At 40.0% G+C, this 123518-nt stretch overlaps 4 protein-coding genes and 1 long non-coding RNA gene across 6 annotated transcripts; 4 read left to right on the forward strand and 1 right to left on the reverse strand.

Moving 5' to 3' along the window:
- The first annotated feature begins 14701 nt into the window (after positions 1 to 14701).
- LOC128152188 (cysteine-rich venom protein piscivorin-like) lies at positions 14702 to 25553 on the forward strand. 2 transcript variants are annotated; one of them, XM_052810276.1, is made up of 8 exons: positions 14702 to 14747; positions 18265 to 18326; positions 19623 to 19742; positions 20227 to 20314; positions 21408 to 21553; positions 22306 to 22400; positions 24015 to 24103; positions 25056 to 25553. In XM_052810276.1, the coding sequence occupies exons 2-8, from the start codon at positions 18267 to 18269 to the stop codon at positions 25067 to 25069; spliced, it is 612 nt and encodes a 203-aa protein (XP_052666236.1). In that variant the 5' UTR covers positions 14702 to 14747; positions 18265 to 18266; the 3' UTR covers positions 25070 to 25553. The 2 variants fall into 2 exon arrangements, with proteins under 2 accessions (XP_052666236.1, XP_052666237.1); XM_052810277.1 differs by having other exon boundaries at positions 25062 to 25552.
- A 13870-nt stretch (positions 25554 to 39423) lies between these two features.
- LOC128152191 (uncharacterized) lies at positions 39424 to 44815 on the reverse strand. The gene is made up of 3 exons (XR_008238554.1): positions 41138 to 44815; positions 40261 to 40381; positions 39424 to 40178 (listed from the first exon to the last, which is right to left on the reverse strand). It is a non-coding gene; the product is annotated as an uncharacterized LOC128152191 (long non-coding RNA).
- Positions 44816 to 65491: 20676 nt separating this feature from the next.
- LOC128152190 (cysteine-rich venom protein DIS2-like) lies at positions 65492 to 71690 on the forward strand. The gene is made up of 6 exons (XM_052810278.1): positions 65492 to 66940; positions 67906 to 67996; positions 68520 to 68665; positions 69236 to 69330; positions 70049 to 70137; positions 70804 to 71690. The coding sequence occupies exons 1-6, from the start codon at positions 66827 to 66829 to the stop codon at positions 70929 to 70931; spliced, it is 663 nt and encodes a 220-aa protein (XP_052666238.1). The 5' UTR covers positions 65492 to 66826; the 3' UTR covers positions 70932 to 71690.
- A 16299-nt stretch (positions 71691 to 87989) lies between these two features.
- RHAG (Rh associated glycoprotein) lies at positions 87990 to 104305 on the forward strand. The gene is made up of 10 exons (XM_052810275.1): positions 87990 to 88218; positions 94714 to 94897; positions 96166 to 96316; positions 96513 to 96660; positions 97419 to 97585; positions 98476 to 98613; positions 99416 to 99537; positions 100193 to 100278; positions 100908 to 100981; positions 102730 to 104305. The coding sequence occupies exons 1-10, from the start codon at positions 88107 to 88109 to the stop codon at positions 102805 to 102807; spliced, it is 1260 nt and encodes a 419-aa protein (XP_052666235.1). The 5' UTR covers positions 87990 to 88106; the 3' UTR covers positions 102808 to 104305.
- Positions 104306 to 106059: 1754 nt separating this feature from the next.
- On the forward strand, positions 106060 to 115895 carry LOC128152186 (cytochrome P450 2K6-like). The gene is made up of 9 exons (XM_052810273.1): positions 106060 to 106493; positions 108302 to 108464; positions 110180 to 110329; positions 110618 to 110778; positions 111649 to 111822; positions 112442 to 112583; positions 113291 to 113475; positions 113676 to 113817; positions 115573 to 115895. Exons 1-9 carry the CDS (start codon positions 106308 to 106310, stop codon positions 115758 to 115760), a joined length of 1491 nt encoding a protein of 496 aa, XP_052666233.1. The 5' UTR covers positions 106060 to 106307; the 3' UTR covers positions 115761 to 115895.
- Positions 115896 to 123518: the final 7623 nt, after the last annotated feature.

A 123518-nucleotide genomic window follows, 5' to 3' on the forward strand; every position in this document is an offset into this window, starting at 1 on the left:
TGATCTGACATATTACCGAACATTTCCCTTCTTATCAGCATGGGAAACTTCTGTCTTCCCCAATGTTAATGCTGATGAAGCTCTTATTTTCCTTTCCCATAAGCTGCTCACAATATAAGAACCATGAAATGGGACTTTGTCTTGGCCGCACCTCTTCATCCCACCTTGATTTACAACCCATACCCATTCCCTTGTGTATTTTTAATGTGCATCTTTGAGAAGAATCTATATCTGTCTTCTTTACAGTCCCTACTGAAATATAAATTAGATATTCCTTGCTGGCTGCCTCTCCTCCAAGCTGAACAAATGCAGCTCCTTCAGCATCTCCACTTATGTCATTAACTTCAACCCCCGGTCATCTTCATGGGCTTCTGCTGGACTTGCTGCAATTTGCAAATATCTTGCTTACAATGTGTGTACCAAGCCAACACCACCCATCTTGAGAAAATCCAATGGATAGACAGAAATTATTAAGTGGTCTAAATACTGTTTAGATTATAAACCATTAAGCTTACAGTGTCCGGGTTAGGTACCTGTAGTGTGCAGTCAACATATGGCCCCAAATTCATGCTATTTTATAGTATAGTAAGACATGGCTGTTATTCTGTGTGTACTAAAATGAACAGACTTAACTGGTGGAGAATGAGTACCAGTAGGAGTGAAAGAGCAGTGATTTTAGTTTGGGGATTTGGAAGGATCTGCTTCTTTTGTTTTGGGAGTTTCTCTATTGTCCTGTAATATTGTTCTATTGATAGAAAACATTCAAATGGTGCATTAAAGGTTCTATTTTTTAAAAATAAGGTATGCAAGGAAAAGAGTCATTTAGAAAACTCTTTACATGTCTCTCTGAGCAAAACAATTCAGCCGTGAGCTTTCACTTTCCAGGTTGCCTTGAGAGCACAAAGGTGGAATTCAGCTTACCTGCCCTTGAGCATGTATACAGAGGTATCTATGTTCAGGTACCTAGGCTCCCGCTACAGCCAGTGGAGATCGAGTCAACACAGCCACAATTAATAGCTCTGCAGACTCCATTGATTCACTCAGCGCTGTAACAGGTAGAAGAATACCTGTCTATCTAACTCTCCCAAATAACGTCCAAGCATGGTTCAAGAATCATCGTGGGTCAGAGACCATCCCCAAGAGGCAATTTTAATGCAGTCATCCAGTTTGGAGGCTGAGAGAGTAACTAACTTGTCTCAGAGCTAGAGAACAGTCCCTGGCATGGGTTTATTTGCTACACATATATGTATAAGTATGTGTATAGACATATGCATACTTCTGTATGTATGTACAGAAAGGGGGACAAGGATAGAGAGTCTATGTATGTGTATATTTGTAAATATATATGTAACTATATACACATACAATAGATAAAACCTCAGAGCATACAGAGATAAGGCCTTAACTCCAGTACCTTCATTTAGAAATTTCTGTTTACCTTGTCTTTCTTACAAACTAAACGTGTGACAGCATAATTTATTTGGCAGCTGTTAGGCTCATATTTGTGTTTACTGTTTTTATGTGCTATGCCTTTCTTCTGGGCTTACCGTGCGAATTCAAAATCTGAAAATTACTGTTCATTTTATACATTAGGAAAACTCTAGGCATCTAAACCCAAACTAGGTGTTTGAGAAGAGAAAAATACTGCAGATGGAACTAGCATATAGCTCACAAGCCTACCAAGTAAGTTATTGGTGCTTTCTCCAGACTCTCCTTTCCAGGCTCTGTTTGGCATGCCAACAGGTTCCTTTATGAAAAATCTGTATACCTGCAAGAATCCCAGGTGCTGTGGGAATCAGTACAGAATCAACGGCAGTTCCTGAGATTTAGCTGGATATTTAAGAAATTACTTATCTGGAAGAGATGCAAACACCACATGAGTTCCCCTTGACATAGCAAAGCTCATGGAGATTTATCTTACTGAAACAATAAACTATTTCTGAGCAGAGCCATTGCTTCCTAAGATAAGCCACTAACTATTATGTTGTAGCTGAATGACACAAGCATGTGCAACTACCAAAGCATAGAAGAAAGTGTCAAGAACCTCAGAAGAAAATAAGACATTTATCAGTCCTGGCAGTTCATGGAGATGGGTGAAAACAGTGATTAGCAAAATGGTGACAATGTAAAATGCCACCTGTAAATAACTACAAAAATAGTTGGTGTGAATATTTAATATGGGTTGGGGGGGGGGCAGATTTTTCTTTGTTTCTTTGTTTACAGATTCGTACATAACCTTGTTTAAAGTTTTATTTACTTATTCAGAATTTTTTTTTTTAAGTTAAATTACATCTGGCTTTACCAAAAAAAAAAAAAAAATCTAAGTAGAAAGAAAAATTAAGATCTTCATTAAAAACTCAAAATTTTTGAGTGTTCAGAAAAAATTAAGATCCTTTACTTTAGTGATCTCTAAGACATACAACTGTGTCAAAGATCTCTGTAATCAATGGAGCAGTGCAAGCATTTCCAGGATGCAATGTATCTTGTCTTTAGTTGTTCATGTGGGTTAAATTATGCTGCATTGGTGTCTTTTTCCATCGAATCACTACAGGACATTTATATGATTAGCTTAGACCAGACATCAGACTTTAACATATGAAAACTTTGTTAAAAAAAAAATCTCACCATTCATACCTAAATATGGTTATGTTATTCTCTGATAGAAAAAAGAAAAATACCATCTGTTTTGTATAACTCTGATCAATAATAAGTCCTTGTTCTTTTAGAAATGAAGTGAAAACTAATATGAAGAAACATTTGCAATGCAACTGTAACTTATTTCAAGTAAGGTAATTTTGGGCTTTGTGTGCTGATCTAGTGAATACAAAGAAGCTATTGAACGGTGAGACAATGGCAACTTCTTGAGATTACAAAAAAAAAAAAATAGAGACAGCGAGCCCACCTTTTTCTATAATTTAATTCCCAGATGTACTGTCATGTAGCAGCATTAAGGCATAATGAAGCTGCTCTGTTATTTGCTTCGCTGTGGGCTTTGAGCCAGGGAGTCATTCTGCCCGAGAGACAAAAGACACTCTGTCTGCGCAGAGATCCCTGCATCTTCCCAACATGTTTCCTCATACATTTTGTGAACTGTCTTTCCCCTCCCCTCTCCCTCTGTTATGTTAGCTGTGAACTACAGTGAAAATCTGTCTGTGACAGACACTTTCGGTACTTGGTCAGCTGTCAGACAAGCATGAGGTGAAAGACTTCAAATATGGCATTGGGCTCACAAACACGCATACATGCGCACACAGAGAGAGAAACAGCCATCACTGGATACTGCTCAGGTCCAAGCATGAAAACAAAAACAAAACACACATTAAAAAAAACAAGAAAGAAAGTGTTTCTCTATAAGTCTGAGATCTTGCAAACAAAGAAAGCATATTTAATGGTTTCGTTAAAATCCAACGTGTAAGATCTAAACTCTAACTGCAGGGTTAGTAACATCTTCATTCTATACCCAGAGCTCATCTGTGGCAATATTTACTGGAGGAGATCTCTGCTTTGAAAGTTATTTGCATTAATGCCAATGCCAAGACAAACATAAGGGAAAAAGACTTGATGAGAAACCTGTGAATGGATGAATGGCCCAGGCTGACTCACAGAGTATGAAATATAAATCACCCCATCACAATCCACCTTCATTTGGGTACTTCCATGACACCTGGCAATGCATTTTTGTAACTCTAGCATGGTTAGGGCCACGCTGCTAGGATGCTGTAACCTTACCACATTAGTCTATATTAGGTACATTGCAGTGAAGTCACAGCTTTTATCCAGCACGCTGGGGTTCCAGGTGAAATAACCTCTTTGGCTCATGTACCGTAACAAAAGGGTGTTGTCTTCTCCTACGGCACCAGCTGAATCCTGCCTGTAAACACAATGCAGTATTCAGGGAAATCAAAGGAAGCATCTCAGCTGGATCCAGTCTGAGGTGAGGTCATGAAAATCCTTGTTTGGTCAAAATCTGACCAAATAAAGCATCTGGGCTGGAGTACACAAATAACGCAAGAAACTCCTTGATTTTCTTGTGACTCTGAGAGACATATAGATCCAGTAGGTTGCACAACTCTCAGCGTAATCTATAAATCCAAACAAACATGGCCCACGTGAGTATCTCTAATATTCAAAGGTATTCCTAATGTCTCTGGGTGCCTGTAGACAACTGAATCTTACTGACAGTGATTACAACAAGAGCCAGAACATGCAGGACAAGTGTAGACACCTACAATTGGATGTGTGAAGTTGAATCCTGTCATAGGCTCATTTGTAGTCACTGGAGACATAGAGGCACCTGTAGATGGTGGTTCACCCTTTTATAAGATTGAGAAAAGACAGTAGCTAATGTTAAGGCAGAATATCTTATAACATCTCAAGACAGTGCCAGGCACTGAAGTGGAGGTAACTGAATTCAACATCTGAAGAAAAGTGACTGAATCAGACAGTGGGCTATATTCAGCTGCCCAAACTTCGGTATTTAGTGTCATTTTAGAAGCCATGCAGATACGACAGGCAACTTCTGGGAAATCCCCAGAGTTTTGAAGCATAGCTGAGGCCAGGCAAGATAACTCATGATGCCTGAAACAATAGGGATGTCATGCATTTGCCTACATATAGCCATTTAGGGTTATTTTAAGTACTGCAGGATGTTTTACCTAGCCTCCATCTGACAGTCCAGAAGGGTAATCTCCCAGAAGTGCTGTGTAATACCTGTCAGTACCATGCATATGTCTCAAATATGCTACAGCAAAATTGGCAATAGACATCCGTGCTTCAGCAACAAAATCCTCTCTTATATGTCTGCACTTCAAACTTCCCTGAGCATGTGGAGATGCGACCTTGCAAATTGTCACCCACGTAGCACAGGACTGCAAGTATCAGCCAGCTAAGGCACAGAGCAGTATAGTGCAGTATGGTGTGTAATCCAAGGCAGATAACCCTCTTCCCCAGGCAGTGCTCACGTCTCCGTGAATAGAGACATTTGTTCCTTCTTGCAAATAATCCACGCTTGCTCAGCTTTCTCTACCTTACTACGGAGGACATACCGAAAGAGAATGCTCAGATCCTTCTAGTGGATGTACAGCATATGAGTTAAGATCTGCATCATGCAGATCTCTCTTAATGACATTTTTTGTAAGAGAAGGAGAAAGGAAGGGCTGGCTTTCTGTACAGAAATTAAGTTCCCATTGCGACTGAACCACAAACTTTCTGCATTTGACAAGCAACTGTTTTCCTCTTGTTTCCTCCTATTGCATCCTGCAATTAGTATTGCTCCCCCTTTTCTGAGATAACTTGGGTGGACACATTCATTGATGCTTATCAAATATCTCCAGAAATATCTTTACCACTGAAATTTTTAGAATCCTCAGGGGTTCTTGCCGGAGAGATACAATCATGGTTACCTCCTGACAATACTGAACCTTCTCATTTCTCTTCCACCCCTCTGGTCTTTCTTTTTTTCTTTCTGATGAGCACCAAAAAGCCCCTTTTAACCTCCACAAATTCAGCCTTCATCTAACGACAAAGAGTTCACTTTCTCTTCCACACTTTAGCATTTGGCATTCTCTTCCCCTTGCCCTGACTCTGACTGGATTCTACCTTTTCTCAGTCTGTCTTCACAAGTCTGTCCTTCCCCAGCATGAGAAACCAGAGAAAATTGCACACGAATCAGAGAGAAGCTACAGAAATGCCCTGTGAAGAGAATAATAAAAAAGACTAAATCTCCAAGGGGGTGCATCAGCTTTGAATATGCTATTCCCTTCTTTCACCCATTTCCCTCAGTTTCTGCTACACTTGTTTTTCCTAACAAGGCTAACTTTTAGTATCTCTTTCATTAATTAGTTAAATGAAAATAATTAAAAGAAAAAGGAAAAAAAAATTTTAAAAAATGAAACTTTAATATGGCCATTCAATAATTGTAAGATAAACAGGTACTTCTAGGACACAGTATGATTTTGTTCAGATGTTAACATCAAGATGAAATGAAACATGTCCCAAAGATACCTGTTAATTTCCAAAGTCTATGAAAGGAGTCTTGCTCAAATGTAGATTCCTATGTTTAATTAAAGTAATTCCATTTCAGGTACCTAAATGACTTGGAGAATGTGGTCTTAATGGTCTTTGTAATCTTCTTTTCTTCAGAACTTTTCATCATCTTTCCTAGTAAACCTTGGTTTTAAGTTAATTCAAAGGGGATGTGACTATATAAGCCACTAATGCAGAAGACAGCCACAGCTATAACGTTGCGTAGACTGCAAATACTTCTTAAAAAGAAACAAAATGCACCATTCAGTAGCATTGTCTATATTTCTTTCTTATATTGTAATCACACGTGGCTTAGTTTTGGCACAGCAGTTCTTTAGATGCGTAGGTTGATAGATTAAGTTTCCTGTATTGCGTATGTCTATTAACATAGAATACCTGAAAAAAATGGTTCAGCTTTTATTACCTTTATATGCATAGGATTTAGTGTGATGATGGAGACAATATTACTTCAGAAGCCATTTGGAAGCATGTCCAGGCACTTGACAGCAGGATATGTTTTTAACCCATAGAAGGAAAAGAAACTACTCCCAAAGATTTGGGGGTTTCTCAATAAAACTGGAAGCACATTATTTATAGAAATAATTATTAAGGTCTCTGTCTGTGGTAAATTTGTGCCTGAACATTTCCTGTTCATGGTATTAAGACAAAACCTTTTTGTGGGATGCAGTTTAAAAAGATTCGGGGCTTTTCCCTTTCTGCAAAAGGCCACAAGGTGTAATTCTGCACTGCCATTAATGAGGGCCTACGTATATTCATAGGGATGTTGAAAAGGCACACAGAAGCTCTTTTGGCTCTTGGAGCCCTCTCTTTCTCCTACACATTGATGAAGGACATAATAAAGAGCAAATAAGATATTGGGATTCAGGTTTGAGTGGACACCCTGGCTTTGGCCATAAGAGGAGATGTGACACTTTAGTTCTCAGGTCCTTCCATGTGATAACATGTATAGCACCACAGGCAGTGAAACAATGATTGAATTTCCAACCAAGCTGTCTTGAGTCAGCCCAAAAGACCTGAAGATTCGTTCTGATATGCAATGCTTGCGGAACCACCGGTGCTGGAGCAAAATGCATTTGCACTGTGAACACAACTCTCCTTGCCCAGGGGATTTTCTTCTCTGAGTCATGGAGAGGTAAACAAACACATACAGGAATACAGAAAAAAACGGAAATAGTTTTGTAACAAAATTTGCTTCCACTAAGATTCCTTGACAGAAATAATTTTTAATTCCAAGTCTACTTTCTTAATAAAGTGCATTACTAGTCTTAAACACAAGACTCCTATTTCTGTAACAGACTATTGCTTTAGACCACCTCAGGGTTTGATTGGGCTAAAGGCTAGACAGTACCTAAAAAATCCCTTTGGGAAGAAGTGAAATGAGAGCTCCACTAGTCCAGAGCAGCATTCAGTGAAGATATTGAATTTTGGAACATACCCATGGACATAATCTTCCCTTAAATGGTCCATGTCCAACAAAGGGTAAGAAATATATACTGGACATTTATAAAAACCCACAGAATGCTCCTTTTCTGTCATCTTTTCCAGGCCGAAAATGGTTATCACAGATGTTCCCTTCCATGACATCTATCATGTTCTTCTTGACATCTTTAATCAGAATTGATAATAGCAGGTATGCTGGGAATTAACTGTACGAAAGATCTAAATGAGGCCTTATAGAAAAGCATGGTATGGTACAAGGATATTTTTATACCATCTTGCTACACTGCTAAAATAGTGGCAAGCAACATCTCACGCTAAACATGGAAACACTTCTTTCAGATAAACTATGGAAATTAATTTCATTTTTAGTTGCATTTTTGTGTGTGACTGCCCAACAGAGTAGATCCTTGAAACATAATCCTTCTAAATAAATACACTTGCTAAATGCGTTTGCTATGGCAGAAGTCTGAAGTGACTAAATAAAGGAGTTGTTTAAACTTCTTCTAAGTCACGCTTGCTTAGTTACTGTCTTTAGTACTCTGGGAAGAGCTACAGAAGAGCCTGGGTTTTGTGCTCTGTGTGCAGAAGTTAGGGATGATGGAGAGGGAAGAAAGAGCCATTGACTTTTCAAAGAACCAGTATTGTCTTTAGGATGGAAGCACTGTTGCTCAGTGATTGACTTTGCAACCAGTCTATTCCTAGACATACATAGTGGAACCTTCAGGCTGCTGTTTTCCAAAGGTTGTGCTTAATGGCACAATATTTCCCTCAGTTTACTGGTAAAACGAAGGCCTTGGGAAAAACAAAAGTGAGGTAGAAATAAAAGCTGAGGCATCAAGTTTCTTTCAGGATTATTAATATGGTTTGGTATCTCAATAATGGACTCAAAATATTTATCAAGCATGTGATCTGAGGTTACACTGTTCACGAAGGAATTACCTCCCCTAGATAAATGCAGATGACACATAGAAAAGAGCACACTTTTGTTCAGGGTAATAAAAAAATGATATGCTCGAATAATTGAGAATATTTTCATCATATGGAACATGAGAAAACAATATGTGGCTGATTATGTCTAAAACAGCAGTGGGGAAGCTGCCAGAAGGCCACTTTGGCCTTTAAGAGCAATGCATTTATTGTCTGTTCCATATGCGTAACAGGCATGAAACTCCAGATGAGCATTTGGGCTTTCAGTTTGTGGCGGGCAGAAAATGAGACAGCTCCATCCATTTATAATGCAGGACTGCTGAACAGAAATGATTGTATGGTTGGGAAGGTGAAATTTCTCTCTCAAATGTTTTAACATCTCTAATTCAGGTGTCTGTTTTAATCAGTGAACAGGGATGTCACCCAAAGTTGGTCCCTAAGTAGGATGAACCTGGAGGTTACCTGCCACTTTAAAGACTAAAAATGAATTTTTAGATTGATAAATTTAGCTGAGATTAATCCTAATCTATGATAACAGTTATTTTTTCCTCCACTGGAAAAAATCTATTTCTTTCTACATCTAATCCTCATCTAATTCTTTCTACAATCACAAAGTGGAACAAAACCAGGAACATCTAGATATTTGGAGACTGCACCCCCCATACAGGAATATTTTGGCAGAGTGGGGGTTTGGAGGCTTTTGTGGCATCTGACTAGGTCAGGCTCTCTTTGTAGCCAATAAGAACTGAACAATACATTCAGAAGCTAATTTACTTAAGATGGGTGTCTAAGATAGGAAAAGAGGAAGGTGTCTCTTACTCTCTGTTGACTATTGAGAGACTCTAGACACCTATTCTGTGCTAGGTATGCATCCTCTGGACATCTAAAGACAGGTGAGAGGAATCTGAAGTATGATTCTTTATATAGTTTATTAGTGCTTTTTGTTCTTACTGTGATAGGCCTCTGGGCCCTGTTCTGTGCTAAGAAACCATTTTAGAAGATGCTGTACAAATGAGAACAAATGGTTGCTTTACCTCCTAGAGGGTGTATAGCTAGCTACCAGAAAAGATAAAAGAGGGGTACAGATAAACAGGGATAATAAATGGAGATAATAAGGACAAAATAAAATGGATTTGACCTATTTGTAAGACAATATCCACAGACTAGTGCTAGCTTACTGCAGTGAAATATTTTGTAGGCATGAGAGCAAAGAAGATCCAGAGATAGCTCTGCAAATGTTTACTGACCACTTTCCCATAACAAAACTAAAGATGCTGAAAATTTACCAACTAAAAGGTGAAAGTCATCACCAGAGCCTGAAGAAGTCATGGTCAGAATCTGAAGAGTGGGTAAAAGACAAATGTTAGGAGACAGAGAGAGGCTCTACATATCTGAAAAATGGAAACAAGTAGTTTATAACTGATGCGATGGAGCTGGCATGAAAATTTTGAGAAAGGTAAGGAATTGTATTTATATTAGCAAAGCCAGGCATACAGACATATAAATGCCTGAGACTTAATGTGATTTACTAGAAAAGTGAGGTTTAGATAATCATGTTTTCTGCATGCGCGACCACTTTGCTTCCTCAGTGAATGTGATTTATTTCATCAACCTTTAGACATCTTCAGTATAGAAGTCTACAGCTGAGTTAGTTGCTCTAGGCTTTATTTAGAGAAAATGAAGTAAACCAGACATTTGTAGGCTTTTGTGGATATAATCTATTTTAGATAAGTAATACAGGATGAAATGATTCACATCCTGGAATTGTCCATTTTTCTCCATATGCTATCAAGAGACATGTGCCTGACTAACTTCAATGACATCAAAGAAGTTAATTTCCCAAATTTAATGACAATGACCAGCCAGAGCCAGGCGTAAAAAGAAGACATTTTTGGGGTGGGTGGCTGGGGGAAGTTAGTAGATCAACTTTTACTAAACATTCAAGAATTTACGTGTCTTTCTTAGATCTTATTTTAACAGTAAGCTTAATACTGAATTTTCTGATTAGGGATAACAAGGCATTGCAGTTCAGCGTAATACTAAAATGAATTCTGAGAACAAAACAGTACAGAGTAAACCGAGGAGAGCTCACCAAAAAAAGAGCTGTTTCCTCTCAAGGGTCAATACTGGGGCCAATGAGACATCTTCATTAATCACCTGGGTGATGGGACAGAGTACATCCTCAGCAGGTTTGTACATGGTACAAAACTGAGAGGATTGGCTCATACACCAGGTGGTTGTGCTGCCATTCAGAGGGACCTCAACAGGATGGAGAAATGGACCAGCAGGCACTTCATGAAGTTAAGCAAAGGGAAACACCAAGTTGTGCCCCTGAGGAAGAATAGCCCCATACATTAGTACATGCTGGGGACTGACTGGTTGGAAAGCAGCTTTGAAGAGAAAGACCTGGTGGTCCTGCTAGGCAACAAGTTGAATCCGAGCAGACAATGTATATTTGTGGCAAAGGTGGCCAACTGCATCCTGGGCTGCAGAAGACAGAGCGTTGCCAGCAGGTCAAGGGAGGTGATCCTTCCCCTCTACTCAGCACTAACTGGCGTGCTGTGTCCAGTTCTGGGGTCCCCAGTACAAGAGAGAAATGAACATACTAGAGCAAGTCCAGAGAGGAGCTACTAAGACGACTAAGGGATTGGAGCATCTCTCATATGAGGAAAGGCTGAGAGAGCTGGGTCTGTTCAGCCTGGAGAGGAGAAGGCTCAGGGCAGATCTTATCAGTATGTAAAAATATGTGATGGGACTGTGTAAAGACAATGGAACCAGACTCTTCTCAGTGGTATCCAGGGAAAAGATGAGAGGTAGTCAGCACAAACTGAAATACAGGAAATTCTATTTAAAATTGAGAAAAAACTTTTTTACAGTGAGGGTGATCAAACACTAGAACAGCTTATCCAGAGAGGTTGTGGAGTCTCCATCTTTGGAGACATTCAAAACCCAGCTGGACTCAGTCCTGAGCAGCCTGCTCTAAGTGACTCTGCTCTGAGCAGGAAGGTTGAAGTAGATGGTCTCCAGAGGTCCCATTCCAACCTCAACTATTCTGTGATCCTCAGATCAATGTAACTAAGGTTACCAGCAAGAAGAGACTTCTGAGAGAGCAAAAATTTTAACTGAAGATAAACGAGATCCAACATCTAGAAATGGAAGGCACGGAAATTCAAACTAGAAGTGCTTTATGAAAATAAATGTATAGTATCATTGACCTCTAATAGGAGCCTGAATTCTAGAGCCAGAGAGGCAATTTCTAAGTCTGTGCTTATGTAATGCATGTTTTTGACAGTCAAGCCACTTTTTATCATCCATGGCACACATTTTAGCAGTTAGTTTTGCTTCAGAATCTTGAGGGGGGGGGAAGGGGGTGTCAAGTGCCCTGTGCACAGGGAGGCAGTGGTCCTTCCACTAGAAAAGTTTTAGAAGTCCTTTATATACAAGTTAAAGCCAACAAACAAGAGGAACTGGAGCTCCATGCCCAGTCTGAGAGTTATGGTGTCATATCATAACCAAAGTGCCCAGTACAGGCTAGGATCTGTGTGGCTGGGGAGCAGCCTTGCTGCAAGGGACACAAGGGTCCTGGTGGACAACAAGACGAACATGAGTCAGCGGTGCGTCGCTGCAGCAACAAAGGCCAATTGGATCCTGCGCTGCATCCTCAGAAACTGGCAGAGATAAAGACGTCATCACCACGCTCTGTTCATTGCTTGTCTGGCCTCATCTGGAGTACGGTGTCCGCTTCTGGTACCCACAGCTCAAGAAAGACGTGGACAGACTGGAGAGGGTCCAAAGGAGGGCCACAAAGATGATCAATGGGCTGGAGAACCTGCCCTCTGAGGAAAGACTGAAGAAGTTCGGTCTTTTCTCCCTGGAGAAGAGAAAGCTCAGGAGGGATCTCATCACAGTATTCCAGTACTTAAAGGGCAGCTACAAAGAAGACAGAGGCTCTCTCTTCACAAGGAGCCACATAGAGAAGACAGGGGGCAACAGTTGCACTGGGAGAGGTTTCACCTCAACATAAGAAATAAATTTTTCACAGTGAGAACAATCATGCACTGGAACAACCTCCCCAGGGACATGGTAAAGTCCCCATCGCTGGGGGTTTTCATGATGTGATTGGACAGGATGCTAGATAGTCTTATCTAGGTTCCCCTTCCCATGGAAGGCTGGCCCAGATGATCTTTTGAGGTCCCTTTCAACCTGAGCTGTTCTATGATTCTATGATTCTATGATAATAAACAATAGGAACAATTTATAAAGTGTCATGACAGAATCTCTATTCACAGAAATGTTATTACAAGGTAGGATGTTCTGAATCATTCACTCATGTTTATAGACAACTCTTACACTGGAATGAGGAGTTGATTCAAGAGGTCTCAGTATATATTAAGCAGAGAGATGAATGACATGAGCATAATAGGGTATAGTCTTTACCTTAGGATCCATGGTTCACTGATCACCTGAATGCAACCTTTTACATCACTAATGGTTATAACAATTATACTAGTAACACTTGCTTTCTCCTATAACAGTCAGAGGTTCCCACCATAATTAATTAAACTGTCATATCTGTCAACAAGTGAAGTAAGACAAGTCTCATCTGGTGCCCTTCCAGTATCAACAATATAAAAATCACACAACTTTAGAACAGTTTTGGTTGTACAGGACCTCTGAAGCTCATCTGGTCTAACACCATGTTCAAATCATTGCCAACTTGAAAATTAGATTAAGACGCTCAGCACCTTGTCCAGTTTTGAATATCTCCAAGTATACAAAAACTACCATCTCACAAGCCAATCTGCTTCAGTGCTTAACAAGCCTCACTGTAAAAATTATTTTTCTTTATATCTAGTCAGGCTTGCAATCTGTGGCCCTTACTTCATGTCCCTGTTGTAAAAGAGTCCATCTCTGCCTTTCTCCTTTGCGACATAGTGGTCCTCTGCTAGGCTTACTCCAGTTTGTTAATGTCTTTCTTGTACTGGGGACTCAAAAACTGGACACAGTAGTCCAGACACAGTTTCAGAAGTTCTGAAAAAGTGGATATAATCACTATTCTCAGTACTTGCACTATGTAGTGGCTAATACAGTGCAGTACATGGTTAGCTCTCAGTGTTGCAAGGGAGTGCTGTTGACTGATATGCAACTTGTTGTCTACTCTTAAGTGTTTTTTTGTTAGAGATGCTCCCTAGACAATTGCTTTCTCCCAGATCTTTTCTGTCAAATCACTTCTTCAGCTTTTTGAAATTCATCTGAACGGCAGCCTTATTATCCAGCATATTGACTGCTCCCTGCAATTTGGTGTCAACCCCAAACTTGCTGACAGTGTGTTCCTTTCCATATAATTATAAACCAACAAATCGCACCAGTACTGTTTTGTCTGGTAGAGCCAATATACTAGTTTCCCAGGTCATGAAAATCAGAAGATTGTTCTGAAGGCATACTTCACAAGGGACTAGGGTAGGAGTTGAGTGACTATGAGGAAGGAAGACCTGAATTTAAATAGAAAAATAACAACATTTTATATAAAAGCAGACAATGACAGCTGCTCTGGTCAGCAATTACTTGACACTTAATGTGGACAGAAACAGTCAATGTGCACACAAATACCCTTCTGATCTGGCAGTATTTCCACCCATTCTCATCTTACCCTAGGTACCCAGAAATGCCGAAACAAATACATGCTTTAATGTTAGTGCACACAATAATCTTTTAATCTTTACCCAATACTGGGTAAAAGTATCAATTACAGAAGTATCCTTGTCTCCTTCTTAGACTTTTACACTATAGGATTGATATAAAGAAGCCATAGCATGAACAGGAACTTGGCCCAAGACTTTTTTTACCCCCCCAGAAAAATCAATAAGCAAGAATCCATCTTGGTTACAACAATGTCAATCTGGAGACACCTCAGTAGCCAGCTGAGTTTATTTGCGTTGCTGGAGATTAAGATCAAGTCTTACTACAACTGGATGCGTCAATCATTAGCAGAGAGCCTCTGTACCTGGTGTTCACATTGACTAAAGATTTCACATATAAGGAGCAATACATGCAAAACTCATTTCAGAGTACTTCATCTCTTCCAGTACAAGAAGTAAGAGGAAATAAAAATGGAACACAAGCAAACAACCTCCTCCTTGGAAGAATGTGCACTTGACAAGTGTGCTGTTTTATCTGGTCACTATTTGAATTTTATAATACCTGTGACGTTGAGTCACCTTGTCCTATCAGGAAATAGAAGAGCTATAAATCACCCTCCAGTGAAGAACCCCAGACACTTCCACAACCACCTGAAGAAGGACGGAAGAAACTTCTGATCTTTCTGGAAACAAAAGGTAGGATTTACACTGATTTGTTTGCTTAAAGTATTGCAACTTGTTTCATGTATTAAAATGCAACCTATTTTAGAAGACTTCTTGAACAATTTAGGACAGTCACAGAAAGAGGATTTTATTCAGTGAAAAATAAGGATTACATAGGCAACAGTGTAACACAAGCTGAAAAAAAGGGAGAGAAAATTGATGAACAATCAAAAACAGATGAAAAGCTGCCTGTATGCAAGAAAGCAGTACCTTGGCAGATTATACGTACATAGAGAAAGAGACAGAGACAGACCGAACATATTGAATTGGATATATATTCAGTTCAGTATATTCATTGCTATATGTAGCTATCACCACTTATCTTCAGAGTGGGGAAATTACCACCTTGTGCAACTTACCGCGCTTGTGCAAAGTGGCTTCTAAGTAGGACTTTGTGCAACAATGCTGTACAAGTGAAATGACAGCTTATATTATTGCATTTCAGGTCTTTTTCAAGGATAATAAAAAACAATGGGGATGTTCTTTTGTAATAGATATTCAATTGTATGAATAATTTAGGATACACCTTTTTTTTTTTTTTTAGGAGGAGAGATGGGAAAAACATATTCACACAAGTTTGCTAAACTCATACAAACTAGGGATGCTAAAGCACCATCTTTCAGTGGCAGATCCCTGTACACAGATGGAGTTGCAGGAAAGTCAGTAAGACTTGGCACATGTCCTGATTTATGCTTGATTGAGGGGGAACAGGGGAGGGGGACAGAGAGACTGATTTTAGGACCAGTGCCTAGAAATTAATGCAGAGCAATTAAATTTACATCTCATAAACCATAAGCATTTGGTTGAAATCAGTGGGATTGCCAAAAGTATGTTAATATCTTGGAGCAGGAAACCCACGGGGTCTTAAAAAGCATTCCAATGGCATTTTGAAACTTGTATCATGTATTAAATTACCAATTGCATTTAATTGTAAGTTAATTCATAGAAAATATTACAGTGAATGAATACTTTGCCCATGTCTTTAAGTTAGCTTCTGCAGTTTGGTTTGCAAAATAGAAAGTTTCACAATTTCAGTGAAGTGTTATTTTTCCTTTGAAACAGAGAATTTGTTTTTACATGTTTTAGGTGCAGAAAGGGTTGTTTTCTATTTGCATATCATCACATTTTGCACTCAAAAGACATATTTTTACTTGTAACTTGAGTACAGCTAAAAATAACCCCCACCTCTATTTATTTTCTAGTTAGAAATTAAGTGAAAAGAATAATTGTTCATGTTATTGGGAGTATAATCTTTTATTGCTAAACACCTAGGTCATATACACTGCAAAGTTTTGTAATGGCTCTGAGAAATAAGTGGTAGAAAAGTTAGTACGAAAAAACTTCTGTGATCCTAAAGCACTTCAAGCAGGCATAGGTGATGTCAAAATTAAACATAAATGACATATGGCAATAACAAGAACAGGAAATCAATGACTTCTACTGCTAATTACTGGTATGTTTTTCCCCCAGATCAACTAGGTCTTTCCTCAACTACAAGTTGAGGCTATTTTGAAGGCTGTGAGAGTTTAATTGTACAGATGTGGCCAGTCTGTTCAGTTTTTTGGCCTCTGAGCTACAGCTGCCCATAGTCACAGTCCACCTCAACAGGATTTGCTCTTTGGCAGAGCTGGAGAAGCATCCCTGCCTACAGGCTGGGGACTGTGGGTTGCCTCCAGTGCAATGTAAGCAAGCCAGCTGGTGAGGAAAATGGGCCTTGCTGTATCATTTGGAAAAGGGTAGTTTTTCTCACCCACATGTTCTCAACAAGCCACAGCACCTTGTTTTATATAAACTGGTTGCCTCGAGGTAAAGGAGCTTTGCTGAATATGAAAAGATCAGCAAACCCTATTGGCCTTTCCCCAAGAATAAATTAAAAGTAAAACCAGCAGCCCATCAAAACCAAATAAGAAGTTAAGCTAATAATATATCTCTGTGGTAACATGCCCATAAATTCCCTTGGAGTGGGAGGCTGGGAAAAACGCCAAAATAAGTAAATTCCATTCTAGTCACCTGCTTGCCTGCCCAAGGTAGCTAAGCAGAAACAAGGTGAATATAAGTCCTATGACTGATTGCAGTGAGAAACCTGAACTTTGAAGTGACCTACATTACCTCCCGGATCACTGTAGTGGGATGGTATGGTGCTTTGAGTCCCCTAAACGAGTAGAGTCTTGGAGTCCAGGGTTTGGTGGTTGCTTCTTCAGTTAGAGAAGGCTCTCCCTTCTGTTGCCATTCCACACTACCTGTAATATAATCAAGACTTGTCTTTAAAAAAACAAAAACAAAAAAGCTTTCTGAAAGAAGTCTTTCCCAGGAAGCCAGTGCTGGTCCATTTCTGGTCCAGCCAGTTCTGCCCCAGCTTGCATGCAAGGCTTCGCAGTGCTGGTCGCCCAGAAATAAGGGGTTTGAATCCTGACTCAGACACCTAAGTGTAGAGGTCTGCACTTGGGCTGAGTGTCTAATTCCCCTTTCAACCAATGCAGTCCAGACAAAGCAGGCAATGGGGAGTAGGGGAAGTTTCAGACTAACACAGACACAAAAACAAGCTAACAGCAGCATCCCACCCCAGCCGTTCCACACTGTGGCAAGGAGCAGAAGGCTTCCTACAGGAATGGAAGTACAAATGTCCTCCTGTACTGTTGTCCTGGTTTCAGCTGGGATAGAGTTAACTGTCTTCCTAGTAGCTGGTACAGTGCTATGTTTTGAGTTCAGAGCGAAGAATGTTGATAACACTGATGTTTTCAGTTGTTGCTCAGTAGTGTTTAGACTAATGTCAAGGATTTTTCAGCTTCTCATGCCCAGCCAGTGAGAAAGCTGGAGGGGCACAAGAAGTTGGCACAGGACACAGCCAGGGCACCTGACCCAAACCGGCCAACGGGGTATTCCATACCATGTGATGTCCCATCCAGTATAGGAACGGGGAAGTGGGGGCAGGGATTCGCCGCTCGGGGACTGGCGGGGTGTCGGTCGGCGGGTGGTGAGCAATTGCACTGCGCATCATTTGTACATTCCAATCCTTTCATTATTGCTGTTGTCATTTTATTAGTGTTATCATTATCATTATTAGTTTCTTCTTTTCTGTTCTATTAAACCGTTCTTATCTCAACCCACGGGTTTTGCTTCTTTTCCCGATTTTCTCCCCCATCCCACTGGGTGGGGGGGAGTGAGTGAGCGGCTGCGTGGTGTTTAGTTGCTGGCTGGGGTTAAACCACGACAACTGTGAATTCAGGTGAAGGTATTCAGCCAGGATTACAGCAGGAAGTATGAGATGTACAAAGCAGTTGATTCATAGAAATTTGGAAATGCAGAGGGGGAATGAATTTTATTTTTTTACTTCTAAATATGGGAGGAGGAGAGAAGGAGGAAAGAAAGCAAACATTACTTTGCTATTTGAGAAAAAGCCAGGAAATACACAGGCAACAGATGAATTAAGTATTCAGAGAAATGAAAGCTCTGTAAAAAATAAATTAAATCCTCATTCTCCCCTTTTCAGAGATGATTCTGCCAGTGGTGTTCCTGTGTCTCACAGCTGTGCTGCCTCCATCCACTGGAGAGGTAGGATCCACACTTTCTACTCAGAAAATCTAGATGGGACCCAAGGCACTCGTGGTCTGACTGAATATGGCTTTTCCTATGCTCACCGATCATGTGCAGAGTCTGATTAGATATTTAGGATCTGGAAAGCATTTATCCTTGAAGTCTGTTTAATTTCAAAGCAGTGGACTGGTTCCACACTTGCACACTAAGCCATCTATAGACTTAGTGTTACTTGTGATTTGGGTCAGAGAGAACTATATATTTCAGAAGCTCCCATACACAGGTCCAGTAATTTGGATCTCTCAAAGATCTCTTCCTCTTAATTCCTCAGGGTTTTACAGGCAGCAGTTACCTAACTCTCACCCTTTCTTGTCCTACAGGTCCTGAGCTATGTGTCTCTCCCTTTGCTCAGAGTCCCATCCTCTCAACATGTATCACTGATTTCCCTCAAACAGCTAAACGAACTAACATACTCAATGCACACTTAGAGTGGTTCCTCCCAAGCCATACTTAGTCTGAAGTTTGAGGTTTGCTACTTCTGCTTCAGAAACACTAATGTGACTGAAGGCTTGACTACATTTCCCCCTAATTCTTCATTTTCTGCTCTCCATGCTGCAGTCTAGAAGACTAGTGAGAATGGTTGTAAAGAGGGAACTGAGTTCTTCACATGGTTATATTTTAATTAGAAAACACAGGAAAAGTTTGAGAAATGCTATCAGTTATAGCAAGAGTGGAAGAAAATCTATGGCATGAAAAACAGAGGCACAATTTTTTGTTCGGTGGGATGTCCTGATGAAGTACCACAAGAGGACTGTGACGATCCTGTGATTAAACAGGTTCCTTCAATAAAAAAACATGGATAGGCATGTTTAAAACATTAGAGAAGGGGAACACATCATAAGCACATTCATGTCTTCCGCTGATTTTTAGATCCTGTTTCCTCAAAACCTCATGAAGGAAATTATAATAATAGTAAAATAAGTCTTATTCAGTTGCCTAAATTTAAGAGTCTAAAGACACACGAGGCATTCCAGGATATCTCAGCCATCCACAGAGGGCTGGCAGATATGACGCAGGAACCAGTGTAATTACTGCTAAGCCCTACACTGTGGAACCACTGAAAGTGTTACTCCACATCGAAGCACCCCTAGAGATACTTAGGAGACAAAGCGTATCACAGTACCTCCTCCATCACAAGGATCATCTTCTCCATGGCTGATATTAGTATTTTCATATTTTAATATTTCCTAGACAGGATACAGGATCTAGTTACATTCAAATGAAAAAGAAATATAACATGTTCTTTCAATTTAGGAACCTGAAGGTTTCGATGCTCTGTCAACTAGCAAAGCAAGTCAGCAAAAGCTGATTGTTGACAGACATAATACCCTCAGAAGAGGAGTGAAACCAACTGCCAGCAACATGTTGAAGATGGTAAGTTGTGTCATGTAAATCTATTTTTAATCAGTAATGGCCTCTATGAGAGATACAGAACTGTATGCAAAGTCACATTATTTTATTTACCCACAAATTCACTCTCCAGACCATTCCTAAGGATTGAGCATGGCCAACACCAAGAGAAACATAAAGCTGGGTGGGTGGAAAAAAAGTCTGGAAAATGTTGTGGTGTATGAACACTAATGTCTCTTTCTTTTGGAGGAAAAAAAAAAAAAGGAAAAGGAGGAGCCATGGCATTGTTCATTTCTTTCTGATGTATTCTTCATCAGTCTTCACAGTTTCTATTCTCCTGGGTGCATAGTAACTTTATTCCTACTCCCCTTACCCCTCCCAAAAGGGGAAGAAAAGGATTTTGTATATGATTTTCTGATTTGAAGTGTAATTTCCAAATGTTGTTCCTTCATAAGGGGTTATTAATTGGTACCTGTCTGAATGACTAATATCTTCTTCTTTCATTAAGGAATGGTGTCCTCCAGCTGCAAAGAATGCCCAAGAATGGGCCAGTCAGTGTACTTTGAGTCACAGTCCTGGTAACATGCGGAGAACCAGTAAGTGACGCATGAGTGCTAACTGAATAATGTCATACATGTTAACATGTTATTGATGTGAACAGTTTGGGGGTTTTTTGTTTGGTTGGTTTTTTAATGCCGTTCATATTCAATGTGATTTTGTTGGTGTATGGGACAAAGGCAAAATTCTAAACATAAATCTGTCCAGTAAGTGAGAAAAGTTCAATTCCATTCTCATCCCAATTGCATCAGTTTTACATCCTACTTTCTTCAGTCGGTGAAAAAAAATCATAGCGAGAAAGGATATTCTCCCAAAATACCCATCAGAAAGAAGAGAATCTAGACCCAGTTAACTGCAGAAATCAGCTTGCATGTGGTGGATGAAACTGGGAAGGAAGGGGCAAAGGGTGAAGGTCTAAAACTGGCTGGTGGTGCTAAGCATAATTTCCAAGACAAGACTCTGGCAACTTGCAACTTATAACTATTTTGGAGGCTCATATAAACACTTCAGTCATTGGATATTGAAGTTACAGCTATACTAGGTTTACAATAGCCATGATCAGTGCCCAGTGTGATGTTGACTGACTTCTGTCTATAATGTAAGTTGTGAACGATCCTTCAGTCCCCACACTTTTTGCCTAAAACCCAAATCCTCTGGTTCTTGCAAAGGTGAATCCCAGATGACAACTAATGTGTATGCAGTAGGGTTGGACCTGAATAAAAACAGTGGATGAAGACAGTGTAGACACCTTCTTGTGTACCAGAAGTAAGCTTTGAATTATCGGGATTTTCCCAAGATTACCGAGCTGTGACCTGAATAATGACTAGGTTGCTAACTTTCAAATAGCAAAATTACAGTCATGAATCTGTGGTGCAGATCTACACGTGTATCTACAGACATGCAGAAGGTCTGTCAACAGCCAAACTACCAGCCAAACAGGCTGGCCACGCTGCAAACTGGTCAAGTGACAACTTCAGTATTGACAAAGGGTGATGTCACTGAACTGGAAAAAAACCCAAGCCTGCTGTCCCATCTGGGATGAGAACTTCCATGGAAATCATACCACCTTTTTGCTGTGTTTTTCTCACACTTGTATCTTTTATGCATTTCTCAATACTTTTCTGTTTTCAGCTGTACAATGTGGTGAAAATCTCTTCATGTCATCCGCCCCTTTCCCATGGTCAGATGTTATTGAGGCCTGGTACAACGAGAAGAAAGATTTCAAATATGGAACTGGAGCAAAAACACAAGGTGCTGTGATTGGCCATTACACTCAGGTAGATGCAAATCTTTTATATTTTAGGCTGAATAAATAAATATCTGTATCTTAGCTAAGCAGCTTTTATCCTCTCATTATCTTTAAAGGGAGTAAGTACAATGGAGACATGAGAGTTATTCTGACAAAACAAGATGAAAACTTTCAAAGTAACAGAATTAAAATGAAAATAATAGGCTAAGTGTCTTTATGGAGTAAAGATACTGGTATTTCAAAACTTCAGGAAGAAGCAAAGGGAAGAAACTCATTTGTTTGTTTAACATCTGACAATTGCTCAGACACTGGAAGAATAAGGTTATTAAAGTACCAGGAAGGAAATATAAATAGGTTTGTTACAGTCTACAGAGTTCCATTGACTCAGAGAGTTTCCAGTTGGACAATGGCTTATGACAACCTCTGTTCACCTGCACGAAACACAGGATATAAAATTTTACATCATGATTCCTACATCTTCTTCAACAGTTTTAATTGAATAAAAACATGTATAATTAAGACACTTTAACTCAAATGCTTTATGTATATATATGTGTGATAAATTATTATCATTATATCCTAAATGTTCTTTGGTTCAGGGGTGAAAGCAGGGGAAAAAAATGGGTTTTTCCAGCAAAGTGGGGACTTATATTTTACTATAAAGGGTAAATAAAGTGACTTAACTTGGTTGCAAATGTTTCTGTAAAGCATATTGTACTTAAATGATTTTCAAATGTATATTTTTTCATTCTCCCATGATTTTTGTTCTTATACCTACAGATGGTTTGGTACAATTCTTATCAAATTGGATGCGCTGTCGCTTTCTGTCCCAACAGTAAATACAAATACTTTTATGTCTGCCAGTACTGTCCCATGTACGTATTGATCTGATTCTGGAACTTCTTACTACATTACCAAAATTGGTCAGGAGATAGTGAAATTTCTAATAGGGCACATAACCCATAGCTGAGGAACAGGTTTGAAGAGTATATTAGGAATATGAAAAGACAGAAACATACTCATCAAAAGAATTGTCAAACAAGCAAAAGCATAAAACACATAACAGTGACACTGATTTTCAGATTAAATTTCATTTGCCTAGAACTCCTAGTTTTCATAATAGTAAATCATAAATAAATATTTTCCACATTCTACTTGAAATCTTGGTTCAGAAAGACATATTAACACGTACAGTACAGTGAAGACTATAATTAATACCAAAAACTTTAGTGGGAATTTTAAGGCAGAGTGATGATTTCATAAACTCTCTAAAATTTATTTTCTCATTCACATTGTAATATATTGCAGTGGGTTGACCTTGGCTGACTGCCAGTAGTCCACCAAGCTGCTCTATCACTCCCCTTCCTCAACAAGACAGAGGGAGAAAAAATATGACAAAAAGCTCATGGGTCAAGATAAGGACAGGGAGATGACTCACCAGTTACCATCACAGGCAAAACAGAATTGACTTGGGGAAATTAATTTATTACCAGAGTAGGATAATGAGAAATAAAAACAAATCTAAATTCCTTCTGCCCATCCCTCCCTTCTTCCCAAGCTCAACTTCACTCCCAATTTCTCCACCTCCTCCCCTTGAGCAGCACAGGGGGATGGGGAATGGGGGTTGCAGTCAGTTCATCATACGTTATCTCTGCCACTCCTTCCTCCTCACACTCTTCTTCTGCTCCAGCATGGGGTCTCTCCCACGGGAGACAGTCCTCCATGAACGTCTCCAGTGTGGGTCCTTCCCACGTTGGAGTTCTTCATGAACAGCTCCAGCGTGGGTCCCTTCCACGGGCTGCAGTCCTTCAGGCACAGACTGCTCCAGTGTGAGTCCCTTGCAGGGTTACAAGTCCTGCCAGAAAACCTGCTCCAGTGTGGGCTCTCCATGGGGTCACAACCTCCTTTGGGTGCATCCCCCTGCTCCGGCATGGGGTCCTCCATGGGCTGCAGGTGGAGATCTGCTCCACCATGGACCTCCCTGGGCTGCAGGGGGACAGCCTGCCTCACCATGGTCTTCCCCACCACGGGCTGCAGGGGAATCTCTGCTCCGGTGCCTGGAGCATCTCCTCCCCTCCTTCTTCACTGACCTTGGGGTCTGCAGGGCTGTTGCTCTCACATGTTGTCACTCCTCTCTTCTGGTTGCTGTTGCACAACAGTTTTTACACTTTCTTAAATACGTTATCACAGTCACTGATTGGCTCAACTTTGGGCAGCAGCGGGTCCAACCCGGAGCTAGCTGGCACTAGCTCTGTCTGAAACAGGGGCAGCTTCTGGTATCTTCTCACAGAAGCCACCCCTGCAAATTCCACCTTCCACCCCCTCCACTACTGAAACCTTTCCAGATAAACCCAACACATATATAAAAATTGTTTGGCATATAACCAAATACTGTAAATTAATATATGTATGCATCTGTATGATTAAGTTTTATTCTCAGATATGTTATAGTGACTTTATAGCTTATGTTGGTAATGTTGATGTTTCAGGGGGAATCTACAAAGTTCAATTCAGACACCCTACAAAGAAGGAGAACCCTGTGGTGATTGCCCTAATGCTTGTGAGAACGGATTATGCAGTAAGTTTTAAGCATTTTAATTGTGACTTGGGTAAAGTTGATGCTTTAAAAAAATACAATTAATTTATGCAAATGGAAGGGGGTTGAAATTATTTGTTCAAATACCAAGCCAAAAGCACTATTACAGAGCCACACTTCACCATGCTAGGTTCTTTACCTAGGTGGGACAACTTGTGGAGTGAAACCAAAGGAGTCTATGATAAGGGTGGGCAAATGTTAGACGGTCAGTCTACCTTGGGATGCAGATACCCTCCACTTTATGGATCAAGGTATTCAGATGTCCTAGATATCTTCATTAAAGATGACAATGTCTGGGTCTCCATATGGAAACTCTCATGAATACCTCCTAGCTTAAGATGCATTGACTACAAGTGAGATCAAAGGTATGTTTACACCAATGGTAGCACAGAAACCTGAGTTCCAGACTTCCAGCTGCAGTTTATATGCTTTTCCATAACCAGGAGAGGCAATTCTTATCCTTGAATCTAGCAAATGCCAGGTAAGGAGGGGACTTCTTTATCTTTTTTCTTCTTCCTCCTTTGAACGATGGTGGCTGATCTAGTAGCTTTAGCAACACACTTGATAAGAGCAAGTAGCAAATCTGAGTTTTAAGAATTCTAACAGAAAATAAAAACATATGGGCTGAGTCTCATAAGGCAAGACTTAATTTCAATCTTCTGTTATGGAATTAACCTAATTCTCATCATGGGCTGTAGTATAAAGGAAGAAAGCTTCAAAACACCTTGCAAGTTCAGTGAGAAATCTTGAAAGAGCTAAGAATTTTGTATGTGTGGTCAAAGGTTTTGGATGCTGCTGTGGAGTAAATGGCAAGAAAGAGGAAAAAATTACAGAGAAAAGAAATATTGATGAAATATTATTCTGAAAGGAAACGCTGCATGTTTTCATTTCCCATTTATGGTTAATTTTGTTTTTCAATTCATTTTTTCCCAAGCCTTAGAAGTTTGAATGTGTTTATTCCAACTACCTTGGCAAAGTCTCCTGGATGTACCCGTAGCTTCATCAAGTTCACTGCTCTGCTTCCTGCCAATGCAAAAGTGAAATAAAATAACAGGCTCAACTTTTCCCTCCTGGACATCCATCTCCTTAGTGACTTCTTTCACAGAACCAGATTCCATCCTGCCTCTCCATATTTGCAGAAGGACTAACTTCAGTCCAGTGACACACAAGAAAAAGCTGTAGGAGGATGTATATATTCTATTCGTATAATGGTCTAGAACACAGTGGAGATCTTAATTGAAATTTGGCATATGGGTACCAGATATATTTAATGATTAGCTTCTCACATCTTTTTTTTCCCCGAAATGTTATCTAAGGAGCATTGTTTAAAGTTCTGTGGTTCCATATGTTTCATATGTTCTCAGCATAGATGGGTAGTCCTTGGTCATGCAACTAGTCTTAACTCGATCAACCTTTAAACTACTGTACTGTTAACAAGACCAGAAGATAAACAGGATTGTTTGAAATATGTAGTTCTCAAAAGGAATTAGGAGAGCAGAGCAGTTTCCACTAGAACTGTTCCTGTTTAGAATCTTTGTCTTTTGCTGACATACATTCTACTGTAAAACACTCAGTCGTAAAAAAAAAAAGTGGAGTTCATTTAATTAATGATCCTGTTTATAGTATAAGATTGCACTTACCATAAATACAGGTAACTAAATCTGCCTTCTAATGAAGAACTGTCTGAGAAAAGGGCTTAATTCACAATAATAGATAGCGAAGGAGGAAGGTCCCTGCATTTGGAAACTTTGCTTTTAATAATAAGCAGAGGTGTCTTTCAAAATTATTTTTTTTTAATATCTGCTTTTGCTGCATCAATCATTAAATTACTCATTCTTCTCTGACCAATTCATTGCCATTTTCATTCTTTTTTATTACCATGAAATACAGTTCACTAAACTTCCACCAATTTTGTGACTTTATTAGCATTAGGCCTTGAAAGGAGCCTGATTCCCTGATTTGGAAAGCAGGTGTTCTTCTGTGCAGTCAACAGAGTGGGACTAAACATTATTTTAGTCTCACCTTACAAAGGTTTCACATTCCAGTCCTCCTTTAGTAAGGAAGCTGCTGTCATGCTTAAGATTCCAAGTCCCAGAGCCTTTGGCAGGGAATAATTTCAACACACATTTCTGACTCATTCATTTCGGTGACATTTCTCTTAGTATGAAAGACAAGCATTAAGTTAAAAGCCTGGTTTCACAATTCAAAGTGCTTATTGTTTGGGTTGTTTTTTTCTCGTGCTTCTCCACAACTTTTTCCCTCCATGGTATACTGCGCTCTCATTTGGGTACATATGTAGTAGTAAATTAAGCAATGCCAGGACATAGGTGTGAGTGCTGGAACATGACTTACTGCACTCTTAAATAATTAGCACAGGTTCAAGTAAGAATGATGATAATGCAATAGCTAATCCAGTGTTGTTATCATTAAGGAAATGGGTAGACCTGTTACCCCAGTGCTAAAAAAGTGCATTTGCTATGAATAATGGGTCTAGAAATCTATTCCCTTCCATCATAACCCATACTATAAGAACTGATTTCTCAGTCACTCACAAGAAGAAAGAAGTAGTGTAACAAGGTAAAAATCAGCCCTCATACATTTCACCTGTGAGGACCCAGGGAACTAAAGGTCAATAAGCCTAATTTAGATACCCAGGAAGGAAATTGAGCAAATTGTTTACCTGTCATTTTATAATCAGTAGAGTATAAAATACCAGCATGGACTCATCATGAGCTGCTTTTGCCAAACCAAACTTTCTTCAGTGTGTAACTCAGATGAGTGGATGTTGTTTTGGCTTTGGTAGCGTGTTTGACAAAGCCACAAAAGACATTTGCAAACTAGGGAGATGCGGTTCAGATGAAAAGTAATAAGACATGGCACATACATGCTGTTGAACACACACATCTGTGATGCTCCTGTGCAGGGGGCAGAGACGGAGGCCTCTAGCAATGCGGTTAGGTGTCTGCACAGACGGACAGTACCCACACCCAGAGCTAATTGCACAGTTCTCGCATGTGATGTCTATGACCTTCCCCAGCCACAAGTCACAATCATGGTTGAAGACAGCTTTTGCCAATGTACGGAAAACCTTCACTGAATGCTTTTCTTGGGTAAAAGAGGGTCAGATCCACATTCCCATTTGCCACAAGCACTTTTAGGGCATTTTCTTGGATAAAAACATGTTCTAGGTTCCCAGATTACTTCCAACGAAAATTAAGAGCCGATTCTGTTCTAAGAAATATGCCAGAATTTTAATCCATTACAGTTCAGTATAAAATGAATAACTGGTACTTAGGAGAGACAAGATCTGGAGAGGTAATAACAATCAATAGATTGATGATGGTGTGAACGACCCTTGAAGCAGGAAACCCAAGATGCCCTGTGCTGTGCTACAGAGACATTGATCTGTTCCTGTTTGCTTCAAGGAATCTTATATTCTTTTCTCTCCAAAGGGACATACCTTTGATGGGTGGAGCACAGAATGATTTCCTCACCTATCCCAAATAGCATTTAACTTAGTGCTTACAGTACCTTCTTCATAAATGTTGGCTGTACTGCAGATTGGCATTGTATCAAACCTCCTATCCCCTGACACATTCTCTCACTACAAAGAAAACTGGTAAAAAGTAGACCTCCACCAACACTTTTTCTTCATTTAAGCATATTTTGGAAGGAAGGTGGCTATGACCACTGCTTTATGTGAGGTTCAGCTATTGGTGTTTCTAGGGCATGAAAAAGGTTTAGTGACTGACTCTGGTACCAAATGGTCATGTTGCAACCAGGCAGTGCTGGTAAAAGACTTAAAAGCCATTATAATATGTAGAACCATAGAATGGTTTGGGTTGGAAGGGACCTTAAAGATCATCTAGTTCCAACCCCCCCTGCCACGGGCAGGGACACCTTCCACTAGACCAGGTTGCTCAAAGCCCCATCCAACCTGGCCTTGGACACTGCCAGGGATGGGGCAGCCACAACCTCTCTGGGCAACCTGTTCCAGTGCCTCACCACCCTCATAACGAAGAATTTCTTCCTTACATCTACTCTAAATCTACCACCTTTCAGTTTAAAGCCATTACCCCTTGTCCGCTGCAACAGGTCCATGTCCTTCTCATGTTGGGGGCCCCAGAGCTGAACACAGAACTCCAGGTGGGGTCTCACCAGAGTGGAATAGAGAGGGAGAATCACCTCCCTCGACCTGCTGGCCACCCTTCTTTTGATGCAGCCCAGGATATGGTTGGCTTTCTGGGCTGCATATACTTCATAACGTATTGCAAGGCAGTGTGCCTTGTCCCTGATAGCTCTCTGTGGTCCCTGTGGTGCCCACATCAGACCATGCATTCCTTCTAGCACACCCTGGTCCTGGGTCATTTCTCCTTTCAATGTGAAACCCTTGAAACCCTTCCTACCTTTACCAAGGATCCAGAGCAGACAAGTTGCTGCCATGGGTGGGCCCGTGGAAAGGCGTCATTCCCCATTCCTCCTTCTCACCTACTTCTACCCGAGCTCCCTGCAGATAGCTGGCTGCTCTAGGACAGTGCCTGAATTAGTTCCCACATCATGGGCCCTTGGTTCACTGTGGAAAAGTACACAGTTGAGAGGAGAGAAGAGAAGAGAAGAGAAGAGAAGAGAAGAGAAGAGAAGAGAAGAGAAGAGAAGAGAAGAGAAGAGAAGAGAGAATAAATTCAGTTGGAAGGGACCTACCTAGTGCAACTGCCTGACCACAAATTTGTTTAGAACTAGTTCCTCTCTAAACTGCAAGAATTCTCTCACATATGCAATGGTGTAACAGGAATAGTGAAACTTGATATGCACAGTTCACCTAAGGCAGTATCCTGTCTCTCGCCATTACAAAAATGTCCTTTAATGGCAGGTAGAAAAATCCTGTGGTAGGCAGAACTGAGTTTGCTCTTTCCCCAGATTTGATATCCAACAGTCATGACATCCTTTTAGTGCTGAAACAGAAACAAATGTCATTTTGAAAATATATCATCATTAGTTATGAAACTTCTGGATATTGCTAGAACCTATGCAGCCTTCTGAAAGCTGTAAGACGGATGTATTTTACACCTCTCTGATGCTGTAAGCCTTGATTCACTTATTTTTCAGAATTTGAAGAAATGTTCTTGAAACCTGCAAAGCAAAAACACGCAGTACACTTTTAAATATGTGCCTAGAGCCTTGATTGATTTGACACTTTAAAGTGTTACAACAATGTTTCAATAGTGAGGATGGAAAAATGGTGAAGTCTTGTTATATGTGGTGGGTTGAAAAATCCCTCCTGAAACTGTGGACTGCCTCTCACTTAGACTCTTTCCTGGCTGCACAATGCAACACTTTTTTCCCAAAATTCAAGAAAAAGATATTGCATGTGCTTTAAAGTAACATTTGTTGTCTGTGAAAGGGAGTTGAAAGAAACAGTTTGTGTCCCAAGAAGCATCTCTAATTTTTAAACAGCACCCTCATCACAGAGCTAACTTCCCTTAAACCAATGAATGTTTTGCATTTGTTGGCATTGAAGAGGAAGATCTATTTTTTTAATTAGCCTGACAGCTTTCAGCAAAGCTCTGCCTGGCCTGTATCATAAAGGCAAAAATGTACTTACTGCAAGAGACATCACCATTAGACAATACAGTTCACAAATATTAATGTTTTAAAATATACTAATTATGAAATACTTATGTTAATAATGAAATTTAACATCCTGTACACTATTTTTAATGTATCTATCAACTTTTTTTTTCCTTTTTCACACTAAACATAAGTTATCAATATTTGAGGAGGCCAAGAAATGTAGGCTCTGCAATCACTACCAACATCCTGCTATGAAAGCACACATGAATGCATTGATCAAACTATGGAAAATTTCATAGTATTCAAATACAGTCTTGAAGAAAGTCCTAAGCATTGAAGGGAAGAACAGCCTGACTTTTTGAAATGCATGTCACAAGCATCTGAAATTGCATGGTAGATAAAACTTCCCATTCCTCAGCTAAACCTAATCAGATGATAACTAAAAAGACAGAGGCTACAGTGAGCGTACAAAGATTGGGAGTATAGTACCATAATGAAGTTGCACTTACACTTTTCACACTTCTGATTTTGATGGATATGTTAGCCAAATACATTGATTTTTAGTATATTTTTTCCTGCGTTTTTGCAGGAGCATGTACATTTGGCTTTTAATCTTCTCTCACATAATTCTGTAAACCCAGAGAAATTAATTGGAATTGTATGTTTACAGAAGACCAAGAAATATTGGGGTTTTTTTTCCCATCCAGTTAATTCCTGCCAGTGCTGGTTCATCCTTCCATACTGTTTGCCTAACTTTTAACCTATCATATGTAACACTGGTTTTGTCAAACAGATTTCCTCTGAGGCTGAGTCATCATCTGCTACATACTATGCTATATCTAGTACCACACAGTCCACAGTCTGCGTGAGCCAAGTTTTTATTCTGTTCTGCAAGAATAAAGACATCATAAAAAATACAATGGTCATTAAAATGGCCTTAAAAAAAACTGGGACTCTTACTTCAAATATTAATCATCTGAGCAGAAAGGTGCCTTTTCTTCTTTTATGAAGATAATCCTCATTAATTTTCTCTGTAACAGCCACAGAAAAGCTTTTTAGATAAGTTATACAACAAAGTAATGAACATTATTCTCACTCTTTCTATGCCATTTTCAGATGGATTTCCTGACTTTACATGTGTGTCCACCTGCTCCGCTGCATCAGCTTGCTGGACAGGTAAGAAAGACAAGACAAACTCTAAAGAAAACAGAAATAACCTACAGATAGTTTTACATATTTGTAGATTATCATAATTTTGCAGCTGTAAAAGAAAACAACAAGTGTATACTCAAATGCATGTTCACATCTTGTGAGGGACAGAGATCACCTGTGCCCTCAGTTGGCCCAAGAAATGCTCCAGAACCTGATGGTTTATACCCTGAAATCCAGCTGTGGCACCCACAATCCTCTGTTTGGCACCCAGGCTGCCCGCACAGTGCCTTACGCAAGAGGTAAGTGTCTCCAAATTAGATGCAAATTGCAACAAAAGGCTGAGCAAGGAGTGGCCTATTTCAATTTAATAGGAAACAAGGTTTTAATCCTCCCACTCCCTCCGTGCTGTGGCACGCATAAGGGTTACAGATTTCCCTTGGCAAGGCAGAGCTATCAGAGGCAGTTAGGACCTCACATTTGGATTTAAGCAGCTCTATTTCTCCCAGAGCTGTCTATAGGGATCCTTTAATCTGGGTCTCAGCCTGTCCACAAACCAGCACTCACTGTAATATGTTAAGAATAAACCTCTTACTTTTTCAGCTTTAAGTGGCAGGGACTGTCCATTGCTGTAAGTATATTTATTACTCTGCCTATAATATGCTTTGGCCATAGTTTGCTAAGTTTATCATTTAGTATCAGTGCTGTATCAAACACTTTCTGTCAATTTTTCCATAAGTTTTGCTGTTAATCCTGTTCTGGCTGTTTTGCAGGGAGTTGTTTTACAGGGAGCTGGTCTACAACAAAAAATAACTTATCAAACTCAGTTATTTTTAGTCTGGGTAAGCTCCTCAGCAAAATTCACCATAAGGTCCAACATCAAGTCCTTTTGTTACAACTGGGGCTGTAAAAAGGCGGAAATGAGCTTTGTGGGAGGAGGAATGTTAAACTATGCTATTACTTCATGCATACCTCATGGGTGGGATTTCAGACATAATCTGTTAAAGTGCAGAGAGTGAGTTTGTAGGGGTGGAATTGAGGGATGGGGAAGCAGCAAAAAATTACTAGAACAAATCGTCTGTCTCATCTGACAGCACCATGGAAGTGAAGTTACCTGGGATGGCTTACACAGGCTACCACCATGGGAAGAGGACGATCATCCCCGGTGCCACCACTACGTTTCCTCCTTACTAAGTTGATTCCATCTTGTAACCTGGCAGAAAACTATCCACAGTCTGGCGGGTACTGAGACATGTAGACACAGAAAGGAATAGAATCTCCCCCAGCAACAGCGGGAAATTATTAGATGGCTCCAAATCAGCTGCAACCCAGGAATGTATTAGGAAGAGGTGGCTGAGCTCCCTTTTCTATCCTTGTGTCCGTTTCCCCACTTCAGCCACCAGCACAGTCCCTCCTCACCAACAGTGAGTTGATGTACTTGCAGTACTTATCAAGTGGATGTGCTGTAAAGGGAAAGAATTAAAAGGAAAGGATAAGGAAGGCAGGGCTGGGGGTGAGAAGTGGTCCAACAGGCTCACCTCTACTGCAAGAGCCGTTTTGGGTGAAGGTCCCCCCACTTGGGTAGGAGGTGACCTTGAAGCTCATCGCAGCTTTCTGCATGAGCGGAAAAAACACCTTGTCCCAGCACTTTCTTTGAAAATGCTGAGGTCTTCATGTCTGAACATCTAACTGTGAAGAAAGAGGAAAATCACCTGACTGATGCAACAGAAACACCTGATAATTTATCCCCAGTATGAGGAAGAGAAGATAGTGCCTCAACAGCTGAGCTTTGTCCACCTGGGGCTGGGCTATAGTACAGACCAGACGTCATCATTTGGGTAGGAAGATTTTCCTATCTATTCTTCTGTGACCTTTCTGGCTGTTAGACATGCAGAGCACAGTGGGGCTTTGTCACTCAAACCTTGATCAGTAAAGATCACTCAGCAAAACCACAATCTTTTACTGCACGTCAAACAACTTTCTCCTTATCTTTCATACACCACCTCTCACCTAAGCAAAGAGGAAGCCATTTGGCACCTAAATTTTCTGGAAATGTAATTTAGCTCTCCCTGCAGCTATAAAGAGGGATTAAAAACCTCCCCCAGGAGAATGGGATTACTGGGGATGTCAGTGCCTGGGTCTCCAACATGCAAGATGCACAAAACGTGATGGCAGCATGAGTCCTTCAGCTTCCCCAGGGCTGGGACATCTTCGCTGACAGCTGTGCAGGGTCTAGCTCATCTACTGTTAATTCAGCCTGTAATGCAGCTCAGAGAGAGGGACACATCCAGCATTTCTTATTTCTTTAAGGAATGCAGTCCTGCTGCTGCAAGAAATCCCCAGCACAGTACGAATCAGTGCATTTAATGCCACAGTCCTCAGCAGTAAAGGAAAATGAATGAAAGAGTTGGGATGGCCCATCTATATGTAGTCACAGTGCTGCATTGAAATAATTCACTGGGTTTTCCAGGGCTGCTTGTACTCCTCCATTTATATCCACCTTTGTTCCACACTTCATTCTGGGGACTCTTACCAACACCCACACCCCTATGGATGAGACTCTTTCTTCCACCTGAAATCAGGCTCAGTTCAGAGAAGAAATTTTCTTCTTTGAATAAATGCTATTTATTACCTGCAGAGTGGTTAAATGTTTCACATAAGGATGTGAAAATTAGGTGCTTAATCCCACTCTGTCTCAGTCAGCCGTTCTAATAAATTTTGCGATTAATTTATCTCTGTATGTAGACTGTATATTCTTTGTTTGGTTGTGTTGTTTGTCCCACCTAGTTAAGGCATAATGATTCTCTGGACATGAGTTTGTGCAGCACCCTTTGGGTCAAGCTCTAAACTAGATTACCATTGCCTCAATGCACCCTTTCCTATGAGGTTCAGTACACCAATTGTGTGCAGATCAGATCTGGCCCTCATTTTCTGTTTGTCTCATACTCTAAATACCAGTTTCATCATCTACAGCAAATCAGACCCTTTAAAAAGAAGTTTAAAGCAATCTGATGGAAAGTGAATATCTTCTAAAGACTTAAATATAAATAAATATAAATGCTTAGATGTGTCAATTCGGGAAGCTGGTTGAAAATACTTCATGGAAATGATCTCATTCCCTAGTCAGTCTTTGCTTTTTGACAGCCATTTCTCATGACATTTAATACTCACGAATAAAAGTACTTCTCGGTATGAATCAAATAAAGGTAAGGGAAACCTATTGCAACAGTCTTGAGACATTAAGTATTCTGTAATAATTGCCCATGGACATGCTCTTATCCTGTAACAAACATGAGGTAACAAAACCCATGATGAAAAAGAGACATACTACCTCCTATTTTTCACTGTGTATGTGGAGAAAGAGCAGACACCTGAAGAATCATAGTGGGTAGCTATTCATTGCCAGCTCTAGCTTATCATGGGATGATTGGACTCGAATGCCTGCACACTCAGGATCTAGACTTTTTTGTGTTATTTTGGGGGGACTTTGTCCTTTTGACTTTTATATAGCTATGGCTTGTGGTGAAGACCTTTTCATGTCAGCCATCGTTCATTCTGGCTGGTGACCATTATTCCCACTGATGAGGCCTTCTGTGACTTCTTACAAGGTCAAAACTCAAAAGCCATAGTTTATAAACCTACAGGTTTAGTTTAAAATCATGACTTTGAAAAAGTAATAAACTCAAGGGATTTTTTTTCTCTCTGTCTAGTCTGGTCTTTGTCAAGGTCTTTCAGGATTTCATCAGAACTGCACAGGCTAGAAGCAAAATAAAAGTTATGGTTCCTTCTTAACCAAGGGACTACGTGGGCTGGAGATCAGGAAAAGATACTAAGTGCCTCTTAGCCATGTATTAAAGAGCACAAAGGTGTAAGTGCAAGAGCTACAAAAGAGTAATCCCTCACTCTCTGCTATTGAAATCAGGTAGACATGCACTTTGAAAGGTTTCATTTTTAATAGAAGGGGAAAGGCTTCAGAGAGGCTTTTGTCCAAAAAATTGTATGAAATACAGGCTTTTTTGTTAGCCCCTTCCCAGGAGGCTGACTTTGGGAAACATTTCTTGTGAGACTGACTGGCAGAGATTTGAACCCCTTGCCTGGCTTAGACTGGTGATGTGTATGGTGTGACTGAATGTCCTACCCTTCTGACTTGGAAAATTACAGAAAAGGGATTGTACGTGAAGAAAGCTGCATCTTACTTCCACTTCATTAAATCAGTCTAATTCCCATTTGAAATCAGCTAGGATGAGGACATGCAGCAGAATGGACTTGCAGTGACTGGCAATCTGTAATATTAAGTATGGCTTGAAAGCCAGTTAATCTATCACCTTTTCTTTCAAATTTTCCATTCTTTATATTCCAGCAAACCCTTGCAAATGTGCAGACAAGTATTAAAAATGTCCTGATTTAAAGAGGAGGTGAGCATATTACCACAATTTAGTGCAGCATCATTATCAGTCATCTTATGCACCGCTGAAATAAAATAAACAGAGCCATATTCTCATGATGGTATGCCAATGAAAACATTGTTTGTGTCCTAGTACCATGATCTTTAACTGAACTAGTCACCCAGCCAGCTTTAGGAGTGGGAGACAGACCACCAGGCAAGGTGTGGGGAATCCCATGCTCTCGCCTGCAGTGACACCGTGGCTCGTTTACTGCTGCTCTCTCTGCTTTCCTTTTGCTTCACAGCGTTCCCTTTCCATGACATGTTCTCTGGGCAGAAGATATCTCCACGGTGTATCCATGCTGTTGTTAATTTAATAACTGAACTCCATGTAGCTCTAAGTGGGTTTTTGGAACTGATTTTATCCTGGCCATAGCTCAGGTAATACTAGCAGCCTTCATGGCTCCACGGAGTGCAGCTGCCCTGCTACTTACCCACTGACCTGCGCAGATTTTGTAGCCTGTGCAAGAGCTTTAGTTTGTCCCCAGGATCAGGCACAGTCTGAGGGCGAAGGAGAGACTGACCATTTGGTCACACAACAGGCTCACACAGTTACCATCAGACAGGACAGTACTAACAAGGAGCTGCATTTCCCTAACCCAGCCCTTCTTCTCCCTCCTCACCATATCCACATCTGGTTGCCATAAGAAGTAATCAAGCTAGTTTTAGCTGTCTTCAACAAAAGTGTCCTGGTGCTTGATTAACCCTTGCTAAGATAAATCAGAACACTAACCCAGAAGAAAATTATTCCTTTAGTTAGTTTTCTTTTAGAGGGGATCACTCCTCTAATCACAGCATCAAAGCCAATACAAAACAGGACCTAAAGCAATTGAACGTGTTTGACTTGCCTGCATCCTGTACCTGTCCTGAGCTGCTAGCATTAAGCACCCACATTCACACAAAGACAGAAAACTTCCCGAGGCATGGGGAACGGCTAAACAAGAATTTGTTTCTAGTTTAAATGTGCCTTAAGATCTGCAGCTGCAACACTCTAACAAAATAGAAAACGGGTCAAAAGAAGCACTCGTTAGATGAAACCCCTCTACAGTGTTACTGCTAAGATTTTAGTGCCAGGGGAATACATTGCAGAGTCTGTCATGTATTTATCTCTCAGCTTATCAGAGGATTGTGTCAAAGAAAATGATAAGTAAAAGATAAGTTAGTTCGAGACTGACAAGACCATGTTGTCTAGGTTGCTTGAACAGTAACACAGCAACATGTTAACCAGCATCGTTAGCAAAATCGTGAATAGGAATTGCATGCCTGATGGCACTTGTAAGGAGCACAAGGAGCCACCATCTAATGAGTGCCACGGATCTTTGGTTAGTGCCGTGTACTGCCAGCTACATCTGTGAAACAAGGTGAAGATAAAAGATAAGGAATAATAAAGTAGGATGTCATTAATCAGCTTCTACGAAAGTAGCATATCAGTAGATAGCATTTAATAATACATCGCCCCAAGCAGCTTGATGTCTGAGCCTAATCTCATCTTCTGCATAAAGCACCTCCCTTGAGCCCAAGCTGCCTTTGTTCACTTTATGAACTGCAGCATCAGACCCGCTTTGCCGTTAGTGGGTGGTAGCAGGAGGCTTATCCTGCCAAGAGGTGATACGCAATACTTAGGTTACCTTTGTGCTGCATTTAGCAAACTAACAACAAACAACAAAGCCATTCAGGTTAACCCATCACCTAATGAGCCATAACTGCCAGCCGGTCCACTCATTACCAGTTAATAAGAAACAAGATTGCACAAGTTAGGCACTGAAGACACCTGTTAGCCAAGAGGTACCACGCAGCTCTTGGGTCAATCAAAGCAAATGAGCTTACCCATTAAAACATCAGGAATATCAGTATGGGGGTGGGATCCATCTTGAATTACTTTACCCAAGTACAGCCAGTTTAGTCATAGTGACAGTCTTTAATGGGGAGAAGGGAGAGAAATTGGTAATTTTGTGGAGCAAATCATAGGAAATTCAATTTTTTTCTCAGAGGCATTATGTGATGCTCTGGATTGGCAAAGATCTACACATAGGGTTGGTGGGTACTCTACAGGATCTACAGAAAAATGAGGGGATAGTTTTAGACTGCTAAAAGAAATTGCTGTGGGTCTTTGTGTTTGCAATCAGTGAAGCTGTTTGCCATTATATTGGTTTTGGCTGGAATGGAGTTAGTTTTCTTCATGGTAGCTCGTATGGTACTATGTTTTGGATTTGTGACCAAAACAGTGTTGATAACACACTGGTGTTCTAGTTGTTGCTGAGCAGTGCTTGGACAGAGCCAAGGGCTTTTCTGCTTCTCACCCCACCCCACCAGCGAGCAGGCTGGGGGGGCACAAGAAGTTGGGAGGGGACACAGCTGGGACAGCTGACCCTAACTGATCAAAGGGATATTCCAGACTATATGACGTCATGCTCAGCAATAAAAGCTGTGGGAAAGGAGGAAGGGAGGGATGTCTGGAGTTATGGTGTTTGTCTTCCCAAGTAACCGTTACATGTGATGGAGCCCTGCTTTCCTGGAGATGGCTGAACACCTGCCTGCCGATGGGAAGTAGTGAATGAATTCCTTATTTTGCTTTGTTCGTGCATGCAGCGTTTGCTTTACCTAATAAATTGTATTTATCTCAACCCGTGAGTTTTTGCACTTTTACCCTTCTAATTCTCTGCCCCATCCCACTGAGGGGGAGTGAGCAAGTGGCTGTGTGGGGTTTAGCTCCCTACCGGGGCTAAGCCACAACAGCCATAAAAACTTTCCCATCTCTCATGATGTTCCTGCCTATGGTAGGAGGGTTGGAACTAGATGATCTTTAAAGGTCCCTTCCAACCCAAACCATTTTATGACTCTATGACATGTATTGTTCCACATGAAAATCAAATTTCTTTCATGCCATTGTTTCCAGCAGGTGTGTCACGTAAGTGCACCGTGCAGGTGAACGAGTGTATGAGCTCAATTCTGGGGAAGCAGCAGGCATTTTTCAAAGACAAAATAGCAGTTGCGTATTCCCTGTATATGGAATACATATGGTATGTATGTCCATGCTCATGAACACATGTTGTGTGATTATGCAGCTGGGAAACACGTCAGTAACTGCACTGCACTCTAAAAATAGCCCTCAGATCTAGGGTAGGAATGGGTGACGTACACACACCAGAGGTATGAAGGTAGTTGTGATGAGCTAAGCAGCTGAAGAAGTGGGGAGGTGCGATTTTGCATTGCTTCTCACAGAGGAAACACAGCACATTTTAATCATTCCTACAGACCATATAGGGACACCATCAAGCAGGCTCCAAAGGTAACACACTGATGAGAAGATGAATCATTTGGGAGTGGGTTTTCCTCCTGGTGACCTTGTGCTGCTGTTTCCAATAAACATGAACTAGCTCAGATAGGTCTTTCTTACACATGTCCATTGCAGTCTAACACATTCCCTGTGTATTTTAGAGGATACATACACACTGTTGGTCAATCACTGATGGCATTCAACAGTAGGAAAAGTAAATGCTGTCTCCACGGCATGACCTAAACCTATTCTTAGCTTTAGACTTTTTTCTACATCTTCCTCCAAACCATTTCCACCCATTCTTTTTTCCATGTTTATCTTTATTGATAAGTTACAGAGAACCAGAACACAGGCTTGATCACTGACATGATTTTCTGTACCTTTATAATCTTAGTCCTTGACATTATTTTGGCTTATACCAACTAGCATTACCCTCCAGAAAAGCCTTGACATGGCTGAGAGGTTAGTAATGCCAAGCACCCTTCATTACCAGCAGCTTGGAAGACATCATAGTGGTTCAAGAGGTAGAGTTCAGCTATACCGACCAGAGCCAAACCAGCTGGCCTTAAGGGCCAAAAAGTTATCCTTTACACATAGTACTACAGAGATAGTATTTATATCCTTACATCTCTTCCTGAAACAATTGTTTTCCTCAACCTTGTCCTCAAAGAGATATAGAATAGTGAATGACTTGACCCATATGATACTTTTTTTTAGTCTTGGTGATGTCAAGGCAGTCATTTAGCTCAGGTGCTCATGCAGCCTATCTCAGACACCTGCTGTAAGAAGAGGAGATGAAATGCAGACCTGAAGTGCCTCCATTACCTCTAAAGACAGCATAAGGAGAATGGCTCTGCAGTAGACCCATAGCTTCTACAGCTGGGTGAGATGAATCCCACTCCAGCAGTCTAAATCATACTCTTGCAAGGACAGGCCTTCATCGTCACCTGCAAACTCAAGAGACTTGTGTGGAGGCTAGCTATAGTGTGGCTAACTTTAATGACACCAGGCTTGGCTGGGGTCGGGCTGGGAAGTGGGGGATCTGCAGAGCATAAGGGTTTTGGCTGAAAAGCAAGAGACTGAATAGTGGAGATACTGGCAGCCAGTTAAACACTGAGATTTTCTGCAGTGGGTCAAAAGAAGAAGTTTAAGAAGCGTGTTAAAGTAAATAGTCACAAAACACTCCAGAGAAGTGAAGCGACTGGTCCCATTAGATGAACTAGCTAGAGATTCCCCATATTCGAATCCCAAAAGCAGAGAGGTCATCTGTCTCATCCTGAAGTACAACATCACAGGTTCACAGGAGACCCCATATTTCTGATCTCCCTTTGATTACATTACGGATGATGAGTTTGGCCCAGAACAGACAGTGGCTGACGCATTAGCTGGAGCACAGGAGGTAGCAAGGTGGAGATGTGTCATCACAGAACAATGCAGTCAAGGAAATCACATTATTACAAAGTATTTCTGTAACTAAAAGCTGCCCAGCTTTTCTCTATGATTTTCTCTGCTTCTGACAAGATCGGCAGGTCACAGCCATGTGACTTCTGTAGGTCCAGTGAAGACCAGTGATTTTGTAAGCACCTCTTGCAGAGCTATAACCAGCTGGGAAAAAACTGTGACAGAAAAAACATGCCAAAGGTGTGAACATGAAAAACACAACTGAGAAAAGGATTGTAAAATAAAATGCATGCTTACACCTGTGTTAGCTCAGCCTGGCTCTCCCTTGTTGTCTCAGCTGGGTTTAGGTTAACATAGATGCTTTCTTGGTGTAGAGCTGAGTGTGACAGTCTGATTTCAGATTGATCCTTCTCACTGGCTTTAGAGGAAGCAAAAAGTATTCACCTGGTCGGTTTAAGAGTTTCTGTGAGAATCTGTCACTTTTGACATGGCACCAGAACGTGTAAACTGTTTGGTGTGTCATACTTCCAATCTCTGCTGACTCTGTTCATATATATTTTGGTCAAATTACCAGAAGAGTTTATTTCCTCCTTAAACTGCATTTGCCAACTATTTCAGTAACTAAGGAATGAGCCTAACTTTCATAAATCCTTAGGAGGTAATTTAGCCTTGACAGAGCCTGTTAAGAAATGTGGTTTAGTCTTGTATGGCTAGATAAAACAAACTTCTCATTTTCTTTGGCATTTTTCTTCAAAAAGCTTTGGCTTCCTCATGTGGATGTCCTAAAAACTATGCTTTCTCTTCTGTCATCAAATAACAAACTACCTAGATTTTCTTCATCCAAATATATTACCTTAACTACCGTAATATCGTTCTCAAAACAAGCAAAAAAGCTAAAAAGGCTCAAAAAGCCCTATAATATATAACTCCTGATAGGGACAGAGTCCAGCTAAACTAACAGATTCTTTGGTCTCCACATTTTTGACTGCAGATATTTGGGTTTTATTGTATATTGATATAAATTCTCGACCATCAAAGCTGCAAAAACAACCCGAGCTGCATCAACTCTCAAAGTGATTTAATTTTTATAACAATGTGTATTTCCACGAACTAAGATAAAATCACTGGATGGGGATGGAATATTCCATAGAAAATGCCGAAATCTGGTACCAACCTTGGTGACACAGGTGGCCTCATTCCTCCCTAGGAGAAGGACATAGATCCCTTTGATCCCAAGTTAAACCGGGCCATATCCTGGCCACATCAGACACGGTGTGTATGAACCGATTATTTATTTTAACGTGCGTAAGCCTGACACATCTGGCACGCTGAAGACTTGCTGTGCACGATGGGCTAGCAGTGGAGGGTGCCAGATGATGCAGAGTGTTGACAGATGTGCGACGAGGTGAATCTGATCCTGCATTTTTCTGCTTGCCTTGTGGCAGCTAGAATTGTACTGTACACTCCAAGCTATGCAAACCCGCCCAGCGTTGGGCAGAACCTTGCCTTCATTAAAAATATAACAGTGCCCTCTCGTGGGAAACTGAACATGTGAAGCTGAAGTTTCAGCATCACTAAAAATTACCTTTTTCCTCAACTGCAAATACGTACAATTTGTTGCTGGTAAACCAAAAGAAACTGCAGGGCCCAGATAAGTTCCTAGTTACATCACTGGATATTTTCACCTAACCATTGCCCCTGGTTAGGCAACCTGGAGATTGATATTTTTTTTCTTTATTCTTAAAAAAAAGTTGGTTTAGATTTCATCTTCTTTCCTACTTTGATAAAAGCATTGGGACACAGCTTGTCTTGGTGTACTAGGGACTGATGTTTCATCTCCTGAAACTTAAAAATACTATATCTGCTTAACAGTTACCAAGTGTAACACATTTTATGTTGAATATATAATTGTGGTGGGGTTGTAGCGTATAGAGCTCTGTTTTAGATGACTAAACTTTCTCTATAGGTATGGGAGAGTTAGGCACTGCCAAAAGGACATCCTTTATTGTCAATATCCCACAAAAACTACTCTTGCAGGTAGGGAGAGCTCTTCTGCTGCTCTCCATGGTTTTTGGACTTTGGTGAACATCCTGTGCAAGTATGTCTATAATCATAAAGGAGGTCTAGGCCTAAATATACAGCTTTTAGACCTCCATGTCAGAGTAGAAGGATCTCCCCTATTGGTGACAGGGACATGTCTGTGTCTGCTTAATGGTTGTAAATTCCTCACACTCAAGGGAGAGCACAGTAAGAACAGAAAAACAACCTCCACTCACCCCAACACTATACTACTGGCAGCTTAGCTTTGTGATAGAGAAATGGTTTCCACCTAGCAGAATCACACTGTGTTAAAATTATTTATTTAAAGCTAACAGTTACACATGCAGAGTTTGAGTCTCCAAGATGCTCAGTCTTTTGGTTCGAATATAAAAATTCCTGTGCTTAAACTTACATGTATGCGTAAGTATTTGTCTGGGCCCAACGCTATCAACTATTTCTTCTGTCAGAGTTGTACTCAGAAACTTGTTCAGATATGCTGAAGAATTTTGCACAGTTATGGTCCTTCCCTCACTCATCATTACCACAGCAGAGCAAAGTACTCAAATGCATGGTATCATAGAGTACAACATAGTTAATGATTATACTGTTAGTTCATTCTGGGGTGATTCCAGAAAAGAAACAACACCCCTGTTTGAATACCTCATAAGTATATGCAACAGGGCTTCATGCATCCTAAGATAAATTTTATATATACATATATATATATGTATATATAAAATTTATCTTAGGATGTTTGGAAAAATGCAGCACAAAGTAGAGTGAATCAGGAACTCCATTCCAATTTGTCAAGTTTATGAAAATAGAGTTATTTTTGTGCTAATTTCTACTGAAAAGGAAGAGGGAGGGGTGTCCATGCAAAATCACAATGACTGGTTTAAAAAGCAAGAAGATTGTAAAACCTGATTTTTATGTTCGTTAAGGGCTAGGTACCTGCCTTTCTGTAGCTGCTAATGACACCTGCAGCACTATTTTAACAATAGCTCACCTTGTCTTACTGTCATATGGAATTTTCTTCTTAAAACACATTGCATTATGTTTTTGAAAAATTTTGTGGTTTTGAAAGGTATTAGGCCAACTCATGAAAGGAAAATCTGTCAAAGGTATTAAATACAAATACATCATCTCTAATTCAAGGAATCTGGCAGAGGTTGGGAGGTAGTCTGGAAAACATCATATCTTTATCCTGCCTTCCAATTCTTCCTAGGAGTTTGCTTTTGGCCTTTCCTGCAGAAAGACAGTGGGGTTAGGCTGACTTTTGGTGTGACCCACTGGTGCCATTTTCATATTCTTATTCATTTATCTATTTGAGCTTGGACTCACTAGGACTGTGCTACAATACTGCAAGACCAGCTGAAAGAGCTACATGCAAAAGTAAGGTCACCTCTGCCTTGTAGAACAAAATTATCCTTTGTCTTTAGCCTCAGGGCTCTGAAGACTTCCTCACGAATTGACAAAGCTCAAGACCAGTTTGAGGTTCCAGCAGAGCTTTCCCTGTGGCCGGGATGCTGAGGGAGACAATTGGTTTGGGGAAATTTCAGACCCTTCACCTTCAGAGAGCAGGACAGGAAAGCAGATGCCATTTAATCCTAACTCTCAGAGAGGGTCTATGTGTTTTATCATATAATGAATAGCTTTCACATTATAAATAGCCGACAAGTATAAGCAACAACTGCAGGCAGCACATATTCAATGCGGCTTTTATAATGTTTATACAGAATAATATAACAAGAAATCAGAGAGAAGAAAATTCAGAAGGAACAAATGAGTCAAGATTTTTCATGAGAAATACAACCCAGCTACAAACCTATCACTGTATAGAATAAGAGAACTGTGTATCATCGACAAACAACATGTAGTACTAAAGATATCCAAACAACTTTCACAGAGGAAGAAAATTTTTAACTAGTGATAAGACAATAAAACAAATATTTTGTGATAGGACTCTTTTTACTGGCACTGAGCCTGTCTTCAGGCAGAGATTTCCATTCCCTTATACACAACAAATTTTTAAAATTTTGTTTCTGAAGGAACATAATTTTAAATGTCTTTTCTTTCCTATTTATTTCAGGTTACACAGATAATGAATGAGAAAGAAAATATCATACAGTTCATCATACTGTAATGCATGAATGACTGGAACTGCATTGTTTTTTATTTAATACATAGTACCTTGTTTAAAGTTTGATTTGATGTTATTTTACTATTTACTCTGAGACCAGTCTCTTGGTTCGGGGTAGGGAGTGCAATTGGCTCCCAGAGCCAATTCAGCAGAGAATAAATTCAACAGAGGCAAAGCCAATTTAGGCAAACAGTTGTCTGGAATGCTTTAAGTCTGTGGATTCTGCAACTGGGCTTTTCAAAGTTTTTCCAACTCTATTTTTCATTTAAGCAAGTACCTTCAAATTGAAGTGTAAGTTACTTTTCATTGCTTACTATTTGTTTATAAGCCTTAAAAGAAAAATGAAAAGCAACTTCTATAAGGAAAAAACACCAGGCAGGGTACTTTAATTTAAAATTACAATTCTCCAGGGGCTCCTAGAGATACTGTCATCACCCCACGAAAAATTAAAGCAGCACAAGCAGAGACTGTAATTTCAGTTGCATTGACATGAAACTGTAATATAGTGATACAGTTGTCCCTACTGGGAGCATGTGTGTATTAATATAATAAATCTGTGTCAGTATAAATCCTTTCTGTCTGCATGTCAATGTATGTAGATTTGAAACTGCAATCAGATATCACACCCTGAGCAAATCTACTGAACTCGTATAAAAACTTGCAGGGTTGGGCTTGCAAAGAGGTGAGAATGCCTCTGTCATGACACCCATGCAGTCGTATCCCCAGATTAGCCACCCTAATTAGCGCAGAGCAAATTGCTGTGTGTGCAGAGTGTCCGTAGCCATCCCGCTCTGCCTGGGAAGGGGATGGATGGCTGCTATCCATCAGAGGGCAACAGGACACCACGTTCACGGGCAAATTACTGTCTGGAGCTGCCTATTAGTAGGAATACTCAACAGTGCATTTGGTGGTCTCCACTTTCTCCATGCTAGAAGGCTGGGCCTAGGTTTTACCCTGCGTGCGTGGTCATTCCTGCGGGCTGGAGGGGAAGCTGTGCATGTGTCGTGGTTTAGTCCAGCCGGCAACTCAGCACCACGCAGCCGCTCACTCACTTCCCCCCACCCAGTGGGATGGGGGAGAGAATTGGAAGGAAAAAGGTAAAACTTGTGGGTTGAGATAAGAACAGTTTAATAGAACAGAAAGGAAGAAACTAATAATGCTAGTAATAGCAATAATACCATGACAAGAATAATAATAAAAGGATTGGAACATACGAAACAAGTGATGCACAATGCAATTGCTCACCACTCGCCGACTGATGCCCAGTTTCTCCTGAGCAGTGATCCCTCCCAGCCAACTCCCCCCAGTTTATATACTGGGCATGACGTCACATGATATGGAATACCCCTTTGGCCAGTTTGGGTCAGCTGCCCTGGCTGTGTCCCCTCCCAACTCCTTGTCCCCCTCCAGCCTTCCTGCTGGCTGGGCATCAGAAGCTGAAAAATCCTGGACTTAGTCTAAACACTGTGGAGCAACAACTGAAAACATCAGTGTGTTATCAGCATTCTTCTCATACTGAATCCAAAACAAAACTCTATACCAGCTAGTAGAAAGAAAATTAACTCTATCCCAGCTGAAACCAGGACAGCGTGCAAAGTGCTTCTCTGTTTCAGCTGCCCAGAGGTAACATCCCACCTATGCTACAATTAACGGTCAGTGCAAAATCTCCACTGAGACTGGATGTGATCCTGGGGGATCCACCACACTGAACTGAAGCATATATCACAGCTGCTGTGCTTTGGACAGGGTCCTCCATGGGATGGGTCAGGGAAGGATCTCTGATTTGCTGCCCCATGGTGTCCTGTAGAGAAGCCTCGCTCTGCCAATGGAGTCCAGGATGGCTTACTGGGTATATTAGGTACAGATAATGTGAATATTCCCTCTCATTTGCCCCTTTGATTTGAACAAGGGCAAAATAAAAGGGAGACCTTAAAACAATATTTGGACTGCATAGGTTTATCAAATCAGCCACCTCCTCCACTTCACAAGACACTTCAGCTGGCTTAACTGTCCTTGCTTATCTGACTTGATGCACAGCTTTGACAGCCAGCTGAGCATCCTCAGCCTCACCAATGAGCTGTTCCTGCTGCAAATGTGGAGGCGATGGCAAGAGCAAACCAGTGTATAAAGCTTCACTCATATGTCAAAATTATCACCACTGGCCATCACAGAATCAAAATTGCTCAGCAGGCTTGCAGTAGAAAAGTGCACATACAAATATACGTGCAAATAGTTAGAGCTTTGAATTTTACACTGAGAATGAGTGTAATCCTGTCACTCTGCAATCCCAGCCCTGAGCTCCCTCCAGACGTGTGCCAGAGTCCGGCTGCCTGTGTTCCCGATATCCATGGCCCAAGTGCGTACCTTTGACTTCTACTGCTGGGAAAGAGCAGAGGGAATGTTTGTAGAAAGACAGCAAAGTAAAAATGGAAAGAGAGGAAGTACTGTTGAGATAGGGTTGTTAGTAGCTCAACGATTCAAAAAGGAAAATATCAACATGGAAATGTATAAAGTCCTAGAAGAAAAAAGCTAGGGAGGCAGGTGAGGAGCTAACTGGGAATCACCAGGCTTTTGGGTAAGTCATCAGAGACATCAGCGTCCACAGACCTGGTGGAAGTTGGTATCTCAGCACCACTGGGGATGCAATCCACGGAGCTGGGGAGGCCAACCCATCCCCTGGGTGCCTGCCCTGCCAGCAAAGGTTCTGCACAGCCATGAGCCCATTAACCTCAAAGCTCGTCAGACCGTAGCCACCTTTCCATATGATAAAAATCATATAAAGCAATATATAATTGCCTTACATTTTGTCTCTCTTGCTTGAACAGTTTGTTCCTGACTAGATATGCCAGAGCAAACAGACCCAAGAGAGAGGTTGTAACACGAGAGGTGACCAAACAAAGAACTGGGAAGCTGGAGGCATCCAGTGAACCTCCCTCCAAACTACATGACCCTCACCCTCGTCCACACATTTGACCAATATTGTTGTCACCATGCATAGTTTTCCCTGTGTTTGCTCAGGCCTTTCACACAGCAGTAAGGGACAAAGAAAGAAAAAGATTTAGGAAGGAAAATCAAGGAAAGGAGTTGTAATTTGCTCTTAAACTCAGGCTTTCGGATGATGGCGTTCTTTTAAGGTAAATATACATTAACTTGTTGATTTGATAAGCTGAACAGAGTTTGTGATTTGTTGCTTGGCAGAGAAGTATTCTTGGAGCAGATGAAAAAATGCCCTAGTTGTATAACATGGAATATTAAAGAAAAATTACTTTGGCAAACAGAAAGTTTCCTGGTAAACACACTCTGGCTCTGTGGGTACTTCACTGACTCAAAATGTTTGCTTTCCACAGAGCAAAGGACAAGCAAGACAAAAGTCCGTGAGACTGTAATCTGCAGGCCTGTCATATAAGAATGTCACGATGTAAAACTTTTTTCTATTTCTCTCCTAAAGCTACACAGATATGGGGATGACTCAGGTAGTGAAATTAAATACCTAGTCATATGCAGAGGAAATGCAATAAATCTCCATGTAAATTGCCTTCACTACAACAGAAGACAGGACAAATCCATCTGAAAGATTAAAGATAGTAGGGAGATGGCAGAGGTGTAGTCAAGTCTGATGAAATTCACCACCGATATTTAAGGAACTAATTGAATAAATCTTTGAACCATGAACAACCAAGATCATGAAGGCAGTCACCTCATGGAAGAAGTGATTTAGAGCTTTGGGAAGATGAATATGGAACTTCTGCCTAAAAAGGGAACTAAAGGAGCGTTTGAATCCTTGGCCTGGTTTGATCCAGGGAAAAATTCTGGATGGGATTATTGAAAAAGCAATGCATAAATCCATAAGGGCTTTTTTGATAACAAAAGACATGTAATATTTCAAATTTCCATCAGGCAGGCCTAGGAGATGAAGAGGCCTTACGGTAGCTAAGTCCTTAAAAGGGAACTTTTACATTTTCTTTTACGTATGCAAAGCAGAAATGTGAAACAAGTTACTCTGCTGCTCTGGTATGCAAACTACTGGCACATAAGATAAGAACCTGCTTGTGTTCAACTGGAGCTAGGCAGAAGAATCGAGGCTAAAGTAGAATAATTGTGTCAAGTGACTGGATATGGTAAAGTAAATACAACCACTACGAACTGGAAAATGACAGGGGTGTTTTGGGTTGCAATGGCACTCACATGTATTGTATCAGTAATATCATATAAGGGCAAAACTGCCTAGGGAATGCTATCAGAAATATCAGGTTTGGGTGTTCTAGAAGCAAAACTAGGATCAAAGTGGAATATGTAATTAGGAAAGGACCGCTTATTTGAGAGTAATTTGAGAAGAGAAAATGGGGTGCAAGGGCAATGAAAAGGTGGGCTCAAACTCAGAAAATTGGAAAATAAAATCAAAGAACAATAGTAAGTCAATCTTCTGGCAGCAAGAACGTGGATACCTACAGACACCAATGATGCCACCCCGTGGACTTGAGTCCACCAGGACAGTTGAGGGTCTCCCATTGGACAACCCATTGTACTTTGTATCAGGTCAACCTCTGGCAGGGCGGGGAACGGAATAGCAGTGGGTCACAATATTTACAGAATTGTAATTCCATAGTGGATCTAGATCTTAAATTAGATTTAAGAGCTATAATGAATAGTTTCATAGCTGCACATAAATGCCTGCATAGTTATATAACAGTCAATTAATATTAGTAGCTCGTTTTTTTGTTAATTGGATTATGGATTATTTTGGTTCCTTAAATTACTGATTGAGTTTACTGGTTGCTTTGCTTATTACCTCAAAGTGTGTTCACTAATCAATAAATGCCTTGATCAGTTTGCATAAGTTACATCTCAAGTGTCCAATCCAAAGGGGGAGTATCAACCCTCAGCTGTAACAGATGGATGACTGCCAAAATTAGTAAACTGAAAGCAATGGACAAGATATACTTTGAATTTAATAAGACTTCTGATATTGACTTATATGTCATTACATATAAAGAAAGAAAATGAGGTTTAGATTACATCTCCATGAAGGAAACACACACTTGAAACTCAGAAAAGTTTCAATTCACATCTCACTTTGACATGAAGCATTGATATCAGGTAAGGGCCCTGAGGGCTCCTGTGCTGTGAGCCAAAGACTATTTTCATTGTTTACTTGTGCAGTTGAACAGGGAGTTCAATTATAAAAAATGGTTTATAACTGAACCTGGTTGAGGTTCCACATTATGTAGGGGATGGGACTGGAATTCAAAAAAGAGCCTAATAAATTGGAGATGTTGTTTGGGGTAATAAAAGATGAGACAACAGAATAACAAAGCATATAAATGCAAATTGGAGGATAGCAAGCTTTAAAATGGATGAGACATCAAAAAAGGCATATTTTGTTGCGGGATGTATTAACTACCTTCTTGCTAGTAAGACCTGTAAGTTAATTATTTCACTCTGTTCACCATCAGTAAGTCCTAAGTTGAGGAACTAATATTCCAAAGAAATTTATGATATAATCATTATGTAAATATTAGTACAGAGATAACTTGCTACATAACAACTATACTGCACTTTCTGGAAATTCCTAGCACAGTTTTTTAGAACAGGGATGTGTGAGTTCAACTTTATGCTGGGCTAAGTAATTTGCACGATAACTTAAAATATTAAATGGCTGCAGAAAGAAAGAAAATGGCTTCTTTCTTGCAGATATTTGAAATTTTCAGGGTTTTTTTCCTACTAGAAATTTACAGCTGTAATAATCCCAGTAGCATCATTTCTCCATCTAGAGCTACCTCAGGCAATGGGAATGTTAGTGAGGATACATTTGGCCCACACAATATATCAAGACCTTCCTCAGTTTCTCAAGGTGATTGTGAGACTGATAATGTTTAGCGAAAAGATAGCAGGAAGCAGTCTGAGTAACTAAAACTAAGGGATTTATTTATTCTTCCTTTCTGAGGGGGAAGGAGTAACCAGACCAACATGAATAGATGGTCAGAATAAAACACAACATGCAATATAATAATAATCAAAGACAGAGTTCTGGGTGGCCCATACACTGCAGTGCATATTTCCAAAGAGAGATGATGCATAAATCAGTATTTCTCCTTCATAAAGTAACAATCCTTAAAAAACGACAGGACAAATTAAAAAAAAAAAAAGAGAGAGAAAAATCAACAAGCATCTGTAGCAGAAAGCTACAGCCAAAGCTTTAAGATTTCACTAAAATGCTTTAAATGACAGTGTTAGAATTTTAACTGCACTTGAAACAAGAAGCCTGAAGAAAGTCACCATCCTGGGACTCCCATAGCTGCTCTTAAGTGCTCCCAAAAAAGTCATATACATTCTCTATATTTTGCATCCAGTGCATTTTTTCCCCAAGATTATGGGATGGTTCTTTGACAAAAGGTTTAAAATAATTGGCTGGAAAATATTTTTGAGATCTGGATAGAGACTGTTCCTTTCTCCTACCAGACCTTTACAAAAGCTTACATCAATCCTATTCCCAAACCTCTCACCACAGATGAATTCAAAGCTGTCCAGGGCTGTACTATAAAAAAGTATTCTCAAAGAGAAATATGATTGTGAAACTTCATTGACAAAGAGTATGAGGATCTGTAATCAGGCAATACCCTAACCTGTTAATTCCAGTGTCGAACTGACTGTAAAAACTAAATAAAACACAGAAATGCCTATTGAAGACTCTTTAAGGAAGACAAATCTAAAATTAAGCTCAGACTTTGGAAAAGAAGCATTTGATCCTGTAAATACCATTAAAATAATTGTTACTCTTCTGGTGCTCTTTTCCTGCAGCTCAACTAGGGACATACATAGAGATGGAACCTCATTTGAAATAAATAAATATATCCATTTCTTTCTCATTTCCTCCAACACATTAGGAAAAAAAAATAATTCAAACTGGATTGCTCCATTCAGTTGGGAACAAAGTGCTTATTTCAGGACATTTATAGGAAAACCAGAGACAAAGAGAAGTGCAAGTAGTGCTTGGATCTCCACCTCCTTCACAGTTAGTAGCTACATGAATAAAATACTTCACCCACTGTGTAGGAAACTTGGGTGGATCCTTCTCCTGTGTGTGGTGAAGCACACATCCCTCCTGGAAAAGTGCCCTGTCCTGGTTTCAGCTAGGATAGAGTTAATTGTCTTCCTAATCCTCATGTCACCAAGGATTTGGAGTGGCTTGCACTCATGAATATGCCCTCCTTATCCCCTCTTCTCCCTCTTCCCAATGACTTCTGGAAGTGGTTAGGATGCGCAAACATAAGTGTCTAATGCCGTAGTAGATGACCCAGTGCCTATAGTATCTCTGTGGGGCTGGCATACGGTTTGTAAGAGAGCCATTGGTTTGTAAGATACCCTTCTGGAATAGAAGGAAGAGGCCAGGAAAGACCTACGTGGTATCCACAGCCACTCTGGGCACCTATATCTGTGCAGGGTTTGCAATTTCTAAAGCATTGGAATGCAGCTATGCTGCTTCCTAGGGGAATGTCTTAACCATGAGGCTGCAGAGTTGATGTCAACAGGGGAGAATATCCTCCTCAAAATAGTGTATAAACCCCTTTGGGGAGCTCTGTTAAGGGCTGCTATGTCTTGTCTATTAAAACAGAGGGAGTTAAACTGGATTTCATGTAGCCTGCTTGGGTGCTTTAATCCCATGCCAGTAGGAGAAAGGAATAGTGTTTATCCAACTCTGAAAAATTACTTCCAGCCAAAACTTACTGGCTGATGTGACCAAACACCCAACGGTTTCAGGATAACTAAAACTGTGCTCTTCAGCTAGCTCACAATTTTCCATATGAGAATACAAAAGAAACCCTCTCCTACTTCTACAGCTGAACATTCTGGGCCAGAACCAGTAAAAATTCTTCACGGTTGTGGAACCGCTGGAGTCTTCCCACCCTGAGAAACTGGTCTGTAGCTATGTCCTCAGCCAAACCACAGTTCTGCTCTCTCTGACTGTAAAGTCATCTTGCCCATTTTCAGAAATTGTTTTCTTGCAATTTTTCACAGGACTAAAAACTCACAGATTCAAAGCAATCCAGTCACATGCCAGAGTAGTAACTTCTTTAGGTTAGACCATCCAGATAAGGCATTCCTTTTCCTCAGAAGAGGCTAGTATGTAGTTCATGAGTCGTCTAGGTTGAAGGACAGCTTGTTATGGCTTGCAAATGCGACAGATTAAAATGTGCATCATGTCAACACCATTATCTACCCTTTCTCTGTAGACTCCATTCTCCTAAGGACCAGTGAATGCCAGCCTAGCTGACTTCACAACCTAAGCTGACATTAAAAAGTGGCATACTCTCGATATCTCCATCTTCGTTGTCAGAGGTAGGATGTGAAAGATCTGCTGCTTACAACATCAGAGATTTTTTTTCAGCTCTAGGTTGACTCCCAGCTGGTGTATTCTCCCTCTCTAGGCCACAGTTTTGCTATTTATCTGGCAAGCACATTTGACTGCTTAGTTTGAGCTGGATGGATAGGAAATCAAACCTGGAAGAGCTTCAACCTGCAACAAATGGCCCTAGGCTATTGCTGCACTGTTCGCATAGTGCTGATCATAGACTTCTGCCCTTATGCTTTGGGTTTTATGAGCCATTAGCCCTATGTTTCTTATCCTACCTATTTCCTCTCTGCACACAGCTGCAGCCTCTGCAAATCTACGTCCACAGCTGTTACCATAAAACTGATCTCTCCCGGTGCTCTGCAGCTGTACTGATGCAGCGAGGGACAGGATTCCCATCCCCAAAATCCTAAATGTAAGCAAGACACTAGCCAAAGGTATTAAGCTGTTAAGAGTTGAGGACAGGAAAAGAGAGCTAGTAATTGTTTCTTTTTGCACCTGCAGGTTGTATACGCAGGAACTTTTTGTGGTGACTTCTCATTGCCAGCAGTGGACGTGAGAAGAAAAGCATATGTGCTGTTCTAGGAGCTGATTGCCAAATTGCTTGTTTAGCTGCTGATTGTGTGGTCAGCGGATACAATAGAGCAGGATTTAGCTCTATCCACCTGAGCAGCTCCCTGTCAGGCTTCCTCCACAAAGCATAACTGCAGGTAGGTATGAATTCAACAGTTTTGGTGCCCTTCAATGGCCTCGTTTGTAGATGACCTTGCTTTGAGTATACCTGCGTCTTAATTTTGCATGGTTCTCTTTTTGCATCCTATTTCTTTCCCCTCCTCCTCACTAATTCCTACTTACTATATTTTGTATTAAGGTTCTACCATGTCCTGACATGTACCAGGCAAACTGAATAGAAAGGTAGTCTTTGTTCCAGTTTTGATACCAATAAAATACAGCAGAATGTCAGAACGCAGGACAAAGATGGCAACTTAAACCAGACACGGTCAGTAAATGCATGTGAATTTGGAACAGTAGGTGAAACAAAGCCATCAAACCCACATCTCTGAGCACAATTGTTCTGAGCAAGGTGAATTTATTAGGATAGACATAATTTATGAGACATCAGTCACACAAGGAAAACAGAAGACTGGGAATATTTATTTACTATGTTTCTAAAACAATTTCTGGCTGTTGCAAGTTCAGTTTTGCATGATTTCTTTCTCTCTACAGATTCATTTTGGGATACCTGGTCCAAACTAAACTTCCTCATAGATAACAGGTACTTCCAGTTTGTTACACTCCATTGCTGAAGAGGAGGTGAGTTTCAGTTCTCCTGGACTGAAATATCTAAAATGCTCCAAATTACTTTTATTGTTAGCTGAGGAGAATACATGTTTTTAATCCCAGATTTATGTGGTCTGTTTTAGAGTGAGACATTCAGAGCAATGCACATCACATTTCAGAAGTGACTGTTTTTCTTCAATGGCTATAAAGGGAACTAAATTAGGATGAAGGCAGCTATACTATAGATATATACAGATTGAATATAAATTGAATTCTACCCTAGTTATTAAAAGACTATGATGGCTACATGGAATCATAATGGCAATATTGCAAGTCATGAAATAAAAAGTTCAGGTGTATACACTTATAAAACAGGGATGCTTTGAGTGCCACTGATCTCATCTGCCTTTCACCTGGAGATTCACCTGATTCTACAGGGTTAGCTTTTCCAAAAAAAATATTCTGCGTTCCTCTCCTTTGTGGAGCTAGATCAATGAAGACAATAGAGCTTGATACACGATAAACTTGCTGAAACGTAGACATCTTAGCATGAGAGAAGTCTCTCCCAAGTCACCCCTCATTGTCTCATCTAAGCGTTTAATTCAGCTGGGAGTCCACAACCTCCTGAGATGCCCCAGAGTATCCTGCCAGGGCTTCAGCTACAATTTGGAAGGGCCCAGGTCTTCCATATGTCCTTTGTAACATCTTTAGCACTGCAAGAGTGTCTTGGATATCTTGTTTTATATTAAATGGTGCCAAGTGCCTCCATATAGGCTGCTGCATTTAGAGTTAGGTCTCCACTTACCTAGAAGATCTCTTTCCCTCTGTTGGGATAACTAGCTCAGATGTAGAAACCTACATTTTAGATACTCTCTTTTAGTTAGACACAACTATATTTTATGACTTCTTTCAAAAGAGTCTATTCATTGATTTATGAAGAAATGTGTGTATTTGCTTTTCCCCACCTTGATCATAGAAAAGCACTGAAGTAAACATATGTGCTTAGATATCATTGATACTAGTGTGAATAACTGGATACTTTCCAATAGCAGAAACTTGTAAAAGACGTGTATCAGTTTCAGCCAGGCAATATTTTTTTTCTTACCAATTATTTTTCTGCAGTTCATTACAGAATAGAGTGTTCCAGGTTCTGCTTCCTGGACTGTGCATACATTTTCTATCAGATCGTGTCTCTCTAGAAGGGAAAAAGATTACAAGATGCAGAAACCAGAAATCTATGCCTCCCTTTACAGTGTTTTTACTCGAGGCCTTTTTCATGCAATTAAATACTCCCTCTTGCCTTTTTTTCCATCTAGCCCTATGGCACCTGCACATCAGACTGGAATGGCTCAGCTTGAGTGAGGTGTGTGGAAAGCCCTCTCAGTCAAGTTATGCTGTGAATGGGTATGTAATACGCCCTCTGGTTATGTAGGTTAGATTCATCTTTTATCAAGTAGTTTCCCATTTCAGGGTGTTATAACCTCTATGCTATTGCAAAAAAAGGTGAGAAGCTGCTCAAAACCAAGCTTGGCTGTGGCCAAATGCAGTTAGTTCAATAATTATTATAAGTCAAACCACAATTAATCAGCAATATAATTTTCAAATGACTCTTCATGCTGGGATACTGTGATTTTAAATGGAGATTATCTTAATACTTTTTTTCACTCCTCCAAATGTTTCTCATTTGCTTACTGCAACCAGTCCAATAGAATGGTCCATGCAGGACTCACTGACTTGCAAATAAGATTTTCCTGTTTTCTTCTACATTTTAACATGCTTTTCAGCCTCAGCAAGTTCAAGGTATTTGTTACCAACTGGACAATGTTACAAGAAGACCAACCTTCTTTCTGTGCCACCTACAGTACCTCTGGTATACTCTTATGTCAAGCGCAAGAGAAGGCAAAAATGCTTATATATGGAACGCATTTAGGGCTGACTTGTTTTTAAAGAATTCATGGCAGAAGTCCCCACATTGTCATCCCTATTGTTAGATTAGAGAAACACCTTTTGCCAGCAAATACATGTAGCAAACAAAAAGCCATTCATGAAAAACTTCAGGTTTATAGCCTGTTTTACACAGAGATAGTTATGGCTGAAGTCATTGACCATGTAAACTGAAGCTGAGCCCTTAAAACCATTTTTATCCATGAGTAAGAAACAAATATGTCCAGATCATCATTACATTTGAGGTATCTGTGATAGTTTGGAGTCTGCTTTGTGTCTTCCACTATTAGAAGGAAAGGGATGTATTTTCAATTTCCTTTTTTTTTACATACATCACTCAATAAATTGCCTATATCAAAAGGCCATTTGGATTCTGAGAAATGATGTTGTTGTTTGCTTGCTTTGTTTCCTGTTGGCCAGATTTATTTCAAATAACAGATTTGTCCTAAAACAGCAGCTGGGCATAACTATGTTTTGTCTGGTTACATCAGACTCTCACAGAGAAAGACATATCTGAAAAAAAAGTGTTGTTCCACATGAGTTTTCCATACAGAAGTCTTCTGTGTTCACTTCCTTTGTGTTCTTCCATATTGTTGTCAACATTCACTTACAATGGGCATTGGTTTATGTGTTTTATGGGAGAAATGTGATTGAAGGGAAGTAGCTTGTCTGTTTCATTGACCAGTAGCTGACATTTTCTTTTATTCTAATCTAACATTTTAAATGCATTAGATATGTTGCTACCTAAAGGTGACTTTAAAAGTGGTTCTTAGCCATTTACAAGAAAGGGAGATGAAAAAGACTAGCTCAAATGCAAGTGCTTTCACTATTGAGTTGTCCCAGGAGTTGGAATGAATTTTACCCCAGATTTCTTCTCTGGAGCCAGATCCTTGATGTCCCATAGTATAGATTTAGAAAATGTTTCTAAGGAGTTACTAGATCTAAACTGTAGCTGAAATACCAATCTGTGTACAGTTAAAAAAGAACAATGCTACCTTTTTACATTGCTCAGCTTTCCCACATTTCAGCAGAGAAGTTGAAAAGAGCATGAACACATGCACATATTGAGCTTTGATATCAAAAGTGTATGATTTTAGTAATTGAATCATTTGCTAATCCATTTTGGACTTCATGCAAATGACTTCCACCCGCCAAAAAAAATTTCCTTCTGCAATTTCCTAAGTTAGACTTTAAGGGCAGCTCTTGAATGGTAAGACTAGAAAGGAATAAAGTTTATTACCCAAGGAACCCATGAATTCTCCTCACTGCAAAGTTTTGTGGAAAAACACCTGTCAGGCACAGCCTATTTATAACAGATCCTGCTCTGGGGGCAGAAGGGGGGGAATAGGCCTCTCAAAGTTTCTAGTTGACAATTTTTTTAATTATCCATTACACTGTGCTTATGCACAGTTACTGTTGGTTCATTTATTTGGGTTTTTTTTTCCTTGGTTATGAATAGTCACATAGGCAGAGGTTTCAAGTTTCACACTGTCATGAAAGGAGACTCACTGTAATCACTAGGGAAATCACTGTATCACCTGGGCACTGCAAAAAGTTGAATTCCTTTAATGGGGGAAATCCCTTGTGGAGGATCTAGACCCATAGTCTTTGCTTCAGGATGAATACTTTCGTGACTTAGCTGCGGTCCAAAGGATGGCTACTAGCAGTGGGTTAGCAGCAATGACTACAATTTCTGCATTGCAGTCAGTGCTGTCTCCATTTACTTGAGAAATCTGGGGCTTTGCAGAAGGAGGAGAGATTAGAAAAAATACTCTCCCTGTGCTCAAAACACCTAGAAGTATCTTGTCCCCTCCCACAAAGGGGAAACATGTAGAAAGGACATGGTGGGACTGCTTGTTAGTGTGCTTAGCTCCTACTTCATATGGTCTTAATTCAGCCTGCCTCGTCCACTGACTACTAAGAGTTTACACAAGGAGTTTGGAGTAGATGCTTAACTTCTTGACAGCCAGTGTAAGGGAAGTGAATCCTGCTTCAAATCCGGTAGTCAAACCTTTATTCAATAAAACTAGCAAATTAACACATACTCAGTGGGAATTTCCTGATGCGCTGATTATAAGAAGTGATAAATTAGCCAAATAAGATAGACTCATATTTGACCATAAAAAAAACCCTTTTGTCTTTTATTAACAATATTTTTTTTCAAGTAACAATATGCTAGGGTTGTTATAAGTTTCTGAATTCAGTTATGAAGCCATCATTCTTTTAAAAAATATTATTTCTAACTGCAAATCAGATTAGTACTTTAGAACAAATGTTTTGTCAAACAAATGAAAATTGTATGGGAAATTAAAGGATTTAACCTGGCTAGTCCTTGCAGATAGTGGGAGTGACTAACATGATTATGCTGATGGTTTTATCTCTTACTTTATTAATTGCCAAGATGACCTCTATCCTTGAAAAAAAAAAAAAAGAAAAAAATACTACTCTCTATGTTTTCCTCTCCTGTGCTGTTTCTAGGGTGCCGACTTCTCTAAGGAAGAATGTAAGAATAATGAACTCCTGTTTACAAGCCACAAAATGTTAAAAATCTCCCTTTTCATTTCAAAGCAAGAGATCAGGAAATTCAGAAATACTTCCTTCCTATTTTGTAGGCTGTATACAAATATATTTAACTATTAAACCTATTTATGAGATGATTTGTCTGTGGCAGACATGAGTAGTTATTGAAATAACACTGCCTCAGGTAACCACGGTCAGACGCAGTTATGTGTGTGCTTAGTCTACAGCCTCACTTGTTGAGAATTTCCTTGCTACAGGCCAGAGAGCAAATAACTTGAACAATACTTATTCACAGTAGTTTTAGACTTACAAGTCAGTCACATTATGTTATGTATATAAGGATACAAAGCTCAGTCACCAGGACAAGACCAAACAATCTCAGGATTGAGCAGAAGTCTCCAAACCTAGCTCGTAGGTGATAGTTTGGGTCTTTCTCAGCTGCTCCTCATCCCTCACCACTGCAGATCCCATAAAGCCGTGTTCAGCAAAGGCTTAAGCTCAGCAGCTAAGCCAACGCAGCCCAGCAAACGAGAAGCGGTCACACTGCCAGTCTGCGGGTCTGCCTCTGACCACGGACCTGAAAAATCACCTGTAGGCAACGGTGCCTGAAACATCGCCTGTAGGCAACGGTGCCTGAAACATCGCCTTCGTGAAGTGAAAGCCAGTTTCAACCCCCTCAAAGACGGCAGCTCTGCCCCAGTGAGCAGGGATCTAACCAGTACATCTGCTGGGGCTGAAAGTGGTGGAGAAGAGCCGTGGTGAGTAGCTTTGCTCTCCGAAGACTGAGGGCAGACGTCGAATGGTGTGTTTCTCTGAGGAGGGTGGATTTGCTCTACCCGCTCTCCGTGCTGGCTGAACACACACCTCCTCCAGTCCAAAAACAAGGGTGCGGTATTATAATGGTGCTGGAGTCAAAATTTCCAATTTGCAAGTCATCTACACCCAGCATCTCAACCGTGGTAGTCCAGTAACCTTCAAAGAGACTCACAGCTTCTGCATTTATGTGCCTTGACTTTGTCTAGGCTAGCTTTTTTTGGCATCTACCCCTATCTGACAGTAACTGAATTACTACCCTCTTGGTTATCTCCCTAATACTAATCTGCAGTGGAAGGTGGGTTGGGTTGCGTGGAAGAAATTAATAATGTTCCTTTTTGCAAAACAAAGTTAGCTAAAAGGATCAGGTCTGCAAAGTGTTTTGTACAGCTAAGGAAAAGATCTATGCAAAGCCTGAACCACACAGAACATGAATTTTAATCAAAGGCACTAGTTAAGCTGTCATTAACTTCAGTGGAACTGAAGAATTGAAGAAGGTCAATTTTGCCTTCATTGCTTGAACTCAAATCAGGTTCTTGTCATTCAGGTTTATATAAGGGCTGAAAGAAGAACTTCCGTAGTCAAATCTCTCAAGCTGATTCTTTTTTTTTTTTTTTTTAAGAACTTTCCATAGATTTATCTTTTAAAAAATACATACATTTGCAGAACCCTGTAGAATTAATTTTTGAATTTTTTTTAAATTAAATTACTCCACCCCTTCAGCTAATCCACATGAGGAAGTGGGAATTGATATGCTAAATTGCTCTTTGTACCATGGTCCCGGATGTCAGTTTTATTAATCTTTGTTTTTTTCCCAATTATTTTACCCATAGACCGTGAATTGTAGCATATCTGACAGACTTTCTTTAGAGAACAAATGGAATACAAATAAAGAACAAAGGCTGCTGTGTTAGAAAGGAATTATAATCTGATATTAAAATGTTGACAACAGCATATAGCTGCAGAAATACTGCAGAAAACAGGAAGCATTGAAACACTATTAAGTTGTACTATGGACAGCAACCTCAACCCAGCACGGCAAAAATGGTGCTCAGTGTGCAAGGCATCACAGCAAAGGCAAGAATGAAGAAGGGAACTGCAAGAAAAAGAATGAGGAGATGTGCAGATGTTTTATGCCTTCTGAAAGCCAACAGGCAGCATGGAAGGAAGAAAGAGAGGTTGTGTTTAAATAGAGCAGAGTTGAGCATTGAGGACCTGTCAAAGCTGACTTTGTAATATTACCTTGTAAATGAGTGGAAGCAAAGATTCTGCAAAAAGGAAAGGTGAGCTGAGCGATGCTGCACTGGAGAAAAAAAGCAAACACATGCCACACATCTCTTCAGGCTAAAGGGGGAAGATGTAGACATCTGTAGATATTCTGCAAGTAGGTTACTCTTGAGCAACATATCGAGTGAATTGTATGTAAAGTAATGCCTAGTGCCACAGCCTTTTGGCCTCAGTCAGCTAATGCAATATAAATTTTATTTAGCAAACAGAAGTTCAGGAACTGCTAGGAAGAAAATATCACTGTGTTGCCCAGTGTGCAGGTCATTCTGTGCATGGCTCACATGAAATGAGTTGCTGACTTATGTCTCTGCCTCATAATATTTATTCCACTCTTTTGCCAGAGCCAGAAAAGACAATTGCAAAGCAACCATCCCTAAACTTGAGCTTTCATTTTGTGAACACAATATCAGCACTGCAGCTTGCTGATCAGACTGCAAGTATTTTGGCAAAGTCAAAGTGCTGCAAAAGGACAGGCCTTTTATCTTCTCTCTTTCCTTGCCCTGGAGACAAGCAAAAAAAGCCAGAACAATGCAGTTGGATTGGTTCATTTTCAGTCACCTGTTCCTTAAGAAAAGTTCTTTCTTCCAAAATGTGCAGCCCCAAAGCTGATGTCATTTATCAGCAATAAATATTGACAAGAAGGGAACCCATATATAGATACACGACTCTAGAGTGAGGAGAGCCTCTCACTCCTGCCACTCTTCCTAAGATACAGAAGGATTCTGGCTGGACGAAGGTAATGCATGCAAAATTTAATTTCCGTATTACAGATTTTATCCATACAGTCACTTGGTCATTATTGATTGGGCACTGTGCTACAACAGGTAATGTAGTTAATATCTATGTTGTTCCAGTTGTGATAATTAGAAGAAAATATCTGCTTATAATAATCCCAGAGGAAGAATTTAAAAATAAATTATATCTTCTGCTTAGAAAGCACTCCTTCCACCTGTGTGGGTGAAAAATGGCTTCAGTAAAGTCTAATTCCCATATTTCTTTAGATCAAAAGGTAACACTGACTCACTTGCTTCATTCTTCAAATGTGAACATAAATTAATCCATTTTGCAGAGAGTGCTCAATCATGGGAAATGCATTTCTGATGTCACTTGAATTATTTTTATGTTGAATTTATTTCATTTGAGTATTGGGATATACCAGTACACCTGAACTCAGAATGTTGCCATCTAGAAAAGTTAATTATCTGTCCAAGCTTTCAGGTATATATGCTATTAAAATGTCTATTATATCTTACAGTATGCAGTAAGCTGATTGCATTTTCTTAATGCAGAGTGAAAACTTTTTTACAAAATGAAAGTTGAATATGTAAACTAAGAAAAGGTAGAAAAAACTTATATCAAAGTAACTGTAAAGACAAATATTCCCACTCTTACAAACTTTCAAGCCTGCTACGCCCTGAAAGCTTTATCAGCTGGCAGGAAAAAGGCTTTGCTGGGGCGTGAAGCACCAGGACTAAACATGAAAAGCCTGGACTGTATTTTTCAAATAAAGCTTTGTTTTTAGCTTTTTAGCTACAGATTTTATTTTTTTATTTTCCATCAAATTTGCATGAAATTCCAGTTTGCAAGCAGAGCTACCTAAAAGTGTATTGCTAGCATTTGTCTTTTCAGAAGCATAGAGGTGATTTAGTGGAGTGAATGCCATTGACATGGATGGATAATTGTATCTGGGAACTGTTGTCTTTTGACTTTGAACGTAATGCCAAATACATTTACTCCAAGGGACAGATTTGATTGTACAGTCTGACAGTCAAAGATGTGCCGTAGCATTTTAATCAAGTTTAGTTCTGGAGCTAGAAATGTTTTATGTTTCCAGTTGTAACACTTTTCTGGGGACTCCCAGAAAGATCTTGTTTCTGCATGTAAGGACAAGATAACTCCTCAGTGGCCAAAGATATCCCTTCAGTTTAAGAATTTATTCTTCATTAATACGTGCGAGATCCCTGCCTCTTCCTCATGCAAGTGATTTCCTTATGCAAGCAATGGGAAAACAAGTTAAAGACTGAATATCTGAATGACACGAAGTCTTCCGTGTGATAGGATATGTCTTGTTGATTTATGTCATGCAATGGAATACAGTACTGAAATAAATGATCAATCTAGCTGCAACCTATCTAGTACCAGGAGCATTATAGTCACCAGATCACATTCTCCTGGTGTTTTCATAGACTGAATAGACCTCCTAAGACTTAAGATTTCTTAGCCCAGGCACAATGCTACCATAATGTAACTATGAAGCCCATTGGATGCAAACTCATATCTCTGCATGGCAATGCTGTGCTACCATTTTTGTTACTATCAGTTTGAGAATCAATACGTCAAGGCCATTACCTTGTGAGCTCATGAAAGAATACAGCACATTGCATAGAATAACCCAACAGCCTCTGGTCTGAATTCAGACAACTTAGTCTTGCATTGCTACCATGCAAGTGAAAGAAGAATTCACTTTTTTTCTTTAGTTTAATCTCCCTAGATGTAGGTTGAAACTCTGCATAGCTGGGCATCTAAAAAATAAAGAACTTATCTTGTTCCAACAGTGGCTTGATTGCCACCTTCTGATATATGGACTCATGCCTGATATTTGTTCATGAATACTTTGCTGTGGATATTAGCCCTAAGATATTTTAGCTGAGTGTAAAAGTCACATGGTACATTTATGTTCTCTGGTTGATTGAGCTCCAATCTTAGTGGAAAGTCTTTCCTGTGTTGTAAAAATGATTAATGTTTCTAGCTATACTTATACTTACTAGCAGCTAAATTCAGAGGAAGTCACTCCCAACCTCAAAGGTAAATGCTGGCAAGAGCATTACTACATCAAGTCCTTTACCATGACATTATTAGCTGTGACGTGTGTTGGAATACTCCTACTGCAAACTAGTGTCACACACACAAAGATTTTTGATAAACATATTTTCCAGTGTTCTGGCAGGTCTTTCCCAGGTCCTCTGCGCAGGGCTGAAATTTAGTTGGAAATTTAGCCCCAAATGAGGGTTATAAGTGGACCTGCTTGTGCCCAGTTGCAGACCACAATGTATAGAACTTGCTCCTCATCTAAGATGAAAGTATCATTAGAGCTGCTGCACTGTTTATAAATGAAAGAGTCACACCAAAGCATCTGTGAAGAAAACTAACACTCTTTCTGGACACCCATCATTACTTCTTTTTATTGTTATCATTATTTTCCCTATAATAAGCACCAATTTCTGACACCACGGATGTAGGCTGACTCACTCACACAGGACTAGATAGCAAGTAAATCCACTGACGTCAGTAACATAAACCCAACATAAATAAAAGGGAGATCAGATCAAAAATCTAGAGGCAATTGCAGGTGTCAAATAATGAACAGGATATGAATGATGCTATAAATGTCATCTCTTCCAAGTCATCACTCTAGGAACAAGAAATATTCATTCTATTCAGTGAAAGAAGAATGAAATGCAAGCTGTTTGTCTAGAACCCTGGTAACTTGCTGTTAATTCTTTGCAATGTTAATCCGTCCTTCAGTTCCTGCCAGAAGTAAAAGCTCTTAACCCATTTTTCTCACCTAACATCAACATGTCTATTTAATCACTTAGCAGAGATGGATTGTTGGATTGTTTATATTTTCATTGTATATTTGCAGTTTTAGCAGGTGTTTTCCCAATAGTTTCCCTGTCAAGCAGGATCTCCTAGATCTCTACCACTGACCTGTACTGCTCACGCTGTGGATTTTTTCTCAGAGACCAGCTCTAAGTTTTATTATATTTGACATTTTTTATTACATCTATTTTCCTTGCTTGCTTCAGTCTGGTTTAAGATAAACCGTTGAGCTCAAAGTTAGTCTTCCTTGGGATTTTGCCACATCTTTACTCTTTACCAACTAAAGGCATGATTTCCTGTATATCCTCAATTATACAAAGATGTATAACCTTTGCTTCTTCTGACATGTAGAAAAAATATCCCGTGAATATGAGTGGTTTTCAGACTGCCTGTGTGCATACCGTGGTATTTGCTTCTATAGGGCATCTTAGCTGCCAGAGGACAATAGCTAATATTATTTCATGAAGGTTTTGTTTATGTCTAGGTGTAAGATGTAACTTGAGGGTGATCATTACTATTTACTGGAGTCATTATGGTGGTGATTTGATGATGAAACAGGGCACAGAAAAGGAATGGAGACAACTGTTGATGGGTTCGGTGCTCCACTCCACAATACCAGTTCCCAATACAGATGATGCTTGCTTAAGCAGGACACTGATGTGACCCTACTGAACAAATTAATGGGCTTTTTTTTAATACAAGGAGGCAAAGATGAAGCAAATGCTGCAAATTCAAGGTATCCTGAATAAAGAAGTCAAAAGGGGGTTGATCCATCTGCTACAAGAAACACAACTTTATGCTACTTACGGTCCCTGCTTCAATGCACAGTGAAGTCTTCTCTCTGTATGAGATAGTGGTGCCCATGCACCATCATGCACTCATTTGCACAGTTTCAGCACATTCAACTGTATTAGGTATCAACTAAAATAATCTTCTGTGTGGCAGGCTTGACTTTGCAACAGTTTTGTGTCTTGTTTACATACCACATTACACCCCAAACTTTATGCAACAGAGATTAATGGATTTCGGGTTTTGGTTTTTTTGTTTTTCCACTGTAGAAATGGATCTACTAACTGCAATCGTTTTCCTCGCTGCTTTGCTACACCAATCTGATGGACAGGTAGGAGCATTCATCTATTCAAAAGAGCCATATCTGGGCACGTTGTATAGATAGCTGACATGGCATAGTCTGGTCTAGTGATCTCTAGAGCTTTGCAATTCAGGGTTGAAATTATTGTTAAGAGGTTAACATAAGACAATAAAGATGAACTCTCATTTTTCACAGATTTTTGTATTAAAATATTTCTTCTGCCTATCAAATTATTCTTCTCTTCACAAGAATAATTTTAAAAATACATTTTCCCAAAAAAATATGAACTGAAGCTAATCTAAAATAGTTTATCTAAGTATCAGAAATCTAATCTTCACTTCTCCTTAGAGAGCATTAATCTTATAAAATGTAGATACTTCCAACATAGGCACTTGAATGTGAGCTATTTATCAAGATCTGCTTATTAATGAATGAAAAGAAATAAGTACTTCAGGGATGCCAGTCATCTCTTTCTTCAATAAACCTCAGGTGGACTATGTCCTAAGTTGCTTGTTTCCTTTACCTGAGTACAGCAGCAGCCTAAAATAACTGGCTGAGATGTTATTTCTACCACTGTAAATGTCTTAAGATAAACAAGATGTACGACACCTCTTGGGGTAGGTTCAGTTGCCCAAAGAGGTGTCTTAGTGCAGCGTGGGACTCTTCAGAGTATCTGAGCCTTTCATGGGTGGCTGTACAGACAGCTATACCTTTCTGGAGCAGCGGTCTGAGGCTAGGTAGTGCTCCCTGGGCATTTAAAATGGCATTAGGTGCTATTTTAAGCCACTGACTACAGCCTTTAAAGCCTAGAATTGAGCTCTGAAGGCAAAGGAGTGGGATTCATTCATATTACTTGGACATTTCAGAATTCAGTCTCTCTCATTTTATGCTTTTCTTATTGACCATAAAGGCAAACTGAGATGACTTTTAGATATTTATATCTATGGTATAGATATCTGAAATAAAATAAGATTAATCAGTGCCTAGAAAAGAGACCATCACACCAACACTGGAACTCATCTTACTGACTTAAGCATGAAAGTATTAGTTGTCCAGATCCCTGCCAGCCTCTCTCTACAAAGGAAGGAGAAAGATGTGCCTGTAGAGAATGGTTCTTCCAGTCCTAAAAAGGAGTTCAGATTTTGTGGGATGAGCTACCTCTGCCCTCTCCAGTAGTGACAAGGAGAATGCAGGTGTCTAGCTTAGACTGAGATGTCCATTTTTAGACATAAAGTGGAAAGAATCCTTTCCTGATGGATGTTTGAGTCTGAAAACTCCAACGTAAGCATTGTAACTCTTTTTCTCTGCAAGGATTCATGACCTGACATCACTATATAAGAGACAATCTAAATCATGCATTGCTTTCTTGACCTTAGGTATTTCAGAAGATGGTCTGCAAACAGTCCTAAATTCTGATCCAGCTACACACACTTCCAAAGCTTACAAATGACAAGAGCTAGGGACTTTTTTAGTGCACACAAGAAGTCAAAGCCAGTCTTGAGATTTGGTTCCAGAGCTAAGTTTTCTCAATGTTTGATGCGGAGGCATCTGAAGGTAGAATTCCTATCTACAAATTTCATTTAGGGCCACGTCTCCTAATAAAAAGTGCAGTTCAAATCAAGGAAGGAAGAAAAAAAAAAAACCAGCAATTATAAGAATAGAAGGACCAAGAAAGAAAAGCTGGGAATATCCAAGAAGCTTTACTTTAACAAGAAGCTCATAATTTATCTTGCTTATTAAAATTCTGATAACTGGAACCTTCATTGTTATTGTTTTCCAGGATTTTCACTATAAAAAAATGGGCGTTTCCTCCTTTCCTCATTTTAAGTTTCAAAACCAAAAACAGATCCTTGAGGAACACAATGAAATACGGAGATCTGTAGTTCCCACAGCCAGGAACATGCTGAAGATGGTAAGCTATGCATTGCAACTAGCCTGCTTTCCACGTCATTCGCAGAAGATGGTAGCCTTCTAAACAGCCCACACTTAGTGAAGAGAGAGGGCAGGAAAGATGCTCTGAGACTGAGATGAAGAAATCGGAATTTTCTCCCTTAGTTTCTGCAGGCTTCATGCTTAATTTTGCACACCTTGATGCTGCAAGCACTTGTAAAATCATTGCAAAGGTCTCAGGACGGGCCACAAGCACTATTCAAAACCTCTCTTCTAACCAACACACCTTAGCTTCTCTACTTAGCAAAACTCAGTTAAGCAACATCGGAAATGTTCCATGCCTCGGGTTATTTGCCTACAGGAGCTACAAACACAGGCTTGCCACATCCACATCTATTTATTGCTGTCAAACCTACGTCAACATAGCCTGCACAGCGGATCACAAGTTCTTGCCTTATGTCTGCTCATTGCAATAGACAGCAACTGCCAGCCTTTTCAGGGAAAGTATTTGAACCGGGGATAAGGTACAAAATGCAGTAATGGCTCTCCAATGATGGATAACACTTTTTAGCCTGTGGTTCAGAGTCAGTCAGGTTCAGAGTCCAGTTGGTATCTATCCCTACATTTCAGCTGCATCTGGGCTGAAAATGAGTTTTATACCATTTAGTACACTGCACCCTGCAATGTTAACTCAGACACAAAGCCAAAAGAAAGTAACAGTATGTTATAAAATTCCTACTAATCAGGACCATCTGGAGATCAGGACTGTGTGATACTGTGCAGAATAACCTGCTCTGCAACCTTTAAGAGCTGAAGAAATGTGGTGCCCATGCCCCAGTAGTGTAAACTGGCATGACTCCTCCGCTTTCTGTTGAGGACCATGGGAGCATTCAGCGCACAACGTCCAAGTTGCTCCCATATTTTTTCTTCTCATGCACTGCACTAACATATCTGTTACCTGGATACTTCTTCCTTTGTATTTTTCAGGTGTGGAGTGAGGAAGCTGCCAAAAATGCTCAGAAATGGGCAAATAAGTGTGGGATGAAAATCAGTCCAAGAGATCAGAGGGTCATTAATGGTACGTGACAAATATGGAGCCTAAGCTGATGGGTTAATGACAATTTGCAGATGATCCCTGTGCATATGAACTAGAAATAAGGATAACTTTTAATCTGTTGTAGAGTATCTTTTTAGGATTATTAAACACAAAAACATCATCTTTGTCAGATAAATACCCTGAAAGACAAATTGTTGGAACTTGAGAGAGAGGGATGCTGTGAACTTGCCCTATATTTGTACCTTTCTTGAAGTGTCTGCTTTTGGCTCCTGCTGGAGACTGTTGGTATGACTAAGTACAGACATTTTTGTGTAACATTTTGTAGTCATATAAGTATCTGTGACTGAAAGCTCACCAAAATCAGAGTACCATTTCCTGCAGTTTTCATAAGATCAGAAGTACTGTCCACTTCTTAAAATCACAGGGCAAATAGGTTGGCATTGTAGAGATTTTTTTAGGATGTAGCTACAACCCCTCTGTCTTACCTCCCACCCTACAGCTTGCTTCTCTCCTAAGTAATAAAATAGACTTATTTCTATTTCAGGTGTCACCTGTGGTGAGAATGTATTACTATCATCTTACCCAAAAACATGGGCTGAAGCAATTAAAGTCTGGTACAGTCAGTCCTCCAATTTCAAGTATGGATTTGGAGCCACCGCGAAAAATGTCAATATCGAGAACTATACTCAGGTATGGAGAATTGAAACAAACTGCAGTGATACACTAGAAATACAGGAGTACACTTAAGGGAGCTGGGAGATATTTAACGTCAGAAAAAAAAATTATCACTGTCATCAAACCATTATCTATCATTCACACTCTGATCCAAAGATGAATGATAAATCAAAACTTCTTCATCTAATTCTGAGGCAATGGAACCAGTATTTTGGAAGAGCTGTCCAGAAGAGAAATATCATTCTGTAGAAAAAAAAATTCAATACCTTTAATTTAGAAATAAATATTTTCTATATAGGGATTGAAATACCTAATTAAGAATTATCAAAGCAAAATATCTATGATTAAAATATCTGAATTTAAACTTTCGTGTCCTGCCAGAAAGTGTTCAAAAACATTTTGAAACTGGAGTACGTTTAACTCATTTCTCTATTTATTATTTTGTCAGCTAAACTGTGAATTTAAAAGCTAAATAGACAAAATGAAAAAAAAAATTATCTTCTGGTTCTGTTATTTTGTGATCTCTTTGATGAGAATTCAGTAAAATATGACTCTGAAATAATGTGTTTATTTTTTATTCTACAGCTAATCTGGTACAACAGTTACCAGATTGGATGTGCAGTTGCCTACTGTAGTAAGAACCAGTTCAACTACTTTTATGTTTGCCAATACTGTCCTGCGTACGTACTACCTTTTTAGTCATTTAAGATGCGATAATTATGGATATGTTTTCAAAACCTCCTGCAGTCTATTGGTCATGTGAAGGATAAAATGATTACAGTTTATTTTAACTATTTATAATTTTAAAAATGCTAATGGGAATTGTGGGTTTAACATCAGGTTAAATAGTAATATTTATTTTATTTCACATTGAAACAGATATGAGGCAAATTTTAGCATATGAACAAAGAAAGGTCTATCTCTGTCAGAATCAGGCATCGTGCACAAATCATCCTATAACTTTGACCACAAACAAGAAAGTCAGATGCAAAGTGAAAGCCAACGGCAAATGAATATTCACAGATGTAAATTGCATATCTGAAACAGCTGCATGTCAGAAGGCATCTGCTGAGGTTATTTCCTTATAAGCCATAATCACTTGAAAGCCACTGGAAAAGCAGAACTAGGAAGCACATAGGATTTTTTTTTTTTAACTGATAAAGCTATATAAATGCAAATAATCTATTAATATTCTTTCTCTAAACTTTAGTGTCCCTCTTATTTAAAATCAAAGTTCTTGTATTCTATGAATATCTGAAACTAAAACATGACTGGCTATGAAAATAATTTTATCCAAAAACTGGATGCCTTTCAGTGTGATAGATAACATACACTCCTGTTAATGGCTCAGAGTTGCACTTTGATCTTGTTTTGTGTTGTATTTCTTTCAAATTTCAGAGGAAATAATGCAATGCAAATAGCTACACCTTACAAAAGCGGACCAAAATGTGCAGACTGTCCTGGCCACTGTGACAGAGGGCTTTGCAGTAAGTGAATGTATTTTCCTCCTTACAACAACCATTGCATTACCTCAGATAATTTGCTCCTTTGTAGCATTTTACTTTTGCATAGTTACTTCTTGCTAATCTGGACAAAAGATTCTAGAACCGCCTCTTTCATCTACCCCCAGAAATAACAGTCGTTAAATATCCCAGCAGAACAGGCACAACCTTGAGCAGGGCGGTTGGACCAGATGACCTCCAGTGGTCCCTTCCAACCTCAACCATCCTCCGATAGCAGATAAATTGTGTTGCTCTTGAGCAAACGGTGCGTTATCACACCGTCAATCTTCCGCTGCCCTCTTCTGGAAAGCTCAAGACAAAATGTCTTGATGTACGTCTCTATCTAAGGGCACGAACAGATTGTCAGGCTTCACATATCTATATGTACGTGAAGATCTGCACGGGCCCCTGGGTTCTGCAGACGTCCATGTGGAGCAAGTCAAAGCATACAAATAGATGGGAACTCTAAGATACCACCTTTCTGCCTGCATTCCCTTTTCTATAATATTCACGCAATTTTAACAGCAGAGCGAAAGTACAAAGGCTATGCAGACATGAACATTTGGAATTTTTGGAAAATGCAGAAATATCAGACCAGGACTTGGTTTTCAATTAATATTTCTTGGTTTTATTTCTATCTCTTGTATTTAGCCAATCCTTGCAAGTATCAAGACGTCTTTGGAAACTGCAGAAATCTGAAAACGTTGTTTAGCTGTAACAATTCATTTGTGAAGGAGAAGTGTCCTGCTACCTGTAGATGCACCACTAAAATCATATAATGTCCTGGTGGATGTCATTATAGCTGCTGTGAGACTTAATTATTAGGAAAGAATAGAACTCGCTGTGAAGTGTATTCACTCTCAGTGCATCAGTTCGGATTGACCTATAGGTAACATCCTTTTCTGAAATCTCACTATTACTTCAGTCCTAAATAAGTCTAGTAGCTCAAAATAACCTCTGATGTTATTTTAGACTTTGTAGAAATCATCCTTAAGCTACTAAGGTGATACTTTGTGGTTTTCCTTGCAGTGGATCTTCCACTGATTCATTTCTTTTTAATGGGAAACACACTTTTAAAACACTTCTTTTTTTTTGCAAAATATGTTAAATGCCACTTAACTTTCTTCTGTTACCTTTGATTATCAATGGAATGTATTCCTGCTAAATAAATACATGATTTACCACCCGTTCACAAACAGAGCTTTTCATTGAAGTTACTTATAACTCAATTTTTTCATTTGGAAAATTCCTTACGGATATTGCAAGGCTCTCTGATACTTTATGTGAGTGGGGATGAGACAGGAAAAGAAAGACAAAGTAAAAAGTGATGCATTTTTTTGTATGGCCAAAATAAGAGGCACAAGTTGAATCTGCCAATTTTACTCTGTGGCCTAAAGACAAAGCTTCAGATACATCTGTGTATGCTGGTGATAAATGATAATTTTTGTCATATGGCACCAACGGTTGAGAAATATGAAGCTTTTTAAAAGCATTCATACAAAGGAAGAGGTATATATACCCCTTCCCATCCTCTCTATGAGTAAAAGTCCCACACTTGCTTGGAATTCATATTGCAACATGTAGAAAAAAATGCTGCTACAAAAAAAAAAAAATATCCTGGTGCCATGCAGAATGCAGTAGCGTGTCCCACCGGACCCCCAGGTGCTCCTCAAGGTGGGTGCTGGTCTCCCATAGGTCTTGAGTCACATATACCAGCCCTGAGCAGGACTGATCCCACTTACCACCTTCCCTTCCTATTTTAGACCGGTAAAAATCATTTTCTCCATAGGACTGCAATTCTGGTTAAAAACACAAGAGGGTGAACCATACCCAGACATTCAGCTGCATCGGGTTTTTGTTTTGCTACGTGTATAAAGGGCTTCTCCTTTTACTGGAAATTAAAATTCTGGGCCTACCCTGGCCTGATTTTAACACCTCCTTGCACAGCATCCAGCTAACACTGGGTGAATAAATAATCACTACACAGAGAAACACCTTGGTAGAGGTTTCTTCCCCTCCATTGTTTCATCCTGTCTCTGTTAGCCAAATTACTATCATATTAGAGCAATTTATACCATCAAATTAAGGCAGTTTGTGGTTTCCAGGATATCAATGACTAATTCTGGTAGCCTTGATTTTCTACCTGCCTGAAGCTCAGTTTCAACATCATGACTGTGTGCCACCATTCAAGGCTCCTACAACCACAGTGATATTTGTAGAAAGTGTAATTCAAACCAAAGCTGGGTGAAAATTTCCTGAGAAATCTATGTTTTCCTCGGAAAACACTATACTATAAAACCCCAGTTCTCTTACAGGAGGATACATAATTTTGGCAAAACTCTCAGGTGTTTTCTGCAATATTTTCCAAGATTTAATTTCTGCTCACAAGCAAGGAGATGGGTGTTAAAACTCCTTCCACGCACACACTTTCTCTTTCCTCCCTCTCTCTCTGGGCCAATGAATATTTAAGGGGGAATGACTTTACTATCAGAGATTTCTGAGAGAGCTCCCTCCCCAAAAAGCCAGCTTTTGTGCTCTGGATATCCAGCTATGGTATTTGAGCATGGCAGCAGCAGGAGCTGGAAGAGATCTTCTGCACCACGAAATGCCACCCTGGAGCATCATGCATCCTGCTGGGCTGCTGCAGGGTATCCAGGCATTAACCTTCCTATTTTCATAGGGGGTTTCAAAAGATTCTGCTTCCCTATTGATGTGGAATAGGAGAAATAGCAGGTGAGATGAAATCCTACCTGGATGATCCTGTTTCTCAGTACATACTTCAAGGAGAGCTTGGGTCACTCCACTTAGTTGTTCATATCCGTGGGAAGGCTGAGATGCTTCCGAATATGAGTTTCCCATATACAGGTGAAGTAAAAGCAACGTGACATTCACTGAGATCCAGCATGTCAAACAACATTTTTCTCCATTCTCTGGCTGTATTTTCACAAACTTGTTTTTTATATTGAGAGTTGTTTCCTTTGTGGTACTAGCATGTGCCTTTTCGTATGTGCTGAAGTTACATCTACAGAATTGTGCAACTTTTTAGGTGTAGTTAAGGCAAGAAGCTAGTAACACCAAGAATTTCTTACAATTTCTATCCTGGTTCCAGACATACTCACAAGAAGCACATATGCCGAGAGATGATAAGAGCGACTACTACGGTACAAGTTTAAGTCTTATCTGTGGAGAATGATGTAAGAGCTCTTCAGCAGTTAACTTACATGCAAGGACTTTAAAAACAGAGTTTTGAACAAATGTTATAAAGTAACTTTAACAGTCTTTTACAGCTTCTGAAGAAAGAACATTTTTTATATTTAAAATGCACCAACTGTGTAGTCACGTCATCTAATTTGGCTGTCTGAGAATCAGCCTTTGGGCTAAGCAAAATGGAATGTCTTTCACTTTCAGTATCACAAAGTCTTGTTCAGAGTCATGGGCCTAAATCTTCCCTGTTTTTCTTCATCAGCTCTTCCATAAATCTTGCTTTACTCTTCTCCTTAACATATCACACCTACAATAACAGGTTAAGCAGCTAAAGCTAAGACTTTATACTAAATAGAAAGCAAGGGTTGGAAACCTGGATATGCCATTAGAAATTTGTGTTGTCAGAATACCCAATTAATGCCCAAGAAACAAAACTATAGCAAGACGCTTGAGCAAGACCAAGCAGCAAAGGGCCATCAGAGCAGGGACAGGATGAGGATGTTCCCCACCCCTGGGCTGCTCCCGGCTCTTCTAGGACAGGCTGCCAAAATTTGGATTCCTCTAAGTGTAAGGGCTACAGTTAAACTGTGCAAAACAGGAGACAGACTTTCTCATTAAGAAGCTACTTGACAGCTACTGTCTCCACTCCGAGCTGCAAGCAAGACATTTAACCTCCGTGCTTCAGTCTCACTGACTGCAACGCAGAGATAAACTGACATAGTCAGGGCAAGCAAGATTAATTATTGAACGCCGAGAAAGAGCCTATGAAGCGCTAAGACCTGTTAATTATAACATCACATTCGGTAGCCACACCTCCTTTATAATTATATCTCAGTTTAACCACACGTCAAGGGGACAGGGGGCACCAGGAGATACAAGCGAGGAAACGACGCTCCCTCCCGCGCTGACGCGTCGGTGATGTCTGAAGGTTCACGGGCTGGTCACGGGCTCAGTCGTCTGGTTTTGGCGCTGTGCAATGCAGCCATGGGGCTGTTCCCTAGGACTAACAAAGGTATTCTGACACCCGCATCAATAACAAGTCTTGAAGAAAGGCAATTTTTAGGAAAAGTTGAGGTAACGCATCGGCATGGAAATACTCTCTCACACATTAAGGAAATGGCCTGTCTTGACTATTCATTCTGTTACTGATGGGCAACCCAAGTGTAACTGAAAATGACTCTTTAAAATGCTTATGGTCAGATTTTTGGTTTTTTCCACAGTAACAGAAATGATCATTTAAAATCAAATGACATTTTTATCTTTCTGTTTTGCATCATTAACACTCCTCTGCTTTCTTCTCTTCTCCCACTTCTGCATAAAGCGATGGAAGTAAAGGAGGAAAACCCAAGCTGCTAAATTAAAATAAAATTAAGGCTTTTATTTGTTTTGTTGACAAATTTTGAATGAAACACAAGGTTTTTTTATTTTATTCATTGACTTTAAAACAGCAATTTTTATTTTAGGGCATGCATAACCATTGATCTATCTTTTCCAAAAAGTCCTTCCCAATGTAAACATATTCCAGAAACCTATACTGAAGAAAACAAAGGAAGTATATGTTAAACCATGTTATTTTTATTTACTGATACACAGCATTCTTTGTGCAGGCACATATGATAACTCCAGTTTCCCACAAAGTTATGCCTGCGGGGTCAAATGCTGTTTATTTTGGCAAAAGTTGAAATGTAGCCCTTGTGATTTTTGCACACAGCTGAAACACTGAGGAGTAAGGTGGAGTTTTCTAACAACCACTGCTTCTGAAGCACAGAAATTACACAAACCCAGTAATTTCAAAGCAAGAATGGATTCACCTCTTCTGCAGATGTGGCTGTGCAACTCTGGCCGTATGATGGAGGAGACTTTCCTCCCTCACCCAACAACGTACCAGAAAACATTAAAATGTCACCCTTTTATTTTTTTTTGAAGTAGACTCCTAAGTTAGTGCTTTGGTTTTAGGAGTGGTGCCTGTGCAGGTGTCACTATTTCTTATGTCAGGAGATGTTTCTCAACATATTGGTTACTGCAAGTGACAAAACTGCTTTTTTTCTTCCTATTTTATTGTACAGAGGGTAATGCATTAGTAATGCAAAACTGTGTTTGATTAAAAGGAATAAATCTGAAAGACAACTGAGCTTTTGCATGAACTTTTAATATCCTGCAAATCTATCACATGGAATAGTTTAATCATTCAGTTTAACCACAAGTTGTAGATGTCCTTTGCAGCATTCATCCCCAACTTGTGGCTTACAGGCAAGCCCCCTTGAAATTTTTTTCACTCTTATGCTTGATTCCATACATATTTCCTCAGCCTGATGAGGAGTACAAAATACAACGCTGTTCAAGCACAGTCCGAATGTTAGAATTATTTATGGGAATATTTTTGTTAGCTCAGAGGTGTGAAGAATTGTCACCTTCCAGCATTTCTGTGCTGGCAGAAGTTCCACTGCACTGAAGCTTACAGCAGCAAAACATGTCTGTCGTGGTTTAACCCCAGCCAGCAACAAAGCACCACGCAGCCGCTCACTCACTTCGCCCCCCCACCCAGTGGGATGGGGGAGAGAATTGGAAGGAAAAAGGTAAAACTCGTGGGTTGAGATAAGAACAGTTTAATGGAACAGAAAGGAAGAAACTAATAATGATAGTAATAACAATAATACCATGACAATAATACTAATAAAAGGATTGCAATATACAAAACAAGTGATGCACAATGCAATTGCTCACCACTTGCTGATCGATGCCCAGTTAGTTCCTGAGCAGCGATCCCTCCCAGCTTCACTCCCCCCCAGTTTATATACTGGGCATGACATCACATGATATGGAATACTCCGTTGGCCAGTTTGGGTCAGCTGCCCTGGCTGCGTCCCCTCCCAACTTCTTGTGCCCCTCCAGCCTTCTTGCTGGCTGGGCATCAGAAGCTGAAAAATCCTGGACTTCGTCTAAACACTACTGAGCAACAACTGAAAACATCAGTGTGTTATCAACATTCTTCTCATACTGAACCCAAACCACAACACTATGCCAGCTACTAGAAAGAAAATTAACTCTATCCCAGCTGAAACCAGGACAATGTCCTTCATCAGAGATTCTTTTTTAACATTGGAAATGCTCTTTTGCTACTAAAAGCTGTGTATCCAGCTAGGAAGGAGTTGGCAGAATGCTCCGCTGGTATATAAATACAGACTTCTCATCTACAGGTAGACTAACTCAAAGTCAAGTTCTGTTTTCACCACCTTGAACCATAAGGCAATGAAGGTCTAATGACGCAAAACTTTAGCCATAAATACTTCCAGTATGTAGAAGAGCCTACTAATTGGTTGTAACATCAGCATCTGTCAGAGGGAGTCAGCTAACATCTGGCAAGATCCGGATGAAGATCTGGGAGCACCTAGTTTGCACATGCTCTAAGTCCTCTGGAAGTGTAAGGACAGCATCATTCTCTTGGTTCAAGGCAAAATCTGGGTATTTGAGACAATGGCAGGAAATGAGGCAAACACCTCATGTCTGACAATTTGGTAAATCTGGATACATTTTACTCGCAAGACTTTCCAAATCAAAATCAGGTTTTGAGTATCCTCCTTGCTATTTTTTCCAAAGCAGGCACTATTGTTGTGACTTGGTGGCTATCTGGCAGGCTTTCCTGGAATTCTGTGGTTTTGTGACTGTCTGGAGAACTACTGTTGCAGGTTAAAGAGTTTTATTTACCATTTTGTGTACCCAGAGGACTCTTTACCCTCTCTCCTTCCTCGGGTATATATACTGAGTGGATTGTTTCCATGCAGAAGTGGTGCTATCATCTAGTACACTGTTGTCTCAGCTAGCCCTGTTTCTAAGAGAAATTAAAGCAGCCCTTGTTTAAGATACCTATTTATTTTTATTACATATTTGCCTTTAGTTATAAAGAACAGGCACAGGATTGTGTGGTTGTCTTCAGGCTGTGCTAGGAGTAGTCATGCCTAAAAAGCTTTTTCCAAAGCCCATTGGAGACAATGGAATGAGTGGGTCTGATATTGACACATTTCAGTGACCCAAAAGTAGGACATGTTTCATTTGCCAAAACATACACCCAAACTTCTCGCTGCCATTCACAGTGAATTTTCTGATAAGTCTCCTTACTATTTTCAGAATGATACCTGACATTGAAAACATAAGAGTAATCTGACCAGGTGTCCTGCAGTCCCAAAGAAGACTTCTCAAAAGACAGATGGATGCTTTGACATCTCTTCATATCACCCTCATCTCACCCAGCCAATGTTTGCAGTTAAGGCACTGGTGCTGGACCACAACGGACACGAGTCCTGGTGCCAAATTCCTTCAGTCTCCCCTGGAAAGGATCCTGGAGTAAGTCAGGGCCTGATCCTCAGACTGCAGAGGATGCTTTGCTTCAATTCCTCATTCCTGAAACAGAAATTATATTTCCTCAAATTAATAATCTGCTATATGGCTAAACTAGTTAAAGTCTATGAGAATTTCAGGTGCAATTCATCTCACCTAACTTTAAAGGCCTGTGGAGTTAGTCCTTTTGATATTTGAGAGAGAGAATGAAAGAGTGAGAGAGAAGCAAGTAATTTTTACCTACTTCAGATATCTGTATTAGGATATGTTTAATCACATTCCTTAAGTATCTATTTCCCTTATCTCTAATAAAGTGAGCACCAGTTCACTGAGATAAATGTAGACATCTACAATGTAGACATTCATTTCTGCAGATGCCACATGGAATTAAAAGCTAGTAACTCCCCTTTCTCCCTTTTAGTAATACAAGAAATCTATCATCACAGAAACCTTAAAGACATTTGGAGTGTGTTATTATATGTTGTCTTAGTCTTCTTTTGTTCTAAATAAAAAGAAAACTTTCAATTGTTCCATTGTTCTTTCTGGGTCATTGGGTAGGAGGCAGATGTGGGTGGGTAATGTACCTTCTTTAGATGATGGTAAATTATTTGTCCAGTTCTAAGCAGTGCAGTCTAGATCTTTTTTGTTGTCAACGGGGAGCAGGAGAAAATAGTCCAAAACTAGTAAGATGAATCATAGGCCTGGAAAAGCCTTGGGCCATAAAGGGAGTCATGATGATTAGTTTAGACCAGATGCTTAACATCTACTCAGTTTTCTGTGATAATGTGGGAGGCAGTCAACATGAACCAACTCTACAAGGGAAAACCCAGATATATTAATTGCAGGATGACTGTTAACAATAAAAGTGAAGTTGTAATCAAATGTGAACCTTAGGATGTAGCATGCATTTCCAGAAAACAGAAGAGCTAATGCTATCTTACATGACGTTGATGAGAATTTATTAAAAATTCTGTTTACAGCTCTAGTTATTTGTCCTTAAGCGAGTTGAAATTAAGGCCCAAAAGAAGAGATATTAACATATTCAGGAAAACAGACAGTCTGCAATATCAGAGAAAACCAAAGAGCCCACTTGATTAGAAAAAGCAAAAGCTGAAAGGGAATATGATTGCACTCTACAAACATCAGAAGGGTTAAAAAAATGTAAGAGCTGCTTAAGCTACCAGATATTTGTATCACAAGAAAAAGATATATACACTGTATTAACAAATTTAGTGAAGAAATCAGTTTCTAAGCAGTAAAAGTAGAAAAGTCAGCAGCAGCCTTCCAACTGAATGAAGAAGGACATAAAAACCTTAAAAATAGAGGGCAAAACATTTATGGAAGGGATTATGTGATAACCTAACTACAGTTCCGGGAAAAGTCCTCAATGACCTAAAAATTCCATGTATTCCTAAACAGACAAATGCTGGGTGACTTGAAGAGGTAAAAAATGTCAGTCATGATAAATAACATGTTGGAAGCAGCCATCGTGTTTCTTCCACAAATTGTAGCAGCTGAGTGTTCATGAGGAAATCAGTTTATAAATGGGAAAGGAGAGAGGAGACAACGGAAAAAAAAGAAATGTATAAAGGACCAGGAAGGAAAAGTGAAATGAAAGGAAGCAGTAGAATGTGAAGGCAGGGACACAAACCAGGAGATAAGGGAGAGGCCATCCAAAATGTAGAAATTTTGCTGGACAGGCAAAAATCACCAGAAATATGAATGACCATCCAAGCATAGTATTTAATAACAGGTATTGAGGAGGTTTTAGGGCAGTGAAGGCACTTATCGGCTTTAGTGGCCCTGACCAGCCTCCCCTGAACCCTCTCCTACCACTTGCTCATGGCCCAGGAGCCCCGTTTTAGTACCTGTCTCTACTCTTGCTTTTTGCCCTGCCTCCTGGATGGGCCTTGGACCATCCTTTACATAATCAGTAAACATAAGGATGGGTGCTTTTGAAACACAAGAACAATCCAAACCATTTTGACATAATATTGACCATAATATGTCATAAACCAAGCTTAAATCTTTGGAACTTAGATAATTCCAGTAGCCTCACACTAACAGTCATTGCAGATCTAGCTAGGCAGATCAGGTGAACGAACCAGTATAAAAGACTTTTATCCAGCCCTACTTGAGTTATTTAATGCTGGTAAGCATATGTTTTAGATGTACCTGGAAAGTATCTAAGAAGAATGTGGCATCCAATGAGCTAAGGCATGAAAACTTGTATCTTGGTATGAACACTTCAGGGACTGGACTTTTCCATTGAAAGTATTTTTCCTTATATGCCCATATTTATTTGCTCTCAATTCATTGTAGAACCTCCTCCAGTGCTGGTTTGTCCCGGGAGAAATGTTGTATTTTAGATAGCAAGGTGGGTTGCAGTTGTTCATTGAATTTGTGTTTGGCCCATTGCAAGGAAATAATAAATTCATCTTGTCAGTTCAATAGCACAGGACTACTTCTGGGTGTTCAGTGATTTACTACCTACTTCCTGGTAACTAAAAAACAGTCATGTAAATTAATTACTAAGGTCACAAATCATGTCTTCCACTTGGTCAGCATTCAAGCCACAAACAAAGTCCCTCCTTGCCTAATATTCAGACAACTGAAGATGTTAGTTGTACATAGGAAAAACAAACAATATGGGAGTTTCTTGTAGGAATTTTTTACGTACTCATTGTTCTACCTACCTTTGCAACTTGTGCCAAGGTTCTACTGATTAGAACTTGTGGATCAGTGTTAATGCATGTACAAAATGCACAGTTTATGTTGGGTTTTAACTTGTGGTGTCGCTCAGAGTTCAGAGCATTCATTGAGTCATCGAAATCAGATATTTACTATCTCTCTGTCTTGACAAATCCTCACGTAGGTCAGACCAATTATTTCATGCATTGCCACTAAATGGCACCTTGCTGCTGTGCCATTAAGAACATTATAGCTTGGCCTCTGAGAGGCTGATGTTTATATAAATGATGAAAGTGCCACACATAGCAGGAGGTCTTCTGGGATCAGCTCCCTGGAGCCTGTTTCTTACGGTCTCAGTCTGCAGACACCCTCTCTGATCTGGCTGCTATGGATGGATTGTTGTACAAAAGTAGCACTGGGAGCTATATTAGCTAGGGAAATTGAAGCTAACACATCTTTTCATTGAGGAATATTCCCTAACCACCCTCTTTGACTCTTCATGCATGCATTGCAATTATTGCGGCAAACTTAGCATTATGTAGCTCACTTAAGATTTCTGTACCATTTGTGTACTCTGCAAGATTTAGTGGAGAGAGAAGTACTTAACCTTCTCAATAGGAGGGCACGATGAAGTGGAAGAGATGGGAACAGGCCCTCTTGCTGAAACAGAAAGCGTGCCAATTTTCCTGTAGTCATCACTCCGGTGATGTGGGCTTTCCTTACAGCAAATGGAGCAGACAGGACCTTTGCAGGAATAGCACAGTATTGTACTGAGCAAGATTGTAACTGTAAAATACCATCAGGGGCAAAAAACCCAAAGAGTTATTAAGCTGAAAAGGGTTTATCTAGTTTTCAGCAAACAGGTAAACGGAAATCACACACAATATTTACAGGTAATGGAATAGACACCTTAAAACTCAGAAACACAGAAAACTGGTAAAAAAACTTGATATGAGGAACAAAAGTACCTGGGCCACAAGCCAGGGATTGTAAATCAACTTGTCACAGACAAGGCAAAGAGAAGAATACACTTACCGTTGCAGTTACATCCCCTAATGTCATAGCTTTCTAGAGTCACTATTTCTCAAAAGCACTTTTTTTTGCCATTATTCCTCAAAGGGAAACAGATCCCTACCCATGTGCAAAATGAGGCACCTAAGTTGATAATTTAAATTATTAAAGTGGTACATGTGATCTGTGCATAAGCTCAGAAAAATATCTTGTATTTGTCTAGAAAACAGTTTCTACAATGTGCCATTTGGAAGCAAGGGGCGGGGGGGGGAAAGTCACTACATAAATGAAACTGTTAGGGAAGAAAACAATTGGTAGAGAAAATTCATATTACTTGCTAAGAAGGGTGAAACTAATAAGGGAAATCAGCATGTTACAAAATCTGTGCAGGTTCACAGATGATCAGGACTTTTACTCAGAGCTGTAAGTCCACTTAAGTTTTATCTCAACTGATAGAGGAACACAGAAAGGTTTTCTAGAAACTGTTTTGAAGACTCCTTTGTGCATAATGTGATTGTCAGGTAAAAGGTAATTCAGAAGAATACATAACTTCCTTGACACTGGAAAACAACCCTCCAAATTCCATACTGCCAGTAAGTCTATAGCTAGCACAGCTAAGAAACCCTGTAAACAACATTGAAAAATAATTATTTTTAGGTGCATCTTTCCAGTTTTCTTTTTTTAACAGCATTCCCACTACTGAGCTTCTACCAAAGCCTTTGCTTGGATAGAATAAAGCTTTCTGTTTCTATTTAAATCTTGTCCTCTCTCTTGGGAAATTTTTGTTTTGATTCATACAAATGTTAAGAAGAACACATTGAAGGCAACAGATCTAAATCAAGTGATATTGTAGAGTGTCTGCAACCCAAGAGAAACTTGGAGATCACTCAGATTGATGTGCACTTGCATTTGCTGATGCCAGTAAGGAAAGCTGTATCATGAAAGGTCAGTGAGAAACAAAAGACTTCTCAGTTTCCCTGGCAAGTGCCCTTTTCTACTGCTCTTCTGGCAAGAAGCAAAGAGTAGAGTGAACACAAATACAGGTGCATTCACAGCTCCAGAGTGGATTTTGAAACCTAGAGACAGTCCTCAGTAAGGAAGGACAACTGAGATGATACATTGCCATGTCTGAAGTCATCTCCTTGTGCTTTTTCAGAAGGTCAATACCTGCTTGCCTTTAGAGCAAGACTTAAGTAAGGGACTTCACACTGGCAGGAACAGCATCTCTGTAAGAGCCACCTCAAGTGCCCAGACACAATTAAGCACAGAGGACTGATGAGAAGCAAGAGAAACACTTATGTTAACACAAGAAAGGACAATAGACATACCTGATTTATCGCTAACACCTTTTGCAAGTAGCATTCGAGACTTAAAGCATTCATTTCATTTATACTATTTCTTATTGCTTGCTCAGGATAATAGGTAGAGCTTTAAGGTGTATGTAAAGCAGCCATCTTCCCTGCGGTAGTCCCTTTTTTATCACAAAAGCTGTACAAACTGGCCCTTGTGTAAGGGAGAATGAACCCCGTTATCTCTTGTAAACAGCTTTCCTGCAACTTTGGGATACACCTCAACCAAAAGCTTCTGCTTCTGCATTTTATTCCTTCTTTGCAACGCTCATGCAATAAAAGCAGAACATGAAAGAGTGAAGTTTTTAAGCCCACCATGCTCCTCTTCAACAAGGTACACTTTAGCCAAACACAGCTTAACTGGATGTAATTCTCTGGTCTATTTTATTTAGAGGGGAGAACAAAAACACTAAGTAACTCCTTCTAGTCTCAACCTCTACCAGTTCTTTGTGTACTGGAGAGAGGAAAAGCGTTGTATAGTAATCAAGCAAGGTCTTCCAGAGAGAATAAAGTCTGTGTGATTTAAAATGGAAAAGTAAAACACAGTTACTTCAGCAAGAGACCCTGTAGTAATGAGGTAAACTAACCCATCATCTATCTATTAAGCTGTGATTGCTATTTGTCCATTGTGTTTCCTCTCTCTTCTGACAGACATCTTAGTGGTCCCTGTAATAAATTTTGAGTGGTGCATTAGTGACCTTATTTTCCCCGCATTTGTAAGAAATCAGGTAAAAGGCTGGTGGGGGTGGTATGGATCCAGTCAAGACAATCTTATTGTTGCTATCCAGAGAGTCAGAAAACACACTTACTGGTACTTCCCTTTCCAAGGTAAAGGAGGCTATTTAAGGACAGCATGGACAAACTGCATTTATTTGGCTGAGCTTTCAACTTGAGGTGAGGTAGGTGTCTGCTGACTTAAGGCATTAAAGTTAATGTTTAATGAAAAAACTCTTCTACCATGACACCACAGAAATGGGATAAATGTCAATGTTCTCAAAAAACATTATTCAGCTCAAAGTTCAGGAGAATCTAAGAAATATTTCTGTCGCAGTGTGCAGGCAAGCTGCACCTTATCCTACCTTTCTGGTCTCTGTAGCTGTGTCCCCAGTAAGAGCACAGACCAAGAAGTACCTTAGAGATTGGCATGTACCGAAGTCATGCTCCATAAATCCACATCATTGGCTGAGGGATACTCATAGCTCAGACTTCAACGAACTGAATTCAGAGTTTTAAGTAACATCAGTCTCTTCATCAGACCACATTGGTTCCCTTCTGGGAGGCATCCTGAAGTTGATTTGAGCCTGTGTCAGCCAAGCAGCATGAGCAAAAGGGCATTGAGTGTCAGGTCCTTGTATTCACCTGGCCTATTTAGCCTATTTTAGGTATCTTCCTTTCAGATGAAAACAATTGCTCTTGGAAGTTTCTATTTCTCTCTTCTGACTTAAAAGGGAAGCATTACTGGTTAGATCAGATACAGAAATGTATAGCATATGTCTGGTCAGGTGAACGCCATTCCTAATGATTCTTGAGGGTGTTCTGTAAAAAGATTATTAAAAGCAGCTTCTTTCTCATCTTTAGGTAAGGATACTGCTCAAACTACCCCTTTATCTCCTTTTTGTATTTATCTGGAAGCTTGAAAGTCTGCCATAGCTTTTCACATTTATTTACATAGAGGCTGTGATAACTCACCAAGATCATATTTTTCCATCAGATGGAAAGGTAGAAGGAAAAACCCAATGGCCATTCAAAAGATAAATACCCGAAGTTAGTTAGTAGATTCAGGTGTGCACCAATATTTATCAAAGAACACTCTCATTTCTTCTGTTGTATTTATAGTCGTCATGGTTGTGCTGAAGCTAAGGAGGAGACACAATAGAATTTCCTAGACACTAAAGACAGGCAGCTCAAGATGTGTGTGTTTTTGATTGCCCTATGCAGCAGTTGGATGGACATGTAAAGACTGCTGGCCTTTGAAATGAGATGTTGCAGGTGGCTGTTCCCCATCACCTGGCAAGCTTGTGTCAGAAACGAGACAACCAGGAAAAAAAATGGAAATGACAGACAGCCATTGACATGGCTTGGAAATATATCAAGCCAAAATGTGGGACCTACTGACTTTCTTCTGCGCACAAAGTTCCCACTGTGATGAGGAAAGCTGGAACTGTTCTCCTTGCCACCGCTGGCTCAGGGTATGGCTCTCTACCCTTCTTCCCTTGGAGAGGCTTGAGGAGAATATGTAAAAGCCCTGCCATTTCCCGAAGCAGTCCTCAGCCCCAAACATGACAGAAGCCAAAGCCCATCTCAACGGGCACAAAGTGAGGCAGTGAGGCAGGCCAAACTGGGTTTTCCCAAAAAGTCCAGTGAGCAAAGTAGCCCAGCTCCACCCTCTGGATAATGCATCTTCTTCTTCCTGGCAGTCAGCGTTGTCAGTCATTTTTGCTTCAAGTTGGTAATACCTGAAGTTAAACGTTGACAGATTAAACCTCGTTAATGGTGAGAGAGAAGTATTTCATTTATTTAGAAGAGCAAATATTGAAGTACATGAATATTGGAATATAATTTCTTCAGAGTCCCTATTTGCATGTAAATCACCTCTACATGTATAAGGGGCATTAATCTGTGGCTGCTGGACATTAGGTCACCTCACCGGGAAAACAGCTAAGTTGCTCTTTCTGGCCAAAAAAAAAGAAAAGATAAAAGGAAAAGTGGGGACAGGAGGAGGGAAAGCCAGGCATTGGGCAGTCTGCTAAGAAGGCAATGTGAGGTTTGCTAAATGTAATACTTAAGGACTGTGTATTCCAGTTACACTGGTACGTCAGCTTTCTAGCCCATACATGCTGGAGCACAGCTTTTGTTTGTACTCTCAGGTAACAGATCCCCATCTCATGCACTGCACAGGCCAGATGACTTACAGCAGAGCAAATGACCACATTTGGCAAGTCCTTGAAAATCTTGGGTGAAAAGCCCAGGTCTGGTCCTGAGTCAAGTTTCTAGAGTTTTGATGCTTAAATCTGAACTACTCACCAAAGGTTTGCAATATAATCAATGAAGGGAAATGAGAATCTCTAAAACATTACACAACTTTTCCTAAGACAACTGTTTAAGAGAGTTAAGACTAATAATTTTCTTGAGATGCACATAATTTTGTATTAACTACAAAGGCAGTACAACATGACTGACAAAGACATGCAAGAATACTCTTTCAGTATAGATTGTGTGTCTGTGTCTGTATGTGTTTATGTACCTGCATGCAATTTAAAAAATAAAGTAATAATCTCAGAGAAAGTCCTGATCGAACGAACTTGACTTGACCCATTTAAAATTTAAACATTTATTAAAAGGCACTTTCCCCAATCAGATTTCAACAAGGAGCCTTTTCTGCACCCCTGAAGGGACTTAATATAAGGACTGCACATATGTCATGAGAAATTCACTAGGGAAAACATTATGTAATGAATAACACAAGTTATTCACGGTTGAGCTATGGGTAAAAAACAATGAACTTTACTTGTGATTTTGTTCTTTTTTAATCACTTCCTGTGCAAATGAAAGAGCTCCCAGGTCCTTACAATCAAACACTGCCGTCTGTCTTATCCTGTGGTACAGCAAAGATGAGCAATAGCTTTTTAACAAAGCTCTGCTTCCTCTCTTTGAGCTGTCCAGATGAAATACAGTCACTACAAAGAAAAAATACGGATGTGCTTATTTTAACTTTGCCACTTGCAAGTTTGATTCTGTGACAGACTGGTATGTTCTTCTTGCTAAATAATTTGGTTTCCATTCCAAATCCACAGGCCCATTTTCAAGGAGAAAAAGCTGAGGTCATTTTAAACTTAGTTTGGACAATGGTCTAATTGTAATCTTTATACTAGAAAACTGAACAGTGCCAGGGCTTTTATCTTCCCTAAGATTACAACAGCAGCGTCAAGCAGATTTAATCCAGGAGTTACCATGAGCAGGGGACATTTCTAAAAAGTGTCTTGTGTCAACCACCCTGCTTGGCAAGCTAAAGATTGACAGATCTGTAAATTGGCCTCAGGACCAGAGAAAAGGCCATGGCACCGCCTGGTACACCAGTATAGATGGACCCTAAAAAACCCTGAGTTCTTTAAATCTCATAGCACATGAGCAGTTTTCCAACAGTAGTCTCACCAGGGCAGCAGCCCAATGTAGCATCACCTCCCAGCATCTATGGTTTATACCAATTTTTATATCCATGGACTGATACAGCATTTTATTGCTGTATCCTAGCACTACTACTTCACGACCAATTAGTCTACTACTGCAATATCATCCTTTTTTTTAATAGATACAATTTTTCATGAAATAAAGGCTCCTACGATACAATTTTGGCCTATCTTCTGAATACTGGATTAACAGAGGCCAAGTTACTCAGTACCACATCAATAAAATATTTTATCCACAAAACTTTTAAGAGTCAAGACAAATTTTGATAAGCAGTGTGAATCTCAAGAACAAGTGATTGTCCAACAGTAATCTAAATGAAATTTAATTTGCTCCTTCATAAGAAAGTTTACAAACTGACCTTTTTAAAGACCATTTAAGAGATTTGGTCTCTGACCCATTTTCATTGTCTGAGCTAAGGGAAATGCAAAAAGCAATAATTAAAATTGAAAAATTGAGCTGTTTTTTCAAACTCCTCTTTTTAATAATCCGCAGCTTTATTTTTTAACAACTAGGAATATCCTTTTTTCTTATGAAGAAGCATAATTATTTTCTTTTTAAATGAGTTCACAATGAGAACTTGTGCTCTGAGTGCTTCAATCACTGTGAAATAAGAACAAGTACTTCTTCAGCCTGCCGAAAGAGCTTCTCTTTGCTTATCATATCCTATATGAAGAGATAGGAAATTATCCATGTTTCATATAAGACGAAAAATTATTTACCTTTTAAAACAAAAGCTACATCTTCAAGAAATTATTGACTACAGGAAACACAACTGACTGTCACTGTGTTCCTTACTATGTGCAGCAAACCAGGCTCTGTGAGATTTTCTTTTAGGCTACTTCCTTTTTAAAATATGTATAAGACAGTGAGAAGCATATCTGTGGCTAAATGAGCTGGTTTGCATTACAAATTGAAAAAAAAGTAAGCCAGCATTTCATGCACAGAAATAGCCTGGGAAATAGAAATTGCTATATAGACCCATATTATTTCCCATTTCCCTCCCATAGTGGGTGTGACGGTGTGTTCGCCTGTCTCTCTGTTACTTTTTTTTCTTTTTTTTTTTTGCTATATCACCCAGATCCACTGAATTAGGCAGCTCCACTGAAGGCAAGCATACTTTATCAAGCTCTCACAGCCGCCTGCTCTCCTGCAATACCTTCAGCCCTTGACACCAACATGAGGTTCAAGTTCTCGATCCTGGCTCTTCTTCTGGAAGTGTGCATCATTGTTTTGTTTGGGATATTTGTGGAATATGGTGACCATAGTGCCTCTGAAACTTTATACCCAGGTAAGTGTTGCTGTCTAAGATTTATAGAAGTTAGAATTTCTTTAAACTAATCCTAAGCAAAATTTCTGAATAACTTGTGAGACCTACCGATATAGCTAGAAAAGAAAGGCATGGTTTGGGGCAGACAAACTTTTTCTGAGGTGTAAAAGCAGCAGGCTTCAAAGCTTCAAATTCAAGTTGAGCACATATAAAATTCTGAAAGTAGCTAACTGCTGACAAGTTAGGTGTTCTGGGAGAGAAGAGTTCTGAAAATAGTTCTAGTGTTTGCATAGCAGGTTAAAACTTGGAGAAATACGAATTGCTTTGAACAATTCTAGCATTTTTCAGAGATGGATGGTAGCGCTTCTTGACGGACCTTCTATCCTGATTACTGCATCAAATAATGAAAATGAACAGAACATTTCATTACTATTATCCAGGATTCAAAAAGTTATCTTATGAGAACATGGAAATCAGGCAGCGTATTCATCATCATTACAAAATATGTTTGCAGAAACTGGACTCCATAAAGGGCAGTAGTTTTTGTCACAAGGTGAATAACCCCCTCCTATTTTTCAAAGCAGTGGCTCAGTTGTAGACAGCAATGGTTCAGCTGGTAAACGTTTCTGTTGATTTGTTGTTCTGCAAATGCTTGATGAAGTTTAGAGAGAAAGCTTTTGGCCTGAGAAGTATTTGCTTACTTCTCCCACCCTCCTCCTCCTCATGCAAAGATCAGACTGTTGTAAATAAATAGAAAAATAAGTCTGCAGAGGAGCAGCCTGTGTCTTGGTGGGAGTATTGAAGGTTTGTTGTTCGTTTTCTTGGCTCTGATGTCTTAACAACTTGTAGCCCTGATTGCAAACCTCTTAATGATGATCATAACAGTACAGAACTCCTTGCCTGTTATGTAGTACCCATGTAATTTTGAATGCGTCTCTCTTTTTGTCTCATTCTGACTGGCCTTTCAGTGACTGTTACAGGGGAATGTGATCTCAGGGTCTCTTCACTCCCTAGTTGTCTTGTGTTATGTATTCTCACACAGAGCATTGTCCAGTTGAGAGAACAGTGAATGCACAGCATTATTCAGCTCCAGATGCAAGTCAGGTGATGAACATCAGGGGCTAATTACTCAAAATTGGGTTAACTCCACTGAGATGCAGCAGTATCCCTGGGAGATAGTAACTTAGGCTATGCCAGAGCCCGTTCTTTTTCTGAGACACAACTTGGCCATGTCCATGATATTGAACTATGCCAGTTCCGAAATTAGGTGGCCTTATCTAGACACTATATTGGGAATGACCATTGGTCCACTGTCACCCATGAGGTGATAGTTGGCCTAGGTAAAACCTGTGCCAGAAACCACACAAATTTGACAGCACAGATAATTCTGCTCTGGCACTGTTATTTTATTAACATAGCTATGGCCTAAAACCCCTGTCCACCTACCTCTTCTCTGACTCTACCCCAAAACAACACAACAACAGATACAGCCACAGAACAATAGTGTTTGGGGCATCGCTGTACAATTTGGTAAGCTAGAAGGATGTTGTCTAGGACATGGGTCCTTCAGACTCAGATTAAGGTCTCTTTGCCCTGCAAAAACAGAGAAAATGACCTTCTCCAGTCTGAATATCATACCTGCTAGCTCTGGTACTAAATTGACCTGCATTTTCTTGGAGTTCCCCTTACCAAGGAAAATGAAGAAAGGTGCATGGGATCCTCGTGCTTATGCCAGTAATTTAATAGTCTTCAGTGGCCCCTTACAGTACTGTGGTGCATTTCTTAGTAAATCTCGAGTCTTCTGGATGGAGATTGCCTGTGCCACACACATCACCATGGGTACTGTGTTCCCTGGGGAGCTCCTGGGATAGACTGTTCTTGCACTTAACAAAACCCTCTCCCAGCCCTTGTGTGGAGCCGTGTTTTCTAATTTAATATCTCCATTTTAAAAAGGTGTCAGAGAGAGGGCAGGAACCTCATTAACATCATAGAGAAAAGGATTCTTCTCACCAGATGCTAACACCACAATATAGGCCTTTAAATGTAATCTATCCAGTTAGGGATCACCTATAGTTATTTCTTCCCTAATTCCTGTGTCTAAAGTATGTGGGAGAAATTGCCTGCTGTCTCCCATGCCTTCATGCACAGACAGTGTATGACTACGTGATACCTGCACGCCGTCCACACTACTGAACTGCTAGCAAGCTTCTTGCATGATTTTCGCTCATGCAAACCAGCACCTTGATGTCCTCCTTCATATGGCTTTAGGCATAGCATAGATAAGGGACTACTCTCAATAAGTAGTACAGGTGTGAACAGTGTTTGGGAGACAAGAGCTTGTAACTGTACAGATGTGTCAACCTGTGCCATTCGCCTTTTGGTTAGGCTGTTCAGTTTACCAGTAGAGACATAAACTAAGCAAATGCCGCAGATGTAATGTTGGGCTTTTAGATGCTGACCTACGAGTTGACGGATCTCATTCACAATAACAAAGTGGAATAAAAGCAGGGTTTCCTAATACCTGTATTTTCACTTTTAGGCCCTCTTCCTCTCAAACTTCCCTGTCTACAAAGTGCACACAAGAGCATAGTTTGCCTGAAGACCTGGCAGAAAGTTAATGCTATGGTTGTTTAGATGTTTTAGGACATATCCTGAGCGAGGACTTCCCCTGAGTTCACAAAATGATGGGTTCAAACCGCTTCCCATGCTGTCACCAGGGATGCTAACCCACCTCATAGATTTAGTTGTTTCATGCAGGGGACAATTTATATTCTCAGAACTGCAGTGCAGGGCCTGCTTTTATATGCCTTAAATACCTCAGCACAATGAATCCAAGCTGTTTCAGTATTTTGGATGGAAGAAAGATGAAAATAATAGTTGAGGATTACCATAGTTTTGTACTCAGGTAAGGGGGAGGCTGAGCTGAGATCATTCCCAAAGCATAGCTTTGTATTATATCTATTTCTGGTGGATGCAAGTACAGGCATGGTGAATTGGATGGACAACTTCACGTGTGCCGTGCCACTAGAATGGGAGGACAAAGGTGTGTGATGGTTTTGCAAGCACTCCTGGAGGATTTCTTTAGTACTGGTATCCTGTATGTAATATCCTGTGATTGATCCATGACTCATGGCTTAGGAAAACTTACGTGCCCCTTTTGTTCAGGGTTCTACGGTTTACTCCTTTAGGCAGAGTAAAATCACAGTTTTAGTATAAACCTAGATGCCACAGCATCTTTGTGTTGAGACTGACCACCATGCGGAAACCTTGCAGTGGAACTAATCTGTTGATCTCGGGCAGCCTTGCAGAATCACATACAGTGGTTTTGTTCAGGATCTGCGGGAGCATTTTTCCCAATCTTTATTTTCCTGTCTCACAGACAGAGGTACTACGTTTTGTTAAACACAACTAGTTACTGAAACAGTTTATTTCAAATCATGCTGTTTTCTCCATCATTTTAAATCATTCCAGACCTACTCTTCTTTAAAAGGATGCGTAAGAGGTAGTTAAAGCACAAGGTATAGGCTAGACTAGTTGAGATTTGTCCTCAACATCCATGAATTCACCTAGTTTTAACCAGGACTCTTAATCTTTTTTTGTAAATAAGTCCAGACAGCTTTAAAACATTTATATGAATCCCGGCTAGCCCTTGGGAGGACCCAGGATTACATGCCAACCAGCTGCTTGTTTCAAACAAAATTGCTTTTAATCTTCAGGGCTGGGGTAAGATTTCTAAAAGTACTTTTCAAAAGAGACCTGAGCATGCAGAAGCCCTATTGATGGGCACTGAGAATTAAATTCCTAAGTCATCAACATGTTTTTCAAACCTGTTCTGTTGCTTACACATAGAGTCAGGTTACTTAAGCAGTAAAGGATCTTTTACTAACCTAGACATGACTTACTGGGATGTTGTATACATCAAAGGGATTGTTCTGATGAGAACAATTTACTTGCTTTGTCTGCAATGATTTAACCAGGAGATTGCAAACAAGAGCAGGTAATATGCTGAATGCTAACAAACCATAATCTCCTCTGGGAGACTGGAAAAATTTTGTAACCTGGAGCTGACTAGCCTGAATGGGCAAAACTAAAACTTTATTGGAAAGTTCAGGGCATAGGCTGATTAAATAATAAAAAGAGCAGAAGTAGGTCATTTTCAAATGTACCCCTCATTTTGTGCATGAAACTCAAGTATAATATAAACTGAAAACTGTTGAAGTCGTATATCACTTTGACTTGTCATGCTAAGCATTTATTAAACACATTTCCATTTTCTTCTGCTAAAGTCAAACAAAAAGGCTACTTTTGTAGATGTTGCTGTGCAGCTTTTATGAATTTGCTCTCAAGTTCTGTATTTTTTTGGTAACATTAACAAGTTTTTAATAAAGTGGTTATACAAGAGTCAGACAAATAACCTGGGCCACTTCTCAAAGACAAAGGTGCTGATCCCACAGGCTGCTGGGTGAATGGTCACTCACAGAAAATTATTTTTAAAAGGGGAGAAAAAGGCTTGTTCAGCATCCAGTTTCCACTTATCCTCAAAAAAGAAGGAAAGAGATCTTGCGTTACTCCTTCCCTTATTTGAGAAGAGCTGTCTCATGTTTTTGTTCCACTTAAAAAGAAAAGGTGGGTGATCACCTGTATCTGAGATCATCAGGGTGGTGTTAAAGGAATGCTGGGAAGGCTATCCATTCTCATTCCTACCGGCCCTAACCACTGCTACATGTTTTCCAAGACATTTGAAGGAGAGTTGCTCTAGATGTGCAGTCCACCACCACAGTCAAGCCAGGTATGAAGGCACAGCTCTGTGTTCCTGCGGCACAGGCTGCTGCAAGCTGGGACGATGCACAGACAGATGTACCCGTCAAATGATCTTGGATTTTAATATCCTTTTCCTAAACACCCCCCCGCTGACTCCGGAATTTGGGCCAATTAAGCTGTGGTTTGGGTTCTGCATCTACTAAAACGCTAAAGACTTTGCTGCTGGTAGAATCAGGAGGGTTGTATTAGCATGGTTTGTGTTGTCCCCAGCCATATCTTTTTCATGTCTTGCCAGGTCCTCTGAAGCAAGGGAATATGTTGAGCTCTAAGCAAGACAGTTATTTTCACACAGCACTGCAATACAAAATATGCAAGTATATCAAAAGCAGAAGCCCAAATGGGGAAGTTAAGTTGATTATGTATCTTTTAAAATCAGTAGTAAGCACAACACAAGAGTTTGGATAATAGTTCTAGAAACTGAGTAACATGGAGGAAAATGGGTAGCTTCCGAAGGACTGCAGGGGCCTCAGAAATCCCATCACTGGCGATTACTGAAGTCGGGAAATAAATGTGAAAATGTCCAGCCTAAAGAGGAAGCAGAAGAGTTGGGGATGTCTGCGAGCCACCCGCATTTCTATGCTGTTTCTTAAATGCATGTAGCCCAATGTAAAGGATCTTACTACATGCGTGTATGTATTTCAGTGCTAGGTCAGGGCTGGAATGTGACAGTGCAAATATAATAGACTTTATTAGGAATCTCCAGCAGCTTATACTTTTGGGCCCTCTCTTGGCTAAACATGGTAATGCATAAAGCAAAAGTAGGAATGCTGAAAGTATGTATCTGGGAAATGTAACTTCAAGCCAAATATTATACTAACCAGGTCAATGTCTCAAGCTTTTCCCATGTATTTGCATGTAAGAAGCAATGAAGTAGAAATGAAAATAAATAGTTTATCTATACTGAGGTTCTTACTAACAATAAAATCAGAGAAAAAGCTTTAATTGCAGGACTCAAACCTGTTTGGTGTAGAGTCAATTAAACGACATAAAACACTTCAGAGTAACAAAATATTTTAAAATATAAAATATCCATGTTATGATGATAAACTCAGCTTGTATTAAAAAGCCTAGAAAAGGAAATTAAAAGAACTTCCAAAAAAAGTAGAAAAAGAACTAACCATATTTTAATAAAATTCATGTTTGAAAAAAAAAAGCATGTTTAAAGGATGGCTAAGTATATGCTGATTAGCAATGTTAATTTACTAGTTTAGACATTACCTTAAATGTCTTTTTCTTTTACACAGGTAAAGAAATCAATCTCTTGTACAGTAATTTTTAGGGACCACAAGTATACCTTTCACTGGGCCAGCTAGCATTCTATCAAAAAAAATCCCATGTACAATTTTGGAGTGAGCTAGAACACGCTGGATGTGACAACCTTTATTTGAGGGGGAAGAGAACTTTTCTGTAAGGACATGAAGCTGTGATGTTCCAGGTAGCTTCACATGCAAAGAACCATTCCAGACCCATTAAATTTCCTAGAGACCTAGAGTTATTTCCATAATGATATAGCAAGGAATAAAATCAATAATTGGGTCTTGCATTTTCCAGAGACTCAATCTTCAACTAGTAGACTGGTCAAAGTGGGGAAGGATGGATCACATTGATGACATGAGTTTGGAACTCTTCTGTTAAATCCTCTGTCCCTAGCTTTCCTCCCTTCATAGTCACTACACAGACATGTTTTCCCTTCAGTCTTTCAGGATGTCCATGTGATGATATTTGTTGGATTTGGTTTCCTGATGACCTTTCTGAAGAAATATGGATTCAGCAGTGTTGGTATCAACATGTTCATTGCTGCCCTTGGTCTCCAGTGGGGAACCCTGATTCAAGGATTTTTGCACACAAAGGGAGAGAAAATTCCTGTTGATATCAAAAGGTACCTGTGAATTTACCAAAACTGACATTTCTATCCCTTAAGATATCAGGAGAAGCCGTAAACTACCACATCTGTGGGATCAGACTTCTAAGTTCTCTGAAATTTGATCGAGCCTTACTGTCCACCTCTCAACGTTCCTCTGCCTTTCACCTCTAAATGGGCAACATCTTGTGCCCTGAGCCAAGGGAACCAAAGGGTGGGATGAAATTGAGGTGCTATGTTACATGAGCACCACAGGTGATGGAGAGACTCTGCTTTGGATCTCTGGAGCTGTGGAAGCTGGAAGATCTCCAGCAGTAACACAGTACCTCCTGCATCCAGCAGGCATGAAAGGATCTGTCCTTCCATGACACATGGGGTCACAGAAGAAAGGCTGGAACAGTGTGTCTGTCCTTTCATGAGGTTTTCTCCTACTTCTCAAGGAATGATCTGCATGAACACCATACTGCAGTAGGTTTTGGACCCCCATCACAGAATAAGAGACCTCAAGAGCAATATCTCTAGATACTTTTAATCCCCCTCCCATTCATCTGTCCTGCTTCTACTAAGGTCTCAGAATGTTTTCCACATCTGCAGTTCTGTTTTCTGAGACAACTTGTAGACAATTCTGAAAGGGACATCATCCAAATGTTACTGAGGGACAAGCAGAAATAATATAAGTAGTTCCTTAATGCTTACAGACAGGCATTTGCAGAGGGACCCATAAGTTAGTGCCCCTCTGTGCTGCAAGTTTTTGACCAGTTTGTGGTTTTATTTATCTTTGCCATTCCCCATAACCTGTTAACACTGGTCCTTCCTGACAGCTAGTGTAAACATGATGCACAGTGATAGAAAGGCATGCAAGGCTTTTGGAATGAGATAAACCATCTGACCAAAGCTAAGAGCTCCCTGTCATCTTTGGAGTTCAAAGGACAGTCAGAGCTGGAAATATCCCTGCATATCCGCACTATACATCTCATCTGACTTTTCACTATAATTTCAACCGGCTAAGCACATATATGGTATAAGCAGGAGGTAACCTTCCCACATTTTTCCCTCAGTAGCTGGTAAGATCCCTACAAAACCCATCTGGAAAGGTTTGATTTAATTTTCATCCACGAAGATGATCTTGATAATTCTGTATCTGAAGTTAAAGCTCTATCATTTTAATGATAAGACAGGTTTGATATTACAGCCTTATTTCAGGTCTCTTTAAACTGATTTTCTTTTTTCTTGTGTTTGGTTTTTTTTTTTCTTTGTTTTGTTTTTATTCATTTTCTTAACTTCAGCATGATAAATGCAGACTTCAGTACAGCAGCTGCCTTGATTTCATTTGGAGCAGTCCTGGGGAAAACAAGTCCTCTTCAGATGCTGATCTTGACAGTTGTGGAGGTCACAATCTTTGCAGGCAATGAATATCTAGTTACAGAAATACTTCAGGTACAACTATTTAGCAATAACTGTTTTCTGTTTATAACAAATGTTTTCACTTTGTAATACTTCCAGCTTACATATACTAGGTTCTAGTTTCTACCATAGAAAATAAACCATTAAAGTCATCCAGACTTCTCTTTCATCAAATCCTCATCTTCGTGCTGTATAAAATCTGTGGCATTATTCTGGGTCCCTATTACAGGCCACAGATGTTGGAGCCTCAATGACTATCCATGCTTTTGGAGCTTATTTTGGTTTGGCCGTAACCCTAGTCTTGTATCGTCCTGGTTTGAAAAACAAACATGAAAATGAAGAATCTACCTATCACTCGGACATATTTGCCATGATTGGTAAGTGAAGTAATAGTGAGTGCTAATCAGTCATTCATCCCTCTTTCATCCCTATGTTTTAATGATTGCTTATTATTACGCTGCATCCATTTTCTTAAGTACACTCCTAGAGGCATATTCTTTTTTGTCTGATGCATGCACAAAGTTTTCAGTGACACACATATTTTTACAGTTTTTCCTTGGTTAAAAAAAAGGAGAGATCAAATTAAAGATGTATTTTCACTTTGCTTTAGTGGTGACTCTTTTTTTGTTAAATCTTCTGTTATAAGCAGCATTTGCATAGAAATTGGCCATAATTAGAAGTATTGATCTGTTCCTGTCCCGCTAATGAATGTTAGAAACCACACATCTATTTGTCCTCCAGATCTATTCATAGATCAATTTACCAGCTAAAACTATCAGTTATATCAATAGATGATAAAGGATTTGCATATGAACTGTCTTGCTAATGCATCCTATTATGGTATAGTTTTCACAGTGGTGGTGAGCTCTGGCAGCGAGTGGGGCATGACAAGGGATCACAACGTCTTAAAGTCTTCCAGTAGGATTTGACAGAGACCATGTGTCCAAATCCCAGCTGCCAGTGTCAAAAGCTCCTGCATAATCTATTATTTCTTCCAGCGCTTTGGCTATTTCATGTTTCTTACTCATCATCTTCCTCATTTCTTGTAGCTAGTTCTGTTGTGTTGGATCTTTCACATTGAAATACCCCTTGTGACTGAATAGTCTTTGTTTCGTTTTGGCTTATATTCATCCAGGTACCCTGTTCCTTTGGCTTTTTTGGCCCAGTTTTAACTCTGCCATTGCATCTGAAACAATTTACCAGCTTAAAGCAATTGTCAACACTTACTATTCCTTGGCTGCGTGTACTGTCGTAACATTTGCCCTCTCCAGCCTGGTGGATCAAAGAGGCAAATTCAGTATGGTAAGAATCACATCGCAACCCCTGTTAAATCGAGTCACCCGTCTATAACAAGGATGATTAGGCAGATTCCCAATGTCCGTGAGCTATCTGGAGCCTTTGGTCATACTGTGGGCAAAATTAGAGCTATTATGCTTCTAAAAGCTATAATGTAAGATTGGGGCCTGAGGCAACCCACCCTGCTTTAGTGATGTGGTGATTCCTCAGCGAGATCACTGCATCTGGAGAGTGATGGTCCTGCTCCCTTGTTCTCTTTTGTCCGTGGAACCTGCTGGACCATAGAGACATCAGTCCAACGTTCAGGTGGACTTTTGGGTCTTGCTCCAAAGAAGATCCTATGTGAGTTAACAGTATTGCAATAGCCAAAATAGGTCTCTCAAGGCAACAACCTGTTCCCTGGCAATCTCACAGTGCAGCTGCACAACAGGCAAAGCCAAACTAGGTTGGGGCTGCCAGGCTGTCAGCTTGCATCTCCTTGCCCTAAAATCCAGCCCTATGTTTTCACCCACTTCGTTCCAGTAGTTGCAGTGTTTATCTAAGCCCAGCGTGAGCAGGCACAGTTCAATGAGCTTGCAGAATTTGCTGCTGTTGTAGGAAGCAGTTCTCGCTGGCTCAGCCTGGCTTCTCGAGAGGTCAGATGAGTTTTAGTGACTTAGCAGAAGTTGAACATCATTAACCTGGCCCGAGTTAAACTGGCTTAGAGCAGCTTTGAATCAACACTCTGAACATGTAACAGGGAACCCTGTTTTAAATTCCTGTTCATTCTTCATTGGAAAAATCCCACCTGAAGAAAAGGTAAACTTCTGTACGCAAAAAAGCCTTCAAAGCCACTCAGCCCTGAAACAAGCCTCTCTTCCACATATCTCATCTCCACCTCTGTATACTCTTTGCAGGTCCTCATTCAAAATGCTACCCTGGCAGGAGGAGTAGCAGTGGGTACCTGTGCTGACATGTCCATCCACCCTTTTGTTGCCATGTGCATTGGGAGCATGGCTGGAATCATCTCTGTCCTTGGGTTCCACTTCTTGACTGTAAGTATTGAGGACCCACCTCTTGCTTCGTTGGCTTTACTGGAGCTCCCTTTGTTTGCTAGAAAGGGAGTTTTAGGCTGATAGGGTATAGAGAGTAAGCTCTAGCTAAAGTTATTTTTAAATCACTGTGATTTAAATATATGCTTATGAGCTAACTTCAGTCCCTCTACTAGCTAAAAAGAGAGAAGGATCATGAACATATTAAAATTCATTAACGTTGGGATTTCTGTTCAAGAGGCTGCCAGAATTTTGCTCCAAACCCATGTTTCAGTGAAATAGGACTAATTACATTTCACTCTTTTGAAATTTCTAAGTAGATCTGTAATAAAAAAATACTTTCGAAGTGTAAAATGGAATTGTTTCATGTGCAAATTGTAGAAACAAAATATTCTGAGTAAAACTGTTTAAAATGTAATTTCCTGATGGAGAAACATCCTGGAAGAGAATACCTGGCTAGCAGACTCAGAACAGGTGTGTATGTGCTAGTTAGCCACCTCTTTCAACTTTTGCTGCAGTGGCTGAAAAGATTAGAAATATCAATGGACTGTCATATCTTTTGCACCATTATATTTATGGTAGTAGCTTGGACATTTGTACCATTATATATACATACTTGGTCTTCTCTGCATAGAAACAATTTCACAGTGAAGGGAAAGATAGCAGGTTTTATAGCTAAACTTTGTGTACATAAAATAAGTTAAATTGTTTCTTGTACTTCTGCACTACTTTCTTTTGCATATCATTCTATAGATAACAGAAGACAATAAACTCACCATAAACTTCATATTTCCCCTCATTTCAGCCTTTCTTGGCATCCAAGCTGAACATTCAAGACACTTGTGGAGTTCATAATTTACATGGTTTACCTGGAATACTGGGAGGTATCACTGGCATCGTAGTAACTGCAGTAAAAGACGAAGCTAGGTGAGTTATAGAGAGAAGACAGAAAGGACCTTATTGATTTTTGAAGATCTATCCTAATTTTCCACCCTCCTTGGATCTAACTAGCATTATTTTTTTTTTTCAGAAAATGCATCTTTGGTTTGATGTCAGACATCATGTTCTGGTTTAAATAGGACTCTTCTTGATATCCTGCCTTTAACATACTGTTTATATGCCAATCTTGTTCCAAATTAAAAGCTTGAGTAAAAATAAATAAATTAAAAACATCATAAAAACCAGCATACAGAACCATTCGAATATAGAAGAATCTTTATTACAATTCTACAATTACACTGCTGGTAACAGTAAGATTTCCAAGAAAATTGGCAAAATGCGCTATTTCTCTATCTGAAACGACTCCAAGAAGATGAAATGCTGGTCTTTCTGACAAAGGGGAACATTCTCTAAAGGCTTACAAGATACTAATAGTCCTTTCAAAGAACTTGTTTTCACCTGTAGTCCAAAAAAACCCCAGAATAAAATAATGATTTCTGTCTTGCACACAGCAATGGCAGGATATTTTCCTGTGAGCCATCTTGTCCAGCAGACAGCAAATACAATGTTGTAAGACCACTTATCAGTCTCAAAGCGTAACATTTTTTTAATTGCGAATGGTTTGTTTTTCTGCCCTTTTCAGGCAAGGTGTCCACTTTACTCCTGGCATGCAGGCTGCTGCCCTGGGCAGCACAATTGGAATTGCACTGGTTGGCGGAGCCTTGACAGGTCAGTATGATGCATAGAGCAACTGAAATATATGTGAATTTAGAGGTTTGCCCATGGAGAACTTCAGCGTATCAACAATTTCATGTGAATAATACAAAATAGAAAAATAGAAATAATGCGTGATGGCAGAAACTTAAATATAGAAAAGCAGTTTTCCAACAATTTTGTCTTCAAATTCAGTCTAAATACCTTATTGAATACATGCTTCAAAGATACGGGGTTGTATATATAGGAATAGTAAGATGTTGTTCTGGATGGAATTCTTCTCTAGATTCAGACACTTAAAATTCTGAACAGAAACTAGTTTGAGATTAAGACATATTCATTTCGGTGTCACAGGTTTCCACGTGATTATGGATACTTTCCAAACAAAAATTCAGGCTGAAATAGAAAATTCCAGTCTGAAACCTGGGAAAGGTTTGAGCAATTAAAAACAAGCCTTTATTCATGTCAACATGAAGAAACCTGCATCTCTCACAATGAGAGACCTGATGTCCCAAGATGGTTGGGCATTTCCATAGACTGGGAAATGAGTCAGAAAACTTAGATGACTCCCCAGGGCACATCTGAGGAACATTTATTTGGGCATTTTGTCCATTTTCTAACCTCTGATGCTGTTTTTCCTGCAGGTGGTATTCTAAAGCTGCCCTTCCTGGGACAAGCATCTGACCAGAACTGCTTTGATGACTCTGTTTATTGGGAGGTAAGATACAACCTCCCTTTATTTTCATTATGTTCAAAGATGTACAGCACATTGCAGTCCTGTTCTCCTGGGGTTTGTGGTTTGCACACATGAGTCAGCTTTCAAAAATATTGCTCTGCCTCAGGCTGTGAATTTATCAAGGCCACCTTCAGGATCTTTTTTGGACTTGCTAGCTAGTATGCCATTTACATTGGACTAACCTTGAGAAAAAGCAGAAATACAGCCAATAAATTGAGACCTCAGTGGAGCTTTTTATGTCTCTTCTAAGTGCTCGCTGTGTCAGGTATCCTCTTCCTTCTTGTAGTTTAGACACATGATATTTGCATTTTTGGCTAAATGTTGCTACTTTTCTAGTGTCATCTAGAATTTCATACTGAATGAAATCTAGAGCACTTCTTCAGTATTTGTAGGTGAGTCTTCTTTAGGCTGAGCAGAAGCTCTTCTGCATCCTGGTTGAATGATCTGACCACTGAGGTTATCAGAAGAAGATGGGCCTCGTGGCACTAATGTTTTATGCATGAAGACACAAACAATGGGGCAGAGAAACAAGGACATCTGAAATAGCCCTGCCAAGCTCCCTTTGCGCTCAATGAAGAACTGGCTTTAGATTGCAGTTCATTTGAATCCTTCCAGATCTATGTTAGGTTACATGAATTAAAACCTTGAAAGTCTCTCTATTCCCCACTGATAATGAAAGACCTTTCATTGCCTATGTCAGACATAGAGCTCTGTGGAGACTGTAGTGACCTAGATTTGATCAGTTTAGTCTCACACATTTCTCTGAGTTGGATGCCTACAGTCAAGTGCAGAGCAGAAACTCAGACATACTTTTCCTCTTCGCTAACTTAAGAAGCTCCCTGTACTGTTTGTAGACTTTCTGCATCTCCCTTCATTAGAGACTGATGACAGATTCTTAATTTAGGCAATCTGAATTTATCCTTTATGCCAGGACAAACTACAGAAGGCAAGACAAGAAGAAATACGTGATATACATTCCTTGTAAATAAAATGTTGTGAACCCAAAAGGAGATTTTATTAGTTTTTTAATTAATTAAATGCCAGTATGAACCATACAATTTAGCTTTTGGTGAGAGAAAGTTTGCAGTCAAAGGGGCACTTTTGAGCCAAAAGATCAGCTGTAGCAACAGCAATCATAAAAAAACACTTTTAATGACAGCTCTGCAAGTCATTCACTGTTTGACTTCAGGAAAGTCAAAGCACCATTTTTTGGCAAGACCTGAAACAGGCTGTCATATGTAAATGATAAAAAATGTCAGGAAAATAAAAGTTTTGAAGTGTGGCAGAAGAATTCACAGCCTGTGTTGACCAGTGATAACAATACAACCCTGCTCAATTGAAAGTCCTGTAGAATCAGAAGAACTGCTCAGAAATATTTTGAGTGAGCTTTATCAGGTAATGGGAAGGGACATTCACATTTGGTATACAACATCATTTACATTTCATTAGAGATGGTCACCTTGTTTCTTTAGAGCTCTTTGAAAATCTCAGATATTAATTTTGCACTCTTGTAGCTAACATCAGTGTTAAGATATTCTTCTATTAAGAAAACCCTGAATTCATCCCTTAGAATTCACAACTGGTGCTTCATGTCAGGCTGGGTCAATGTTAATAAAAAGACACATAATATCTACAAACAGAATTACATTCTCGGTGCACTTTAGTCTCCTTTTGTGGAAAAAGGAAGTCTATATCTCATTAACTGAACTCTTCTCTGATTTTCATGGCAGGTTCCAGAAGAGGAGAAACTACATGAAATTCACGCTAACAACTATGATGGGCCCAGCAGATTTGAAGCCACAATGTAGAAAAATAATTCATCTGTAATATTTGCCCTAATGATGCTCTTTTCAGTCTCTAATGCTAAAAAAAACCATCCGAGTATTGTCCTAATCACATTAGGTTTTCAAGAAGGGGTGGTAGATAACTATATTTTTGTAATATAAAACAAGCTTGATTTTAGAATACATAGTCACTATGCTGAGCTCAAGTGAATTAATTAGATCCTTCCAATATATTTGTTCATCAGGAAAACCCATCACAAACTGCTCTACAAAATTATCTGTATTTTACCTTTTGTCATCACTGAGTCAATATAGCCATTGAGCAACCTTTGTGTTTCAAGCCTATTACAGGATACCATATTTAACTGCAAGATTTCTGAGTTAGAATCACACCCTTCGACTGCGTAAGGGTAATCAAGAAGAAATTGATTGATATCGTTTATTTGGATTCTAACAAGCTTTTCACCAGAGCATCTCAGATTAACTTTTTAAGAAAGTGTGCTGTCCTATTTTCGGATGGGAGAGAAAATGTGCTGTATTTTGAAGACTGGTTATGACAGGAAACAAAATGTTGAAATCATTTTCATGACAAAGCACAGAATATAGTGATTGATAAGGTATACTAAGTGGCAAGATGAGTATCAAGATTCTTTGTTAATATGTTTATTGAAAGGGAGAAGAAAGTGAAATGGTGAAAAATATCATTATTGGCATAGATTTATTTAGACTGTTTCAAGGACACAATAACGGAATTGAGTAGGAGTTATGAAACCAGGTAATTACATAATATGTCTTATTAGGTCCAACAGGAATAAGTGGATAGTAGCACCGTTAATGTCAATAGATATAAACCGAACAAAATGCTAGCTCCAAGAAAAAACGTCAGCTATTAGGAACTGATTGGAAAGCAACTATGTTCAACCTACAGAAGACTCAGTGGAGAACTTCTGTGTGGCGAGTCACTACCTTTGAAGTCACTGCCTCCTAAAACAAGATAAAGCAGAGAGAAGAAATTTGAGGCTAAATTAAGATAAACTAACTCCACCTGATAAGTGATGATAATGGCTGCTCATTTAAGAGTTACAAAAATTGAGGCATCTGAAGGAACTCTATGAGATGGCAGTAGCTGGAAGCAGAGTCACACATTTGTTCCTACCTACATGGGATAATCCATTGAGAGACAATGGATGGGAGATGAAAATCTAACAGAAGGATCACAGTGCCTCTAGGCATTATTCAGACACAGAAAGCTACCACTGATGTCTCAGAAGGACAAGCTACCGTGGATGAACTTTCAAGACTTTTTTATATTAGTATCTTATTTCAAGGCTTACTTACCAGATTTAAGGGGAAAACTCTTCTCTTATAAAATAGCACAGATATTTTCAGTTCTGCTGATGTATTTTTCTTGAAAAACTTTAGAAATATACTAGGCAGGGCTGTCCCATATGTTATATCAGCTGTATACTGCTATATATGTCAGATTTCTATCTATGAATGAAAATACATTTGTTGTAACACACTTTAGTTCAGATATGCTCTTTTGCAGATGTGCAACGACTGACTCTTTTCTACCTTGTTGGCTAGAAGACATCTTTTGTCCTTTCAAAGCTTTCACACAATCATTTTTGTAAAAACTGAGAAGGCATTTAACAATGTAAATATTGCATATGTAAACATTTTAGAAGTATTTTGTGCATAATTTACAAGGATGAAGTATTGAAGTACTTGAAAAAGATTCCATATGTAGACAGACTGTAAAAATCTTATCCTCAATACATGAAGCTCAGCCCTGAAAATCCTACTGGGGGATTCAAAGGGTCTTTCATTCACCTACAGCTGTAAGGTAATTATTTCACTGATTGTGAGTGTTGACCACAAAGGAATACCTGAGGGAGGAAGTACCACTCACTGTGAGTAAATCTTTCAGAATGATGTCCTCAATACTTACCTTTAGTTCTGGAAGAACAGACAGTGAGGTGGATTGAAAACTTGCTGAAAAGCCAGGCCCAGAGGCTGGTGATCAGGGGTGTGAAGGCCAGTAACTAGTGGGGTACCCCAGGGGTCAGTACTGGGTCCAGTCCTGTTTAATGTCTTCATTAATGATCTAGATGATGGGGCAGAGTGTACCCTCAGCAAGTTTGCTGATGACACCAAACTGGGAGGGGTAGCTGAAACACCAGAAGGTTGTGCCACCACTTAGAGGCACCTCAATAGGCTGGAGAAATGGACTGACAGGAACCTCATGAAGTTCAGCTGGGAGAAGTGCAACGTCCTGCACCTTGGAGGAACAACCTCAGGCACCAGGACATGCTGGGGGCCACCCACGTGGAAAGCAGCTTGACAGAAAAAGACCTGGGGGTGCTGGTGGGCACCAAGTTGAACATGAGGCAACAATGTGCCATTGCCACAAAGAAGACTATTGGTATCCTAGACTGCATTAGGAGGAGTGTTGCCAGCAGGTCAAGGGAGGTTATCCTTCCCCTCGACTCAGCACTGGTGAGGCCATACCTGGAGTGCTGGGATCCCCAGTACAAAAGAGATATAGACATACTGGAGAGAATCCAGCAAAGGGTCACAAAGACGCTGAAGGAACCGGAGCATCTCTTATATGAGGAAACACTGACAGAGCTGGGACTGTTTAGAGGAGAGAAGGCTCAGGGGGATCTTATCAGTGTGTATAAACACCTGGAGGAGGGGTACAAAGAAGACAGAGCCAGGCTCTTTTCAGTGGTGTCCAGTGACAGGACAAGAGGGAAAGGCCACAAACTGAAACAGGTTCCCTCTGAAGATCAGAAAACACTTTCTTACTGTGAGAGTGACCAAGAACTGGCACAGGTTGCCCAGGGAGGTTGTGGAGTCTCCATCCTTGGAGATACTCACAAGCTGTCTAGACATAGTCTAGGACAACTGGCTCTCGGTGGCCCTGCTGGAGCAGGGGGGTTGGACCAGATGACTTCCACAGTTTCCTTCTGGCCTCAGGCATTCTGTGATTCTGTGATTTGAAATTCCCAATGAATTCAATGGAAGCAAAGTTATACCAATTCCTAAGCACTTAAAAAAACAAAAAATCTCTGTGCACTAATCACTTGGGCATTGGCATTCTGATTTCAGTTCTCAGGGTATCAAGGCTGTGCCTGTACTAATGACGAAAATATAACTAATCAGTAACCTGAAGAAAATGCAGAGTTTATGACTTTTATACCAAACACAAGGTTGATGACCGGTGGTTCTCCACGTTCTTGGAATTTCATGCTTGGACAGTGAGCTACACGCTCACCCAGGCACACACACTTAGCTAGCAAACATTTATCTGCCTCTGTACTGTACTGAGGATTCATTAGCAAGCGCGGGGGAAGAGAACAAAACCAATCACCAACTGCAAGAAAAACATACCCTTCACTGGGAAAGAGGTTTATGGACTAGTACAAGCGTCTCTCACAGGAAATTTTTGCAGGAGGACAGAGATCCAGAGTCCACATTTTCCCTTTTCTCTTCTGTAGCAAATACTTGGCTAAATAGAGATGGACTGGAGCAGCTGCACTTCCCTTGGTTTAGTGTTCATCCTGACTTTTCTATCCATTTTGAAAATGAGAGGTTTCTGGAATAACCACCAGGGAAAGAATTTTCCCCCAGGACCAAGAGCATTACCTATCATTGGAAATCTGCACCTCTTTGATTTGAAAAGACCCTACAGGACTTATCTACAGGTAGTCATTATCTTTTCTATTTGCCCCATAATTGCACATATCACCAAGCCCCATAGTCCAAGGTGTCAGAGAGTTTCTCCTATTGCACTCAACGTGTTGCATCCACAGACGATCCTTAGCAAGGGACAGGAGACTGTTATTTGAGCAGAAAACTTTGAATGTAGCGAGATTTGTTCTTTACTGCAATACTTTCTCTGTGCAACTTCATGCATCTAGGTTTCAGCCTTCAACAACTCTTAAAACTAATAACAAGTGCTCTCCTAATTTCTGTGGTAATTTTGAGGAAAAGGTAACTGAATAAGGAGTGACTTTGCTATGTGGTCTAACTCCCTCCACCTTCCACTGACTGATGCGACTGCAGCTTCCTGCCTTCACTGATTTAGCAACGCTTCTCATCTCCCTTTCTTCCTTTCTTCCCCAAAAGCTGAAGACAACTATATACTCTTAATATTCAGGGCCAACAGTTGCCAGAATATACAGCAAAGATCTAAGCAAATCAAAGTAATAAATCTTCCGGTTTTCCTCTAGTGCTTTCTTTACCTAGTTTATTGTAGGACTTTCCTGATTTTGAGTTGAAGACTTCTATGAGCCTGCTCCTTAGAGTTTTTTCTACTTAGACATTGAAATTGCATATCCTCATTGCTGATGATTTTTAAAAGGGGTATTTGCACCTATATGTCTGTATGTATGTTACATCCACAAATCAAAAGACTGCTCAGATGGAATGTCTGGAAAATCACCTTAGCTATCCAATGCAGCCTAACTGTGTTGCCAAAAGCAAGCTGCATCTCTTTTCAGGCCAACAGAAGCAACGTGCCTCTGCTGTAATTCGGTGAATCCATTCTAATGGAGGAGGTTGGTTCTCTGACTCGAGCTTAGTTCAATATTCACACGTACTTAGTGTGTAAATGCAGCTGGAGTCCATATGCTCATCCTGAGCATCACGATTGCAAGCACTGGAGAGTCCTTACTGGAGAACACCCTTTGAAAGATCATATTCTGCCACAGCTACAGCAGTCTGGGATAACAGTATCACCATCAAAGTAGCTACTCTTAATTCAGACGCATGTCGCTGCTGCTATGTTATTTCATATAGTTGGCTGGACTTGCTTACCAGGTGCTGAACATTTTGCATGTCGATGCTAAATAGTTGCCTCCGGTTTCTTTGTGCAAACACACTAGAAAATAAGTGCGGTCAGGAAAACCCCTTCCTACTCCCGGTCAGGAGAATCAAGAACATTGAGTTATATGAAAATAAATCTGCCTGTACAAGCTAAAAAGGTACCAGCTTAGGCCAAAGATTGTCTCTGAGAGAGATTAATGGTGGATGTAGTCGTATATAAAAACTGAGAATTTACCTAATGCTAGATCCAGACCCAGAAACACACTGAGTTTTTTATACAATAACGGTAGCAAAGGTTTAAACAGGTTTAGCCTGTAGACAAAAGAAACACAATAACACAGAGATCAGTGTGAAAACATGAGTCAAAAATTGAATTTAGAGGGGTTCCTGAGGGAAGGCAGAGCTGTCAGTACAATCCTTGACTGACTTGGGGTTTCAGCTGTTAACACTTCTGCTCGGTTAAACACAACGGGACTCCACTCCTGACTGTGCCATTTAGTCATTAGCCATCATAATGTCTGGCATGTTCATGTTATTTAAATCAATTCTCTTTCTCTATACTTAGGAAAACATTTAACATTTTAGTAACTTAGAGGCAGGACAGGAAAATAAGCAGCACTGAAAGGGTGGTGAATTTCTTTGTAAGCTATAAAAGCTGTGAACCACTGTTATCTACTTCTGACAGCTGTCAAAATTATATGGTCCAGTCTTCAGTGTTCAGATGGGGCTAAGGAAAATCGTAGTGATTTCTGGGTATGAGACAGTGAAGGAAGCTCTCGTAAACCAGGCAGATGCGTTTGCAGAAAGACCTAAAATCCCAATCTTTCAAGATTTGACTGGAGGATATGGTAAGTTTGTTTTATTTCTCCTTATCAGCTATTCAGAAAGTTTTTTCCTACAGACAGAGCAGAAGCTGGCACATCACTTTGAATCAGAGACCTGTCATGGTTTAACCCCAGCCAGCAACTAAGCACCACGCAGCCGCTCACTCACTTCCCCCCACCCAGTAGGATGGGGGAGAGCATCGGAAAAAAGTAAAACTCTTGGGTTGAGATAAGAACAGTTTAATAGAACAGAAAGGAAGAAACTAATAATGATAGTAATAGCAATAATACCATGACAATAATACATTATTGTCATATACAATTGGAATTACAAAACAAGTGATGCACAATGCAATTGCTCACCACTTGCTGACCGATGCCCAGTTAGTTCCTGAGGGGTGATTCCCCCCAGTTCCACTCCCTCCAGTTTATATACTGGGCATGACGTCACATGATATGGAATACTCCATTGGCCAGTTTGGGTCAGCTGTCCTGGCTGTGTCCCCTCCCAACTTCTTGTGCCCCTCCAGCCTTCTTGCTGGCTGGGCATCAGAAGCTGAAAAATCCTGGACTTGGTATAAACACTACTGAGCAACAACTGAAAACATCAGTGTGTTATCAACATTCTTCTCATACTGAACCCAAACCACAACACTATGCCAGCTACTAGAAAGAAAATTAACTCTATCCCAGCCGAAACCAGGACAGACCATACAAGGCATTGGAAATAGGAAGCAATTTCATTGACTTCAGTGCATTTATTCAAATTTGAAAGTACTGACAGTGACAACAAAACAACTGTAACTCTAACAATAACAACAACAACAGATAAGAGATAGTGTCACATTTTCAGGCTCTAGAACAGGGGCATGCATGCCAGGGAAGGCATTTCTAGCTCTTGTGGTATGGTTCTGGACTTCTGGTGTTTTGAGCTTACCATAGAACCTCCTTTTCCTGAAATGACTATTATACCGATGCTTCTCATTTCAAGTGGTGAATACTGCTTTTAAAATCTGAATGTGACAATGGAATGGAACACATACAGAATTGGGCATTTATTTTAATAAGGGAAATACTGTATACTGAGCTGGGTTCCAAATGAGAGTTTCACACCCAAACTTCATTCATGAAACTCATGAAAGTTTCATATTTACACCTCCAAAGACCCTTGGACAAATTCAGCAATAATTCTGTGAACATTTTAACAGTTGCATCTTTTGATCACATTATTGCCTCTAAACTTTCTTTACATCTTATTTTTTCTCCTTGAAAAGAATATAACTGAAGTCGTTAGTTACATGGTGTAACAATTTCAGTGAAAAACCGATTGAAGAGGTTTTAAGATGCTACCTAAATTTTAAAGACATTTGTGCCCAGTCAGGTTTCTCCTGCAATCATCAGAGACTTGAGATCTCAGTTCAATTCCACTTCCAAAGTACAATGATCAGCGGTTTGAATTTCCAATGCCCTTTCTTTCAGTGACAAGTGTCTCTCAGAGATATATATTCTTCTTAAGATTTGATTAAATACCTCTTAAATAGTTTACACTCCTTTTTTTTTTTTATGCAATAAACCTATTGTTGAGGCCTGAAAAAACTTAAGGGAAAGTTGTTTTTTTTCCCCAGCCAGATGTAATTTAGCTTGTTTTAAAAGTGACTGCTACTAAATATTTACATTATTTTCCTACAAATTAGTTACTTAAAATCTTCTGCCACCTTGAAATGGTCTCTGTGTGTCAGGGATTGTTTTTGCTCATGGTGAAAACTGGAAGGTGATGCGAAGATTTACTCTCACAACCTTACGAGACTTTGGAATGGGAAAAAAGGCCATTGAGGACTGCATTGTGGAGGAGTACGGGTATCTGGCAGACAGCATTGTGGCACAAGAAGGTGGGTAGATGATTCATTCTTCAAACTTCTAAGGATTTGTTCAAGTACCCAGACGCTTGCCAGTAACCTTCTCAAGTTCAGATCTTTTTAAGAAATGTACTTCAGGCTGAATCGATTTGATGAATTTGGCTCCTCTGGCATTTTTGTGTCTTGGCATGGTATTCTAACATTGAATAATAATCAATAATAGCAATCAATCATAACAAATAGCAATAATTACTATTAAATTTACATTTCCAAACTACATCTTTTTCCACAATGTAATATATTCTTTTGTTCCTTGTATAGGAAAGCCCTTTGATGGTAGTAAAATGATTAACGCAGCAGTTGCTAACATAATTGTGTCAATATTACTTGGAAAACGATTTGATTGTAAAGACTCCAGATTTGTGAGACTTATACATTTGACCAAAGAAAACGTGAGGCTTGCTGGGAAACCTTTGGTTACGGTAATGATAAACATTTTTATGTTGCTGTTCCACTGGATGCTACAGGAACATAGTAATACTGGTAGTCAATTGTTTCTATTAAACAGAAAAATCTGAGACTCTGAGATATAATAGGTTTACAAGCACTTTCTGGGACAAAACAAAGCTTGAGAGACAGTCTGGGAATCTTGAAGCTAACAATCAAACTCCCAGTCTTTCAAAAACATGCTTAAGCTATAGCTTGAAGAGTGCTAAATCTGGACTGGAAAAAATCAGATCATGTAGCGCATGAACAGCAAGCTCAGCATTCCCCCCAAAAATGGTTCACACACATAAAGTGACCTGGCATAACAGTACACTCTCAGAACACAGGGCAGGGAGAAGCTATAGAGTATGTGGTCTATCTGTACAAGGAGCCCTGATGATACAAAATCTATTTTCCCACACTTCTAGTACACTGAAATATCTCAATGAGTAATAAATACTCTCTGATCCTTGCATGCAATGCTGCTGCACAGCAGATTCACTTCTGTTCCTTTAGGCTTTGAAACAGAAAAAAAAAAGTTAGCGGAAAAACTGGCTGAAACAATAAAAGAAGTTGCTGGCCAACATTTCCATCTCCCTGGTGGCAAGTTGCAGGTGTTTCAGTCTGACATCTACACTTCTCCTGCAAAATAGTAACTTGGGGCTGAGAGTTTTCCATGTATTCAGTGTTCCTTGATGGATTTTCTACCATTAATTCATCCAGTCACTTTTTCATGTTCTAAAGAACAAAATATTAATGTCACGTCTTTGCCTTTATGTCTGCAAAATGGGCACAATATTATTAATTTGTTTCTGTAGCGTTTTCAGACCTCTGGCTGGTAAATTCTCTCTAATCCACTCTTGTAGCTGTACAACACCTTCCCACAACTTGGATTCCTCCTAAGGGCTAACAAGATTCTTCTCCAACACAGAGATGAATTCCACGCTTATCTACAAGTTACTTTTGTAGAACATCTCAAAACCCTGGACAAAAATGATCAAAGAAATTTTATTGATGCATTCCTGGTTAAACAGCAGGAGGTAACTGAATCATTTCTTATTTATTCCAACTTTTATGGTTATGTGAAGAAATTTACAATCTGCTTTCAGTCTATATAATTATAGCTATATTTCTTTAGGGAATCTATCTTTGACAAAACACAAATAACGAACTGGTAGAGTTGAACAGATATTTCACTCTGTTGCAGTTCCAACCCCTTTTAATCAGCAAACATTTATCCTTATTTATGCTTTTCTTCAGACTGTATCAATATATTATTAACAGAGGCTGCATCTTTTTATCTGCTCGCTCTGTTGTCCTAGCCCTTCCGGCTCTTTCAAAACCATAATGCATTACAGAACAAAAGCGCTACCTGGGCTTTACTGGGATCCTTATTCGGGGTCTCTGAAATATCTGGGTTACCTTCTTCGTAGAGAAAACAGCTCTCTTTGCAGCTGGCCCCAGTAAACGCAGAGATCATGCAAAACATAAAACCTATGCCAACACTATTCTCCAGGTACAAGCCCAAAGCTGCTCTTTGTCTTTCACACTTTTGTAAAATACAGGATTTATTTCTTAGTAAATGTTTAGCTAAGTAAATTGCATTTTCACATGGAAAGCCTTATGTTTTCATCCTTTTATCTCAACCACTTCTTTCAGGAGAAATCCACTACCAATGGCTATTTCCATAATGGCAACTTGCTAAGCTTGATAAGCAATTTGTTTACTGCTGGTATCGAGACAATTTCCACCACACTAAACTGGGGCTTTCTGCTGATGCTAAAGTACCCTGAAATTCAGAGTAAGTGGTTTTATGACAGATGCTGTTACACTCAATGCATTAGGAACTGAACAGGAACCTGGAGGGTCAACATATCTGTTAATACACTAAGTTACAAAAAGCCAAGATTTCCAACTAATTGTTGTCTAGGTATCGCTGTGCCCTGTGGTTCAGGCCCAGTGAGGGGCACACTAGTCAGCCTACCAGTAGATTATAAAGAGAGTTCATAGGGGCCAGGTCCTTTGCTCAGTAAAATCTCATTAATTAAAGAGAGAGCTGTCCTGTGTTGGCCGACGAAAATGTTCCAGGTTTCCCTCAGAAACAGGCTGTTGATAAACCAAAGGCCTGTGCAGATGTTAAAGGGACTGTACTGAGGCTTTAAATACCTGAGAAGATTCAGGGAATTGCTCTTTGTCTGACATCTCCACTCCAATTTATGGCACAGCATTGTTAGGAGTCAAGTGGGGTTTTTGAGAAACCTTTTGGTCAGAGCAAGCAACTTTAGGCAGAAGAGAGGGCAGAAAAATACAAGTCTTTAGGTTTCTTGTTGGTAAAGGAATAAACAGTGTAGTTCTGTCCACCTCCCATTATTTCTGAAAGGAAAAAAAGATTTTGGGAGAATTTATGGTTTTCACTCAAGGTCTTTTATACTTTACATCAGTAAAGGACAGTATGTCTCAGGGATGAATGAGTCCTTGTCTCTTTCTTATAGTCGATTCTTTCCTCAGGAAAGGTCCAAGAAGAGATAGAGCAAGTGATAGGGTCAAACCCCCCACAGATCAAGCATCGAACTCAGATGCCATATACAGATGCTGTCATCCATGAAATTCAGAGGTTTGCTAATATCCTGCCATTGGATTTGCCTCATGAGACTGCTGCAGATGTCACTCTCAAAGGCTATTTCATTCCCAAGGTGAGATGCCTACAGGATTGTTTCTTTTAACATTTCTTTTTTCTCAGACCTGGTTAATGAGATAAACATGAAGTGTCTAATGAAGTCGCATAACAGCAGTCAGAATAATCTCTTCCTCCAGGCTGACAATCTTGAAGTCTTATTGCCATTACTGCCACCACAATATTTGTCCACGGATTAATTCTAGTCTTACTTTGCAGGGAACCTACATCATCCCTTTATTGGCCTCTGTCCTGCAAGACAAATCGCAATGGGAGAAACCAGACATGTTCTATCCTGAGCACTTTCTTGACGCCAATGGAAAATTTGTGAAGAAAGATGCTTTCATGCCTTTTTCAGCAGGTGCCTTCTCTTTTCCATGTACTGCTGTTGCAAGAACAGATCTTAGACAAGAACTACTTGTACCAGTGTTTTTTTGTTACTGAAGCCTGGCCTCCACCCTGTCTTTTTCATGAGACCATTTCACAATCCATAGTTCACAGATTTCTCAGGACACACCTCTCATAACAGAGAGTACTCACAAATGTCTGCTAATTCTTCCAGCCTCTGGATGTTATTGGTTTCTCAGTTAGCATTCAATGATTATAAACAAGAATTTGTAGTGCCTTCTTAAATATGAGGGAGGTTTTCAGCAAATTCCGTGATGGTTTGGATAACACATTTCTGCATTACAATCTGTAGCCCGCAACTGTTCTATGGCCTGGGCTTCTTTGTCTGTGACTCTTACCATACCCAGCTGCACTGACTATGACCACACACAAAGCACACAGGAAAGGGCTTCTGTGTCTTTCCTGGGGAACTATGTTTCATTTTTGCACGTCCCTTCTAAAAAGTCACAAATAATGTTGGTTGGGATCAAGACTTCATATACTGTGCCAACAAAGAGGAGTCGCCTTATATAAAAACCCAAATTCTGTGTAAAATCCAAGGACAGAAAGGGGTTGCCTTTTGAGTCTTCCACAGAGCCTAAGCTTACACACCTGCACCGTTTGCCAAAGGATGGGAGATTCCGACCCCCGTGATGACTGTTCCTTCTCTGGCATTTCTCCTGCTTTGCAGGAGCAATTGCCATTGCTCAATTAAGTTCCCATACATCAGTCTCTGGCTAACTTGTCTATCATATCCACAACACCGCATTTTTTTATAGACCTTATTTGTGTTTTTTTAATTCTGCATGATATTTGACACTCACCATCCAACATATGGAAAACCATTTTTTTTTTTCATAGGAGGACTTACGATACTTCCAGTTCACAGGCCTTCTTTTTCAGATTTAAGTCTAGATGTCCTAGCTGAAAGCATATCCAGGGAGTGTCAGGTCTGGGCATTCCCTGGAGGGCTTATTTCATCCACAGACATGCAATAGCTCTTCATTTTCCACTTCTGTCATACAAGGGAGTTAAAATCAAATCTTAGTTGAGGTTTTTGTTAGTTCTGGCCTTGAATCATCATGCTCTGATTAAGGCAGATTATAAGATGCTGGATTTGACCAGGACTGAGAAAAATTTATATTCACAGCGCTTTTGAAGAAAGGCTTATATTAGGGGCTCCACAGAATACATCCACCACCTTCCTCCTCAGTCCCACTCTAGCCAACATTTGTGAGTCTCCAAAGTCTTTTCTGACAAATTTTAATATAAAAAATTCCCTGTGACTAGACTAATAGAGCCAAAGTCTAGACTAAACCAGCCAAAGTTGGTCTGGGACCCAAAAATTGAACCAAGTAGAGGAAAAATCTGAAAACAAAGAAAAATACAAATTTTCTTGAAAACTGCAATTCAGAAATTCAGACTGCATTTCCATACATTTCTCCCCAAATGCATGCATTTAGACAAAGGAAAAGAAAAAAATTACCAGGTGGCTTTGTTATCATACCTCTGAAGACCAAGTATCCGCTCTCTCAGATGATTCTTGTACTCAACAGACTTTTAAGAGCTACTGTATTCTTTATTTATAGCTAGGATATGACATTTCAAATGTTCTGGATTCCCACTGATCTTCCTCAGAATAAGAGCTGCTCAGAGATTTTTATTTCTTCCAACTATTGAAGAAGCAGTTCCCACTGACTCTTTATGGCCTTTCTGCATTTTGTTTCAGGGAGGAGGATCTGCGCTGGTGAGACTCTTGCAAAAATGGAGCTCTTCCTCTTCTTCACCAGTCTCCTGCAGAAGTTCACCTTCCACCCTCCCCCTGGAGTTTCTATCTCAGACCTGGACCTCAGCCCTGCTATTTCATTTAACATCAGCCCCAAACCCTATAAAATGTGTGCTGTAACACGTTCTTAGAGCTCTAATCAGCACCAGTTTGTTTAAAAAAATGTTTAAATTACTTTTTCATGATATCTGCCTTCTTAATTCATTGTCCAAAATGATTCACAACATTACATCTTAATGAAGGTTTCCAGCACTTCTAAACCAAAATGGTGTTCTTTTTTTATTTATTTATTGGGGGAGGGCAGAAGTGGACTAGAAGTGTGGACTAATTGATGACTCATGGATCAATCTGGGCTAAATAATACAGACCCTCAACTTTCATATTTTTACTTCAGTTTTCATTTGGTAACGTGTGTTTGTTGAAAGCATATCACCCAGAAATGCTCTCGAGTCCAGGTTTCTCCAAAGAGACATATGGACCATGAAGCTGTGCTTAGCTTGTACTATCCTGCTTAAAGATAAGCCTTGCAGAGCCTCCGTAGTGAATGCGGGATGTTCAGAGCTTCAGGTCTTCAGAACAGAAGGGCTGTTTGGTCTTGGCAGGCAGATGGGTTTGAAGCTGGGTTGGATATACCAATGTTCCCCAATACCTCATTGCGGTTTCTCCCCTTGGCTCTTCTCCCTAATTCTTCTGCTCTTCAGGAGCATTCAGTCCCTGCCTCTGCCTGGGCAGTAATCAGTACTGACCGCCTTTGGTATGCTTTAAAGCTCAGCTTTTCTTAGGTTGGCTATTTTACTTGGCACTGGAAGGACAATATTCCCTGCTCTGCCATTTCTCCTGAGAATGGGCCTTGAAGCAAGACACTCATTCCTTCTCCTTGAAGGAGACACTCCTCTGAACATTCCCTTTCGTTTGATCTCGTTCCCTTGGTTTGGGGGGGGTTCATATCAACATTTCTCCATATGCCTTTGTCTCCTTACCCAAACAAGATTCTGATCATTAGGCTGTAAACAATTCAATAATTATGAAAAGATTCAATCCACTTTAAAGTTGATATACCAAGCACAGTTCAATTGCTTTATCCCCAAGTCTCTAGAACCATTTTAGATGCCCTCAGATCTTTTGCTTGGCCTTCAGCTGCCAGGCTGGGGGGGCAGATCCTGTGCCATATAAGCCCTGTGTGCATGTTTCAGGTAATATAGATACTTCAAACATCTATGAGTGTTCAAATGTAGACTACGAGATAGAGACAAATGATTAAAGACTCAAAAGTGAAAATAATATGAGAATCCAAAAACTGCATGAGTGGTTGCATCATTTTTATTTTCAGGAGCAAATTTGCCCTCTTCTTTAATTTGTCTAATGTAATAATTTCCTTGTAATTTTAAGGAAAATTTTTACAAAGGAGTAGTAAACTTCTCATTTAGATCTGTTTATTTTAGTTTCTGGATTCACAAAGGCTGAGGTTTTTATTTGTTTCCAAATTTCAGGAGGCAAAAAACTTTTTAATCTCGTGTCTCTCCTACTTTCCAACCCAGGTTGCAGAGCAGGTGCAGGTGAAAACCTTGCCAATGTGGAGCTCTTCCTGTTCTTTACAAGATTCCTGCAAAAAGTTCATGTTTTTTCCTGCCCCTGGAGTATCCATTTCAGGTGTGAACACAATAAGGTGCACTAGCCTTTCAGTAGACATTTTAGGATCTGGACTATGATTTGATAGTCTTTTTTTGCTAATACATAATTCTACAGACTCCTGTGACCACAGAGGATTATACAGGTGTAATGGTGGCAGGAGTCTATTTTTTCTCCACTTTTTGTGAGCGTTTGCAGATATCTCCAAAGCCATCCTTCAGCCTGGCCATTTTAAACAACACACAGTTGTCTCCACTCCAGCAGAGGACAGACCAGAAAAGCAATGCAGAAGAATGGTCAAACTTACTAGATACAATAGGAGAATACTCCTACATATCTTCATGGTGCTCATTGAGCTGTATATCCTCATATTATTCTCCTCTCTGAAGCGCCGACTGTGCTAACCGTACATCCTCATTATTGGGTACCATTTTGCATCTCAAGGGGAACAACTTTAGTAAATCAGAGCTGCTGCACTGGAAGTTGTAGTCCTCCAGATCCTCACAGCCTCTGTTGTTATTTAGTCCAGGGTTCCTGTGAGAAAAACTAATGTAACTTACAGGACATTTCCATTGCAATCTTATGTATGTCTGTCTTCTGAGCTATGTTTGCACTTGGAGAAGGTGATGTTTTTCATCAGTTAGCTGATATCTGTGAAAAATTACAATTTAATTGGCTTCACCAGGAATAAAAATATTTTTTCCATTCTCTGCCCCTGAATTTTAAATGTTAAAAACACTTATGAAAATATGGGGGAGTTCCACTGAAGGCAAGGCTTGAATAAGAGAATCACTGTAGAAAAGGTGTTGGAAGCTGGTGATCACACTTCATTTTCTGAAGCTGTTCTTTCTCATATCATCAAAGTACTCAAAACAAATCAAATGTTTGCATTTCTTGCTCTTATTAACCTTTAATCAAATCGTATTTATCCCAGTAATATCAGAAATCTAATGTAACATGAAGTCTTGCATTTGTGTTACAAAAAAAGACTCTGAAGCCATAGAAAGAACGTGATAACTGAAAGCATGATCACAGTGCATGAAGAGGTGGGAGTTGATACAATTGCAGTGTTTTCCTGAGAGAGTTTCTCTTTGTACGAAACAGCTAATCTTATCTAACCACCTTTGTACATATTGATTTACATGACCTCCATTAACCTACTATCTGAGGTTTTTCCAAGTATTTATCTTCAAAGATAGAACCAGATTAAAATGGATTTTTTAGTCTCTTTCCAGTTCTAACATTTCAGAAAAAAACCACTCAATTTAAACACTGCTTTTCACTTGAAGGTTTGGAGACAGAATTATGAGAAGAAATTATTTTTTCATGAGCAAAACAGGCCCCTGTTATTTTCACTACTTCTTGTCAGCAGTTGCCACCAGCCCTGGAGAGGCTAAACCTCCATTTCTAGGTCTTTACTAATTCAGAAGAGGGTGAACGTCATCTGCAAGATGGCAATGCCAGATTGTGCATGAGTTACAGCACAGTTGCTCGATGTTTGCAAGATCACCAGGATGAACAACATCACGGAGGCTGTAAGTCCTCCAGGTGGGACCCACACACTTCAGAAGGCGGCAGAACCCAGTCGTACTAGAAACAGGACATTCATTCACATCTAATATTCGCCAAAAAGGCCCGCAGTTATAATCACAAGAGTACTTAGTCTGTTGGTCTGCCCAGTTGCCTCGGACAGTTTGGGGACACTGCTGTGAGACACACCAGCTGACTGACTGCAGCTCACCCTGAAAAGAAACAGAAACTCTCCCTCCACCACATGACACTTGCATCTTTAGAGTGGCAATTTCTTCTTTAATTGTTATTTCTCTCTCATTTCCCTGCTATTTTCTGTTGACCTTCTTCCAGTGATGGAATGCTACAAGTCAAACAGCCCTGAAAATTTATTTCACAAATATACATGTATCTGCCACAGCCTACCATATGCAAAGAAATAGCACTTGTGTACTTGTTACAGCAGATCCCTTCTCAGAAAAACCTGAAGCCAAGTTGACCTGAGTCCAGAGGGTCATTAGGATTTTTCCTGAATATTCCATAACTGGATAACCTCAGTAAACAAAGCATGCACTCATGGCAAAATAGCCGGTGCTTTTGTAATAAACCTTCCGACTTGCTATTAAACATTGCATAAACACTGTCTGCAAGTTCCAGCTGGCAGAGGGCTCCCACCTGGCGACAGTATAAGGAAGTTAAAATTGACTGAGAGCTAAAATAGCCCGAGGTCGATACCGTTTCAAGCTTCCATGTCTGCTCTCTCCCCGTAGGCAGCATGGGAGCAGAGCGGTGCTGTTGGTTCAGGCCCAGCACCCTCAGGGTGCCACCCAGACACATCAGGGCTCATCAGCTGAGTGCTGGTGTAAAGAATATCGTTGTTTACTGAGTGATCACTACGACGTGTGTAGGGGACCCTTCCCTCCCCAAGCATGATGACGGTCACCTCTTTTCTATGTGCTTATTGCTTGTCCCGACTCTTTTATTGACTATGAAAAATATAAAGTTTCTGGAATAGACATTGCAGAGAGAATTTCCCCCAAACCAAAGTCTTTACACATCGTTGGAAACCTGCTTATTACAGATTGGAAGCAGCCTTCCCAGATATTGCTTCTGTAAATCTTATTTTTCTTCCTACTGTCCCACCATGCAGCCAGAGTATTCGTGGTGGTGCTCTCTGTCTAGACTTCAACCCAGGTGCAGAATGACATTATTAAACCAAACTCCACCTAAAAGTGCAATAGGAGGAAAACTTCAAATACTACATAATTCATTCTTTTTACTGTAGGTGCCCTTTTATCACATCACCATATAATTTCCTATTTCTCTCAAAAATTTTTTTGGCAGTTAAAAGGGATTACCCCAGTTATGAAGAATTCTTATCATTTTGGGACTAATATACAAAGCACGACCAGAAAAGAAGAGGTTATGGAGAGGCACAAGCTCATGCATGCCTCTGTGAGCATCCACTGCAAGGACATCAGAATGCCTGGACTGTGGCCACAGCCTGCTCCAGTACTGAATCTGTAGACCCCAGTATGCTACTTTTTTTTTCTTAAAGGAAAAGCCACCTTCTCTTCACATAGCAGATGGCTCCTCACACTCTTCCATTAACTGGCAATACTTCTAGGAGTAGATGGAGAAGATAAATCCACTTCCATGAGAATTTCAAGTTCTTCCCATCAACACCTTTCTGAAGGCAAGAAGATAGAAGCAGCAAAGCTCGTATCAGTGCTTCAGTGAGCTCCCTGCACTGGCTATACATTGAGGGTTTTCAACTGAAAAGTCAACAGTCTTGTCTGAACTCACCCTGCTCTTTCCTCCGGGACCTTTATTTGCCTAGGCAGCCTGAAATTCTGCCTTTCATACTGCAGGATCCTATGTTGCATGACCACCTCAGGCTCTCTGCTGAGGTATCTCTGTTTATCAAATGGTTATCTTCTCTCTTCAAACCAAACAACCACTGGATGTTGTTACCTGGAAATTATTCTCCCTCTTGATATATGTAGGATCTCCACAGCTTCTGTAAAAATGGTCTAATTGGGCTGAATGTGATAGAATCTAGAGGTAGACATCTGGCCCTATCGAAGGCAATGGCAGAATTTACCTGGACTTGAGAAAGACAAGGATTATAATCTTGATATATTCAGTTATCCTAAAATACTAGGCTGCCTTAAACCCACACTGGCCTTTGAATCAGGAGTGTATACATCTGTGTGCCTGCTCACACACTAACAAAGCACTATTGTCTCCTGCAAGTCTCACTTTTCTATGGTCTTATAGAAATTCTCTGTCGTATGCCAATAGCTCCCTCCTGCCAGGAATCCCTGCTTTGCTCAAAAAATATATTCAGTTTTTTAAAATTGATGAAGTAGAACCATAGCTTGGTTTTCTGAAACCAAATTTGCCAGCCCTGTATGAGCGATTCAGATACATATACTGTCTTTCAAATGGCAGTGCACGTACAAGTGACATTCTTATATTTAATGCAGTATGAAACTCAGAAAGCTAAAATAATAATGAAATATTTGAGTATTAGTGAAATTAAATGTCTCAATCCACCTTTTTGCCCTGCTTTTAGAGAATTTTTATAATGTTTTAGTCCAGAACCTGCTGATAATTCAAAATCCTTTGTGCCCTAAAAGGACATGTGCCTCCTGCTGTGCTCCAGGCATAGATTTAGCAAGGGGAGGTGCCTTCCATTAGTACCATGCTGTCAGGTACACTCTGCAAATCAAGTTACCCTGGAATTAGCCCATGAATTTGTCGAGCATCACCTCCTTGCCAACCTGCAGGCATCCAGCCCTGTATCACTCTGGCCCTTCCAAAGGTCTTTGTACACAAACTATTTACCTTTCTCACTCACCTGGGCCGTTGTTAGTTAACCCATTAGATCACACTGTTAGCGATGCCAAAGTATGCAAGGAAGAATCCTAGCAAGCCAACCAGTTAGGTACTATGTGCAGCTTTGAAACTACACGAAGGCAGAACTTGTATTCTTTGAATTTTTAGCAGCTTGACAGCTGCTGTTCAGAGGCTCCCTGGCAGTTGTTTGGCCAGCAATATGCCACTGCTATGCTTCTAGTCCACATCGTCTGAATCAAAGGAGATCTGAGTGACAGTGTTGACATAAGTCTAGCCAGCAGCTTAGAGGACAGGCAAACCTTGGAGGAAGCAACAGTCTCTTGGGTATTACCAATCTACTTTTTTACTTGAATCTGTATAGAACGCACTTTTTCCTCTCTTGCTTTCTGTAACACACCTCCTGGGCACATGCTCTCTGCATTAAACCTTCACAGCAATGGAGCCAATTACTTAGCTTTCATATAGGACTAAGGACACCCTTGCTGTCAGTACCAGGAGAAATAGATAGAAAATATAACGAACAGGCCCATGTTTCTTCCCCCAGTCCCTTCAGAGCCTTTCTGTAGGCTTGGTTCTCTAAGGTCCTTCCCCTGAAGCTCGTGGCTCATTTTCTCAAGTAGAGAGACCGACCTAACCTTGTTTCTCCAACAGACCAGCCCCTCAAATCTTCTTTCCCTTCCCCCCATGGCTTGCCTCTCTCTTTCTCTCTTTGGCTCTGTTGCCCAGACAAATTCAGGAATGACTCTGCACAGCTTTACAGGGTCCCCTTCCACCACCTGGACTCTTTGTTCTGCCTTTGTCCTCCACCTTTCTGCTCTCCTTCTTTTGCCAGACAGGACTGCCAAAACTGGTTCTCACTCAGGCTTTAGTTAATCTCCTTGACAAAAGGAACTAGGACTGCTTTTATTCTGGGCCTGACTCCTGGGAGGTGCTGCAATCACGGTCCCTTCCAGTTCAGTATATAAACACAAGTTTAAGGCTAAATCTTAATAGTCCCCATTAAGTATTTAATGACTGACTCATTTCAGGTCTGTGAGGAACCTTACTAGCGCTGCTGGGTACATGTTTGCACAGAGATATCCACAAAATACTAGAGATACACAGCAAATTCACCAAAAAGCCGAACCTGTAGACGCACATCCCCTTCACAGTCGCATCCTGCTTCCAGTCACACCCATTCAAATCCAAAAGGTGAAAATGCGGTGCAAAACTGAAATGCCAATAGATTCACAGGATCACAGGATAATTCAGGTTGGATGGGACCGCAGGAGGCCAAAGGGTCAGCCATGAGTCAGACCAGACTGCTCAGGGCTTTATCCAATCTGATTTTGAATCCAGATGAATCCAAATACAGTTTTGGACATACATAGGTGCAACAGAAAGTACAATACCTCTCCAGGTCAAAGATAAATGCCAAGATGGTATAATAAGCCTCCCACTGTTCTATTTACCAGTGGAGATCTGATTTTGGTACACTTCTCGGGCTGAGATCCAGGCTCTTTAGATGACCTTGCATGGCATGATGCTTGTTGCTCTACTTTGCCATGAGCAGAAGGCGCTGGTGTGGTGTGGTGGAAGTGGTCTCCACAACAGTGACAAAATGCTCACAAGGTAAATTACCACTAGAATACCATCACTGCATTACCCCTTTGCTTTTCTCTGGGGATATATGGGTAAATAGACACTTGTGCCTTAGATAAGAAAGTATCTTCCAGCATCCATGTGATCCACCATCAGTCTCAAGCCCTCCCCTTGTTCCTTGTCTTGTTTCACCAAACTTAAAAATTTTAAAAAATTAGCTTATTCTATGATCACATGGTCATATTTACTTTTCTTGAAGCTTCTACTCCATTTTCTCACCATTAACAGGTGGAAAATTGCCTCTGTGC

The sequence above is a fragment of the Harpia harpyja genome, chromosome 15 (genome assembly GCF_026419915.1).
Source record: "Harpia harpyja isolate bHarHar1 chromosome 15, bHarHar1 primary haplotype, whole genome shotgun sequence".
Classification (NCBI taxonomy): domain Eukaryota; kingdom Metazoa; phylum Chordata; class Aves; order Accipitriformes; family Accipitridae; genus Harpia; species Harpia harpyja.

Excerpts from the sequence above, each read along its gene's own strand:
- RHAG (XM_052810275.1), top strand. The coding sequence starts at position 88,107 with ATGAGGTTCAAGTTCTCGATCCTGGCTCTTCTTCTGGAAGTGTGCATC. Across the intron at positions 88,219-94,713 it reads CTCTGAAACTTTATACCCAG|TCTTTCAGGATGTCCATGTG; the intron begins GTAAGTGTTGCT and ends TTTTCCCTTCAG. Across the intron at positions 99,538-100,192 it reads GCAGTAAAAGACGAAGCTAG|GCAAGGTGTCCACTTTACTC; the intron begins GTGAGTTATAGA and ends TGCCCTTTTCAG.
- LOC128152186 (XM_052810273.1), top strand. The coding sequence starts at position 106,308 with ATGGACTGGAGCAGCTGCACTTCCCTTGGTTTAGTGTTCATCCTGACT. Across the intron at positions 111,823-112,441 it reads TCCTGGTTAAACAGCAGGAG|GAGAAATCCACTACCAATGG; the intron begins GTAACTGAATCA and ends CACTTCTTTCAG. Across the intron at positions 113,476-113,675 it reads AAGGCTATTTCATTCCCAAG|GGAACCTACATCATCCCTTT; the intron begins GTGAGATGCCTA and ends CTTACTTTGCAG.
- LOC128152190 (XM_052810278.1), top strand. The coding sequence starts at position 66,827 with ATGGGCGTTTCCTCCTTTCCTCATTTTAAGTTTCAAAACCAAAAACAG. Across the intron at positions 68,666-69,235 it reads ATATCGAGAACTATACTCAG|CTAATCTGGTACAACAGTTA; the intron begins GTATGGAGAATT and ends TTTATTCTACAG. Across the intron at positions 69,331-70,048 it reads GTTTGCCAATACTGTCCTGC|AGGAAATAATGCAATGCAAA; the intron begins GTACGTACTACC and ends TTCAAATTTCAG.
- LOC128152188 (XM_052810276.1), top strand. The coding sequence starts at position 18,267 with ATGATTCTGCCAGTGGTGTTCCTGTGTCTCACAGCTGTGCTGCCTCCA. Across the intron at positions 19,743-20,226 it reads CCAGCAACATGTTGAAGATG|GAATGGTGTCCTCCAGCTGC; the intron begins GTAAGTTGTGTC and ends TCTTTCATTAAG. Across the intron at positions 21,554-22,305 it reads TGATTGGCCATTACACTCAG|ATGGTTTGGTACAATTCTTA; the intron begins GTAGATGCAAAT and ends TTATACCTACAG.